The sequence below is a fragment of the Arvicola amphibius genome, chromosome 3, assembly GCF_903992535.2.
Source record: "Arvicola amphibius chromosome 3, mArvAmp1.2, whole genome shotgun sequence".
In the NCBI taxonomy this organism is placed as follows: domain Eukaryota; kingdom Metazoa; phylum Chordata; class Mammalia; order Rodentia; family Cricetidae; genus Arvicola; species Arvicola amphibius.
The window spans coordinates 22,053,152-22,197,330 of record NC_052049.1 but is presented as its reverse complement, the minus strand read 5'-3'; the positions used below and the strand labels follow the sequence as shown (position 1 = coordinate 22,197,330).

At 41.3% G+C, this 144,179-nt stretch overlaps 1 protein-coding gene and 1 non-coding gene across 4 annotated transcripts; one reads left to right on the top strand and one right to left on the bottom strand.

The window, feature by feature from the left end:
* Positions 1-73,096: 73,096 nt before the first annotated feature.
* Zfr (zinc finger RNA binding protein) lies at positions 73,097-139,601 on the top strand. 3 transcript variants are annotated; one of them, XM_038321603.2, is made up of 21 exons: positions 73,097-73,219; positions 73,509-73,608; positions 92,545-92,568; positions 93,714-93,996; positions 94,862-95,006; positions 97,074-97,292; positions 103,199-103,446; positions 106,396-106,587; positions 107,075-107,366; positions 109,714-109,910; positions 111,316-111,435; positions 112,841-112,986; positions 116,568-116,730; positions 117,777-117,982; positions 119,152-119,302; positions 122,875-123,016; positions 127,516-127,613; positions 128,463-128,558; positions 137,009-137,120; positions 137,241-137,338; positions 138,118-139,601. In XM_038321603.2, the coding sequence occupies exons 1-21, from the start codon at positions 73,183-73,185 to the stop codon at positions 138,295-138,297; spliced, it is 3,249 nt and encodes a 1,082-aa protein (XP_038177531.1). In that variant the 5' UTR covers positions 73,097-73,182; the 3' UTR covers positions 138,298-139,601. The 3 variants fall into 3 exon arrangements, 2 of the variants coding, with proteins under 2 accessions (XP_038177531.1, XP_038177532.1); XM_038321604.2 differs by lacking the exon at positions 92,545-92,568; XR_005284607.1 differs by lacking the exons at positions 127,516-127,613; positions 137,241-137,338; positions 138,118-139,601 and having other exon boundaries at positions 137,009-137,054.
* On the bottom strand, positions 115,275-115,380 carry LOC119810883. The gene has a single exon (XR_005284827.1). It is a non-coding gene; the product is annotated as a U6 spliceosomal RNA (small nuclear RNA).
* Positions 139,602-144,179: the final 4,578 nt, after the last annotated feature.

The following is a 144,179-nucleotide window of genomic DNA, read 5'->3' as shown; positions in this document are numbered from 1 at the left end:
GGGCGTGTCCTCCAACCAAAAGCCACAGCCGCACTACAGTCAGGCGTGAGCAATCTCAGTTCCCCCATTCACCTGCATCATTTGAATACACGTTAATGTGCTCTAAAGCAGCTTGAGAACAGGTCCTGTTCAGTATTGAACACAATAGGCGATTCAGCTGGAGCTGGGACTAGGGAGCTCTCGAGCGTCTAGTGTACCTAAGGATTGCCTAGAATGCTCCTGACAATTGACTTGGGCTGTGGTTTTAGGAAGGTCACAGACGGTTTATGATCCCTGAAGTTCTAACAATTAGTGCCGGACAGATGCCGTTGAAGTTCCCATGGACACGCACACAGCACCAATATCCTCGACTAATTGTTTTCATGCTTTTTGTCTTTTTCCTGTTGCTCATTTTCCAGCAGATACGCCATTCTGTGTCCACTGCCTCTTGGCGGTGGGTATGTATGAGCAGAGGGACAACTAAACAAGATTAAAGGAGCTAGAGACAGGCAGGCAGGTGACCTCTCTAACAGGCTGCCAACTCTGTGCTGGCATTGCTTTAGAGCAGACATGCTTTAGGGCTGCCGCCAGACACAGGAATAGCATCGAACCCCGAGGAAAGGCCACGCAACCCGAAGCACCAAGTTGACAGAGATGAGGGTCATCCCAGGAGCAACCTTGAAGAGCTGGTATGTGGGGGCGGTCCTGTGAGGTGCCTGCATGGACAGAAGACTCAAAGATCCAAATAGGGCCTTTCCTGCCAACACAGATATCACCATAACCATCACCATCACTAATGACCACCACTACCACAATCAGTACAACAGCACAAATCACTACAGTCACTAATGTCACCAAAATCACCACCACCACAGTCACCACCACCGTCACCACCACCACCATCACCACCACCACCACCACCACCACAACCACCACCACCTCAATCAATCACCACCACCACAATTAATCACTACCACTACCGCACTCTTTAAATATTTTAAAATTAAAAAAAAAAATAGTGTTATGGTCTGGCTCTTTGGCTGTTCCAAAATGCACTGAGAAACTTAGTCCCCAAAGTCCTGTGCTAATGGTATTTGGAACTTTTGGTTCATAATTGGATGAGGCCTTTGGAAGGTAAAGCAAGACAAGATGAGTTCCTGAGGGTGGGGCCCTAAGGGTCAGATTAGTGGCTGCTTAGGCTGAGACTCCCATCAGCAAGTTCTCTCAGTCCCACCACACGGCCACCCTGCTGAGTCCCTCCCGGCAGAAGGTGCTCACAAATGTGGCCCTGTGGACTCCTCAGCCTCCAGAACTATAAAAACTAATTTTCTAAGATGTTAAGACAGGGATCACTAGAAATACCCCAGGTTTAGATCAGGACTCATGACCTTCCCGCCTCTGTCTCCTCCGTGCTGGGACCTCAGGCACGCTTCCACCATGCCTACATCTTTCTCTTCTCCTGCTCAGTTTCGGCAGCAAGAGCCGGACGTGGACAGGGGGTGACTTCACTTCTACCTCCCTAACCTTCTCAATGATTGGGTCGTGACTTGTTTCCACCCCCAACCTTCTCAGTGGTCACGTTCAGAATTCCTAGATTCAAGATCCCTACAACGTTCAAGTTGCAGGGATTCTACTAATTTCTATTTTTTTTTTTTTTTTTTTTTTTTGCTGAATACATGTTTTCATTAAGAAAAACACCAGGAAGAAATAACCACAAATAGTTTTGCTTACAAAAATAATTGATTGCTGCTTTGGGCTATGTGTGATGGGCGTTTTACTCCGGGTTCCTTCTCTGGTGGGACAACTTCCATCAGCAACTGCAGGTGCTTGGTGACCGGCCTGGAGATTCTCTGGGTCCATCCGAACTTTTAGTGAACAAACAGGAAGTAGAATATGAGTCCACTCAGTATGAACAGTACACCATAGAGATACTCCCAGGCTGGCTTACTGATGATCGGGGCCCAACATCAAAAAAAATGGAGACAAGAATCACCAAGATGGGGATGATGATAAGTTTTAAAACTTGCCTGACTTGGTGGCATTACACCTTTAGTCCCAGAACAGGCAGAGGCTGGTGTTTGAGGCCATTGTGGTTTATAAAGCAAGTTCCAAGGCAGTTATGCAGTGCAGGCTACACAGGGAAGGAACCAAAAAAGGAGGAGGAGGAAGAGGAGGGCGGAAGAGGAGGAAGAGGAGGAGGAAGAGGAGGAGAAGGAAGTTCTAAGAACTGTCGCGTTTAAAATGGATAACTTATCCAAGTATAAGTTTCAAGGAGTAACACCTGCCTCTAAAGGCCACGCACCTCTTCCTTTCCTGAAGTGAGAGCCCACAGACCAAGATAGCAGCATGCCTGTGAGTAACGTCCCTCTCACATTTGCCCAGTCTGTTATTTCTGGGCAGGAACTCGCCTTACTAGGTCCCAAACAGCAGCAGGGTCTGTCCTGTTCCCAGGCCCGTGCTCCACCAGTGTCCTGAATCCCATGAATCCCTATGGCAGCCTGCTCCAGGGCTTCCCTGAGAAGAACAGGGGGCTCTTCGTCTCTTACAACCCAGCAAAGCGGTAGAATGAGCTACCTGAAAGTGACTACCAACAGCTAACATGAATGACTCCAATAACAACACTGCCCCGACTGCCCCCACTTCCCCTCCCTTTACGTCATTTCTGAAGAGAGTGCTGTGAGGGCCTTTTGCCTCACCAGTCCAGCTGCTCTGGCTGTGGCACATACAAGAGAGTGTGGACCCTCACCACACTGAAGAGGAGACTGCCAGCTCTAAGGGCTGTCCACACCGTCTTAGGGTGGCTGGCATCAGTTATGGGACAGAGAAGAGAGAGAAGGCAGCGTGGGAAAGAAAACTGTGAGGTGGGAAAATGAGAGCTAATCAGACAGCCATGGTTTCTGGTAGTTCATTTCCTGATTCCAACTTCCTGAAACTTGACAGCCTTTGTATCCACACAGTATCTCTGGAATTTTCCCAGGAGCTCCCATTTCCACCATAGTTACAGTATGCTGACGTCTCTCACACGATGATTCAAGGTCTCCTTGGCACTGGGCGGGTCATTCTACACACCTATTTTGTAACTCCAGCCAAAGGTGATTCACGGGGCATTTAATAATTGAAAGGACACCTTGCTTATCACACATTATCTTTTATGAGCATGTGTTTCATACAAAATTGTGGAACATTATGTTTGGTATTTCATCCACTCACAAATATACTGGCATGCAAATAATAATGTCTCTCTTCTGTCATTCTACAAGTTGATATTTGGAATTCTTTTTTTAAATCAACATGACTACTTACACAGAAGATGGCTCAGAAGAAAGAGCTCTGTGTACCTATGAATGACCTTTAAAACCACATAGCGTGGTATGGCAAGAAGTAAGAAGAGATAAAAGTCCTTTAACCTTGGGAAGCTAATATCCACATCCTAAACATGAGGCCTCCCATTCTTAACCTTATATGGCAACAGGGACCTTGCTGTCTGTGCTAGAGTTTAAAGACCTTGCAATGAGGAGATTATGCAGAGTCGTTGGTAGGGTCTAAACTGTAATCACAAGTGTCCCCTGAGAAGGAGACAGATCCGACTACAGATGCAGATCTGATGGTGGAAGGCAAGCAGGCTGGGATGATTCAAGGAAGAAGTCATAGACAAAAAAGCCAAGATGACATCTAAAAGCCAACACAGCCAAGAAAGTAGGCTCACTCCGGAGTGTCCAGGAAATGATAGCCCCTGCTGACAGGAGTTACCCCTGAGCAACTTCTGGGGCAGGGTGGGAATGGGGGTCAGAAGTTATAGACAAGCTAGTGGTACGTTATTGTGGTGGTTTGAATGGAGATGGCTCCCAACAGGCTCATGAGTTTGAATGCTTGGTCCTCAGTCGGCCTGTTTGGAAAGGATTAGGGGGGGTGTGGTCTTGTTAGAGGAAGTGTGTCACTTGGGGGGTGGGCTTTGAGGGTTTAAAAGCCTGTGTTCTCTCTCCTCTCTCTCTCTCTTCTCTCTCTCTCTCTCTTCCTCTCTCTCTCCTCTCTCTCTCCTCCTCTTCTCTCTCCTCCTCTCCTCTCTCTCTCTCTCTCTCTCTCTCTCTCTTGCAGATCAGGATGTAAACTCTCAGCTACAAACTCCAACACCATTACACCATGCCTGTCTGCTTCCCACAGTGATGACTGTGGTATAACCCTCTAAACTGTGAGCAAGACACCCAGTTGAATGCTTTCCTTTCTAAGAGTTGTTGTCTCAGTCACTGTGTCTCTGCATAGCAATAGACTAGTAACTAAGACATTTATTGTAGCTACAATAAGAAATTTATAGAACAATCTACCTTTCGATTTCATGTGGAATGACATCATTTTTAAAAATACCTATGCTTTTAAACTACTTTCAGCAAAGTTGTTACTTACAGCTTGAAACATTCTAAATAATGTTTAAGCATAATTTGTGACAGTTGAGGTGCAGATATTGATCCAGCTGTTTAACATAAAAAGATTTGTTATTCCTTGATTTTTTTGAGGGGGTGCAGTTTGTTTTTTTTTTTTTTTGTTTGAGGAAGAGTCAACAGTACATAGTTAGGTAGAACTCGGGGACTGGGAGATGGCGTCACGGTAACATGTTTGCCAGCAAACCTGAGGACTAAGTTGGATCCTCAGCAGCTGTGCAAAAAGCTGGAAGAGCAGTGTTTGTCTGTGGTTTCTGTGCTGAGGAGGCAGAGACAGGAGGAGCCCTGTTGAAACGATAATACGGGAGAACAATTAAGGAAGACAGCAATGTAAAACTAGGGCCTCCACATGTTGTGCATACCACAATGCACACCCTCAAATAAAAGTGCACATGCACATTACACACACAGGATTGGCCTGGGAACTCACTATGCACAGACACACACACACACACACAGAGGTCTGGCCCAGAACCCACTATGTACTAAAGTTGGACCCCAAATGCTGTGATCTTCCTGCCTCAACCTCTCTAGTGCTGGAATTACAGGAGTTGTACCTGGATTATAAAATTTTTATTCTCTCTGTGTAGGAGGAGGTCACTAGCTAATTCCAGGCCACTTAGACCCAAAATAATCACACAGAAACTGTATTAATTAAAACACTGCTTGGCCGTTTAGCTTAGCTAACTTCTTATTGACTACACTTACATCTTAATTTAACCCATTTCTAGTAATCTCTTATATCGCCAGTTACTGGCTAAAGTTTTGGCATCTGGTTTGGCATCTATCTCCAGCATAGGGCAACATGGGCTTCTCCCCTGTCTCTGCCTCCTTTCTTCCAGCATTCAGCTAGTTTTCCCCTACCTAAGCTCTGTTCCTCTATAGCTCTGTTATATGCCCAAAGCAGTTCCTTTATTTATCGATGGTAATCACAGCATAGAGAGGGAAATCCCACATCATCTCTGTCTCTCTGCTCTCTCTCTCTCTGTCTCTCTGTATCTCTCTGTCTCTGGTCTCTGTCTCTCTCTCTCTCTGTTTGTGGTGTGTGTGCGCGCGCGCGCGTGTGTGTATGGTGTGTGTCCAGAGAACAACTCTAGAGAGTCACTGTATGACTGTCACCTTGTGAGATCCAGGAACAGAAATTAGGTCTCGTGGGCCAACAGGGAAGCACCTTTGCCAGCCATCACTAACCCTGTTTTTGTTGTTGTTTGTTTTGTTTTGTTTTTATTTTTTGTGACTCTTTCTTGAGGAGCTTGCTCTCAGTTCCCGCCTTGACTGTTTTCTCAGTCCTCCAATTTTTACTTTTTTTTTTCCTTCAAGACAGGGTTTAGCTCTGTAACTCTGGCTGTCCTGGAACTGCTCTGGTAACCAGGCTGGCCTCATACTCACAGAAATCTGCCTGCCTCTGCCTCCCTAGTACTGGGATTAAAGGTGTGGCATCACTACCCCAGCTGTCGGCCTTTTCTAATAAACCTAACATTTTCATACTTTTCCTTAATAACTTCTTTATTGCTGGGCAATGATGGTATGCCTTTAACCCCACACCTTAGGAGGCAGAAGCAGGCAGATCTCTTTGAGTTTGAGGCCAGCGCCTCATCTACAGAGAGAGTTCTAGGACAGCTAGGACTGCACAGAGAAACCCTGTCTCAAAAAAAGTGAAATCTCCCTCTTACATAATAGCCCCAAGTTTGCTTCATTCTCATGTCTACTCCCATTCCTGCCTCTGTGCTATGGACAGCAGCCTGGGGGAGGGACGATTTATTTTAGCTCACAACTCCAGGTAATAAATAGTCCATCCTTGTGGTGAAGGCCCCTGAGTAGCTTGAGACAGCCGGCCACATCTCCTTCAGTCTAGGGCAGAGAGAAATGAATGCATGCATGCCCAGTTTGCTTGTGCTCCACTGGATTTCTCTGTTCTTACACAGTTCAGGATCGCCCATCCCCTGCCCCTCTCCTATCCTCTTCCCCTACTCCTCCATTACCACCTCTCCCACCCTTCCCCTAAGCCCTCCAGGGAAACAATGCCACTCACAGTCAGAGAGCCATCCCACATCTGTTAACTTAAAAGACAATCCCCTTGTCGGGTGGTTGGTGGACGCACGCCTTTAATCCCAGTACTTGGAGGGAGAGGCAGGTGGATCTCTGTGAGTTTGAGACCAGCCTGGTCTACAAGAGCTAGTTCCAGGACAGGCTCTAAAGCTACAGAGAAACCCTGTCTCGAAAAACCAAAAAAAAAAAAAAAAAAAAAAAAAAAAGACAATCCCCCATAGACATGGCTATAGGCCAGTTCAATGTAAGCAATTCCTCATGGATCCTAGGCTGTCTAATTGACAGTTTGATGGTAGACTCTCATTGGTTAATAAAGAAACTGCCTTGGCTTTTTGATAGGGCAGGATTTAGGTGGGTGGAGTAGACAGAACAGGAAGAAGGAAGTGAGGCAGATGCCTCCAGCAGTCGCCATGACTCTCCTTTCCGAGATGGATGCAGGCTAGAATCTTCCCAGTAAGCTACCTCTTGTGGTGCTACACAGATTACTAAAACTGGATTAATCAAGATGTGAGAATTAGACAATAAGAGGCTGGAACTAATGGGCCAGGCAGTGTTTAAATGAATACTGTTGTGTGTTGTTTGTTATTTCTGGTTTTAAAGCTAGCCATGCGGGAGCCGGCAGGACAAAAGCAGGCTAGCCCGTAGCTCTTCACTACAACAGTTAATGCTAAGGATCTCATAGCTCATTCTGGAATTCTTTTCTGAAGCACAGCCTGTGGAGTTCTGTGAACGGCCTCCTTAGGTTGTACACCTGGCAACAGTGAGCTCAATCTTCATTACCACTGAACATTTTTCTTTGAGTTCTAGTCTGGGACCCACTGAAGTGTTATTGACTGGTGTCTTGGGTTTCTATTGCTGTGGAGAGACACTATGACTATGGTAACTCTTATAAAGGAAAACATTTAATTGCTGTGGGCTTTACAGTTTTCAGAGGTTTAGTCCATTATCATCATGGCCGGGAGCATGGTGGCATGCAGGCAGCCATGATGCTGGCTACATCTTGATCAGAAGACAGCCAAAAGCGGGCTCAGACATTGGGTGGTATCTTCAGCATAAGAAACCTCAAAACCCACCCCACCATGTCACACTTCTACCCCAACAAAGCCACACCTCCTAATAGTGCCACTTCCCATGAGCTTATGGGGGCCGAGTTACATTCAAGCCACCATAACTGGTGAAACTGAGCTCTGGGTCAAAGTCAAGTAAGATGAAGGGAGTAAGAAGCTAGTTGATATTTTGAATCTTGGCCTGTAAGTCCAGCTAAAACTCAGAGGACAACCAGCCTCTCTAGAATTATGCCACGACTCTAGTCAATGACCTGATTTCTGAACCAAAGAAACTGTAGACACTCTAGAGTTTGGGCTAGAACCACTATACATTCTTAATAAGAGAAATGAATGCTTCTCGGTGCTCCAAAAGGAAGGCACTGGTCAGCAACGACCCCGAGTCATCCCAGAAGGTAGCACAACTGGATTAGAAGAAAAAGAGTAAAGGAGTCGAAAGTCTCCACGTTAAGTCCCTAAAAGTCACCCTCAAAGAACCTCAACTGACTTTAATAGCTGAAAAGCAAAGGTTCATTTTGTCCATCTCTATGGTCTTGAATGCCCAACAGGAAAGAACAACCAGCAGATGCAGAAGTCTATGATAATACAAAGAGTGAGAGTCTATGTAAAATAGACACTGAGAGTTTGTCTTATTTAGGTTTCTACCAGTGTGATAAACACCATGACCACAAGCAACCTGGGAAGAAAAGAGTTTATTCGGCACATACATGCTGGGTCCCAGCCCTTCACTGAAGAAAGTCAGGGCAGGAACTTGAGGCAAGAGCCAAAGCAGAAGCCAAGAAGGAACACTGCTTACTGGCTTGACCCACATGATTTGTTTAACTTGATTTATTTTTTGTTTTGTTGTTGTTGTTTTTCAAAACAGAGTTTCACTGTGTAGCCCTGGCTTTTCCTAGAACTTGCGTTGTAGATCAGATTGGCCCCGAATTTACAGTGATCTGCCTGCTTCTGCCTCCTGAGTGCTGGGATAAAGGCATGCCACCTGGCTAACCCAGGACCACCTGCACAGGTACAGCACCCACCACAATGGGCTTCCTTCCCTGATCCCTGCCCTACCTCCCACAGTAATCATTAATCAAGGAAATGCTCAACAGACTTGCCTACAGGCAATCTGAAGGAGGCATTTTCTCAGCTGAGGTTCCCTCTTCAGAGGTATCTTATGTCACATTGACAAACGCCTAGCCAGGACCAACACTATACCAGCAATTATAAAGTCTACACAAAATGACCACCAGCAAACAGTCTTCGTAAAAAAACAAAAATGTTAATTGATTCTAGCATCTTCCATGATTTATAATATTATTCTTAGTTTAGGACAAAAATTCTGAATTCTTTTATCTGCTCAGACCCTAACACCATTTGTGTAATAAGTTTCCTTACCAAGTCTACTTTTCTTAGACTCCTGGTAACCAATTACTCTGCTCCTTATGTTTGGTCCCTATGTATTTATTTATTTATTTATTTATATGTATACAATATTCTGTCTGTGTATATGCCTGCAGGTCAGAAGAGGGCACCAGACCCAATTACAGATGGTTGTGAGCCACCATGTGGTTGCTGGGAATTGAACTCAGGACCTTTGGAAGAGCAGGCAATGCTCTTAACCTCTGAGCCATCTCTCCAGCCCCCTGGTCCCTATGTTTTTTAACCCCTCTTATAAAAATTGTATCTTCTAGGCCTCAACAGTCCCATACTAAATGATGGTCCTACGAAGCTCCTCCCCTTCCCAGCTTCAGAGCTCTGCAGCATCTCCAACTCCCCCCAGTGGGCAGCTCATGAGACCAACATCAGCTGGGTTTATGAAAAACAGATCTTTGGACCTCTTCAGCCCTAAAGATTAAGAGACAGACCTCTCCCGAGGTTGGGGAAGGAATGAGTTTGGCTAGATATGCAGAGGAAAGAAGAACAAGCTACACGGTGGCTGGCAGCTGATGCAACACAAGACCGCATTACAGTAAGACACCATGTGACCCCTCAGACAGTGAAGAACAAGAGCACCCCAACTCAGTTTGGGAACCAATGTGGCTGTGAAACCATTAACTAACTGTCCTTTGCTTCATTATACTGGCTCCTCTCTACCATGGAATCTAGCAAATCCGTGCTCATTCAGAAAACCCTATGTAAGGAGACGCAAAGCCTAACCTGGGAAAACTCCCAGCCTATTCCTGACATTCCCCATTTTTTCCCTACCTTATCTCATGAGAGATCCTCCTCTCAATTAAAACGAGTTCACGAAGTGAGCTATCTAAGATCCCAGGTCACTTCTTGAGAGTTCATGCCCACTTCTTGCATTTAGTGTACACTACCATTATTTTCTTAGAAACTCTACGTTTTCCTTTGCTTAATAAGCTTCTTTGCTTTATAGTGTCCCTCTTTTGGCAGGGAGCTAAGACAGGATCTAACTCTATAACTCAGAGTGGTGTAAATCTCAGTGTGTGGCATAGGCTGACCTCACACTTGTAGCAATCCTCCTGCCTCAGCTTGCCACATTCTGGGACTTCAGATGTGAACTACTGTATATGACAGAACCCCATCTCGGCCACAACAACAACAACAACAACCAGCTGGTAAGCAGAAGTGCTCCAAGAATTTTGTTTAGAAGCTAGCAGTGTGGTTCAGTGGGTCTGACCCCCAGCACAGTATAATACAAAAGAAGTTTTAAGGCCAGGTGGTGGTGGGCACGCCTTTAATCCCAGCACTTGGGAGGGCAGAGGCAGGTGGATCTCTTTGAGTTCTGAGTTTGAGGCCAGCCTGGTCTACAAGAGCTAGTTCCAGGACAGGCTCCAAAGTTACAGAGAAACCCTGTCTTGGGAGGAAAAAAAAACACCAAAAAACAAACCAAAAGGGGGCTGGGAGATGGCTCAGAGGTTAAGAGCATTGCCTGTTCTTCCAGAGGGCCAGAGTTCAATTCCCAGCAACCACATGTGGCTCACAACCATCTACAATGAGATCTGGTGCCCTGTTCTGGCACGTCGGCATACATCCCAGAATACTATATACATAATAAATAAATTTTTTAAATAAAAGAGTATTTTTAAAAAGTTTTACTCAAACTAGACTTCTCTCTTTTATAAATTATTTTTAAATTTTATTATTTTCAAACTAGGTTTCTTTTAGTTGCCATATTGGAAGCCTCACATTTTTCTTGTTTGTTAAGCACTGGCAAAAAAAAAAAAAAAAAAAAAAACAACCAAATTTTTTAATTAAAAAAAAAATGTTTTACTGCTCTGCTATTTCCTGTTGACGTCATCTTCTCAGTCCAAGATGACACGTTGCCTCCACCAGCAGAGGGGAGGGTGGAGCCAAGAGCCCAGGCCTTATAGCTGCATTCTCACTCACGGTGTGGTCAGCCCCTCATAGGATCACATCTGCTTCTCAAGGAATCCAGAAGTCTTGACTGCAATACGCCCAATCAGAAATTTAAGGAAAAGCCGGTTTGATGGTGGCACACGCCTTTAATCCCAGCACTCGGGAGGCAGAGGCAGGCGGATCTCTGTGAGTTCGAGACCAGCCTGGTCTACAAAAGCTAGTTCCAGGACAGGCTCTAAAGCCACAGAGAAACCCTGTCTCGAAAACCAAAAGAAGAAAAAAAAAAGAAATTTAAAGGAAAAAAAATCAAGCAAGAGAGACTGGCTTGTGGTAACACACTTGGAAATCCAGTGCTCAAAGAAGTGGAGGATCCTGAGTTCGAGGACAGCCTGGGTTTAACAGTGAGAGCCTGACTCAAAACTAAAACTAACAGTAAGAAGCAGGGTAGGGGGGTGGCAAATATTTGGGACAGGCAAGTGGCCTGTGCTTCAGAAAAAGAGTGTGCGCTCTGATGTTACAATCAGGGCAGCGCAAGGCAGCCAAGCACAACGGCCCAATAGTGAGTCCTGCTGATGGAGCTGAACCCATGCCACACCTTTCCCTGGCTCCTGCCATGGGTGAAGACTTCTAATTGTATTATTATTAATTATTATAAGTTTACTGCTGCTGGTGATGGTAGAGCCTTCAATGTATAAAAAAGGTACAAGCTGGACATGGTGCTCACATCCACAATTTCAGCACAAAAAAGCTGAGGCTGGAGGATTCTGTGGGTTTGAGGCCAGCCTGAGCTACATAGTAGTTTCAGGCCAGCTTAGGCTACAGCGTGAGACCCTGTCTCAAATAATGAAAAGGGAAAGAGGGGAGAGGAAGAGGCAGGGAAGGAGGGAAGGAAGAGGAAGGAGTTTTCCCCTTCTGCTCACTCTGAGTCTCTTGTAGGAACATTAGTGCTCAGGGGACACCCGAAATAGGGGGACCCTCTAAGGGGAAGCAAACTTTACAATAGACAAGGTAATTCTGGGGAATTCCAGGACTGCGGGGGTTTCTTTCTTCCGTGAGTCTGCTTGTGGCTGTGCTCTCGGTTTGGTACACTTCAGAGCCTCTCCTGTGTGAGCTTCTCGGCGGATGAGAAGCCATCTTGCACGGCACCCGCAATTACCGATGCTGTCTAGGCCCAGAGCGAACGCTGGTTGCCATGGCACTGGTTTTAATTGTTCCTGTGCTGACACATCTTGTCACACTGTCACATGCTGCTCCCATGCACAGGAACACATTTATCTTCATCCTGCTATTCTGCTGACTGATGCTCAGCTCCGCACCAGAAATAGTGCTCTGTCACCCAAGGAGCAAGTGCCTGTGGGTGTCACCTGCGTGTGGGTGTCACGTCCCTGCCTCCCACATCCGTCAGGAATAAGGGCTGGAAACACCTGGAAACAAGCGGCCTGGGTTCTACTCGCCACTCCTCCGCGGCATGCCTTTGGGCAAAGGCTTTAATCCTTGCTGGGCCTGGGACTCCAGGTGGAGTGTCTCCACAGTACAGTCCTGATGTAATAGTCAGGTCCTGCTCGCCTTTTCCTAGCAGCACAGGCTCAGCTGAACGCCAACATCAAAGTGCAAGTGAAGGAATTCCGTAAGCCCTTGCAACAGCCCCTCCCAGGCTGCTGCTTTCTAAACCTCCCGTCTAGTACCTCAGGGCTGCTAGGGATTTGTTTGGAGTTAACTCCCTGGCAAGATTGCCACTTGCCGAGCCATCCCCTCTGATGTGCTAAAGGGACTGCGTTCTGCTAGGCTCCGGTCATTACTTGCTTTGAAAATGCTTTCTTCCCAAAGTCCCCGATCAGCGCTTTAGCCTCCAAGTTAGCTCTCTACCTGAAGAATGCAAGTTCTAAATTTAGAGGCCCTGGGCCTATGTGGGATGCTGGCCTGCAGACCTGATTTCCAGAGTGGTGTCTCGTGGGAGGGAGAGCTGAGAGAACACGGCTGTTACCTGTCTAGCCAGCATGCAGCTGGGCTCGCTGGCCAGCAATACAGATGAGGTCATCTTTCCTTTCCTGCTTACATTGCCCAGACCCCTAAAACTCACGTGCTAGATGCAGGAGCTGGGCCCACCTGCATTCTCTTAATTCTCCTTCCACCGTAGGGAAGTTATTTCTGGAAATCCCCAGTTGGGGTTTCATGTATAGCTACAAAAAAAAGCGCCTGGAAACTCAGTTGGCAAAGATAACAGGGTGTACAGGGTGTCTTGGTACAGATATCCTTCATCTCAGGGCGGGATGGGGGGGTTGGCTGGGTGAGGGACATTCTTGGGCCTCAGTCACAGTATCTGCATTGTTGTTTAGATTGTTTATTGGCTTCTTAGTTTCAGACAGGGCCTAACATGTTTCCAGTTGGCTTTCCATTCACTAGGTAGCCAAAGATGACCTTGAACTCCTGTTCCTCTTGCCAGAACCTCTTGAGTTTACAGACCTGTAGCACCATGTCCTGCTGAATGATGCCCTGAGAACGGAAGCCAGAGCTTTGTGCATGCTAGGCAGGTACTCTCCCAGCCAGCCACGTCCCTAGCCTGTACTGCTTGGTTTCTCTAGACAGCATCTTGTGTAGACCAGGCTAGCTTCAAACTCCTGCTCTTCCTGCCTCTGCATCCTGGGGCTAGGACTGTAGTCTTGTGGCCCCTAGGCTGCTGATCCGGATACTATGGATGCATATATCAGTTTGCCTGAGAAGGAATGAGGGAGAAACTCTGGCAAAACCTGGCTGGCTCTTGAAGACAGGATGCTGGGACAAATGTGATGGTCTGAAGGAAGAAAGGAATGAAGCAGACATCTAGCACTTTGCTCTTGGGTAACAGAGATGTGCAAACAAGCCTCCCAAGCTGAACGGACTTGCTCATGATGTTTCATGTCCAAAGCTGATTATTATGGGAAAAAGATAGTGCAGGTCCCTTTCTGTGTCATGCCTGAGCAATTGTGTGGCAAGCCACTCCAACACAGTTCTCCTGGAGAAAATACTTATTAGAGTCCACATTCTGTGAAGCTAGATGTATACTATATACACAAATGATTTCTATTCAATATATAAGGTAACTTCAAAGATTACAGCTGATTGCTCTCTAGATGGTCACCAGACTTCTAACCTGGTTTCATAATGCCTTCTCCTACTCTGAGACAGGCACACAAAAGGAATGACTTTAGGCAATGTGAGATTCCACTTGGCATGGGCTCTACACCACACCCCCTCCTTGAATAAACTGTGCAGCACAAGACCCTAACTGTTTTAATATGTCACATTATTGACTTTTTAAAAAGTTTCTTAAAGTTCACATCTTCTATACCATGGGGTATCTCTCAAGATAAAAAAACTGGGAAGAGGAGGTGAGAGAGAACGCTTAGTGCTTAAGAGTTACATTCCAGCTAGGCAGTGGTGGTACACGCCTTTAATTCTAGCACTCAGGAGCAGAGGCAGGTAGATTTCTGTGAGTTCGAGGCCGGCCTGGTCTATGGAGTGAGTTCCAGGACAGTCGGGCTACAAAGAAATCCTGTCTCAAAAAAAGCAAAACAAGGAACTGGAGAGATGGGGTCAGAGGTTAAGAGCACTGGCTGTTCTTTCAGAGGTTGTGAGTTCAATTCCTAGCAACCACGTGGTGGCTCACAACCATCTATAATGAGATCTGATGCCCTCTTCTAGGGATACAGGCAAACATGCGGGAAGAATCTCATATCCACAGTAAATAATAAGTATTTTTAAAAATTAAAAAGGAAGAAAGAAGAGGAGGGTAAAGCAGAGGAGGAGAGGAGAGAGGAAGCATTTTGTTGAATTTGAGTGGTGGGATTACTCGGAGAACAGCATAAACAGAATAGTAAGAACGGGATTACAAATGACACAGGAGTCAGAGCTTCATGTGAAACTTATGTGGACATTACAAGCTGTTGCTGGATTTAGACCTCACAAAAGATACGGAAATCAGCAGCGGACTTTATTCTGAGTCTCTGTCAAAAACCCCACGGTATCCCAGCGGCCTTGAAAGATGAAGTCACAGCTCTCACAAAACCAACCAGCCAGTGAGTACGTGGGGCACTGCACACGCTTTTCAGCACAATCAACGTCCTTATCACTTGTTCCAAAGCGGTAGCTGCCTAGAGCCTGGCAGCGGCGGCAGACCCATAATCCCGTCAGGCTGAGGTGCTCCAGGCAATACACGAGACCCTGCTTGAATAAAAAGATTTTTAGAAAATGTACAGGGAGCTTGGGGCTGTGTGGTAGGACAGCACTTGCCTTGTCAAGAGAAAGAGAAGAAAATGGACAAAGTGAGGAACTGCATCTAGTATGGACACATGTGCTGAGTAACCGCATCTGGTTGTCACTGTGTATGTTACAATGTAATACATTTCTTTGTGCTGGTGAAAGGCGAGCTGTGGGCCAGACAGCCTCTGTTCTAGCAGTGGCGTTACTGCCCTCTCTTTCTCCTTAGATAAGTGGTTCTCAATCCCTTTTGGGGGTTCAACACCTTTCCACCTTTCCATCGAAAAACACAGATATTTACATTATGATTCATAACTGTAGCAAAATTACAGATATGAAGTAACAATGAAAATGATTTTATGGTTGGAGGGTCACTACAACACGAGGAACTGTGTTAAAGGGTCACAGCATAAAGGTTGAGAACCACTGCCTTAGATTGTCTGCCTCCTCCTTTATAATTGCCTTGCTACCTCCTGCTAACTATTAACTATTGATCCTGTCTCCACCCTTTCGCCCACCTAATGCTCCATTCACTCCCAATGAGTGTGTGTGTGTGTTGTGTGTGTGTGTGTGTGGTGCAGATGTAAGCATACATGAAGAACAGACATAACTTTGAGATACCGGCCTTAATCATATCTCTACCTTATTTTGGAGGATTGTTTTTGCTTTTGTTTTTGTTTTGGGGGGAGAGGGTGGTATTGTTTGCTTGTTGATTGATTATTATAGTTATTTTAGACATTGTGTCATAATGTAGGCCTGACTGGCCTAAAACTTTCTATATAGACCAGGCTGGCCTCCAACCGACAGATATCCACCCACTGTGCCTCCCGGGTACTGGGATTAAGGACCGAGTCATTATACTGGATTTCACCCCTCTATTTGAGATGGGGCTCTGTCCTAGTTTCTTCTTCAGTTGCTCTGATAAAAGAGCATTGGGAAGGGAAGGAAATGAAGAGCTGGCTTGCCTTTCAGGTCACAATCCATCACTGAGGGATCTCAAGGCAGGAACCTGGGGCAGGAACTGAAGCAGAGACTATGGGGGGTGCTGTTTCTTACTGAACTAGCTTTCTCACACAGCACTGGACCATCTGCCCAGGGACTGAGCTACCCACCCCCTTCAATCAAAAATCAAGACAGATTTGTACCCACAGATATGGCCAAAGGCCAATGTGATAGAGGCAACCTCCCCCCTGAGACTCCCTCAGATCGCTTCTGGGGTAGGGGTGTTAAACTCAGCAGATACAAAAAGAAACTATTCCTTTCTTTTTTGAATCAGGGTCTCTGACATAGGATGTCCTCAAACTCCGTATGTAGGTTAGGATAACATTGAACTTCTGATCCTCCTGCCTCTAGAATACTGGAATTGCAGGTAGGCGCCACCATACCCAGTCTTATGCAGCACTAGAGACTGACCCCAGACCTCTGCGCATGCTAGTGCAGGCACTCTACCAACAGAGCGACATCCCTATATCCAGGAACAAAAACTATCTTCTTTCCCAACACAATCTACTCCTTCCTTTGTGCACCTCATCCCTTATCAGAAAAACCAGGCATCGCATCCCCCAAAGCAGAAAAGTTAGAGTCATGGTTAAAGAAGATCTTTTTGCTTCCCACGGCTAATCTGCTGTCGAAACGGATCCATCTTAGCACGGCTTTTCTCTCCCTCTGCCAGAAAAACTTCACATCTCCCCCGCCTTTCACCGCTGTCTTTCCATCACTCAGCAGCCATTCTCTAGAGTTATCCCGAGGTTACATAATCCTAAGGGACCATCATTGGAATATGTGACCCATGATTACCTGAATTATTAAGCATCACATGAAACATAAGGCATGCATAAAGTTCACCTTCTAAAATGTACACATTCGGGGGACTGAGGAAGGGATTAAAAGCTTCTTCCTGAAGACCAAGGTTCGATTCCCCAGCACCCACATGGCAGCTCACAGCCATCTGTACCTCCAGTCCTAGAGAATCTGACACCCTCTTCTGGCCTCTACATACATTAAGATAAATATGCATACACACAATATTAAAAATAAATAATCCCCCCAAACTGTAAAACTTACTTGTCAGTGGGCTTTAGCATGTTCATACACACTTGTACAAGCATCCCCTCGCTAAACATTTTTCTTCCTCCTCAAAAGAAACCCTGAATCCGTTAGTAAGCAACCACTCCCCGTTCACTCTCCACCTCCCCGCGGCACCCACTAATCAATCTACTTGCACTCCCGGGATGTTTTTATTCCGGAAATTTAATACAAATGGAGCCTGACAATACAACAGGCTGAGTCTTCCTCTTCCTGTCTCCCATCTCCCCTCACTGACAGGACTTCCATCCAGTACTGAGCTGATGAGGGAGTTTTGCACCTGGCCTCTTTCGTTTGTCCTAATGTTTGCCAGGTTTGCACCCATTCTAGCACGAAGTAGGACTTCAATCCCTTCCGTGGCTGTTTGGAGACACTGCATTTTGATTGCCCTTAAGCTGATGGACAGCAGTGATTGCATCCACACGTCAGGAACATTCACATGAGAGTCTTTGCTTGGACGTATGTTTTCAGTCCGACTGGATATATACCTCAAAATCATCCGGCGGTGATGCTGTGGTAAGCTTTTTGAGGAGCTGCCAATCTGTTTGCCAGTGCCTGCCTCATTTACTGTTCATTTCTTTAAGCAATGTAGGAGGATTTTATTTTTCCACATCCTGGCCACCTTTTACCATTGACAGTCATTTGTACTTCTTAAATCCTTCCAGGCATGGACTAGTACCCTATTATGGTTACTGTTTTCTGATCAGTGGTGATGTTGATTAATTGTTCAGGTACTTACTAGCTAGTCGTGTTGTTTCTCTGGGAGAAATTGTATTCAATTCTTTGCATTCCTTTGCTTTTGAGACAAGTCTTGTTGTGTACCCAGCTACTGGCTTCATCCATCCAAGTGGTAAGGATTGTAGGTATATGCCACCAAGGTCAGATAGCCAGTCTATCTGTTGAGGTTTGCCAACAGCTGAGGCTACTGATAGCAACTCTGTCTTAGGTGTTGAGCCTGTTTTATACAGAGCCAGGTTAAATTTTAGTTTTTACCTGGTGGTCATTAGACCCACGCCAGCCACTCTAGGGATCTTCTGGTAATTCAGGACTAGTCCGTTTTTATTTCCTGAAAGGTATATCCTCTCTCCCTTTGCCCACACTCCAGTACAGTTACCAGAAAAATGATCCCCATATTTCTGAAAGGCTAAAAGGGGGTCTCAGAATAGAGCAGTGACCACCATCTGGTGTCTTTCCAGTCTCAGCCCCAGAACTGAAGAAGCTGTGATTCCTATGGTGCTGCAAATGAGGGCTTCTCGTCACCAAACCTGAAGCTTGGCTGGCTTTGGTCGCCCTGCGGTGCGTTTGGTTGCTTACTTTTACTTCTATGGCCCAGATGGACATGGATTTGCTGGCCAAACTCTCATGTATAGCACCACAATTTCTCGACTTTTGACCTCAGGACCCCTTTGATGCCTTAAAGATCATTGTCAATGGGCTTCTCTCTGTGTGCAAAGTAAACTTGATGAGACCATAGTAAAAAAAAATTAACATTGAATAACTTTACAAATATTTCTTAGTTCCTCTTTAAAATAAATTGAAGATCCATGACCTTTCACATCTTAACATAAGTGACATCTCAGTGAACGTATACTTTATTCATAACAAAACATAACAAGAATAGCATTATTTCCTCTCTTAGAGAGTCTTACCATCAGTCTTTCTGTGAGAAGGAGGGATTTTCATGTGGCTCTTCACCAAATCTGCTGCATTTGTGGTTTTGTGTGAATTAGGTGAAGAAAATCCAACTTCTCGCAGATATCTAATTGAAAAGGGGGAAATATTTTTTAAAAGAGCTGGCTATTCTGTGGCACTACACTAAACTTGTGTTCTTAAAGTTCTTTTAATATGAAAACTCAAGCATTTAAAAAAAGACTTTAGTTTTAGTTTTAATTATGTGTCTTTATGTGCACTCTGTAACTATGCACGTGAGTGCAGTTCCTGCAAAGGCCAGAAGAGGGCCTAGGATCCCCCTGGAGCTGGGGTTACAGGCAGTCCGTGTCTTGCTCTACATGGGTGCTGGGAACTGAATCTGGATTCTCTGTAAGAGCACTTCATGCTCTTAATCAATGACCCAACTCTGGCCTGAAGTCAAGCATTTTAATAAAACATTTTATTACTTAAAATCCATTTCACTTTGTTCTTTATATATTTTTAAGACCTGTGTCCACTTTCTCCTTTCTTGCATCTCCTGTTCCTCATACTTATTTAAAACCCTTCTGATCCTAGTATTGCCTCTCGTTTTCATACAATATGTTGTGGATGTCTTTCTGTATGCTGAGAATATGGGTTGCTCCTCATTGGTTGATAAAGCTTTTCTGGTCTATGGCAAGGCAGGATAGAGTCAGGCAGAAAATTCAAGCAGCAATACAGGAGAAGAAGGGCAGAGTCTTGGAAATGCCAGTCAGATGCCAAGAAGCAAAATTTCCCCTACTGAACCAACTTCATATTTCTCTCTCTGAAAAAAAATCAAATAACAAAAAATCAAAAGGCAAAAGAAAATACCAAGACATAGCAATAGCAATAAAACAACTTCTAACATCATACTCATACCCATAGAACATGTTGTGCCTCACTCAGGCCCCATGAGAGAAGCTTCTTCTTGCAGTAGATGCTAATTAACACAGAGAATCCACAGCTGAGCATGTTGGAAGTGAAAGACCTTGGAGCACTCATCCCTAAATGGGATGTCAATTGTCAAAACCCTTCCCCTCAAGATTCAGAGACATATGTGGAAGAAGAGGCAGAAAGACTGTAAGAGCCAGAGGCAGTGGACCGCAAGGAAACAGTGTCTTGCAGACACAATAGGACTGATGCTCAGATGAACTCAGAGAAACTGTGACCGCGTGTACAAGACCTGTACAAGTTCAATCCAGACAGAACCCCAGCACAGAGAAAGGGAAACAGACACGGTCTCCACCCCAGGTCGAGAAGGCAGTCTTTAAGGACTGAAGTATTCAAAGTTTCTCTTCTTCTCTTTCTTTATTTGGGATAAATGATAAGATAGGATCTCCTATTGCCTATTGTAGCCTCACCCTCTATGTAATCAAGTCTGGTCTTGAACTCCCTAATCCTCCTACCTCAGCCTCCTGAGCATTGTGATCACATGTGTGTGTCACCAAGCTCAGCCTGGATATTCAAACTTTTTGGTTGATTTAACTGGCATCCTTGAATTTGCTTTCCAGTGTGACAGAATCTGATTCTGACCAATATTCTTCACGTCTTGGGTCAGTTGAACCCACACCATCACTGGGTCAGCATACCAAACTCTAACACATACCACAAGACATCAAACCACCATTGGGCTGCTGTCCATGCCACTTCCCCTAGAAGAATCATCCTCCAGGTCAGATAAGCCCCCAGAATAAATGAGGCCATGAGCACCAAGCATCCTACGCCCTCTCCTCAACCATCACCACTACTGACCTGGCCCAAACGTCACCTCCTCCAAAACCTTTTCCTTGACATCACCACAGGGAGAATGAATAGTTTTCTCCTTCTCTGTTCCAACAGTTATTTATAAACGGAGGAAGCCCTTGGTGTTCATAAGTTCAACCTTCCCCATTCAGCCAACTTGAAATGACTAACAAGTCTACAACATGTCATCATTTGTCATTTGACCCAAACAAACTTGAGAGCTGTTCTTTGAGGAGCCAGGAAGAAAAGAACGGGTCACTTCCCACTGGGAAGCTCTCATTACTCCAGCTACACAGGCTCACATCTGTCACCTTCTGCTCTAATAACAATATTTATTTCTGGGACTGGACATGTAGTTCAGTGGTAGATCTCTTGCCTAATATGTGTGAGGCCCTGGGTTGAATCCCCAGAACAAGGGGCCAGGGTTTTCATGTGACAGTATTGGTTATATATATATATATATCTTGTAGCCTGCATGAGGTCGCAATTCAGTCCCCAACAGCCAACACTGGGGGAGTAAAGTAGAAACAAAGAGTCTAAAGATGTTGGCTCTTAAAGTTTGCGTAGCTCCTCACCAATGTCAGGGAATTGAGTCAGCGCCATGAACAGACCTTGTCAGAAACAGACGCGCATATTGGTGTCTTTCCATAATGTCAGAATTTATTGAATAACAAAACGCTTACAGGCTAAATTGGCTTCTTGGCATCAATTTGCCAAGTAATCTTAACTTTCATGATAGCTGGCCAAGGCAAACACATGGTCTTTTAATCCAACTTTAACTGCTAATATTAACTTTCAGATCACTCATTACACACCATGTAATAATATATGGATATTTATCAGATATATATATATAGAGAGAGAGAGAGAGAGAAAGAGAGAGAGAGAGAGAGAGAGAGAGGGAGAGAGAAAGAGAGGTGTGTGTGTGTGTGTGTGTGTGTGTGTGTGTGTGTGTGTAGTTAAAGAACTTCCATAAGGGGTGAAAAGGGGTTCATTTAGAGTAGTGATTCTCAACCTGTGGGTCTTGACCCCTTCAAGGTTAAACCACCTCGGGTCACATATCAGATATCATGCATATCAGATATTTACAATTCACAACAGTAGCACAATCACAGTCATGAGTTAGCACCGAAAGTAATTTTACGGTTAGGGGGTCACCACAGCATAAGGAACAATATTAAAGAGTTGCGGTGTTAGTAAGGTTGAGGACCACTAGAGTAATCTGCCAGACTTTGGAAGCTACAAAAGCCAAGGGCCCGCTTGACAGATTGATAGCAGGTCCAGATGTTCAAACAGGCAGACAGACGGACAACAATGTGAGCAGGCAGGACCAACAATGGCGGCTGAGCTAAGCTAAGGCCCTGGGACAGTTGGGAATTCTCTGTGGCTTCCTTGATGTGCACACCAGGTGGTCAGATGACAGATGGGGAAGTTTGACCCTTTTCTCAGCCTGGTGTGTCCAATAAGTTAGTGGACCTGGTTTCCCAATATGATTTCAGCATATACTCTACTCCTTTTATCTCAGTTTACCTTGATAACGTATAGAGTGGGATCCTTTCTGTCTTCTCCATCATGCCAGGCAGATAGTGTTGTTTATATGCCAGCCAAGGGCAGAGTCTGACTCGGCATCTGTACCTAGAAGGAGTCAAGTGTGGTTTGTGAAATGGAGTCTCTCCTGGCAAAGCACAGCCTGAAAACCAGTTTTATACAACATGGAGTAACTTAGGGCAATGCAAATGCTTTAAGAAGCATCCTCAGGCCAGAAACATCCACACCACTCTGAAACCTACTGGAAATACAAATCCGTACCCCTTACCTAGAGTGACTGAATTAAAACCTCTGGGGACGGGGTCCAGAACTGCATGGAGTCCTCACCTCAAACCAAACTTGGATATCGCTGGCTTAAAATCATGGTTCATCCTGACCCTACCTAGGCGTCGGGCCTCCTTGAATGAGGCACATTCTAGAAGCTAAGGGAGAGGGGAATGCCGTTGGTAGAGGGCATTCTTTTGTCACTGAATTTCCACCTAGGTACACCACCTGCACTGTATACCCTTGGATTTTCTCACCCACTCCTAACCCAGCCCACTCCTAACTCAGCAACATGCTTCTTGGGGGCATGAATTTTTGCTCCTCATTCCAGTTTCCATCCCTGCCACAATAGAAGCACTCACTCACTCCTTGTTGGCCAGAGGATAAATATTAAAGCCGCCTCTCCTTTCTAATTGTCCATTCCCTGAACAGCTGCTTTCTGCTGCTTTCCATTCAAAGAACATTTTCACATGGGCTCCTGTGAGGGAGCCAAGAGCTGTCTCTTCCAGGGAGTCTGAGAACAATTATCCCTTTGCATGCGGGAACAAGAGGAGGCTCTGGCTTCTTGAATTCCGGTTTGACCTTAACGCGCATTCGTTTTTGTTCTAGGGGTGTCCTCGGAGAGCACAGCTGTACAATAGCCCAGAACTGAACATGGTGATTATTAAACTGAGTTCTTGCTGCCAGCTCCTGCCTGGGGCTCTCTCTTTCTCTCAGAGGCAGCTGTACTCTGGGAGTCAAACATGATCTGGAAATGTAAGTCCCCGGGCTGCCTGCTGGGGCACTGACCGCTAGCGGCAGCTCTCATTTGTTCTGCCCAGTCTGGGGACTCAGATAAACATCTTGGGCTTTCTCAAGCCATCTTTATTAGGTAGGGCACACTGGAAAGGAGTGATAGAAGTGTAATTGTGGGGTGATTAAAAGCAAAGGCATGGAAGCAGGCACACAGGACTAACGCGCCACGCATGGGTACTGCTGAATCCGGATGATCCGGCGTCCTCAGGGGCCTTCTCGTCCTCATTCAGTGGGGTCTCTTCTTTGGCTTCACTCTCAGGCAAGATCTCATGCAACAGCCAGGGGCGGCTCCACACTAATACTGCAGGATGTCTGGTACCCACAGCCTTTCTTTCGCCACAGGGTGAAAAGAGTCGAAGAAGTCACAGGAACCTTCCAGTGTCGACAATTGCTTCGGCTGACGGGTACACTCAACTTGGAGGAGGGGCATTAGGTCTGCCAGGGGTGGGAGCCCCTCTTACCAGAATCACATGGACGGAGAATAAACAAACTCACCCTCCCCCTCCCCCTCCAAACCATAGTGTTGCTATGGGGATAGAGGGCGGATAGCTGCCTAGGAGGCAAAATTCACAGATACTTCAGGCTGTGTGCCAGGTTTTGCACCCCTGAGTAACACTTCATTTTGGTTTTTAAAGACACCCATACTGCAGAGCTGGGTATCATGTTCCAAAACAAGGAGAAAAAATAACATCCCTCTGAAGGAAGAAAGTGGCTAGATGTAGGTCCCAGTTCTCGGGACTTGTCGGTAGGGGGCGACACAGGTTGTCTGGGGGGGTGTCTGTGTGTGTGTGTGTGCACACTCGCGTGCGTTCGTGTGTGTGTGTGTGTGTGTGTAATTTAGTCACCATCAGCAATCAGCTTGTCAGGAGGGGACGACACAGGTGGGGGGGGTCTGTGTGTGTGTGTGTGTGTGTGTGTGTGTGCGTGTGTGTGTGTGTGTGTGTGTGTGTGTGTGTGTGTGTAATTTAGTCACCATCAGCATCTGTCTCAGCAATCAGCTTGTCAGGAGGGGACAACACAGGTGGGGGGGTCTGTGTGCGCGTGAGTGTGTGTGTGTGTGTCTTTGTGTGTCTCTGTGTGTGTGTCTGTGTGTGTGTGTGTGTGTGTGTGTGTGTCTCTGTGTGTGTCTGTGTGTGTGTCTCTGTGTGTGTGTGTGTGTGTGATTTAGTTTCCATCAGCATCTGCCTCAACAATCAGCTCCACACACTACCTCTATTCTGGTCCACCACCCCCGGCCTCCGCGCCCCCCCCCACACACACACACATACTCCCACCATTTCTTGGCTCCTTTTACTGTCTTTTGTAATCTCCAGTTAATATCTGCAGTATTTTATTTGTAGGAGGAAAGATTTCTTTCTTCTTCTTTTCTTTTTTTCTCTCCTCTTTCTCTTTTACCCTTCTTCCTCCCAGGGTTGAATTCAAAATGGATCCAAATAACACAACAGAGCAGACAGGCTTCTTAGTATTTTTGTTTTTTTAAGCTGAGCTGTGTCAGTGATTTGGATCCCTCTCTGTACCACTCCCCCAGGGCCAGCCTTCTCTTGCCAGCACTTCCCTGGCTCAAGGCCCTGGGTCCATCCAGGAAAATCCTGGATGAAGCTGCAAGTACACAGTTCAGGCCAAGGGAAGGGTTGAGAGTTTGGGGAAGGGAAACCCACGAGCAGGGCTGAGGAGTAAATGCCAGGAGGGTAGACTGAGGAGGCCAGTTTTCCCTGTTGTTTTTAGGGCGCTCCCTTCCCCCATCTTCAAGGGACTAGCAAAGCATACCTTAGAAGGACATAGATTTTACATCAAAATCAAGGCTTTGGTCCCTTCCCCCACTTGGCTTTTGCTGCAAGGTTGAGAACTGACGAAATAATTAGATGGCATTTAGGAAAGGCAGAGAGGCCAGGGAGAAGGTTCAGGGGTACAGTGCTTGCCTGGCATGCAAGACCAAGAGGTTAGAACTCCTAACACCACAAATATTTGGCATGGAATGGGGGAGGAAGTTGGGAGAGCAAAGAGAAAACCAGCAAAGGAAAAAGCAATCTGTCTTAAACTAGTCAAAACTGGAGTCCTGCACACAACGTTGAGAAGCCTGGAAGGAAGACCGGAAACCAGAGAAGCTGCCCAAGTCTCTGGCTCCCTCAGAACCCTCTTAGGAAGGTCTCCAGGCTCCCCCAGGACCCTCTGAGGAAGGTCTCCAGGTTCCCCCAGGACTCTCTGAGGAAGGTCTTCCAGGCCCTACGCCTGCACTTCATCAGAAAGCCATCTGCAGGCTGGATCAGACAGCTATTTTCTTTCCAACACAGGGCTAAACCGGAGCGATTACAAAGGCATTTATTTTTAAAGGCATTAAGCTGGTAGGTTGTAAATCTGCATAGAAGAAGCTTTTGCTGATTTCCAGATCTCTATTGTGTCTATTTCTCAAGCAAATACAGTTGTCCCTCCCATCTGTTGAACTTGTAGCTCTTCGTCGTGGAACTTATAGCCATCCTTTCCAAGAGACTCTCTCTGTAAGCACGAGCTCTCTCTCTCTCTCTCTCTCTCTCTCTCTCTCTCTCTCTCTCTCTCTCGTGTGTGTGTGTGTGTGTATGTGTGTGTGTGTATGTGTGTGTGTGTGTGTGTATGTGTGTGTGTGTGTGTGTATGTGTGTGTGTATGTGTGTGTGTATGTGTGTGTATGTGTGTGTGTATGTGTGTGTGTATGTGTGTGTGTATGTGTGTGTGTGTGTATGTGTGTGTGTGTATGTGTGTGTGTGTGTCCTCCCATCCCCTTGCTTGCTCTGTGTATGTGCATGCACACGCATGTACATGTAGTTGTTTTGGGGTTTGATTTTGAGACAAGATGTCATTATGTAACCCAGGAAGACCTTCCTGCTTCAGCCTCCCAAGCACCAGGGTTGGAAGCTGACACTGCTAATACTGTTTCTTTATAGAAGTTAGCTCGATTCGGGAAATAACCAGGCTAGCTAAAATAAACAATTATATTTTTTATTATAAGGGGAAAAATTCACGAAACAGGAAGGAGAAGTCCAAGCTCAGGAGGTTAGACTTGTGCCACGACGGAACCACAGAGACATTTCCTCTGGGTCCCAGAAAGCCATACCCTAACTTGGTCCCACCTCTTGAAGATGATTGGTTAACAAAGTTTCCTTATCACCTCCCCCTTTTGTCTAAACAAGAACAATCTAAACCCAATACAAAACTATATACAATAGGAACAGATAGCAAGTATAAAATTACAAACAGCATAAACAAATAAGGAAGGAACACATGATAAATGTTTTAATAAACGTTCTATTTCTTTATTAAGATTTTACTTATTTATTTATTTATTTATGCAGTATCCTGCCTGTAGGCCAGAAGAGGGCACCAGATCTCATTATAGGTGGTTGTGAGCCACCACGTGGTTGCTGGGAATTGAACTCAAGACCTCTGGAAGAGCAGTCAGTGCTCTTAACTGCTGAGCCATCTCTCCAGCCCCCTAAACATTCTATTTCAAAGAGTTTAAGACTTGCATCAGAAATAAGCTTGGCTAAATCAGAAGAGGAAGGTAACTATGACTATCTAATCTTTAACCCCATCCAAGGCCTGAGAAGGGAGATAATATTACTTGAGTAGGCAGGAAGTGCAATCAAGCGGCTTCCAAAGGGGGAAGTATATGATGGAGACAACTGGCTACCTGAGCAATCACCCAAAGTCTCATTTGCAACACTGAAGCAACCAACTTTGGCAAAGGCCAACGTAACTGACAGACCATTTTTAGAGGCAGGGAATTTTTCAGAGCTGTCTTACTCTGTCTTGGCAAGGTTTGGCAGTCCTTTTCCTTGTGTCCTGCTTATCCAGTCTGGATACCATGTACTTTGTCAGTGGTTGAGGCATGGGCAGTTCCTTGCCCAAAGGCCAATTGTGCCAAGAAGAAAACAAACTCCAAGAGGAGTGTTTTTGGTGCTCAACATTCTCTCGGGAATAGATTGGTGCTGTCAGGAGCAATCGTGTCTCATGTCAACAGAACCCTAAGTTATTTAAATGCCATGTTCCACAGATCCTTGAAGTGGCTGAAGATTACCTATTTAGGCAGATACAATCTCTATGTATCTAAAGAACCTAATTAATCTGACTATATGTATAACAAATATGAACAACTATTGACCTATAATATTTAATACCTGTGTAACTTAAAGACTAAACCTTCATGCCAGAATATTAAATAATCTGTAAACAAATGTGCAGCAAATGAGGACAATGACCTCAAAATGTAAATAATGTATAAGTATCTTGATCAGAGGTAAGAATAATATATAATTTTTATTACATTTATTTATTTACCTCAGGGAGGGAGCCATGTGCACTTCACTGAGTACATGAGGAGGTCAGTCAATAACTTCTAAGAATTGGCTGGCTCCTTATGCCATGTGGTACCGGGGGTTCAGACTCAGGCCATCCATCAGGCTTAGTGGCAAGTACCTTCAGCTGTTGAACTATTGTCCTAGTTAGGGTTTCCACTGCTGTGATAAAACCCCATGACCCAAATCTGCTTGGAGAGGAAAGAGTACAATTCTTAAGTCACACTCCATCAATGAGGAAAGTCATGCAGGAACACAAGCAAGAACTGAAGCAGAAGCCATGGAGGAGTACTGCTTAGTAGCTATCTCCTTATGACTTGCACAGTCTGCTTTCTTATAGAACCCAGGACCACCAGCCCATGGTTGACACCATGTTTAATGAACTGGGCCTCCCCACATCAATCATTAATCAAGAAAATGTTCTACACCAACTTGCCTATAGGCCAATCTTTTTTTCTAATTTATTTAACTCTATTTTGTGTGCATTGGTGTGAAGGTATCAGATCCCCTGGAACAGAAGTTACAGACAGTTGAAAGCTGTCATGTGGGTGCTAGGACTTGAAACCCTGTCCTCTGGATGAACAGCCAGTGCTCTTAACCATGGAGCCATCTCTCCAGTACACACCTATAGGTCAATCTTATTTTCCTAATTAAGATTCACTCTTCCTGAGGGGGAGGAAACACTGTAGAAGTCAGAGGGGTGGAGGACACAAGGAGAACGTGGCCCACCAAATCCATTAAGCAGGGCTCACATGAGCTCACAGAGATTGAAGTGGCTAGCATGGGCCTTCATGGGTCTGAACAAAGTCCTCTGCGCACATATGACTGTCAGCTTGGTGTTGTGAGACTCAACAGTAGAAGCAGTGTGTCTCTGACTCTTTTGCCTGCTCTTGGGACTCTTTCCTCCTATTGGGTTGCTTTGTCCAGTCTCAAATGAGGGCTCTTGCCTTGTCTTATTGTATCTTGTTTTGTCCTGTCTGGCTGTCAACTCTTGGAGGCCTGTTCTTTTCTGAAGAGGAAATAGAGGGAGAGAGTGGCTCTGGGGGAGAGAAGAGCTGGGAGTGGGGAGCTGGAAGGAGTGGAGGAGAGGGAAACTGTGGCCAGGATGTATTGTAGGAGAAAAGAATCTATTTTCAATTAAAAAAAATCCCTCTTCCTGAGGCAGAAAGATTGTAAGAGCCAGAGAACCAGGGAGTTTGCTGTGAGATTGTGTCTCCTAGGTATGTCAGAAGGTATGCTCATAAACTCTCACCAACATGACTGTCTAGAGAGCTGAACAAGGATGGCACCAATAGATACGCTAAAGCCACAGGAAAACCCACAACCCACCCCACACAAAGAACTACAGGCAACCAAGGAATGTTGAGAGAAGGAGAAATTGACTTCCTCAGAAAAGAGTACATCAATTAGTTACCCAATTCCAAGTGGTCAGCCCTAAAAACAAGTAATATTGTACAAACTGAACAGGCTATATTTAGAAATATATGCGTACATACACATATATAATATATGTAATATATACATGAAATAATATATATATGGAAAAAAGGAAAAAGCCCCTGAATTTGAAAGAAAACAGGGAGGTACTCCTTTCAATATAGGGTTGGTTGAAGGGAAGGAAGGAGAGTAATGTAATTATGTTATAATCTCAAAAGATAAAGAAAATTTTTAAAAGAAAATATTCCCTCTACCCAAGAATCTATAGGTTTGTGTCAAGTTCACAAAAGCCAACTGGCACAGCCATCTCACCAGCCTCTCTGTGGGTGTTCTTCTGAACCATTTATTTGTTTTCTACAAACCTCAAACTGTCATTCATTTTCTTCCCCCCTCCTTCACTGCTACCACCTTCTCAGTCTTCTGTGTTGCCGTTGGTAGTGGCCGACAGGAACCCTGTGTTAAGTCAGTTTTCTATCAGTATAAGAAACGCCTGAGGAAAATCGGCTTATAGAGAGGAAAGGTTTATTCTGACTCACGATGTTGGAAACATCATATGGTGAGTTGGTCCTACTGCTTTCAGGTCTGTAGCAAAGCACTGTGTCACAGCAGGAGAACTCAGCACAGTGCTCCTCAGAGTCACCTTATAGCCTAAGAGTCATGTTAATAGAATGAGGAGGGAGAGAATGATGCAGAGACCATGGTACCAAAATCCCGAAGACCTAAACATCTGCCAACAACAGGCCCTACCTCTCAAAGTTCCTGCCACGTTCCAATGCTGGCACACTGGTGATCAATGGGGACATTCCAGATGCAGATGACAGCACTAAGTACCAGGGATTTGTTAAAACCTATTTGTGACATGAGGCACTTCTGAGGGAACCAGGAAACCAACCTTGGACTAGGAAAAAAGCGGGGCAGCATCTTCTAACGATTACCTGCCTACGGGCACTGCACACTACTGAAGCATAGCTCACAGGGTTTGCTAGTCACATTGTAGACATCTTAGATTTATTTATTACAGCTTCCAGCAGATGGTGTCTTGTTCTAATACATTAGTATGCAAATGACGCTCTTTTTAACAGATGGATTTAAAGTGCTTTGAGCAGAATTAGGTATAATTTTCTACGTTTCCTTTTCCAGTGTTGCTGATCAAATTCAGGTGCTTGTATGCCAGGCAAACATTCTAACACTGAGCTACGCTGGGGCTCAAGTACTCCTTTCTGATTAATACAATCATGTCATACAAGTTAGCAGCAGCCACGCCAACGTGTATGGAGCAACAGAGACTCTCCCACAGCTATTCCAAAAGAAAACAGAATCCTTCACCTTGGAAGATGTCCCCTCACCCAAGCAGGACCTCTCTGGGATCAACTTAAAGTTGAAACGCCCTCCTAGTCATGACATCACCAGGAAATACACCTCTGGTTGTAACGAGGGGGATGTGTCCAGAAAAGAGGTCTCTCATTTGCTTTCTGCTGCTGCGATAACTATTCTAAAAGAAGCATCTTGGGAAAGAGGGGCTTCCTTTGGCACCAAGTGCATCGTTGTGGGGAAGTCACAACACTGGGCACTCAGAACAACCGGTCACATTGCATCTACTGCCAAGAAGCAGAGAGCGATGAACGCAGATACTCAACTCTTTTTCTCCTTTTCTCTACACTGCAGATTCCAAGTCAGCGGATGGTTCCACTCACAGTGGGCAGGTCTAGCCGCCTCAGTTAACCTAATCAAGGTAGTTCCCAAAGACACGCCTAACACCGTCTCCCAGGGCATTCTAGATCTTAGCCAACTGTCAACTGAGACTAACCATCACACGGAGCAGGCAACACGCAGACGTGGGCGGCGTCATCCACACTTCCCGGAGTTAGCAGAAAGAGGTGAACCTTGGTGTTCAGCTCCCTCTGCTTCCTCACTGTGGACACAGTGTGAACCCGGACGCCTTGTACTCCTGCTGCTGTGCCTTCCTCTCAAACTGTGATCCAAAATAATAAACCCTGCTTTCTCTAACTTGATTTTGTCCAGCATTTAGTCACAGCAACAAGTAACCAATGTAAGGTCATAGCCGAACAGGATCTTAGTGAGCGGGGCCCCGTTAGAGAAACGGGGTCACTTAGGTATGCTTGCCCCATTCCACCTTCCAGACCGCCACAAGGGAACAGTTTTCCCTTCCACCACCATGTTTCTGCCTTGTCCCAAGCCTCCAAGCAATGGAACATGAGCCAGCCATTCTTTCTTAAGTTACTATCGACAGGCATTTTGTCACCATGACAGAAAGCTGATAAACACAATTGCTATGGTGATGTATTAGGAGGTGAGATTGCAGAGCTGTAATTGGCCACCAGTACTCTGTCTGCATGGATGGGTCAGCCCATTCATGTAATTGATGGTTGGCTGGATGAATGAGTTATTTCAAGTATGGCTTTGATATAAAAGGGAGTTCTCTATGGCTTGCTAGCCCTGTCTTGTTATAAGATGGGTCACCTTGGGATTCAGAAGAATAGTTCCAGCAGCCACCTCATCTTGAATTTTCCAGCCTTCAAATAGTCAGCCACACTGTTCTTTATAAGTTTGCCTGTGGTATTCAGTTATAGCAACATAAAACACAATATGACTATGATTTTATGAAGAATGCTAACCGCGGAGGAGTCTAGCCAGCTGCGGCTGCCTAACCCCTGTGTGTAGGAATTCCTGGAATGATGTTCTAAGAGCCAGTCCACAGGGGTGACCCTGGGACTGCAGTGGAACACACCACGGCTCTGCTTTCTTGTGGCCCTGAAGAAAACAGCCTTTGATCTTTAAAAGGCTCTGTAGTCCCTGAGGTGAAAATCTGGAGCAGCATGTAGGAGACATTCTGGAATCAGCAAAAGAGTGTGTGTGTGTGTGTGTGTGTGTGTGTGTGTGTGCGAGTGTGTGCATGTGCGTGAGTGTGTACATGCTGCGTTGCATGTCTATGTGTGTTGTGTTGCTGTACGACATGGCCTCATGCAGCTTCCACTGACCTAAAAGCCATAGTAGCAGCCACGGATGACTTAGAGTTCCTGATCCTCCCTCCCACATCTACCCCCCCACGTTCTGAGACCGCAGGCATGTACCACCACCAGGCCAAAGTTTCCTTCTTATGATTCATTGTGTTTTGCAATTTACTAGTCGAAAGTTGTGTTATATTTACAAGGCTGCGAACAATCTCCAAAAGGTCTTCCTGTATTACTTCAGTTCATACTGACATGCAAATGGAGCTTTGCAAGAAGTCAGAACACACACATTAATAATTAGCACCTTCAACACCTGATACTCCATCAAGATGACAGCAAAGGAAAACAAGGGAAGAAAAGTATCAACAGCTGAGAGGCTTCTGAGACTAAAGAAGCGCTACATTTAAAAACACAGAAAGCACCTGACTCAGAGGAAAAATAGACAGCCCTATAGAGTCATGTCAAGCGGTCAAGCTGTCCCCAAACACTCACCCCTCCTGCCGCTGAGAGGGCTCTTGAGCTGCAGGTTCCATGTATCTACCCATTCACAGTCTGACAGGCAGCACAACCCACGTTCTCATCAGTTCCCTTGCTTCCCAAACCTCGAGGGTGTGACCAAAGCTGGCCAGGTAGAGATCTCTTTGTAATACTGAGTGTGAGACTGGCTAATGAGGGAGCCACTAGCCAGCCTGGGTCTCCTCTGCCCCAGAGAAATTCAGTATCTACATTATAGTGATCAGACAAAGCAGCAGTCCTCTGATCTATGGGGATCAACACTTCCATCTTCTAAAGCTGTTTGCCAAATGATGCTGAGACGAGAGTCTATGGGAAAATGTACAAAACCACCAAGGAACAGGCTCTGATCAAGGCAGAAGGACAAGCAAGATGGAAGACCAAGAGGGTTTTTTTTGGGGGGGTGGTTTGTTTTTGTTATTTGGGGTAGTGGCATGCCTCAACATTGCTCTAAGCCTAGGTGTAGAAAAAAGTCACATAGAACTTTCCCATCCCCTCAACTCCCACAATCACTATAGGATGGCAGGAGAGTAGAGAAGGGGGACAGGAGTGGCAAGACCCTCTTACTCAGATTCATAAGCTAACCCTATTGACTTGATATATCTACACTCTCTTGAATTAACCAATGTGGTGATATTTTGCTTGTGCTTTAACAAATAAATCTTGCCTGAAGATCAGAGTGTGGAGCTAGCCACACTAGTTAACCTTAGAGGCCAAGCAGTGAAGGTGCATGCCTTTAATCCCAGCTCTTGGGAGACAGAGGCAGATGAGCCTCTGTGAGTTCAAGGCCACCCTGGGCTACACCAGACTGAATCAGTCTAAAAGAGAAACAGAACAAGTGGTGGTGGCTCCCACCTTTAATCCCAGCACTAGTGAAGTAGGGACCGGAAGTGATATGGCTGAGCAGAGAGAGGAATACAAGGCAGGAAGAAACAGGAGCATTCACTCCGAGGTTTCTTAGAGACAGCATTCAGTCTGAGGATTCCTGGAGATGAATCAAACATTTGGTCTGAGTGTCAGGAATCAGAGAGGAAAAATTAAGTCCATAGAGAAAGAAGCACAGGAAACTAGAGCTAAGACTGAGGGATCGTCTAAATCACCCATAAAATATTCCAGACACCCCAGAGCAGGGGCTAGCCAGCTGCAGAGAATATGATCTGTCTGTTTTGCACAGGATACATGCTTCAGAATGACCTCAAGCCTTTGTTCATGCCTTGCTGTTGATGCTTGAAATTTCTTGCTTCTGCCTAAGACCCAACCGTCTTTCGTTTTGGGCTGAGTTGTGTAAATTATGTAGCTTAGTCTGAACCTGGTCAAGACACTACTGTTATGGACTCAGAAGAAACAGAAGTTCCAAAATACTTAGTTCACATGTTTCACGTCACGAGTTAAGCTAACTTCTACTTCTTCTTACTTTCTTTTTAAAAATTGCTTGATTTTATTTTTGTGGTATGAGTATCTTGCTTGCTTGCCCTATGCACCCTGTGTGTGTCCTGTGCCCTCTGAGTTCCAAAGATCTATCAATGGTTGTGAAGCACCACGTATGCCACTCTTTTGTTTCCCGGCCACCCTGACCCATAAGAACCACACAAAACTATATTATTTTGCAATATTCTTTGACCCATAACTTAACCATTTTGCTAGCTAGCTCTTACAGGTAGAATTAACCCATTTCCACTGTTTTTAATATTTTACCACGGTTCGTAGCCTACCAGGAAGGTTCTGGCTGGTGGTTTATGTCTTTCTCCTCTGGCGGCTCCATGGCATCTCTTTGACTCCTCCAACTCTCTCTCTCTCTCTCTCTCTCGCTCTCCTCTCTCATCTCTTCTCCTCTCTCTCTCTCTCTCTCCTCTCTCTCCTCTCTCTCTCTCTCGTCTTCCTCCAGCCTCCTACACTCTGTTAAGTCACTGGCCAAAAGAAGTTTCTTTATTCATTAACCAATAAAAGCAAACACATATACAGAAGGACTTCCCACACAATTTCCCCTTTCTGTTTAAATAAAAAGGAAGGTTTTAACTTTAACATAGTAAAATTGCATATAGCAAAAAAGGGGGAGGTTATGTGGAAGGAGAAATGGTGTGGGAAGTCCTTCTTTCTATGTATTGCTTTTATTGGTTAATGAATAAAGAATCTGATTTCAGCCATCGCTTGGCAGAGTGGAGCTAGGCAGGGAAAACTAAACTGAAAGAAGGCAGAGTCAGGGAGATGCCATGTAGCCCCGCCAGAGACAGACACCAGATGGAACCTTGCCAGTAAACCATATAATGATACACAGATTAATAGAAATGGGTTTAAATTAAGATGTAAGAGTTAGCCAATAAGAAGCTAGAGCTAATAGGCCAAGCACTTATTTAAATAATATAAATAATATAGTTTCTGTGTGGTTATTTCCGGTCTACGTGGCCAGGAACAAATGAGCAGCCTCTTACAACAGAGACGAGGGGTCTCCTACAACACACGGTGGGTGCTGGGAACAGAAGCTGAGTTCTCTGCAAGAGCAACACATGCTCTTAAATGCAGAGCCATCTCCCTAGCCCCCAATTCCTTAATAGCCTTCCCCTCCCCTATCTTTTCAGATCATTCACAGTGGGAACATGATTAGAGAGAAAACAAATTGGACCTGAGTGTCGTTGTCTGTGACCTACCACGGACAGTACAGTCCCCTGAAAGTGCTTCCTTGGTCCCAGCAGACTCCTCTGTGTCCTGTAGATCGAGCAATCAGGAAGTTCCGGATAGTGAATGCCTCCAGGAGCAACGTAAGGTAAGTCAAAGCCGACAAGGTCCTCAGCTTCTTTAGCCAGAGCAGGAATGGGCTAGCTAGCTCTCGAGCATGCGCATTGTTACTCTCAGCACTCCCTCCAAAGAACGCCAGTTGCTCACAGGACGATTACTCGCCACAAGGCTTTATCGAATTCCCTTGCATCTTCCTTTCACATCTGACTCGCGAATACAACCACTTGCACCTGGGGTTGCCCCTGGGGAAATGGCAGCCACTACAGCAAGCCGTAGCATAATGTCTAGGGCCGGCTCAAGGAGCTTTTAATGTAGACATTCCTAGCTAAGTGGGCTAGGGTTGAAGAAAAATTCTCCTCCCTCCCCAGTAGCTGGTACAAATCCCAAGTTAGACTTGGTTCAGGCCTCCTTTCTCTCCACCTGTGCCAGGAAACAGAGTGAAAGGTGAGAGAGTGTCACCTGCACACCTCTGGGAGGGTCGGTCCTGGGTCAGGCAGCTGTGCAGTTGCAGGCTCTCTGTCTTCTGTGCCACTCAGACACCTGGTACTAGTGCGTAGACCATTCTGTGCTTCGTCGTGGACTATTAGTTAAAGATGTATTACATTCTTTATTTTTTTCTCGGTTTTTCGAGACAGGGTTTCTCTGTGTAACAGTCCTGGCTGTCCTGGAATTTGCTCTGTAGACCAGGCTGGCCTCAAACTCACAGAGATCCGCCTACCTCTGCCTCCCAAGTGCTGGGATTAAAGGCGTGCGCCACCACCGCCCAGTGTTTTACATTCTTTTTTGCTGTGGAATACTTGTTTAATGATGCAAAGATGTGTTGCATTTGTTTAACTCTGAAAGTTGTGCTACTTTGCCTGCTTAAAAACACCTGATTGGACTAATAAAGAGCTGAATGGCCAATAGCTAGGCAGGAGAGAGAAACAGGTGGGACTGGCAGGCAGAGAGAATAAATAAGAGAAGAGAGAGAAGAGGAAGGAGCAAGAAAACGAGAAGTGGAAGAGGATGCCAGGAGGCAGCCACCCAGTCACAGAGCCAGGAACCAAGTAAGAAGTAAAGAAAGACATACGGAATACAGAAAGGTAAAAGCCCAGAAGCAAAAGGTAGATGGAATAATTTAAGGTAAGAGAACCTGGCTAGAAACAAGCCAAACTAAGGCTGGGCATTCATAAGTAAGAATAAATCTAGCCGGGCGGTGGTGGCGCACGCCTTTAATCCCAGCACTCGGGAGGCAGAGGCAGGCGGATCTCTGTGAGTTCGAGACCAGCCTGGTCTACAAGAGCTAGTTCCAGGACAGGCTCCAAAGCCGCAGAGAAACCCTGTCTCGAAAAACCAAAAAAATAAAAAATAAAAAAAAAATAAATCTCTGTGTATTTATTTGAGAGCTGGGTGGAGAGCCTACAGTGCTTCATTAGCTTGTGTTCTGCAAGTAAGGAAGAACCAGGAACATGTCTTAAGAGATTAGGAAGTTAAGTGTCTTTCACCTAACAGATGGTAGCCAAGAGGTATAAAGAAGAAATCCCTCCTCGTTCTACACAGGAAGACAGTAGAGCTGGAGACAGTAGGTGCAGGAAAGGTCTCTATTTGCCCGAAGTAGGATAGAGTCTTCTTTTCTTTTTCTTTCTCTTTTTGAGATAGGGTCTCAATATGTAGCCTTTGCTAGCCTGGGACTTGCTATGTAGACCAGGCTGGCTTCAAACTCATAGAGATTTTCTTGCCTCTGCCTCCAGAGTGCTGAGATTAAAGGTGTGTGCCACCATGCTTAGCAAGATGGACAGTTTCAATGACCGTTGACCTCATTAGTCTGTGGGGGCAACCAAAGTCATAAGAAAACTAATCAGAACTCCATATCTTTATCCTTACAATTCTCCACCCTCACAAGTCTAGAATGGCTTTTCTTTGTCTTGTCGCTTGGCTAAAGATTTCCCTTTTATTGCTGAAGATGCGGGATGAGCCAGAGGTTGAAGCGACTGCTTTTATTCATCTTTCATTTAGCTTTCTTTGGTGTTATAGGGACCTTATACATAAACATATTTCTCTGGTTACTCTGTCCTCTATTACATAGTCCCAATAGTGAGCTTGTCAGAGCTAAGGAGAATTATATTTCCTATCAGTGAATGTGGCACTCCAACCATTGCTCTGCTAGGCATGACCTCCATTTTCAAAGTCTCCTCATCCTCCAAAATGGCTGCTTATTCTCTAGTCGTCTCATTCTGTCCCAGACAACAGAGATTTGGAGGTAAAGGAGAAGGGACTCCCCCTCTACTTGTAAGATGTCTTGATGGTTATGGTGTATGTCTAGTGAGTCTACAACAATGGCCAGACTCTACTCTTATGCTTCTACCAAAGAAGGAAGGGAAAGACGGTAGGAGGAAGGAAGGCAGGCTTCTGCAAGGAATACGGAATCATTACATTTTGCAATCAAATTACTCTGGGCATGTGTCCAGATTTTAAGTGGGAGTTCTAGCTCTATAGAAGAAGAGAACAGACCCTGAAGAGCAACTGACAGTCCTTCCCACCCTGGCCTCCAGAGTTCCGTATGCTCAGGGAAAGCAGAGTAATTCTACTTGCCCCAGGGAGGGTCCTGATGGGAAGTCCTGCAAACTGGGATCTGGGGGGCTGCATTGATGTCTCTGTGGCGGTGCCAACCTGAACAGATGGCCAATGAGATCCAGATGCCCTCCTCTGATCTTTACAAAGGGAACCCAGGAAAAGAGAACTCTGAATTTGCTTAGAACATCTTTCCCACTACTCTGGTGGAATGTGGATGTGACAGCTATTTGGAGCTATTACCGAATATTCTGGCTGTCTTCTTTATGGGAAATGGCAAGTTTTTGCATTTTGAGTCCCCTTAAAGCTCCATGTGTCCATGTGTCCATATAAGATATTATGGCCAATAAATAACCTTTAAGCAAAAGTGTGGTGTATCTTGTCTAGGGTAAACATAAGAGCCTATGATGATCGGTTTTATGTCTTATTTTGACTAGGCTATAGTATTCAGTTTCTGGTCAAACAATAATGTAGGTGCTTTGGTAAATTCACTCTAGATGTGTTTGATATTTACATCAGTAGACTTTGAATAAGACGTTCCCCTCTGAAATGTGGATAAGCCCCATCTGATTCCTTGAAGAACAGAAGGGAGAAGCACTTCGCCCCCTAAGAAAGAAATTCTGCTTTGGGACTGGCCTTCAGACTCAAGCTGTGATATCAGCTCTTCCCTGGTCTCCAGTCTCCTGCCTGCCCACGCTGTAGATTTCATATCTGTCAACCCCCACATCTGCGTGGGCCAAAGAAAATTTTGGTTATGACTTTCTCTGTATTTCTCTTTTTTTCTAAATACATGCGCATGCGAGCGCGCGCGCGCGCGCACACACACACACACACACACACACACACACCTACTGCCTATTGATTCTGTTTCTCTAGAGGACCCTAAAACAAAACCTACATGCAATTATTCATATTTTCTTTTCCCTGACACAAAAACCTTGGAAGCAAGCATGGAGAGTAATCTCTTCAAGCTGGATCCCTGAGAGACAACCGCAAGTAGAATCCAAGCTAGTGCGGCAGGAGAATAGAGAGGAAGTGAGGCACATAACTGTGCATTAACATCTGAAAGAAACCAGTGGGTAGAAAGGAGAACTGAACACCACCGCCCTGCTTAGCATCGTACCCACGGGTAACAGAGCTTGGATGGAAAATGCCTGTGCTATGCAAACATCCTAGAGCAATCTCAGTCCTTTGCACACCAGTTGCCTACGTGCTGCGAACTGTTCCTCCAAGCTCTCTTGCCTGCTTCTCTTGGAGCCCTCTTTTCCTTCCTTCCTTCCTTCCTCCCTCCCTCCCTCCCTCCCTCCCTCCCTCCCTCCCTCCCTCCTTCCTTCCCTCCCTCCTCCTCTCTCTCCTCCTCCTCCTTTTTCTTCTTCTTCTTCTTCTTCTTCTTCTTCTTCTTTCTTCTTCTTCTTCTTCTCTTCTTCTTCTTCTTCTTCTTTTTCTTTCTTCTTTCTTCTTCTCTTCTTCTTCTCCTCCTCCTCCTCCTCCTCTTCCTCCTCTCCTCCTCCTCCTGTTTCTTCCTCCTCCTCCTCCTCCTTCTTCCTCCTCCTCCTCCTCCTCCTCCTCTCCTCCTCCTCCTCCTCCTTCCTCCTCCCTCTCCTCTCTCTCTTCTCTTCTTCTTCTCTTCTTCTCTTCTTCTCTTCTTCTCTCTTCTTCTTCTTTGTTTGTTTGCTTCGTTTTTGAGACAGGATATTACTATACAGCCCCAGCTGGTCTGGAACTTACTATGTAGATCAGGCTGACCTCAAACTGACAGAGATGCACCTGCCTCTTCCTCAGGGGTCCTATACCACCATGCCTATCCAAGTACATTCTTTCTTAATAAACTCCCCTCCCATTGTTACTATTTACACATCCCTGCCTGATTTCACGGCTTAGGATGCAAGAATCTGGACATCCCTTCAATTTCCCACCAAACCCTCTATCCACCGATAGCACAGGTCCCTCTGTTGCTAAGCCACTAAACCGGAGTGGGGGGGGGGAGGTTTTCATGCCCACCAAACCTAGTCTAGATGGGAACAGAGACACAAAAGAGAAATCAGGATTCCTACAGAAACAAAGTTCCTTGTCTTCTGCTCTGAAGTTGGAAACTAAGATTCATTCCTTTCATAACACTCGCTGCTTTTTATTTCTGCAGGCCAGTATTCTACCAGGCCTTAGAGCCTTCGAGACCAGAAGCAGCGCGCCAACTCTGCCCTTCTTCAAGTATCCCTGGAATCAATGTTCCCTTCTCTCACCTGCTTCAGCTTTCCAAGCTCTAAAATTACCTCTTCCTGCCGGGTGTGCTGCTGCATACCTGGAATCCCAACACTCAGGAGTCAGAGGCAGGTGAGTTCAGGCCAGCCAAGCCTATACAGTAAGGCCCTGTTTCAAAACAAAAACTAAAACCTAAAATTATCTCTTCCTCTCAAGTTATGAAAGTATTTCTTAGAGTGAAGAATCATAGCTTTGTAATAAGAAATAATAACTAAATTCCCTCAGCTCTCAATGGGAGCTTTATTTCCCCCCAGGGGATCTGCGATTGAAAAGAAGATTAAAAAATAAGACAGAATCTGACACCAGTGAAGCTCAGGAGGGAAAATTAAGAAAGGTGCTTGCTGCAATATGAAAGACGTTCTGGAGCAAGGGAGATTCCCACAGATGTGCTGCAGCTTCAAACAACATCGTTCAATGTTACCTTGGGGTTCTGGGAGCTTTTCAATGGCACAGAGCGGGGAGCGCTCACAGTCCCTTCCAGAGGCCCTGCTTATTCTTCTGATGGCTCCTCATGGCGTTCAGACTCTAGCTTCTGTCACCTCACAAACTCTCCCACCTGGTCCCTCAGATCCGGACACTGGTCACTTTGCCTTGCACAGGACGGCTTCCCTAGGATGTGTGACCTTTTAATCAGAGCAAAGGTACTTGAAGCCTGAAACAAAAATCTCACCTCTGGGTCTCACATCTCCCCTCCCACTCACCCCAGGAGGCTTACCTCTCATTTCACAGGTAATGTTTATCTATATGAAATCATTTGGGGGACTCAGTTCAAAATACAAATGGAATGAGATTTGTGGTCCAGATGTTCACACTGGGATGCAGTCCAGAAACCTGCATTTTTACAGGCTCTTTTCCTCCAGGTGGCTCAGCGTGAGCAGCAGGGAGATTGTATTTGGAGAAATGGTGCCCCAGAGAGATGGGGGGCTGTAAGCTCAGCCTCCCCTCTTGGCTCCACAGCTCCCCAGTTCTTTTTCTACTCAGTCTGACTGCCATTTGTTCCTGATGTAGCCAGGCCCTCTGCTCACAACCTTTAAAAAAACAAACAAAAGCAACAAATACAAGATGGAAGTTGCTTCTAGGGATTTCGGTGCCATTTGTGTTTCTCTTTCTGTGTGCAAAGGGATCTGGCCTCAGTGAGGTAGTCTTTGAAGGTAAAATGGAGAATGAATCGCGACTCATTCTCCCACTCAGTTTTTGCAGGCTTCGTGCTGGACCCATAATGTGGCTTGGAAGTAAAAACAGAAGAAAGCAACAGAAACCTGCTCAAACGGTTCACAACCATAAACCACCAATAACCAAGAATAAGCACATTTGCTTAACGGCCCTCTCTTTGTAAATCCAATTTAGAACAATGGCCACGGGCAGCATCCAAAGTTCAGACAAGACACCGTTTCCACTCTACCAACTGAAGGGTTAATTCCTGTGGCCTATAGAAAGAGGGTGGCACAACCTCTTCTCCCAGCATCCCTACACACACACCTGGCAGTAATCATCTCAACCTGGCTCCTGCACAGCCCAAGTCTTTGACCAAAACCCATGCTCCCCCTGGTGGTCTGGAGGTAAACTACACATTTACAATGGAAGTATTGGAAGATTTTCCTGTTTCTATATTTCAGTTCTCTTCTATTCAACATTCACAGAGAACTTTTCTCTGGGATAGCTTTGCAGCCAGACGCCTCCTCATACTGAATCGAGACAATTTAGAAGGTAAGATGCCATACCTCTTACAGGCAACTGATGGCCATCTTCTCTGGGGACAAGCCTCCTGATGGTATCTAATCCCAAGCAGTCAGCCCTAAACACATATAAGTAACATTAAGTGGACTCCTCAGGTGGCATTTATACATGTGTGTGTGTGTGATAAGAAGAATTTGAGAGGGAGTGTGATGGGGCATAGGAAGAATTGGCAGGGATAGGAAATTATGTTCATAAAAAAATTAATGTATCTACATCCTTTAAGACAACTGACCTAATGCCCTGGTAGATAAGGAGATATAAAATTTTTAGAGGAGACATTTTTCAAATGCTGAGAAACAAAATTCCCAAGCTACTCATAACTGACTCAAAATGTTACTACTCTTTTGAGATTTTTATTTATTAATATATGTATATGTGCATGAACACACATGCTACAGCACTTGGGGAGTGGTCAGAGGAAAACCTGTTTGGTTTGGTTCTTGAATGAATAAAAATAAAAAGGAGAACATGGCTGCTCCAAGGTATGTCAAAAGAGAGGGAGGTAAACATACCTGGGAGAGTCCAGAGTGGACATGACCCTGAGCTGGGCCATTGAGGGGAGGGGGGAGGGGAGAGCCAGGAAATCAGAAGACCAAAAGACTCAGAGGGTAAAGGATAAAGGATAAAAAGGACAGGTATGGTCAAAATGGCTGGGTGATACAGGCAAGAACAGCTCGGGTTAAGGGCAGCCCAGCCCCTAGCCAAGAGAATTCAGGGTAGGGGTGGGTATGCCGGTCACAGCCTGTAACAGGCAGGGACTGAGGGATGCTAGGAGAACCTGATGGCCAGGTCCAGTGTGATATTTTAAATAGACACCTCTGTTACTATTTGTCCCGGATTTGAGACCTAACTCTCCTTTCACCAAGAGAGCTATAGGGATTGGACTCAGGTCACCAGGCTTGGTGGCAGGTGCCACTACCCACTGAGTCCTCTAGCTGCTTCCTACCTTTCTATTTATCTACTCAGAGTGTGATCTTCTGTGTGATCTCCTTCCTATAAAGCATGTCCTTGTGTTTGTATTCTGTTAGATGCTTAACTTTGCCTCTTTTCATTCACCTCCTCCCTTCAGCTTCCAAAATCTCCCATTTGTCTGACCCACTGTCTTTTCTAACTCCAATAAACTCTCCTCAAGTACCTTCTGTATCCATTATTTTGGAGGGGTTGGCTTTTGAGGCATGGTCTCTATATATAGCCCTGACTGTCTTGGAGCTTTCTATGTAGACCACGCTAGCCTCAAACTCATAGATAGCCTCTTGCCTCTGACACCTGAATGCTGGATTTAAAGGCACCATGCCTGGCTTGTATCCATTTGTAAATACTTTTTCAACAAGACCAAGAACCTTCCTATACCTATTGGGACCCTAAACTGTAGTGATGAGATGAGCAGGTCTGATTTTCATCCCGCCCGTCTCCCACACGGCTAGCTTTACACTCGAAATAACAACACACACAATTGTATTCTTTTAAACACTGCCTGGCCCATTAGTTTCAGCCTCTTATTGGCTAATTCTCACATCTTGCTTAACCCATTTCTTATAATCTGTGTAGCACCACAAGGTGGTAGCTTACCGGGAAGACTCAGCATATGTGACCTGGTGGCTGGCTTCATGGCGACTGTCTCACTGCCTTCTTCCTCCCAGCATTCTGTTCTGTTTACTCCGCCTACCTAATTTTCTGTCCTATCAAAGGGCCAAGGCAGTTGCTTTATTAACCAATGAAAGCAACAGATAGAAGATCCTCCTCTATCACTAAACCCCCAGAGACACAAGGGAAGATTAGGGGAGGAGAAAACTAAAGATAAATCACAATAAAACAAGTCTAAGATTTGTCAAGTGTTTTCTTGTTACTTTTTTGAGACAAGTTTTCACATGCTTGCAAACAGACATTATGTAGCCAAAGATAGCCTTGGACTTCTGATTCTCTTGCCCTCTGCCTCCTGAATCTAAGATTATAGGCATCAGTCCCACTCTTATTCAGTGCTTGGGAACAGACCCAAGGCTTCATGAATGTATTCTATCAATTGAACTGCATCTCCAGTTATTGATCAGTTATTGATTAGCTGAGCAGAATGGTCTCTTAACTCCCCTTCCCTCTGGTATTCTCCTCTCTCCTCTCTCTCTCATCTCTCTCTCTCCCTCCCTCCCTCCAGCTCTCTCTGTGGTTTCTTCTACATACATCTCTGCAGCTGTGATGACATCTATCCTGTGGCCAAACCAGAACCAAATCAACGCCTGCTGTATGTTCTTAAAGCCCCGGAACTATGGTAAATAAGTCCTTTTCCTTTATAAAAGTACTCAACCTCTGTTATTTTGATACATCAACAGAAAATGGACTAATACAACAGCTGTCACAAAATGCTCAATTATTGCTGATGTTGTTTATTTAAAATGCTTTCGGAAAACTTGGAACCCATTCATTTTATGTCTTGATCTCTGGAACAAAATAAATAGCAGAGGATTTTGTTACAAAAACAAATTCTAGCTGGAACATGGCTTGGTGGGAAAGCACTTGCCTAGCACGTGTAATGTCCTGGGTTTTCATCCCCAGTGTTGAAAAAACATCTGGACCTGCAGGGAAAAGGTATGCAGTGGGAAAAAGCAGGCAGTGAGCAGCTTAGATCAAAGAATGACCTGATTAAGGAGCTGGCTAAACTCAAAGCCTTCATACAGGAGTGGTGGAGTTCCAGAGGAAACCCAACTGTTCCAGGGAAAGACAGAAGAAAGTCCTTAAAGACCTGAAAATCAAATGCAGGACGCGGAAAATATGAGACAACAAAGCAGGCCCAGGACTTAAGGACGAGCAGATGGCGGAGGCGCTGTATTAGCTCAGTGTGCTGAGCCTCATTCCAGCAGGAGTAAGTGTGAGGACCGAGGGAAGCAGGCATTTTCCAGGACCCAGGAGCAATTGATTCCTAATCAGTGCTGATGGCGAACGGTCGGGACAGTTTTCCTGGGCTCCTCTGCTGCATCTCAGCCCTGCAAAGACCTCAACAGTCTTCCTCCAGCAAGAGGAGCAGAGCGCTGAAAATGTCCTCTGCTCAGGTGTGGTGTGCACACCTGTGATCCCAGAACCTTCAAGGAAGAGGCGGGAAGATCAGGAGTTCAAGGACATCTCTGCTACACAGCAAGTTTGAAGCTGGCTTAGGCTATGTGAGGCAGTATAGAGGCTCTATCAAAGGACAGAGCCCGAAGTGGCCGGGAACACACAGGGAAAGTGAGATTTAGAAGTTTGAAGGCTAGAGAGATAGCTCAGTGGTTTAATCACTGAACTTGCTGTGCAGTCTCGAGGACCAGTGATTGCAAGGAATAGGGATGAATCAAATGTTAGCCCCCAAAGGAGGAGACAGTTTTCTTCCATGTGTTTTAATGTATGAGTCTAATTCACCTCTTGATGAGGCTGTGATTTCCAGGTAATCAGCATGCAATGACAACCTTACCTGCTTCTTCTTTTTTGAAATAGGAGTTTACTATGTAAATAGGCTGGCCTGGAATTCAAATTCTAGGAATGCAAGCGTGAACCCCCACACTGGCTGAGTAAGCTGCTTCCTAACAGAACTAGAAACAAAGGCTTTCCCTGCCTATCCATCTTCTCTTGTTTTCCATAGCCTTGATCTCTGATAATCATACATTTTCTATTTTAATACACTTGTATACTTAGAAATGTTGTGTTAGCCAGACAGTGGTGGTGCATGCCTTTAATCTCAACACTTGGGATCTCTGAGTTCGAGGCCAGTCTGGTCTACAGAGTGAGTTCCAGGACATCCAGGACTACACAGAAAAACCCTGTCTCAAAAAGCCAAAAAAAAAATAAAAGAAAAGAAAAGAAAGAAAGAAGAACCGTTGTGAAGTAGGGCTGGGCAAGGCAGAAGCAGGAGTCATGAGTGACAGCAGGGGCTCATGACGGAGACACAGCTTCACGCTGCTGGTGGTAGCAGCCTGGGGAGTTCTCTGAGACTTTCATTAAAGGAAGCCAGATTGTCTACAGGAAAAAATTTAGGATAAGTCAGTAGGAAGAAAGGTGCTCAGGAAAACACTTAAACCAGTGTGGGTGTGGGCTGCTCCTGAGAGAGCAATAGCCACACATAAGGTAACCTCTGGATTCACAACTTGAAGAGTTACTAAGGGACACAAATGAGATCACAGAAGGTTCCTGAAGTGTATTAGATATTACTACAGCTGACAAGGTAAAATCATAGACCACAAGGGCTTCCCAGGGAGTCAAACATGGTTTTTCATAACACAAATTTTTAGTCTCACTGTAAAGTTCGCAGAAATTGCAGGTTTACGTCCAGGAAAAAAGCAAAATTCACACTCAAGATCATATATAGTTAGGCCCTTAAGTGTGGTCCATTGCTACATTAGTTAACCTTATTTGGAATATCTCCAAAATGGACATTGCCCCCATGAAGGCTAGCTTCACAGCAAGGTTTTGTTAATTGCGCTGGAATTTCTCTCAGCTGGAGCAACTAACCAGGACTCTGCAGTAAAGGGCTCCTTTCTCTCCATCACCCCTTAATTTTCTGCCTGACTGTCTCCTCTCAGTCACAAGATGGAGCATGAGGGACGATGATGTAAGTCTGAAGTCTGGAAGCCTGAGAAACAGTGATGATGCCCAGCATGGAAGAAATATGTTCCCCGACAGAGGAACACATCCACTGGCCTCTCTGCCTTTTCCCTTCTCTTTAGGTATCTCAGGGGTAGATGATGGGATAAACCCCCTCATTCTAATGAAGGCCATCTGCTTTCCTCAGTTTACCAATCCAATATTAAAAAAAAAAATCACAGAGACATCCAGAAAGATCCTTTGGACTAGTCAGATTCCCCGCCATCTCTAGATGTCTGTTCATCTTCCAGGATAAAGCTCCATCTGCTAAACAAAAACTCTCCTCTTCCCTCTAGCCTCTGCCAACCCCAGTCCTACTTTCCTGCAAGATGGAGTCAGCTGTTCTAGATACTTCGGATAATTAGATGCATATACCTGTCCTGTGCGTCTGGATCCTTTCACCCCAGGTTAATTTCATGCTACGCTGTCAGACTCATCTTCCTTCCTAAAATAATAAAACTCTATCGTGAGTTTCCTTTAAATCTAGCCCAGATCCAGGTCCAATGGCGCAGGCCCATAAACCTCGTCAATAGGGAGCGAGACTGGAGGATCACACATTCAAGGCCACACGTGATGTTACCAGGGAACTGGCATTCCCTCCTTGGGTTCTTAGTCTGCTAATAAAGAATTTGGAAACAGGCTTGGACTGAGGACAGTTTTGTTGGTTCGAGAGAAAACAGGAACAGGCAACATGTAAATCTCAGCAGTTCCCCAAAGGAGGGAGATGGAGAAAAGGAAAAGAGAAGACAGGCCTTTAGAAAGCAGACTGCTTCAGTATAGAGGCCAGCAAGTTGCCACTTGGCATGCGTGCAGGAGAGAGGAGTTTTCAGCCGGGGGGGTGGGGAGGGGGAAAGAGTGGCCAAGCCTGGATGTCCAGGAAAGCAAGCCCAAGGTTTTGCTTAGTATCTGGAGGGAAAAAGGAATAGAAGAAAAAAGGAAAAGCTACACTTCTCTCAGCAACTCGAAAGAGTGGGCAGGCTGAAGAGGGACATGACAGGAGCTCTACAAACCGCAATGGCACAGGAGAGAGGCTTTCTGGAAGGCTGTTTATTATCTCCTTAGAGGGATGATTACTCTTCCCATCTCCTCAACCATGGCTTTAGGTGAACCAGTTTTCTTAAAGAGTGGTCTCGAATGGATGACTGACGAGTCTAACTGGATTGACCTCTTAAGGGAGTAGAAGATACTATGTAGTATTCTAATCTTTGAAGCAGATCAGAATACCATCTCTCCACCCACATCAGAGGTTAAATTCCATTCTCATTCTCTCTGTTCTCTGTCCTCTGTCTCTCTCCTCTCTCTCTTTCTCTCTCTGTCTCTCTCTCTCTCTCTGAGCAAGGTATCCTTCCAAAGAAATGGGTTCCAAAAAAGCCAGTACAAGCATTAGGAATAAATCCTGGCCTCAATGCCAGTGATCCCACAGTCTGCCCCAGTCATACAACTGTGCCCACATTCAGACGGCCTGGTTTGGTTTATTCTGGCTCCCTCGCTGTCAGACCAGAGTTGGTGAGCTCCCATTAACTCAGGTAAGCTGTTATCAGTGGGTGTCCCCATCATAGTCCTTGACCTCTTTGCTCATATTCTCATTTCTCCCACTCTTCAACTAGACTTTGGAGCTCAGCCCAGTGAAGAAGCGCATTCTTAATATCTAAAATAATCAGTTATGTCCAAACCTCAATTTCTCCACAATATTGGGGTGAAGTGTTGAAATAATTCATTAAATATGAAAGTAAATGTCTGCAGAATCAGACTCGTAAGTGAAGAGCAAGGAAGAATGTATTCCTCAGTTTTTCTTTTACAAAAGCACCTGAAAAATGAGCAATGCAGAAAGAAGGGCTTTGGTTTTTTTTTTTAACTCACAGTCCCAGAAGGTTTTTGTAGACCTATATTTCTATATGACATGGTTGCCAGGCTCTCACACCATAGACCACACTGAAGTGGTCACATACCCTGTAACCTTCCAGACAGACTGTCTCTAACCTAACAAGAGGGTCAGGATGTTGCTTTGATCCTTCTCTGTAATTTGGAAAGATGATTGAATAGAGATGCTAGTTCAAGCCTACGTGACTGAGCTAGCATACAGAGCAAGAAGACATGACATCAAACACAGGTAAATGTGGACGTGACTAAAAGTCATTCACCTCGTTACCTAGGAAAACAGAATGCTAATGAATTTCCCCCTCAGTTTATGTTTTGGTATAGGCTGTTTGGAGGATAAAGCAGAGAGAAATTCTTCAGGATGTGAACTCAGGATTTCATGAGGGACCACTGAGAATCTTCCTCCCCGATAAAGCCGTGTGAGTTGTGTCTTTATTCCCAGATGCCTTCCACGCCGGTCAAGAGAGATAGTTTATGTTGGGGTCTGGTCCAGAGAAATATTTATGGTCTGGAACCCCGACAAAGGCTGACAGGCCATCAGCATGGTGGAGGCACCATAATCACGTGTCCGTATGAACATCATGATGAGTGACCTCATGATGAAATCAGGAGTCAGAGAGTTAGGAGAGATCCAGGCTTGCTCTTGTATAACAGTTCATTCTCACTAAAACTGGGTCCTAGGAAAATGACAACCAGTTTTGGGAGGGCAATGACTGCTTTGCATGCTCTGTTCTCCAACAGATCTCTTGACATTGCTGCAACTGAGACAACCTTCGTACACATGAACCTTGGGAGACACACTTACATTAAGCCATTACCCCAACCTGAAGCACAATTAATAAAAACTCAGAGAGAGAAATTGGGGTTCAACCTGAAGACCCAAAAGCAAAGCAGCCACCCACTGGCTCTTACCTCTACCTCAATATGAAATGATAATCCTGGCTCCAGGAATCTCAAAATGAGACTGTGACTGGGGAGCTGCCTCCTCCAGTTTTTACAATCCTCTCTAGTTCTGGGATTAAAGGCGTGCACCACTGGGATTAAAGGCATGCACTGCCCAATTTCTGTGGCAACTAGTGTGGCTACTAGGATAAGGTGTGTGGTGTTTACCCACTGCCTGGTCTGTAAGGCTGACCAGTGTGGCTGTTTTTAAGCCTCTGATCTTCAGGCAAGCTTTTATTTACTAAAACACAAATGAAATGCCACTACATCAACCAAGCAAAAAAATATATTTTTCTGTAATTGTACAAAAACCTGAAGTATGAACATGCTTTCTTTCTCGCGACAATCCTGGTTATCTAATTACACCACATTAGCCTGTGGCTCTTTGGGGTAAAGCTACAGGCTACAAGCTCCGTGTGCTCAGACTACTCTACCTTCCTTTTTTTTTTTTTTTGCCATTTCAGCTTCCTAAAACTTAAATTTAGCCCAAAAATCAAGGAGGTTAACATTTTAGCCAGGGAGGATAAAATTCAAAACATATTTTTCAAAGTGACCAGTAATAAAGGAATAGTCTTGAGCTTCCAGCCCATCGTGGTTTAGTCTCTTGTCCTCATTCAGGGTGTCTCCATGGTAACTCACTTGTGCCTCGGAACAGCCATCCTGAGGCAGATTGGATTACTGTTCTCCTTTCCTTACCCCCTCCTTGCAATCCCATTAAGTATCACAGCCTTCACCATGTGACTTTTTGAGATCTCTTGCTAGGGTAGGCCAGAGACATTCTCATGATCCATTGATACTGTGATTGATTATGTAATGTGTTTGTCAGTGGAATATTAAGAAATGCAGGGTTATTTTTTTCAACAACGTTTGCATGGTTGTGCTGACAGCGTTGACAAGAGAAATCTGTGCAGCAGCCTTGAACTGGACCCACAGCCTGAAAACAGAACCGCCACAAATGGATTTGAACATTTACAAGTAGGGGACACATATGTGATATTTACGTTGTGTACCACTGAGTTTTGGGTGTGGTTTTGCACATAGATTAATTTTGGGGGAATGTAACAGTTCCAGTGCCCTCCTCGGGACTCATCTCCATGTTATCGTGACGCTCCCATGTCCTTTCCAACAGTCCTTCCTCACCAGGCGAGCGCTGTGGCTCCTGTTGCAGAGGTATATACCTGCCTGCTCTGACTGCCTCCATCCTCCCTGCCACAGCTCCTCATCTCTGAAGTGGGAGGCAAAGTGCTCTTGCCTGCTGCTGCATCCAAACACCTTTGGCCAAGTAAACACTGTGAGACTGCAAAGTGGAACCTCTCTTCTGCCTCTAGAGCTCTCAGTTTGGTGCATGTTATAGTAAAAACTACTAGTAGTAATAAATTACAAATGATAATATAATAATATAATTGTTGTTGTTGTTGTTGTTATGATAATTTCAGTACAAGACTATTCTTCCTGAGGACCGAAACCAGACAGCTGGTTCTAAAGATCATTTGAGGCTCTCCGCAGGGCTACATTCACTAACCTCCTAACTAATTCTCCTCACTACCCTAAACCCAAGGAACTACTTACATGATAAGTATAATAACCCTTTCTGGGATGATTCCCTTCTAGAATACAGTTGGGAAGGTTAAAGCAAAGTATTGTCCTTTAGCTGAATGTAACTTATATCCTTAGGGACCAGCTGACAATTTTTGTGCACTAAGCATGAGGTTCTCTTGCCAGAAGAATCTCTGACACTTAAGTCTGTCCTTCATGGGCTCTATCCAGGTCAAGAGGCCAGGAAATAGCACTTCTGTTACAATCTTCCATGCTCTAGATGAGCTGCTCTCAATGTATGCTCGCAACCCCTGTGGGGTCACGGAGTCACCTAAAAACATCGGAAAACACAGACATTTACATTACGATTCATAACCATAGCAAAATTACAGTTATTAAATGGCATGGAAACAACCTTGTGGTTGGGGTCACCACCACATGAAGACTATGGTACAGGGTCACGGCATTTGGAAGGGTGAGAAACCACTGCTCTAGAGAATATGAGCCTGACAGTCTAGCCTTGCAGTAGTCATTTGTGCGTGCAACACACACTTATCCAACTACAGTACTGCACACTAGAGACACAAGAGGAAAGAGACAAAGCCTGAACTACCAGTGCAGCTTATGCAAGAACGAAGAGGAGAAGAAAACAGGTAATAAAGACATAACACATCATTTTAAGTAAAAATTTAAAAACAAGCTAAATGGTTAAAAGACACAGGGTTCTTTTTTAATATTTATTTATTATTGTATACAACATTCTGTCTGTGTGTATGCCTGCAGGCCAGAAGAGGGCACCAGACCCCATTATAGATGGTTGTGAGCCACCATGTGGTTGCTGGGAATTGAACTCAGGACCTTTGGAAGAGTAGGCAATGCTCTTAACCTCTGAAGCCATCTCTCCAGCCCCGACACAGGGTTCTTCTACACAGAGCAGATAAAGATACCTTTGAGAATCAAGCTTAATCCCTAAATCAGTGAAGAATATTGGGGAATATTTGATCACACTGTTCTAAAGGCGCCTTCTGATTGGTTTAATAAAGAGCTGAATGGCCAATAGCTAGACAGGAGAGAATAGGGCAGGAGTTCTAGAAGACGAGGGGCTCTGGAGAAGAATCTGAGGCACACGAGAGACACCAGAGAGACAATGAGGAAGTCAGATATACATTGTGGAGGAAGGTAAACAGCAACGTGGCGAACAGATTAATAAAATCAGGTTATTTGAGTTATAAGAACTAGTTGGGAACAAGCCTACACTAAAGGCCAAGCCCTCATAAGTAATAATAAGTCTCCTTGTCATTAATGGGGGACTGGTGGTCTAGGGAAGACCTGCTATAGAAGAGAGGAAACCAACTCCCTCAGGTTGTCCTCTGACCTCCACATTGCACTGTTGCGTGCCGCGCACACACACACACAATAAATATACTTTGAAAAAAGAATTTGCCCATGTATAGTTTCAATCTCCAGCTAGCTTGCAGTTAGTACAGCACTGACACAGAGAGTGTTATCTTTGAGAAAGCACAACAGAGGTATTACTGTGTACCTTATTCATTTTCAGTAATATAGTTGACACATAATAATTATATATACGAGGAAGTGATATATGATACATAAATATATTACACATTGCTCAATAATGGTATAAATGAATTTCCTCCTCCTTAATTTTATCATTGCTTGGGCTAGGAAACGCTGAACTCCTTTCTTCTGGTGCTGGTGCTGTTGTTGAGTTTTTTGAGACAAGGTCTCAAACTAGCCTCCAACTCACCACAATCTCCATGGCTCGGCCTCCCAAATGCATGAAACACCAGATCCAGATTCCAAATTCCTCTTCCAACTCGTTACAAAGAACATAATAAATTCCTGTGGATTATGAAACCCCTACCCATGAAAGCAGAGGCCTCAAGGGTCTTAGTGGCCCTCCCGATGTATGTGCAGTCCTGGCTTGGGGCTTGTGTTTGGAGCAGGGAGAGTCTCAGCTGAGGCTGAAGCTCTTACTCCAGAACCAGCCAAATCACGGCTGGGCTGCAGCCAGCGATCCAGAGGGAGCTGACAGTTTACTTCCTGTTGTGCCAGATTTCACACAAGTTCATGGCCATACATGCCGATTGTGCTGAGTGGGAGGAGGAAAATCAGGACGATGACTTCATAGAGTATAAATTTTTCAGCTTTCTTTCTAGTGAGGATTTAAGCTTTAAAACAAATCTTCACTGTTGCTAGGGGTAGGAGTGACCACCAGGAATCTAAATGCATTAGGTGTATCAGACTGGTTGGTTGGTTGGTTGGTTGGTTGGTTGGTTGGTTGGTTTGGTTTTCAAAACAGACCAGAACTGGTCTCTTGAACTCAGGGATCTGCCTGCTTGTGTCTCCTGAGTGCTGGGATTAAAGGCATGTGCCACCATCACCTGGTTAGACTATTTTTATTAGACAGGTCTCTCCCTATAAGCCCAGGCTGACCTACCAATTATGTGAGCCTCTTAGCTCAGCCTCCAACCTTATCACTCTAAGTACTCCAACTTTAGTAACTCTAAGTGCTAACAATACAAGAACGAGCCACTTTGCCTAGCTAAATCTCCTTTCTTCTCACTTCTTCTTTTCTCCCCTCTTTTTTTTTCTTTTCTAGGATGGAGTTTCATGTGTCCCAGGTTTGGCCTCTAACTCACTATGCAGCCAAGGATGACCTTGAACTTCAGACCCTCCCTGCCTCCACTACCCAGGTGCTGGGGTTACAACCACCACGGTGGAGCTGCACCTCAATGCCTGGCTTACATGGTGCTGGCAAACCAAACCCACGATTTATACATGCTGAGCTACCAAGTGAGCTACATCTGAGCCCCTACTTTTTAATAGCACTTGCTATTTCTCTCTTGAAAGGGGGAGTGGCTGAAGGGGTCGTGGTTAAAAACATTTGCTGCTTTTTCAGAGGACTCAGGTTTTTGTTCCCAGCACCCATATCAGGCTCCTTTAACGCCAGTTCCGGTGGACCTGACCCCCTCTTCTGGTGTCTATGGGAACCTGTGCATACATGGTACACATACAGGCCAGGCACATATCCACATTAAATAAATAAATAAAGACTATCATGTGTAGTTCGATGTTAGTAAAATCCAGCGCCTGTTTATCCATGGCCTTCATGACAAAGCAGTCCATCCAGAAGACTTCTGTGACAGGGCTTATCCTCAGCAGTGGCCAAGCGAGCAGGGAGGAGGCAGAGGGCTCCCCGCTGAGAGTCCTCTAATTGAATTCAGTTCTGACGCTACTGACCAGGAGACAGCGCCAGGTCGCACAGGATGCAGGCTCAGTCCCAAGGCTGTGCTCCATCCCGCTTTAGATGCCACCTGCACCGCTTACCAACCAACTAAAAATAGGTCCCACAGCCCAATCCCTGGGTTCAGTTATTTGCTTGGGAGGCTCATGGAACTTAAATGAAAACTTAGTTATAGGTTTGATATAAAATCAATTCCAGGCATGGAGGGGGAGCAGAGGAAAAATGCAGACCTCAATAAATATCAATAAAAAAATTAAATTCTGCAAGCCATCCACTTATCAGTCAGTCCCGTGTATCCTATGTAATCTTGAGGAATTTAAAAATCAGAAATAAATGCGTAATTTTTGTAAAATGAAAAAAAAAAATTCCAAAGGATACAGGTAAAGTGATGCAGGGCTGATGAAACAGCCTGACATACACCCATGACCCACACGGTGGAAGGAAGAAACTGACTCCTGAAAGTCCTGGCCCTACATACGTGGTATGACACACATGTGCCCATACATATACACACATTGTCTTAGTTACTTTCCTCCTCTTGTTGGTGACAAAACACCATGACCAAGATAATGTACAAACTAAAACACTTAATTGTGGGCTTGTTGACAATTTCAGAGAGTTAGTCCATGACCATCGTGTTGGGAAGCATGGTAGCAGGTAGGCAGTCAAGCAAGCATGGCGCCAGAACAGTAGCTAGAGCTTACATCCTAACTGAAAGATGGATGCAAGAAAATGAAAGAGAGGGCAAGACTGAGCCTGGCATGGGCTCAAAAGCCCACCCACAGTGACCACACCTCTTCTAGCGAGGCCACACCTCCTAATCCTTCCCAAACAGTTTCATTAACTGGGGGACCAAACATTCAAATATATGAACCTATGAGGGTCATTCACATTCACACCAGCACACATACCCCACACAAAATGCATAAAAATGTAATTTTAAAAGATTAAGTGATATGAAAGGTGGAGGTTTGGGGTAAGAGGCAGAGTTTCCACACCCTTGCTGACACAGGCAGTCTCCATTCCTGTCCCAGGGACTCTGGATACCAAAAGGAACTTAGATAAGGAAGGAATACAGTTCTCTATACTATGCATAAAACCTTTCCACATAAGAATATTCTCCTGAAATTTTTAGCTTTATGGTTTTTTTTATAGCTGCAAAACCTTTCTTGAACCACCTACCATATTAAGTTACTATAAATACATGCCTAACTTTCTGCAGATTCTCTGGTTTGAGCTGCTGTGATAGTCATTATTGCTATATCAACCTTAAGATCACATAAATATATATTAATGAATAATTAATTATCACAAAATTTAAAAAAAGAATATTTTCCTGTGCTGGAGGCAGAGTGTCAAAAGGGACAAAAGCTTCGGCTTTGGGTCCAAGGACCTGGATTCCTTGTCTAGCTCTGTATCTTATTAACAATGTGAGCCTGGGAATGTTATTTGGATTCTCTGCTTGGTTTCATCAACAAAACCAGGAGGGACAGCAGCACCTTGCATGAAGCTACGGCGCACGAAGCGCTGACATATTGACAGCAATCCCTACCTTGTGGGGTTGTGAGACCTGAACACGTCTAGAATCCCAGCAGACTTCAACGTATAACACTGAGCACTTCCGATGATTTGAACATGACCCCTAGAGACCATTATGATGAGTAGGGCAAGAGCTGGTCACACTGAGCTCTATCTGGTACTTTAACAGACCGTCTCACCATTTCAGAGAATTGCATCATCCTGGCCTAATTAGCCAGTACAGGGCCCCGTTCACTTCAGTGAGCGTTTGCAACTATTGTATCCCTGGGGATGTTTACAGAAGGCACAAACTCTGGCATGGATGGTATCTTCCAGAGAATTTGCCAGCAAAACACTAATATACGGGGAGATGTGTGCCTTTATTAGAAAGCTTCCCCCCTCGTCTTTTTTTAAAAACTGTTCAACTAAGGCAGCATATTGACCTTTAATAATAAAATTACATTCTTAATTTTATTTATTTAGAATTTTTGTGAAAGTAGGTGCACTCGTTGCTTTTCTTGTGACTATGGCTAATGTCTGACAAGATGCAACTTAAGGGGTAAGGGTTGATTTGGGCTCGTGGTGTCGGGGAGCTAGTCTATCACAGCAGGGAAGACATAGCAGCAGGTGGTTCCATGGCTGCAGGAGCCTGGGACTAGGACTCCTTGTATTAAGGTAGAACAGAAAGCAGGGAGATCTGATGGGAAACTGGTGCTGCACTATAAACCTCAAACCTCCCCCTCCCTCAGTAATCCATTTTCTTCTAGCTAGGTCCCCATTTCCCCAAACAGGCACAACCTCCCAAAAGATACCACTGGAGACCAGGTGTTCAAACACAATGCGCAGGACATATGACACTCAGATCCTAACATGGCCTAGCTGTGGAACCCAGACTGGCTTCCAACTTCTAATACTCATGCCTCTGCCTTCCAAGTATTAGCCAATTCTTTATTTTTTTTTTAAAAAAAAAAAAGGCAAATTTAAGATCCAGTGAGCTGGCTCAGTGAGTAAAAAGTGCTTGTCCAGCAAGCCTGATGACCTGAGCTCAATCCCCAGAACCCATGGTGGGAGAAGAAACCAACTCCAGAGAGTTGTCCTGACCCCTGCATGCACACCATGGCACATGTATGTCTGTACGTGCATACACACACATACACACAAAACAAATGAACAATTGAATGAATGAGTTAAGCTGGCCACGGTGAACTCATTTATAATTCCAGTTCTGGGAGGTAGGGACAGGAAGATCAGGTGGATTTGAGATTCGGATCAGCTGGGCGAATCTAAATATTGAGACTTGAAGGAAAGAGGGAAGGGAGGGAGAGGAGAAGAGAGGGAGGAAATAAAGATAAAAAGAAAAGTTTAAAATTATACTTGAGAGAAAGAGGATCAGGAAGAATGTGAGGAGGAACAGAGAGGGTAATGAAGGTGAGTATAATCAAAATGTATTATACACGTGCACGACAATTTCATCGTGAAACCGATTATTATGTATAATTAATATATCCTAATAGCTGTTACATATACACTGTGTAAAATCATCTATAACTTTAATTCAGAAGAGAATTGGATATTTTAATATATTTGTTATAAAAGAAGACATAGAGCTGGATACAGTGGGTCCACATCTATAATTCCAGGACTTGGAAATCAGAGGCAGGAGGATTGGGAATTCAAAGCCATCCTAGGCTAGAGAAAGGTCAAGGACAGCCTAAACTACATGAGAACCTGTCTCAAAAACAAAAAACAGGGCTGGCTATGTGACTCAGTTGGTAAAATGCTTGCCCAGCATGCATGAATCCCTGGGGTTGGTTCCCAGCATCATACAAAACTGGACACGTGGCAGATGCCTATAATCCCAGTTACTGGGGATACAGACCAGAGAATCAAGAGTTCAAAGTCATCCTTGGCTACATAGTCAGTTCAAAGCCAGCCTGGTTTATATGAACCTCTGTCCCACCCCCGCAAAAAAGCAAAATAACAACAACAACAAACAAAAGAAAACAAAACACGTTTGAGTTTGGTAAAGAACCACTGTTCTAGGGAGCAATTAATATTAATTATTATGTTTTTACAAAGTATTTTATGTTAAAGTAAAGATGCATTCAAGACTATACAAGTCATGAATTAATTTAATTAATTAATTTAATGACTTTTCATAGCATACATATTTAGCCCAACTTATATATTAATAAATTAAAATTTTATGTCATCTATCCTTTCATCAGACTCTAGTCAGTCCTTTCCCAATCACCTGGCACCAACTGTAAGTCAGACTTACAACAGAAACCGATATTATTTATCTTGCAAAGTCGATAGCAGCAACACTATAGAACCTGTACTTCTTTGTGTTCAGAGGCCCAGTTACATCTGCAAGAGTCAGCACGGGGCAGTAGATCCTTCCCTCTTGTCACCAATAGTCAGTTGAATGAATAGAGTTCACTTGAACATTTGACTAGTAGTGTCCTACTGGGGACTAATTTGAAAGGCTGTTTCTATGAACATTCTCGCATATATCCATTAGCAGATATAAAAACATATTTCTGTAATGTGTGAGAGCAGAAATGCTGGGCCATATGTATGCATCACTGAACTTTAGTAGATGGATTTCTTGAAATAGTTTTCCAAAAATGAAGGGAATGATTGACATCTCTACCAGATTCCTGCCCCCCCCCCCACACGCTTATTTCTTCATTTCAAGGTTTTCTTCTGGTCCCATATCACAGAGAATGTCACCTATAGGACTGAGAGATTTTGCCACACAAAACCAGCAGAATGCTAGTGTGGCCATGTAGCATTCATGTCCCTTCTGAAGACATTCGGAGTCCAGCGCTACTAAGAAGGTGGTAGGATACACAGGATAGCGCACTGCTTAGGGGCTGATGGATTGGCAAATCCTACAAGACAGACTGCAGAGGCTCTCACCCAAAAAGAGCAGACAGTTCTACGTCTCTCCACTCAATCCTGGGAAATGGATGGCTCACCCCAGACTCGGGATTGTTTAGGGCCTCTTGGCCTCCAACCCAGCTATGGCCACTGGAGTAGGAGTGGAGGAAAGAGAAATGAGAGGTCTGTTTGGCAGCTAGGAAACAGACCCGAGGTAGGTGGGAGTGAGGGGAGCCAGGGTACAAATGACTGTATCTCCAGGATATATGCAAATAAGTGTATCAGATCTAAGTTTGAAACTGAAAGATGAAGTCATTATATAGTGAAAACTTTTTATAGCCATCACAACAAGAGCAAGTAATGGAAAAAGTAGTCTCTTTTGCCTCTCAGATCCACTGTCCTCTGGTTCCTTCTGAAAGCAGCCTGTGCCTGCGGACGCACACACAGGAATCTTCAGTCGGTTGCTCCGTTTCTCTGTGTGTCATCGTCTGTTCTGTAGACTCGGTAATTCACAGTAGGTAGACATGTGACTGCAGCAAGAACAGTCGAGTGTGCTGGGAGAACACAGCTAGAAAACTGCAGACTTCAGAGAAGCCAGGAAGGAAGCCAAGAATGACCCACAGTTCCCTTTGAGGACATATGCCCAATGTCCTAAGATGGCCCACTAAGCATATCCTCTTGGGATTCCAGCACATCCAGATGGTACCAAGCAGAGCATCCATGCCTTTAATTTGTGGGCTTTAGGGGAACATTTTAAATCTGAATTATATCAGTGGCTTCAACCCATTAGCCCCGAGCATTCTCGTTAGGTGGAATTGGGTATTAAGATCCCAACATGTGAGTTTTGGAAAGAACAGAAGTCCATAAAGTAAAGCACTGAGGTTAGGTGGAAGAGTGTGGCTTCAGCGATGCATCCCAGCTTCTTTGCCAATAAGACTTCCTGGGGTGGGGGAAGACGCAACTCTTGCAATCTATTGCATAACCTATGTTTCCCGTTCCAAAGTCCCGAAAAATCTGGGTTAGTGAGACTCCACTGGGATTCAGGGACCTGCTCTGATAGAAGAATCCCTAGGTGATCCTCGTCATTAGGAAGTTTGGGAAACACTGGACTTATTCTCTCTAATACGGAAATTCTTTCAGTTGCTTTGGCGCCATATGGATATTGCTTTATAGAGATAAGAAGTTCAAGGCTGGCAAGATGGTTCGGCAGGTAAGAGCGCCTGCTGCCAAGCCTGATGACCTGAATTTGATTCCCAGGGCCCACATGGTGGAAGGAGAGAACTGACTCTCACAAGTTCTTCTTTGATCTCCATGTGTGTGGCATCCACATATATGTGAACATGCACACAGACACATGCACGCACAATAAATAAATGCAATAATTTTAAAAGGAAGTTTCTAAGCAATAAAGAAGATGATTTCATGGCAACTCATCAAAAATTATTTTTAAAAAATAAAAGAAAGAAAAAACATTATCTTGAGGCTGGTGAGCTGGCAGCTGGTAAAGGCGCTTGTTGCCACATTTGGCAACCTGAGTTCAATCCCCAGGACCTACATGTTTGGGGAAAGAACCAACTCCTACATATGTCCTTTGACCTCCATAAGTAGACTGTGGCACACGTGTGTATATGTACAGGTATACAAAAGAAATAAAGAAAATGTGAATTCAAAAAACAAGATCTACCTGTTGGGCAGTGGGGGTGCACACATTTAATTCCAGCACCCAGGAGGCAGAGGTAGGCGGATCTCGATGATTGAAGGCCAACCTGACCTACAAAGCTAGTTCTAGTTCCAGGACACTCGAGGTTATACAAAGAAACCCTTCCTCAAAAACCCATAAAACCAAAACAAAAATAAACAAACTAAACGCCATCATGTGTCCCTTGGACAGACATGCCAGTGTCTGCTGGCACTTGGTATTACTGTTTAGCAATGCCCCACGCTTGTGTTGATAATGGGCCTTCTTCGGATGGTCACAGAGAGGATGAGCTTTTCAAAGTATCTTGGTGGAAAACTTGACTCAATGGTGAGGGAATATATGGAGCTTCTCTCCACAGACACAGGACAAAGGAGGTGGCTGCGGGTGACAGACACAAAGCCGACCAAAGCCTCCATTAGCAGTACCTTCTCATTGGGACCACCAGCTCACAAATAATGATGTGGAGACTTACTATTAATTATGAAAGCTCGGCCTTAGCTTAGGCTTATTCCTAACTAGCTTTTATAACTTAAGTTAACCCATTTATACTAATCTATGTTCTCACGTGGCTTGTGGCTGTTACCTTTCCTCCTGTGCATCCTGCGAGCTCTTTGTCTCCTGGCACCGCTGCCTTTCCTTCCTGTGTGTTTTCTCTATCCAAATTACTGGCTTCTGTATGGCTATTCTGGTCAACTAGTCACTGGCTCTATCTCCTGAGTAAAGGTTTAACTTCATTGGCAAGTCTCAGGATTGTCCGAGTGGGATCAAAATATCCCACAACAGCCTTCCTTAGGTAAAGTGCATGATTAGGCGTTTTTCTACAATCATAGCTTGGATAACTAACACAAATGACGCAAGGAAAGGCCTCGAATACAAGAAGGAAAGGGGCTTCTCCATAGGGCTTCTCCCCACAGTACAAATCAGACCTATAGGTTCCACTGCCTAGCTTGGTCTTCTTCCCAGGCCAGGTTCTACTCAGGGGCCTTCACACAGCCTCCTCCACAGCTTATAGAGCCTGTTGTATTCTTTAGCACTTTGAGTCAAACTATTCTGTTCTCTCTCTCTCTCTCTCTCTCTCTCTCTCTCTCTCTCTCTCTCTCTGTGTGTGTGTGTGTGTGTGTGTGTGTGTGTGTGTGTGTGTTTCTTTTCCCCCCACCTCCTTATTCTCTTTAATTTTTTCATTTATTTTACATACTGACCACAGTTTCCTCTACCCCCTCTCCTCCCCTCCCCTTCCCCTTCCTCCCTTCTTACCCCCACCCCCACCCCTCAATCCACTCCTCTTCCAGCTCCATTCAGAAAGGGACAGTCATCCCATGGGAGGCAACAAAGCATGACACATCAAGCTGAAGCAGGACCAAGCTCCTACCCCTACATCAAGGTTAGGAGGGGCAACCCCGTTTGGGGGCTGGGTTCCCAAAAGTCAGTTCAAGCGTCAGGGACAGGTCCTGATCCCACAGCTAGGAGCCCCACAAACAGACCAAGCTACACAACTGTCACACACATGCAGAGGGCCTAGGTCGGTCCCATTGTTTTCTTCTAAAATCTTAACTAGGGCTGTATAATGTATCATGTGTTCAAGGATGCAGAAGTAGAAGAATGGAATTAGCTTGCTCACGTGTGTCCGAGGCGCATGAGCTTCATTCTGCTCTGGCATGAAGAGGACCTGGCATGGGTTGGCATCACAGATTCTCATCCTATGGCTGCTGAGAGCATGAGATGAAGTAAAGGGGCAGGATAGGGCACCAGGAAACCAAGTGACCACCTGAACAAGGAAAGAAGCAGCTGTTCAGACATCATTAGAGGCTATGTTAGCCAAACACCTCATCTATGCAGTCACAGCAATGGTGGCGGTGGAACGGGGGCATACCCAGAGCATAATGGTAAGGGCTGGGTATTTCAGCACCCACTGAAGCCAACTTTTAGTAAATTTTGAAATTAGGACACAGGTGTAAAAGGACCCACAATAGAATGGGGCCACGAGGCAGGTCAGGCAGAGCTGTCACATCTGACCCTTTCTTGGACTGCAGTGGAGGAGCCAGCTTCCCCTGAATGAAGTTTCCCAGTGCTGAGGCTGCTTCAGCAGTTAATGCCTCTTCTGGAGACGCACATCCACCTGCAGCCATTACCCACACTGCCTCAGAGCACAGTCCTCAGGACACGTTAGGGTTTTTGAGCCAACACAGGCTACACTTGGCTATGTTGTTTCATATCTATAAAGGCCGGGTTTTAGCACGAATCAGATCATGAAAAGGCAATGCAGTGGACTCAGGTTCTGGTTCCAGCTGCTGTGCTGCCAGGCATTATGAGCTGAGGGTACAGCAGTACTGGAACTTTCTACAGCAGACAAACACTCGGCCCTCTATCAAGACCAGCAGCAAAACCAAGCAGAGAACCCTTAAAGTTTTAGAACCAGACTGTGTCATCCCTATCAACAGCTAGTCATCGTAAGAAGCTTCTAGGGCCTGGAGAAAATGAGCCATTAAGTATGAAACTATTGAGCTCATTCTTCATCACTGTAACAAAAAAACCTAAGGCGGGTAGGTTTATGAATGAAAAATGTTTATGTAGTTCATGTAGCTCTCAAGATTCAAAGGTAAACATCAGCGTCACCTCGTGACCGGTGGTAGGCAGTGTCACATTGTGGGGAGTCGTGGCAAATGATGGTGGGCACTGTCACATTGTGGGGAGTACACAGTTGAAGAGGTCACAGCTCAAAGCCAAGAGCCAGAAAACGATATACCACTTGTGCTCTTGAAACCGAGAGGGCCTAAGGGAGCTACTTTCATCCCTTCCAATCCAGTGACCTAGGCATCACCACCAGGTCCTTCCTCTTGGAGTTCCTATCTCCCAACACTGCTTGGTCACTGAGGACCAAGCTTCCAACACATGAGCCACTAGGAGGCACACTTAAACCATATCGAGACCACACGGAAGCCAAGTTCTCACGATGAGGACTTCCAGCCACAAATCAAGGGTAATCTGATATTCCAAAACAGAAAATTAAACATGTGCAGCATAACAAAACAATCTCTTGCAGACACTCAAACATACATGTGTACATAGCAGGGTGGGTCAGTTCACAAGGCACTAAGGAGACTATTAAAAGCAATGACCCAGAGTCACTGAGCCTGGTGGTGTAGACCTGCAACTCCAGCTATTGAGAAGACCAGAGCAGCAGGTTTACAAATCCAAGAACTGCCTGAACTAGAGTGAAGCACGATTAATAAAAACTCAGGGAGGAAAACTGGGGTTCAACCTGAAGACCCGAAAAGCAGAACAGCCAGCCACTGGCTCTTACTTCGACCTCAGTCTGAAATGGTGACCCTGCCTCCAGGATTTTCAGAATGAGACTGTGTCTGAAAGCTGCCTCCTCCTGTTTTATAATCCTCTCTAGGGCTGGGATTAAAGGCGTGCACCACTAGGATTAAAGGCATACACTGACCGGTTTCTATGGCAACTGGTGTGGCGACTGGAATTAAAAATGTGTGTTATTTTTACGTGGTCTGTAAGGCTGACCAGTGTGGCTGTTTTACTCTCTGATCTTCAGGCAAGCTTTGCTTATTACAATACAATTGAATTGCCACGATACTAGAGTGAATCCAAGGTCAAGGTCAAGCTAAGCATTTGGGTAGACCCTGTCTCAAAGTGAAGCGGGAAAGCGAGGATGTAGCTCAGTGGCAGAAGGATATCCAAGGCCCTAGCTTCAATCCCCAGTACAGAAAGGAGAAAGAAGCAAGTTCAGAATCCCATGGTAGGCCGGGCGGTGGTGGCGCACGCCTTTAATCCCAGCACTTGGGAGGCAGAGGCAGGCGGATCTCTGTGAGTTCGAGACCAGCCTGGTCTACAAGAGCTAGTTCCAGGACAGGCTCCAAAGCCACAGAGAAACCCTGTCTCGAAAAACCAAAAAAAAAAAAAAAAAAAAAAAACAGAATCCCATGGTAACCGTTCCTGTCTCTTTGCACTTTCTTCTAGCTCTTTGTATAACCCCGAGAGTTCCCTATGACAAAAGCAAACAAGGAAGAAATCAAGATCCTGAATCAGTGGCTAATCACAACGAACGCTGGCATGAGCTGATACTGTATATTACTGCCACCCTGCTGCTCCATTCGGGGACATTCTGAGACACAGTGTTCTAATTTTAGTGCATGTGCTGCCAAAGTGAGCACCTGAAATATAGCATCAAAGGCGGGTTTACAGGAGTGAGCCTTATTGCTTATTTCCTGGGCAAGGACAGACTGCATGGTCTAGACTTAGAAATGAGCATGAACTGGTGGATTGGCCACCTGAACAAGAACTGGGAGAAAATAAGGCTAAAAGTTTTAACAATTCATATACTTGTATATAGTGTACATGTGTCTATATGCATAATCATTTTATGGATATATGGTATATGAGGTTAAGGGGGGAAGTACTCAGGGGCACAAAGCCAGGTAGCTAACATTCTTTATAAGGAGGTTGAGTTTAGGGGATGGATAGGAAGAAAAGGAAAAAGGAGACTAAACTGGGAAATATAATTTTTAAAGAATGTGTATCTCTCTCTCTCTCTCTCTCTCTCTCTCTCTCTGTGTGTATGTGTGTGTGTGTGTGTGTGTGTGTGTGTGTGTGTGTGTGTGTGTGTGTATGTCTGCCATGTATGTATAAGTGTCTGAGGAGGCCAAAAGAGGACATCAGATTCCTGAAAGTTGGAGTTACAGGCAATTGTGAGGAACCGATGTGGGGGCTGGGAATCAAACTCGGGTCCTTTGGAAGACTAGCAACTGCTCTTAACTACTGAGCCATCTCTCCAGCACCAAAAGGTATTATTCTATTTGTGTAAAAGTATACGCACGTATCAAAGAAATTAGAATAATAGAAAGTTGTGTTAATAGACTTAAATTTGGCTTTGGAATATTGAGCGGCATAGAGCCAAAAAGAAAAAGAGGGAGACATACTATGAACCATTCAGAAAGGTCACAGGAGGTAAATATACTCATAGTTCATGCATTTTAGGCCCCAGACTATTATATGCCAGTGTTGATAGTGTTGATAGTAAAGGAACTCTGAAGATATAAAGTTTACTACAGGGAATTGATCCTGAATTATCCAGGTAGATGCAAAAGATCCCAAGAGAGGAATACAGGAGCCAGAGAATGATTTAGAGACATTACGTTGCTAGCTTTGATTATATGCTTGTAGACAGTCTCTTAAATGTTTGTCACTTTCATTTGCTAGTTATTTAATATATTCATATTATATATATATACATATATATATATAAACGTGTGTGTGTGTGCACACACATGTGCATGCCACAATGCATTCCTAGAGACCAGAAGACAACCTGAGTCAGCCCTCTCTTTCCATCTTGGGGTCCTGGGAATAGAACACTGGCCTTCGCCCTTAGCAGCAATTCAACACCTGGTGAGCTAGCAAACTAACCCTCATTAGCTGGTTACAAGGAGCTCCTGGTAGGGGCATGCAGGGATGTTAAGGAATGTGGACATAGTTACCTTATCAAGGCTAAAATGAAGCTCAGTGGTAGACTACTTGCCTAGCATGCACAATGGTTCAATCCCCAGCAACGCACACACATCCCACACAAAAGGTCATTGTCAGCTACTAGCAGAGCTGGGATTTGAACTTAGATCATCAGTGTCTGACACTATATAGCCCATACAGTAGCCACCAGTCATATGTAAGTCTTTGCATTTAAATCAATATAGTTTCTGACACACTAGATGAATTTCAAGTACTCAATGATGGTTGTCATGTTGAACAGTTAGAGAATAACATCATATTGGAATAAGATTCCATTGGATACCATTGCTCTAGAGTGTGACTCTAAATCAACATGCCCTTTAGCATCTGTTATTGATGCGATTATCAATATCTTAGCAAGAGCACAATGTGGCTGAGACTCTTCTTTGGGCTTTATTTATTTTTATAATTTAATGTATTTTTAGCAGTGCTGGGATGGAAGCCATGCACATGCTAGTGCCACCATGGGAGCCCAGCCCTTCCATGCCTTTAAATAGTTATTCCTTGGGACTGTGTGGAGTTCTACAAGTTCTTCAAATTCTTAAGAATGTATTACTGACACAATGAAACCCTTTATAGCACGGGTGTTTGGTATTGAGACTTGGCAGTGAATGTCAAGGGAGATAGAAGGGCTAAAATAGGTTGGTACTTTCTTATATGTCTATTATCACAATGGGTACTCCAGGGGGGGAAGTATTAAAGATATATGTCAGAAAGCCATTGCTGTCAAGTATTTAAGTGCTTACTTATTCTAGGCATGGTTGTAGTCAGATACAGTTGCTGACTCTGTGGAGTCTATGTTCTTTCCTGAGGAAACAAAGATACCAAACTAGGAATAACAAGCTTGATGAGTGTTTTAATTAGGGTTTCTATGCTGTGAAGAGACACAGGACCACTGCAACTCTTATAAAGGAAAAACATTTAAATGGGATGGCTTTCAACTTTCAGAGGTTTAGGCCATTATCATCATGATGTCACACTGTGACAGGCAGGGAGGCAGACATGGTGCTGGGGAGTCGTACATCTTGATACGTAGGCAACAGGAAGTAGTCTGTCTCACTGGGCATGGCTTGAACATATATGAGACCTCAAAGCCCACCCCTACAGTGACGCACTTCCTTTACACCTACTCCGACAAGGCCACACCTCTTAATAGTTCTACTTTGGGAACCATTTTATTTCAAAGCACGCCAATGAATGCTCTAGAAGTTCATAAATGAGAAACAGCCACAGGCACTAAAACTGGGACCAGATGCAACTGTGGCGACCTGCAATCAAAAGCATGCCTTCTTACTCTAGACGTGTAATGAGATGTTCCTCAGATGGGTTTCTGGGACACAGTATATCATAGAGGACTGTCAAGCTGGAGTCGATATGTAAGCCTACTTTAAATTCTGTTTCTACCTATCTCATAGGTTTTTTTTTTAAATCAATGGAAACAGTGTATTATAATGTACACAACTGTTCACATACTGCTGTTCTAAAAAATCTTAGGTTCCTTTTCTCTCTATAGGGATGGGTGTAGGGGATCTGATCCTTAGGAAAGATCAGTAGACTGTTGAGATATCCTTGGACAAGAGAGGAACTAGGGAAGAAGCTGGCAGGGAGAGAAGTCAATTTTAGACACAAAAGAAAAACCCCAAGGCTGGGTGATGGTGGTGCACACCTTTAATCCCAGCACTTGGGAGGCAGAGGCAAGTGGATCTCTGTGAGTTCAAGGTCTACAGAGTGAGCTCCAGGACAGCTAGGAATGTTTCACAGAGAAACCCTGTCTTGAAAAAACAAAACAAACAAAAAACCCACCACAAACTACAACAAACAAACAATAAAAAGCAGGGCATGGTGGCTTCTAATTCTAACACTCAAGAATCTGAGATAGGAGAATTGGACATTTGAGACCATCTTAGGCTACATTGTAAAACCCTGCCCCAACAACAACAAGGTATACCAACATTCTCCTCCTAGGTATGTCTCAGCAGAATGAAAACAGAGGTTCCTCCCAAGAACTTCTGGGTCAGCCAAGTGTGGTAGCACAAATTCACAGTCCCACAACAAACATTCCTTGACAGACTAAGAAAGGAAAAAAAAATCTCCATCCTGGGCTAGAGAGCAAGACTCTCTTAAAAACCGACAATGAGACTTTAAAATATTTTGCTACGTGAAAAGAATTAGACCAAAGAGGCAGAAATCCTCAAAGTCCATTCTTAAGTCCAAAATACACAAATTCATAGATATTGAAAATATTTTTAGGGACCGACCTGGTGGTATATGCCTGCAATCCCTTAACTCAGGAGACTGAAACAGGAAGATTATTGCCATTCTTTGTTACATTGTAACTACCAGCCTAGGTAGGGCTACACAGCCAAGCAAAATGAGGGATGAGGGGCTGGAATCCAAGGTTCTGGGTTCAATTTCTAGTACTTGGAGAAAAACCAACAGCAAATAAAATATACCCAAAACAATTATTTGTGTGGTCATTAGGGGCTGGAAGAAGTTAAGACACCTGACTGTTGGTGGGTATAGAATTTATTACTACACTGACAAAACACTCTGAAAATAGATAGTAGCAGTGGTTGTAAAACTTTGGGAATAGTTTACGGTCCCCTGAACTGAACACATTAAAAGATGATTCTTACAGTATGTGAAATGCACCCTTCTTTTTGGGAGGGTGAGTTCAAACAGAGTCTCACTCTGTTGCCTAAACTGGTCTAAAACTCACTCTGGTTTAGCACAGGCTGGCCACACGCCTTGCCCTTGTTCACTATAGTTAGGGTTTTTACCGATGTGATTAAACACCATGTCCCAAAGCAGCATGGGGAGCAAAAGGGTTATTTCATCTTACGACTTTCGCTAAGGTAAATCAGGGCAAAGAACTTAAGGCAGGAACGTGGAAGCAGAAATGGAAACAGAAACCACAGGGAAAAAAAACACTGCTTACTGGCTCTGCTCCTTGTGGCTTGCTCAGCAAGCACCCAGGACCACCAGTCCAGGGATGGCACCACCCAGAAGACCTGGGACCATCCACATCAGTCATTAAGCAAGACAATAGACATACCCACACATATGCCCACAGACATGCCAATCTTATGGAGGCATTTTTTTCAACTAAGATTCTCTCTTTCCAAATATGTATAGGTTTATGGCAAACTGACAAACACCAACCAGCACACCTTTATATATCCTTGCCATGTAGCAGCTAATGTGGCCTGCTTTCTAGCTGTGGTATCTTGTATTCAACAAGGCCTTCCAGGACCCCAGGCCTTGACTCAAAGGCGCAGCTGAAGACAGGCTTTCTCAGACTAGCACCACCTTGTGGCTAACAGAACTGCCAATTAACATTTCCCAATTTGTCTTCAGATGCTAATTGAGGTTCATAATTATAACCCCGGGAAATACGGCAATCTAGAACTGCATTCTGAATCATCAAAGAATGATTAAGTCGTGCATCCTCCGCTTTGATCATTCTTCAAGTCCTTTCTGGTGACCTGTCACCAGGCACACAAGAGTAGCTCTCTCCCCCAGAAAGATCATAGTTTGATGGGGGAAGTGCGCATCCATCAAACCGTCACACAATAAGTATAAGGTTGTAGCGGTGACGAGGCAACTAAGCAGATTTCCCTTGTCTTCGGAGAGCATAAAAACCATCGGATCATTTGAAGGGGGTCACAGAAGGGACATCATGGAGGAATGCAGAGGGGCTGACTGAGTTTAGTCCTCCACACAAGAGGATTAACTAGACAAAGAGAATCAATAATTCTAGGCAAAGAGAATGTGAAATGCTCTATGGTGGGGTGCGGGGCACGAGGTCAAGGTTGTTGGGATGAAGAGGATGTGGAGTTGGGAGATGCAGAGGCAAGAATTCTGCTTTGTCCTGAGAAGGAAGAGATGCACAGACCTTGACTAGACATGCATTTTGAACCATTCCCTAATGAAGATGCTAAGTAATACGATGGCTAGCTTCCCCAAGTCAAGCATTTCTTTGTGTATTTATATATGTGTGTGCTTATGGGTGCCTGTACACATATGTGCATGTGTGTGCTGGCATGCAGAAACAAGAGGTGGACATCAGATGTCTTTCTCAGTTGCTCTCCTCCCTCATTTTTGGAGACAGGTCTTTTACTGAAGAAACTAAAGCTCCTTTTGTCTTTTTGGCTTGACTAGCTTGGCAGAGAGCCTGAGATCTTTCTTCCTTGTCTCCACTTCCACCCATCTCCCTTTTTCCAGTGCACATGGGTGCTGAGAGTCCAAACTCTGTTCTCACACTGGCATGTCATAGACTGAGCCATCTCTCCAGCGTGCTTACTTGTTTGTTTTCTGCTGATGTTGTTTTGTTTGGAAGCAGGATCTCACATACTCAGGTAAGTCTCAGACTTCCTATGTAGCCAAGGATGGCCATGAACTTCTGATCCTCTTGCTTCTATCTTCCCAGGGCTGAGATTTCAGGGGTAGTCCATTGTGCTCAGTTTATGTGATGAAGGGTTTCATGCATGCTAATTTAGGCAAGCGCTCTACCAATTCAGTTACATCCCAGTTCTACTTAAGTCTTTTTTTTTAACCTTTCTTTTTTTATTTATTTTTCCTTCAGTTAAGACTTGTTTTCTGTTATTGGCCCAGTGGGTTGTTTGCTGCCATGTTGCCTGGCTGGGCATTCTGGGACATACTCCTCTAGCTTGGAGCCATAAGCCCTTTGGTTGTAGGTGAATATTTGTCATGGAGTATTTACTTACTAGAAGGTTGATTTTAGAAAGAACATCTGGACTTATTTGGTGAGTGTGTGTGTGTGTGTGTGTGTGTTTGCAATGTGTATGTTGGTGCATGTGTCATGGACATATGTAGAGGTCAGAGGACAACCTTGTGGAGTCAGTTTTCTCCTCTTCAGCAGGTCAGATGAGCTTCCATGCTTGCATAGCAAGCACCGTAGCCCTGCTGAGCCATTTCTCAGGGGGTCCCAGTCCTTTAAGAAAAAAGGTTAGATGCTCCCATTTAGCACCCACCACAGCCCTATGAAGCTATAAAGAATATTTTGTATTATTTATTTAGTGTATGTCTGTGTACATGTGTGTGCAACTGGGTAGAGGAAAAAGGACAATTTGTGCCTGTCTGGGGTCATCAGGCAAGCACCTTTACCGGCCAAACAACATCACAGACCCATAGGAAGAGGATACTACCATTATTCCTATCTTAAGAGGTTCCAAAGTGTTAAATAACATTCCACCGCTAGCTGCTCCTCAAATAAGACCCAGGTCTTTTTTGATCCCAGTCCTTTCCAAAATATCTTTCCTAAACAAGCTCAAGGTGAGAGAAGCTAACGTACTTCCTATGGGCTATGTCTCTGTTGTGCCGGTCATCACTGCCACACCCCTAAGGACAGTCGCCAGAGAAAGTCATCTTGTACTTTCCAGTTCAGGGCTCTCTCTCCCTGAAAAGTGTCAACACACTCTATCCTCTCTCTCAAGCCCTGTCGAGCAGCAAAGCAGAAAACCAGCCTCAACAGAATCTCACCAATTATCACCTGACTTTTCTCCTCCAGTTTTATGCAAATAGCTTAAGAGTAGTGAGGTTTATGAAAGCAGCTGCAGTCTGTCTGGAGGCTTAATTGTTCTGGAAAGTTCAAGGCAAGTCACTTTTTAAAAGCAGTTCTAATACCCCTACGAGCAAGAGATATTTTTTTCCCCTAGCAACACAATTGGGAAACATCAGTGTTCTCAAAAACAAAGGCACTGATTTTTCCCAAATGTGCTACATTTTCTCTTTTGAAATGAGTGAGAGGACAAATCAGACAGGTTCTCAGAAGCTGTACTTTTGTAGGAGATGTGGGGGTTGGCACAAATAAGAATGGAGGCATTGTTTCTGCTTTTGAAAGAAAGGTAGACTGAAGCCCTGCAGTTCATGGGTGAGTTCTGATTCACTCTGAGAAGAGATAACAGCGGGGGCTGGTGGATGGGCATCGAGAAGGCAAGGAGGAGGTAAGGTGGCGCTCTTCTTATGCCTTGTGAAGACAAGGAAAAGGCAAGGCGACAGAAGACAGTTCAGGAGAGGACTGAGCACACAGTAAGATGGCACCTACTCCTAATCCCAGCACTCCAGTGACTGATGCAAAATTACTGGAAAACGGAAGCCAGCAGATACAGTACAATGAGTGCCAGGTCATTGGACCAGCCAGCAAGACCCCGCCTCAAGAATAAATAATAAATAGAACTGTAAGAAGGAAAAAAAGAGAGAGATGTAGCTCAGGTCGCAGTGCCTGCCTGTACTTTGCAGGATGCCCTGAGCTCTGTCCCCAAGAGTAGAGGAGGAAAGAGGGGAGAGGGGCGATGATAGAAAATGGTCGGCGAAAACAAATAGAAAACCGTAAAGCAGAGGCAAGAGGGCATGGCTGCATGCAGTAAAGTACTGCTTATAAAGTATTGGTCTCTCCCCAGAGGCACTCTTTTGGCACCGCGGGTAGGAGTGAGTGGGTGGATGGGTGGGTGGATGGGTGAATATTTTCTTTGGGAGACAATATCTCCCTCTGCAGTGTAGACCAGCATAGAATTCTCAGAGATTCTCCTATCTCAGCCTCCTGAATGCTGGGATTACAGGTATGTGCCACCACACCCAGCAGATCTGACACACTCGCAAAGACCTTTGAAGTGATCCTTTCCTCCCTCAGTTCTAGGCAGAATGACCTCCTTGATGCTCTTGAATTTTCCTCCACTGTCCTTCCTCCATGTATCCACCCGGGGGGTTGTCTTCATCCCAGTGGTCGTCCTAACAAGGGCTCCCCTCATCTCCATTGCCTTAGTTTCCAAAAGCTCCAATCACCACCCACGACATTTTCTATGCTTTTTTTTCATATGCTTTTTTTTTTCATAAGCCTTCCCAGAATAAAAATTTCACGTGAACGGTGATTTTGTTTTGCTTGCTAGCATCACTGCAACGCCCATCACCTGGGGGGTGGGGGTAGGGCTATAGGACCCTGAAAAACTGAAGGAGTATGTGAGGTGGGGCGGAGGTCTTGGCAAGAGGTGTGACTCCTGTGGCAGGCAGGGTTCTGGGCAGGTGCTTAGAGCAGCACTTCTCTGCTTTTTTCCTCTCCTCTTCCCCTCCCCTCCCCCTTTCTAAAGGTAGACAAGTCACGGGAATTAGCTCAGCTAAAAATCTAATGGAAATCAAATGCGAGAGGAGGGTTGAAGCATAGGGAACAAACGTAGACGCAAAACTAAAGGAAACGGGTGGAAAAGTAAGGCGGCGAAAAGGCCAACAGACGTCACTCTATCTGGTCACGCTCCTCGACTCCCCCGCGACCGGGCGAGGCTCCCCTCCTCCTCCCTGTAGCCGCCCCGCAGCGGCTGCGGGTCACCACCACTTGAGAGAAGACCGGGCCCGTGGTCCCGCGAGGGAGCCCCACACCCAACACCCCAGAAACCCGCTCCTCCGGGGCCCTGCGCCAGTTCGCTGGGGTTGGGGGTAGAGGGATGGGGGTGAGTTGGCGCGGGCCGTGAGGACTACATTTCCCAGGATGCAGCGCACTAGCGCGCTTGCGCAGTGCGGCCGGAGGCGGCGGTCTGTTCTCCGCTGAGGAGGAGTGGGGCAGAGGGAGGCAGCGGGTGAGAGTTCAGAGTTCAGCAGCAGCAGCCCGAGCCCATGATTCCCATATGCCCTGTAGTTTCTTTCACCTATGGTGAGTCTAATGTGGCCCGTGGAGGCCTCTGCCCTGCCCTTCCCCGGCCCCGGGCGGCGGGTAGACGCGGGGGTTGGGGCCAGCTCCGGGGAGGAGGCGGCGGCCGCCACCCGGGCGTGCGAGTGAGTGAGGGAGTGCGGGGAGGGAGGTGGACGGCGGTGCGGCCGCGGCCTGGCCGGCCAGGGCGGCTTCTCACGGCCCTCTCTCTCTCCCCTGCCCTCCCTCGTCATCCCGACCCCTTCACGGCTGCCCTCCCACCATGGGACCCGACTCTCCGTGCCCGCCGCAGTGCCCAGCCGGCTGGGGGAAGATGCCAAAATGGCGACCGGCAACTACTTTGGATTCACCCACAGCGGGGCGGCGGCGGCGGCGGCTGCGGCCCAGTATAGGTAACGGCTCCCCGCCCTCTCCCTCGCCTCTCCCTCCGCGCCCCGCGGTCCCTACCCCGCTGGCACTCGGGCCCCGCGGGCCGTAGCCGCCCCCGCCCCCGCCGCACCGCCCCGAGCTCCGAGCCCGCGGCAGGCCCGGCCCCGCACCCTCCCCGCCCCCGCCCACCCCCTGTCCTGTTCTCCCCACCCCCCCCTCCCGCCGGGTCCGGCCGACGTCGGGGAGCGGCCCCCAGAGGGGCGAGGGTGGGGGAGGAGTGACGACCGAGGGTTGGGGACGTGGAGGGCCGCTGGGGCCTCGGACGGCCCCGGAGGTAAAATGGCCTCCCGCGGCCTTGGAGCGGAGCCCAGCTGCCCGCCGCCGGCCCCTCGGCTTCCCCCGCCTCCGCCCTGCCAGCCCCCACCCCTTATCCTCCTCTGGCTCGGGGAACGGAGAGAGCGAGCGAAGGGGCCTCGCACGGAGTCCCGGGCGCAGCAGCCTCTGCCGCTACGCCCCCGGAACCCAGATAACGTGTCTTTGTGGGCACCTTTACTAGGTCCCGAGTCCCGACCCTCTTCCCCTGCCAGTCCCTCAGAGTGACTGCCCGTTTGCCAGCGTCACTGCATCCATCCCCGTTCCCGGTGGTTTTCTTGCTCCGTGAGGATGGTAATATTCCAACCACCTGTGAATTGTTTAGCTGCGAGACTGGGAAAGATGGGCGAAGTTTCTAGCGCATAGCCTTTTTCGCCATTGAGTACGGTGCTAGGTGGAGCAGTGAGTCTCTTTTCGGGTCCTTTTCTCCCCCATAGGGGAGAAGAAAATGCGATGACTTTGTACTGAGTCATTGTAATGCACGGAATGAAGCCTCTGCCTTCAGATAGCTGTCACTGCTAAAGTAGCTGCAATTTTTTGTACATCTTTATCGCAGAAACAAAGACAAAACGAGGCATTTATTGTACTTTGCATGGATCGAAGTAAGACAGTTTCTTGGTTCAAGCCATAAGCGCCCAGCTCTGGAGTATTGGCTTTCTGCGTGTATTACATTGCGTATCTTAGATACTAGGTTCATCCTGGTTAAACTCATCTCATATGCCTTAGGCGAATTGTGTATTTAAAAGGGGCGCATTGGAAAAAAAAAAAAGATTTGAATAACAATACCTTCTTGATTTTGGGAACACGTAATGGGGTACTGGTTTAATATTTGGAGGCTGAAAATTCTAAAGGAGAAAAAAGTTACCTGATTTTATGGAATCTTAAGATAAAATTTACTGCAAGAGGTGCTATTTTGTATATTGCCGAAAAAGAAGAGTCTGCCAATCCATAGACATAATGCCCCCGTTGAATTTTTTTTATGTGAAGAGGTGTTAAAATTTGTAAGTGTATTATATTGCTGACATTGGTATTTTTCTGATTGTTGAAAACCTTAATATTTTGTGGCATTTTACAAGTCTTTTTCTTGAGGCCTGTGTTGAGAAAAGGGACTGAAATTATATTGTCAGCAAAATCTTGGTACATTTCAGACATTAACATGTCATTTGTTTTATAAGTTCAAGCAAAGTTTCAAAAAAATCTTTTTTGGCCAGGCGGTGGTGGCGCACACCTTCAATCCTAGCACTTGGGAGGCAGAGGCAGGCGGATCATTGTGAGTTCCAGGCCAGCTTGGTCTACAAGAGCTAGTTCCAGGACAGGCTCCAAAACTAGAGAGAAACCTGTCTCGAAAAACGAAAAAAAAAAATCTTTTTTGAAGGAAGAGGACATAGTCAAAACAATTTATTTTTCTGGGAAATGAGAAAGCTAATGGCATCTGTGGCTGTAAAGCTACTACTAGCAAGCAAGTACCGTGTGTACTAGAAGATGCTGTGTTTGACCATTAAAATGTTTTGTTCATTTTGTACAGTATTTTTCTGTTTTCTTAGTATCCACTGAATGACGTATTTGCATTATTAATTGTTGACATACTGAAAATTGATGAATTGGTTTCAGTTTTTAGGTTTTTTTTTAAGTACAGTATTATAGGTGTAAAAAAAATTGAATCCAATCAATATTGTGTGAATATTGAATCCTAGCTTGAGCAAAATGATATTCCAGTTTGTTGAATTGTTTTGATAATGTATGTCTAAAGAGAAAAGACTGGTCTTGATGTTAACTATACATACATCACTAAACTAATTGTTAAGACTCATTGTCCTTTTACATAGGCAAATGTGAAAGTTATTGGTATTTTAAAAAACAAGAATTCATATTCAGTAATCTTAATGTTTTGAGGAAGATGGGTAAATACAGTTAATACCAGCTATGTTAATTCTGGCTAGTTAATTCCTAAAGTTATAATGGAACTTTAGGAAGTGAAAGAGTTTAGTTTTAGTTTGCATGTATATGTTTCTTAATTTGAAAGGTCTCAAAACTCTGGGGACTCTTTAAAGTCTTTTACATGTGAATGGACTGTCATTGAGTATAGGTAATTCAGAGTGAACTTCTGAAATTTTCTTAGTCACAGCTATATACAATAAATCTATTTATCTAAATTTACTTTAGATTTATCCTCCATGCTGGAAATGAAACCTGTGTCTTTCATGCTCCTTGGCAGTTTGCTCTACCAGGAAACTACATCCCCAGCCTTAGCTTTGATATTTGTTAATGGTATACTGAAGAGTTAGTTTGGTGTGTTGTAAAGAAATTATATGAGTTCCAAATAGCTTTTAGATTGTTTTCATTTATGATAATTCATATTAAACACTTTTTTCCCCCAAGGCAGGGTTTCTCTGTAGCTTTTGGAGCCTGTCCTGGAACTAGCTCTTGTAGACCAGGCTGGCCTGGAACTCAGAGATCCGCCTGCCTCTGCCTCACTAGTGCTGGGATTAAAGGCATGTACCCGGCTCATGTTAAACATTTCTGTGTTGAGCATTTACTCAATCTTTGTGCTGCAAAGTCTCAGTTTCTCAGTTGTGTTTATGTATTTCTGATAAGATGTTTAATTTATGGGCGGAGGAACAAGACAAGGCGGGTTTTCCCGTGGAAAATAACTGATGGCTTCGTGACAGAAAGTGAGTTTAGTTTGAGAATTCTTGTGTTGAGAAGGTACACTGTTAGACACGCTAAACTTAAAAGGGGGCTGGAGAGAAGGCTCGGTAGAAGAGCAGCGTCTGTTCTTCCAGAGGACCCAGGTTCAATTCCTAGTACCCACATGGCAGCTCAAAACTCTTAACTATAGTTCAGGGAGATCTGACATCATCACACAAGCATACATGCAGGCAAAACATCAATGCACATAAAATAAATTTAAAAACAAAAGTAAGCCGAGGTGTGGTGGAACACACCTTTAATCCCTGTACTTGGAGGGCAGAGGGAGTAGATCTCTGGGTTCGAGACCAGCTCGGTCTATATAATGAGTTCCAGAATAGCTAGGGCTACACAGAGAAAAACATGTCTTGAAAAATGAACAAGCAAACAAACAAAAACTTAAAAATTTTTGAAAAACATTAGGGAGGATTACTGTTTGAGGAAACACTCAAAACAAACAACACATTCTTAAACATATATAACATAAATCTATATATGTATACACACAGAGACACACACACACACACACACACACACACACACACACACACACACACATATATATATATATATATATATATATATATATATATACCGTGTAGTCCATGTTGGCCTCAAGCTCAACCTGGAACTCTAGGTTTTGCTTCCATTTTCCAAGTGTTGGGATTATATTGCTGCTAATGCAAGATGATTCTCCTATTTTTATTTATTTGAGGCAGGGTCTCACATATCTCAAGCTAACCTTGAGCTTAACTGTGTAGCAAAACCTTAAATTTTTGATCCTCCTGCCTTAACCTGCAGTATGCTTCTATTAGACCCATCTTACCCCACTAGCCTCTTTTTCATTTGCTTTTTATTTATTATTGAATTTTATCTGTGTGGGTGTATGTGCATGCCCAGTTAAGTGTGTGTCCAGCCCACCTGTGGAGATGAGATTTCAACTTTTAGTAGTTAATTCTCTTCCTCCATCATGCATTTTGGGCACCAGACTTGGGTTATAAGACTTGTGAATCAAGTGCTTTAACCTGCTGAACTGTCTTGCTAACTCTCAGATAAATGGGGGGAGGGTCCTAATGTTTTCATAACAGAAATCTATCTTTCACCCTCTTTTTTTTTTTTTTATTGTTGTTGTTATTGGTTTGTTTTGCTTTTTGAGACAGGGTAGCCCTGGCTGTCTTGGGACTCAACTTGTAGGCCAGGCTGGCCTCAAATTCACAGTGATCTGCCTGCCTCTGCCTCTTCTTGAGTGCTGTTATTTATTAAAGGCATGCACCACCTCTCCAGCAGTACTTGAGTTTTTAAAGGGGTTACAACATAAACAAATGTGTAATAAAATTATTATAGAGTAATTTCTGTTCTCCAGTGAACAGAAAAATAACCTTTTCTTTAATATTTTAAGCAGCCATTTTCTTGTCACTCTTGAGAAAAACCTTGAAAATTTCTTGTCATTTCATATTTAGTCTGTTCTCTGGGTAACTTCAATCTTTAGCTGGTACTCAAGATGTAGTTTTAGATATCATTGATACCTGAATGTTAACTATACCTTCAAAAAAGTTGGCTATTTAAAGTAATTGCTTGGCAACATTTTTACCATTCTTATCAGTAATAATTGACTCCAGACAATGTAAAGGGTTGTGTAACTGTGCAAAATAATCATTCCCCTTCTTAGCCTCTTACAGACCTCCTGCTTCAGTCTCCCAAGTGCTAACATTCTATGCTTGCTTGGTGAGCATTTTAAGAATCTGCTAGTCAAAAGAAAGTACCTCATAAAACGGTTTTGAGGTTTCTTTTGCATATGTGTTTCTAAATGATAAACTTCTTATTACTACAATAATTTGGGCAGGGAAAAACGATCACCTTGAATGGGTTGATTTGCCAGTGAGTTTAGGTTTTATATTTTTCTTTTATACTTTGTATTTGAATGTAGAGTTAATAATACTGTCTTAAAAGTAACACTAGTAGGGTATACAGACTAATTACTAATGTGAGAAGGGAAAGAGAGAAGACTGACCAGGTGAAAATGTTTTGAAACCACTCATAAAGATGGAAATTTACTGGTTGTTAAATTTTTTCAGCTTCCATGTATTCTCCCATTGCCGAATCAGAGACTCTAGGGTGCATATATTAAATGTATAAAATCTGAAATAATGACCCCCCTCCCCCCCCCCCAAAAAAAGATATTTGCTGTTAGACTTCTGGTATTTCCTGTATATTTTACTAATAGCCGAGGAGTAGGTTGAAAGGACTGAAGTATAGCTTGGTAAGTTTTGTTTGTTTGCTTGGTTGGTTTTTCAAGACAGGGTTTCTCTGTAGCTTTGGTGCCTGTCCTGGAACTAGCCCTTGTAGACCAGGCTGTCCTTGAACTTATAGAGATCCGCCTACCTCTGCCTCCTGAGTGCTGGGATTAAAGACGTTTGCTACCACTTCCTGGCGCTTGGTACGTTTTTTGTTTTTTGTTTTTGTATGGCATGTTCAAGGCCTAGAATTTAAATTAATCACTAGTACTACTATAAAGAGGGTTGGTGGGTTGTAGAATGAGGCAAAATAACCCTGTATAGAATGTTGAAGTGATAGGTAGATTTGCCTTTATGGTGGTACACAGTCTCAGAAAGATTTGAATTGGAAACTAGTTAGCCTTAAATTTGAACCTCAGCTCCATTTCTTTAGTCTGTTAGCCAAGTCACTAACTTCTCTGAGATTTTATTTCTTTACCCACCTTTTCTCAAGGTGAAGATTGAATACATTTCCTAGCATAGAGCATGGTTCTTAGAAAGTCTCCTACCAATGCTATAGGAGCGCATACATTTTTAAAGAACTCACAATTTATGTCTGTCATATGCTAACTATAAAATAGGTGTTGGTATCAATGGTAAGTCTCAGTTTCAGTTCAGTAGGGAAGGAAGAAAAACACACAGAGACATGAAACCCAGTAAGAGTCCATTGAATTTTCTGTAACTAAATCATACAAAAATTGACTTTAAAAAAAATTGAGTTTCATGAGTTGGATATGGTGGTGATGTATACTTGTGATCTCAGAATTTTTGCTATTCTGAGTAAATTCAAAGCAAACCTGTTCTACAAAGGGAGATTCTGTCTCAATAATCAAAAAATAAATTAGCATTCCTGTTGGAGCAGTGTTGAATTAAGTTACTAAATTTCAAATAACTCTTGTTTATTTAAGTCAGTGTTCCACAACTAAGTCCCCAGCATTGCCATGTTTATGTAGAGCCCAAAACTGATTGACTAGAAGTAAAAGCAATGAAATCTACAAGACACATTAAGGAAAAAAAGAGCAAAAGTATAGTCCTAAAAAGAGATTATATTAATGAAGTTTTAAAATATCCAAGCCATTAAATTAACTCTAATATACTTACTGTAATTCCAGATTTGAGATTTTTGAAATCTCAAGTTTTTTATGTAACTTGATAAAGGAAATCTTTTTGTGTGTTTTTTGCATTTGTTTTTCAAGACAGGATTTTTTTTTTTTTTTTTTTTTTTTTTTTTTGGTAGCGTTGGTGCCTTTCCTGGAGCTTGCTCTGTAGACCAGGCTAATTTAACAGAGATTTACCTGTCTCTGCCTCCTGAGAATGCTACCATGCGCCCGGTTGATAAAGGATCTTAATGGTTGTAGTGAAACAAGGATTATCCTTAAAGTGTTAGAACATCTTGTAAGAAATAATTAGTATTTAGAAAAATAAAAGGATGGATAGATTATTAGATTAAGACTTTATAGAGCTAGTGCTATGCTTATTGATAGTTGAGCTAGAATGTAGAGAGTATAGAATGCTTAAAGGTATGGGTTTATTTTTTCCATAGTCAGTTACATTATTACTTAGAATTGCAAAAACTGACAGTATTAGAATGACCTAGATATATTTTTAATCTACTTAGTAAAGGTTGAAGGGTCAACACAGTTCTTATCCATTGTTTGTGGCAGCACTCTGTTAGGACACAGGATTAAGGTCATTTTTCAAGGGTAGCATCATTTAATGTTTGATAAAGCCCAGTGAAGTGTAGCTCTTAATACATAAAAATCAAGGTAATAAAATAAACAATTGCTTGTTTGTTTGTTTAATATTCTGTGTGTTAGAAGAAATTTGAGGCTATAATTCACCAGAATGTGGTGGTGCATTCCTTTAATCCCAGTACTCGGGAGGCAGAGGCAGGCCTGGTCTACAAGAGCTAGTTCCAGGACAACCAGGGCTATAATTCATGTGATACTGGTACTTGATTTTTAGAGCTTGTGCTCTCAAAGAATTTATACTTGTGGGGCTCACTGTGGTAACAGTCATTGACTTTTTTTTTAGTGTGTGTGTATGTGTTCTGTCATTAATGTGTGAGTGTGTGTGTGTGTGTGTGTGTGTGTGTGTGTGTGTGTATAGCAGCACCAAATCTGGATTCTTTTGAAGAGTGAGCATCAGGTGCTCTTAATGGCTGAGCAATCTCTCCAACTCCCATTCTTGACTTTTCATGAAATACCAAAATAGGAAATTGGAGGATCTGATCAAAAGTTTTACTGTATTTGGAAACAGTTACATTCTGTGGTCCGGGGTGTCCTGGCACTCATTAAGTAGCCAGCTACCTTCCAACTTGAGATAAGCCTGCTGCCTCAACCTTCAAAATGCTTACTGGTGTGAGACAACATTCCTAGCTTTAAAAACCGTTCAGGCACCAGAGTTCAGCTCTCAGGACCCATATTAGCTGGCTCACAACTACCTGTAAGTGCAGCTCCAAGGAATCCAACACTCTATTCTGGCTTCCTAGGTACCCATACATACATAACTAGTGCGCATGCACACACATGCACAAGTAAATAAATAAAACAGGGCTGGAGAGATGGCTCAGCAGTTAAATGTACTTACAGAACACCTGAGATCAGTTCCTAGCAACCACATAGTAGTGGTTTAGAACTATCCCAAACTCCAGTTTCAGGGAGCCAACATTCTTTTCTGACCTTCTCAGGCACCAGGCATGAATGTGGTGCAAAGACATAGATGTAGACAAAAACACCCATTCTCTTAAAATCTTTAAATTTAAGTCTTAAAAATATTTTAAAATACTTTTTAGTTGAGCAGTGATGGTGCATGTCTTTAATCCTAGCATTCAGGAGGCAGAGGTAGGCATATCCCAGAGTCTGGTCTACATAGGGAGTTTTAGGGCAGTCAAAGCTACACAGAGCCTTGTCTCAAACAAACAAACCTTTTAAAAACCATTGAAACATGATATATGTAAAAGAGAAAACTTCACATATGATAGTCTGGTAACGTATAAAAATAGGCAAACTTGTGTAGCCCTCACTTAAACAGAATACTATCAGTATTCCAGGAGCAGTGTAAATCTGGTTATTATCCTCATGTTTGGTGATCCACTGCTAAAGCAGAATTTGTATAAAACCAGAGAAGAAGTGGTGCCTGGCATGTAAACATGTCTTGAATGAATAAATACCAACAACAAAAAAAGATGTTACAAACTTGAAACATTTGATAGAACCAGAGGAAGAAATAGACTGAACTCTCCTTTCACCTGTAGGACCTGGGACTTGAACTTGGGTGGTCAGACTCCAGTAGCAAGGGCCTGCATCCACTGAGCCACCTCTCTGCCTGATGGAAGCTTTTTATCATTTCTGAACGAATAGTCCTCATTCTCTGAAGAAATGTGAACGCTTGAGAAATATGAAATACTTGTTTTCTTGACATGCAATTATGAACCACTTTGTATTACCCATCAACTTTAGGTATAACTAATTCTGTTTTGAACTCAGTTATTTATTGTGGATATAAGGACTTCAAATATAGATTGGGGGGCTGTTGTATAGTCCATATAGTTATTGTTGGGCACAGTTGTCTTCTACAATCCGTTATTTAAATTGGCCTTTATTTGCCTAGCAGTTCTTCATTCTTCATAGGGTTTTCCCCATACACATGCTATCTTTCAACAGCAATGGAAGACTATCCAAGGTCCAAACATCTTTAGTATGTTACCCTTATGCTAGAATGGTTTTTATCTCTTGTTAGACAATTTTTCCTATGTGTTAGAGAGTTTCTCCTGATCTTCAATGCTTACTGTTTTTCTTTGATGTATGTTGGCATGAATTCTATTGTTTTTATTCCCTCACAATTTGGGAATTGTTATCTTTGTAAATGTGGGGATTCTCTGGCACTCTTTTTAATATTTCTTGTTTTTCTCCATTTCTAATACCAAGTGATTAAATTAACATTCTTATATTCTGTCCTCTAAGGTTTTTACCTGTTAAGTATTTTGCTGCTGCTGTCATTTTTTAAGATCATGGCCAGGCAGTGGTGGCACACGCCTTTAATCCCAGCACTCAGGAAGCAGAGGCAGGTGGATCTCTTGAGTTTGAGACCAGCCTGGTCTACAGAGACAGGATTACGTAGGGGAAAAAAAAAAAAACAAAACAAAAACTCTTTGTTTATGCAATCTGGGTAATTGTAGATATCTCCCATTTTGCTAATTTTTTAGCCAGCTGTTTCTAATCAATCATGTGAAACCTGAGTTTCTAATTGCAGCTTTTATGTACTACATTTCTGGAAAGTTCTGTTTGATTCCTTTAAAAGTTCACCAGCCTTTTTTGGTTTTGCTTTGGTGTTTTTTTTTTTTTTTTTTTTTTTTTTTGAGACGGTACCTTAATATTGGAACTCACGGTGTCCAATGCTGGCCCTGAATTTGTGGCTATCCTCCTTTAGCCACTTGAGTACTGAGGATTGCAGAGTGCAGGGCCATACCCATCTTCATCTGATTTTCTTTAATTTTTTTTTATTTTAATCTTTTAGCTTTTTGAGACAAGGTCTCTATGTAGTCCTGGCTATCCTGAAGCTCGATATGTAGACCGTGCTGGCCTCTCACGTGGATCTTCCTCTTTCTGCCTCCTTAGTACTGGGATTAAAAATATATGTCACCATGCCCAGCCATCTGATTTTTTTAAAAAATGTCTTTTTAAAAGTTACATGTAATTATTGTTTGTGCACGTGTGGATGTCGATGGTCTTAATGGGAGTCAGTTCTTCTCTTCCACTAGGGTTAGAACTCAGGCTTGCAGGCTTGGTGGAGGTACCTCTATGCACTGTGTTGTCTTGCCTGACCCTACTCAATTATTTTTGATCCATCTCTTTTTATTCTTAGATTTGATACTCCTTTATTTCTTTAAATGTAGTTATTATTCAACCAACTCCTGTTCATCATATCTTATTTCTTTATGGTAATTTTGATCTTTATAATTTGTTTTTGAGGTTTTCTGTTTGCATTTGCAGCATGTCTGCAAAGGGACATAGTTTGTAGCCTGTAAAATAAAGTCAATGCAAGATTCTGTTAAGATAGCTTACTGGTTGTTTAGATCTTGGTCATAAGTAATTTCCAAGGATTGTCTTATAAAGGTTTTTGTTTTCTTTACCCAGAGTTAGGACTAAGACAGGAAAAGTTTTTTTACAGTTCTCCCTTCAAAGAGAGTGGTGAGGCACACCAGTGCTTCGAGGAAGAGACCAGATATCTGGGAGTTCAAGGCTGTTCCAGTCTACATAGTGATCAGTTCCAGGCTGGTAATAAGACCCTGTCCAAAAAAAAAGAACTTTCTAATTACAGTACAGAAAATGTTATTTGTACAGCATTCACCACAAACACATAGACATGAACAACAACAACCCTGGAGATTTGGAGCCCTGGTGAGGCTAGACGTTAACAGTCTTTGGTTTCTAACTGTTCCTGAACTGCCATTCTCTGAGAACTAGCATGGCAGAAAGTGTGGTAGGCTTATGTGACCACTTGTTAGCAGCTGGCAGAGGGTGTTAAATGCTGCTCATTGATAGGTAGATGTTTCTGTTTAGTTTGGGGTTTTGGTTTTGGTTGTTTTTTGTTTGGTTGGGTTTTTTGCCTGTGTTAGTTGGTTGATTTTGTTTTTTGAGCAAAATTCTCTGGAAGGAAAGAATACATTGATTTGTATTTTGTATGCGGGTCTTTACCTCCTTGAAGAATGATAGTTTGAAGATCTGCCTGCTACCTTAAGTAGTATGGTTTCAGACTCCAGGAAGTACAGCAGATAGAATCAGAATAGCGTAGTATGCTTACAGCTTGTAGCACTGAAATTTCCTTCCATTTCTCTACAGCATGTTTACTTATTTGACAAAAATAACACTTTGTAAAGTATTTTGTCTCCATGTTTAGATACTTTTTTGGTTTTTTTGAGACAGGGTTTCTCTGTAGCTTTGGGGCCTATAGTGAAAGTAGCTCTGTAGACCAGGCTGTCCTTGAATTTATAGAGATCCACTTGCCTCTGCCTCCTGAGTGCTGCGATTAAAGGCGTGCACCACCTTCGCCCAGCCTAGATATCTTATGTGTTGGGACAATTTCTAGTTATTTTCCATACATTTTTATGGCTGAATACTAAACCCTCATTTGCTTTTGCTACTTTGAAAATTGTAACAAAGTGTTTTATTCCTGTGTTTTTTCTCTTTTAAAGGTTATTTGACTTTGGGGTTCCCTTAAGATTCATGTGAATTTTAAAATGGATTTCTCAATTTCTGCAAAAAGTCTTTGGAATTTTGATAAGGATCACACTGAATAATCTATAAATCCCTTTGGGTAGTACTTAGACCTTAATTTGTTCCAACTTGAATATGTGGGATTTTTTCATGCAATTTTTTTTTTACCTTCCCCAACTTGTCTCAGATCTCCCACCGACATCATCTCCCCAATTCTCTCTTCTCTTAATCAAGTAATAAAATAACAAATCGGGCAGTGATGTCACATGCCTTTAATCCCAATGACTCTCTATGAGCTCAAGGCCTACCTGGTCTACAGAGTGAGTTCCAGGACAGCCAGAGTGGTTACACAGAGAAACTCTGTCTTGAAAACAGCAACAAATAAAATAAGGGGGGGGGGGGGGGACAATAACAAAAAGCCCACAACAAAAACGCCCCCAAAAAAACATTTTGTTTTGGCTTAACTGGCCTTTTTTTTTTTTTTTTTTAACTCTGTTCTTTTGGGGGCCAGCACCCAGCTCCCGAATAAATACAGAGTCTTATTACTTATCTGGCTTTGCTTGATTTATTTCTCCCCAGTTTTCCTATAATTATCCCGTCTATCTTTTGCCTCTGGGCTTTTAGCTTTTTCTGTTTCTGCATATTTTTCTTCTTATTCTGGCTTGCTGGGTGGCTGGCCCCTGAAGTCTTCCTCCTTCCTCTCTCACTCCTTGATCTTCCTTTCCAGATTTCTCCAATTTATTGTTTCTGTCTCTCAGCCCCACCTATACTTTCTCCTTCCTTGGTATTGTAGACCAATCAGGTGTTTTAGACAAAATAACACGGCTTCACAGATTAAACAAATGCAACATAAAAGAATAATTAAACAAATATTCCACAGTATAAACAAGTATAACACATCTTAAAATAATATTGTGCAACAGCTAACCACTGGTCATTTATTTTTGTGTATATGTATATAATTTATCCTAATCAACTTTATGCAATTTTTATCTTCTGGATTCAGTAGTTTTAGATGTCATACATACTTTTCTTTTTTCCTAAATTCAATTGTAGACTGTTTATTCAGATAGTGTGCTACAGTTTTAATTCCCCAGAAGATAACAGCAACTCATTCTCTTGAAGAATCTTAAAACTGTGGCTGCTTTTTCAGAGGTCCTAAGTTCAGTTCCCAACAACCATATGGTGGCTCATAACCATCCATAGTGGGATCTTATGCTCTCTTCTGGCATAAAGACATACGTGCAGGTAGAATGCTCATATACTTAAAATAAATCTTTAAAAAAACATTTCGCCAGGCAGTGGTGGTGCATACCTTAAATCCCAGCACTCGGGAGGCAGAGACAGGCGGATCTCTGTAAGTTTGAGGCCAGCCTGGTCTACAGAGCAAGTTCCAGGACTGCACACAGAGAAGCTCTGTCTCTGAATGAATGAATAAATGAATGAATAATCTTGAAGCATTGTGCTTTTCCTCTTTCCATATATCCTCAACCCTCTTGTACTACAGTTTTTACTGGTATTGTGTTTTCTGGTTTGTCTTCCATAAGTTAGGTCGATTCTAGAACTTTTAAAACAACAAAAACTTGCCTTACTGTAACTGTAAGTAGAAGTTACTGTGGAGCCAGATACCAAGCTATGATTCTAAATCCTACTAGGAGTCATTTGCATTTACTATTTTTTTTGTAGAATTCTTTCTAGTTAGATATTGGACTTCTTTTTCTTCCATGTTTTTATTTTTATGTATATTCCTTAGGTTCATCTCCTGTACACTTAGTCCTGTACACTTAATGGAAAATCTACCTACTCTAAAGGTGAATTTTTTTTTCGATTGTGCTTTCTATCCAACTATAAGATCTTCTTATGGTTCGGGATCATACCTTTGTTGTTAATTGCCATGACTATCATTTGTTTTTTATGACAGAGTTGGTTGGCCTCAAACTTACTATGTAGTCAAGGATGACTTTGAACTACTAATGGTCTTGCCTCTACCTCTTAACTGGGATTATAGGCATGTGTCATCAGACATAGTGATTATATCTTAGTATTTCTGTTTCTTGTCTTCATCGTTCATCGTTCTGTCAGAGGTTTTGTACTTTGCTTGATATTACCCTGATTTCTGGCCTGCTGCATAGCTGTAGACCTGGGCTTTTTTTTTTTTTTTTTTTTTTTTTTTTTTATGGTTTGCAGAATTTCTTATCTTTATTTTTTGTTTTGTCTGGGTACATATATAATAGTAAAACTTGACCTCAGATGTCTTTAAAAAAAGTACTTATTTTCCATAGTTAAGCTGGGTACAGACTTCTACAGAAGTCTTTTGTTTTTTTGTTTTTTTTTTTTTGGTTTTTTCAAGACAGGGTTTCCCTGTACTTTCTAGAGCCTGTCCTGGAACTAGCTCTTGTAGACCAGGCTGGCCTCGAACTCAGAGATCCGCCTGCCTCTGCCTCCCAAGTGCTTGATTTTCTTTTCTTTTAATCTAATTTTTTTATTATAACATTCTTTTCCTCTTTGGAAAATTGAAGAACTTCTTTTGTGTTGAAAAATTGAAAAATATCTCCAAGTTGGTTCTTTGGATAGTCTGCTGATTGAATTTGAAAATGATTCCCTTTAATAGTAAAATTTCTTAATTTCATTTACTATTTTTTTTCTAGAATTCTTTCTAGTTAGATAGTGAACTTCTTTTTCTTCCATATTTTTATGTATATTCTTTAGGCTCATCTCATGACTAGTATAAAGTTCTTGCTTTATGATACAAATTAGGGGTTTTGAAAATTGTGTGACTTTGATGTATTTATTTCCTGCAGTGACAGATTTAACTTGCTTTGCATTTGAGAATATGCTTTCTTTAAATACCTGATAATTGCCTGTCAACCTTCAGTTTTTTTGTTTTTTGAAGAAAGCAGCAAGGCTGCCTGAAAAAAATCTTACTTACTTTGAGACAGGGCCTTACAATGTAGCACTGACTTGTCTGTTACTTTGTAGATGAGACTAAGAGCAAAGAGGTCCTCCTGTCTCTGCCTCACAAATACTGGGATTTAACTCAGGTGCCACCATGACCACCCCAACAAACTATTTCAAGGCTTCTAGCTAAGTTTTTGATAAGCAGGTAGAAAACTGGTCATTATCTTCGAGAGTAAATCTAAGAATGTGGAGTAATTTTACAATTTAACATTAATAATTCTCTAGATACTTTATTTTGCTTTTTTAATATTTTGAGGCAGAGTCTGATCTCGTTGAGGCTAGTCTAGAAGCGTCCACCTCCCCAGTACTAGCTTTACAGGTCTACACCACCATGCCTGGTTTCTTTCCCATGTTTGACATTGAAGGAAATAGCATTTTCAACTCTTGAAGTCTTCCTCCCTCCCTCCCTCCCTTCCCTCCCTCCCTCCCTCCCTCCCTTTCTTTTTGGTTTTTCGAGACTGGGTTTCTCTGTTTAACAGTCGTATCTGTCGTGGAACTCACTTGGTAGACCAGACTGGCCTTGAACTCACTGAGATCCACCTGCCTCTGCCTCCCAAATGTTTTGTTGTTGTTGTTCTCTTTTCCTTTAATTATTTTTTTTTTTTAATTCTATGTGTTTGGGTGTTTTGCCTGCATCTATGTATGTGTACCACTTGTGTGACTAGTGCCCTCCAAGGCCAGAAGAAGGCATAAGATCCCTTGAGTTACAGATAGTTACAATCTGCCATGTAGATGATGCTCGGAATAAAACGTACCATGTTCTCAGGAAGAGTAACAAGTGCTCTCTTAACTGCTGAGCCGTCTCTCCAGCCTCTTTTGTATTAAACTTTCTTACACATGCTGTTATTAATGCTGGGGGGATGTTGTTTGTTTTTGAAGGGGAGTGTTGAGACAAGGTTTCTGGCTGTCCTAGGGCTTGCTATGTAGACCAGGCTAGACTCAAACTTACAGAGACCTGCTCGCTACTGCCTCCTATGGGCTAATGTTAAAGGCATGACCCACTATATACAGCTTACATTTTGTGTTTTTTTTATTTAGTTTCTCTCCTTTTTTTTTTTTTTTATTTTTTTTTTTTTTTTTTTTTTTTTTTTTTTTGGTTTTTCGAGACAGGGTTTCTCTGTGGCTTTGGAGCCTGTCCTGGAACTAGCTCTTGTAGACCAGGCTGGTCTCGAACTCACAGAGATCCGCCTGCCTCTGCCTCCCGAGTGCTGGGATTAAAGGCGTGCGCCACCACTGCCCGGCTCTAGTTTCTCTCCATTTAAAACTGACTAGATTCTATTTATTATTCACAAATATTATTGCTCAAAAGCGCTTGTCTTTACAGATTGAAGTCAGTGAAATTTTACATTGTATGCAGGGAGGTGACACTTTATTTTACTATTATAAAATAGGCAAATCCCCTTGATTTTAACTTGATATTTTGCACTTGGTATTAATTTAAACCATCCTTCCTGCAATCAGATCCCCAGTGCTAGGGGTCAAATGCAGGGCCTCTCTGAATACTAGGCTTCACTGTAGAAGGATAGAAGTGGCTTTTCTTACCACCCAGCTAGCTTTACCCAAAATAATTACATGGAAATTGTATTTAAGCACTGCCTAGCCCATTAGTTTTAGCCTCTTATTGGCTAATTCTCACATCTTGCTTTAACCCATATTTAGTAATCTCTGTAGCTCCATGAGATGGTCGCTTACCAGGAGAGATCTTAATCTGCATCCATCTTGGAGAGGAGAGGCATGGCGATTGCCTGAAGCGTCTGACTGACTTTGCTTTCTTTCTCCCACAATTCTGTTCTGTCTACTCCCCCTACCTAATTTTCTGTCCTATTAAAGGACCACGGCAGTTTCTTTATTAACCAATGAAAGTAACACATAGACAGATGACCCTCCTCCATCACTTCACCCTGGCCTTTAACCTGAATTTTGAAAGTAAATTTATTCTCCCCTATGTATTTAATTGGATTAGTATAAGCTAGTTTGGTCACTGTAACATAACATCTTACAGGGGAGGGCATGTTTGAAATTGAAAGAATTATCTGGATGGCTTCTAAGTAATAGTCTTTAATTTAAATGAAAATCAGCTTGGCTACTCTAGGAATTGGGACTACCTAATGTTTTTGGTAGAAGTTATGTTTTCAGGGGCTGGTGAATATAGCTCAGTTGATGAGAGTGCTTGCCCTGTGGGTAGCACTTCAGTTGGATTTTCCATCATATATGAACTAGGGGGTGATGATGAAAACCTCTAATCCTGCACTCCAAAGACTGAAGCAGGAGAATGAGGACATCAAGGTCATTCTCAGCTGCATGGTAAATGTAAAGTCAGTCTGAGATACAGGGCCTGTTTCAAAACAGCAACAGAAAGACGTTCCAATTCAGGTGATGATAGGGACCTGGCTGTGTGAAATAGAACTGCGTTAGGAAGCCCTGGAAATGAATGTGTATATATTTGTATATACATATGCATTTGCTTACTGCCCTGGCATCATTTTTATAAGGTGCTTAAGAATGATGACTTTGAAATTTATTATTCAGACCAAAACACTTTGGAAGAGTGACAGAAATAATATGAATAATTCCACAAAGACATTGGGCATAAACCAGAGCATATGATCTTCCTCCCTTAGTTATGTATTTTTAAGGGTTAGGATCAGGCAGTTTCAGTCAAATTGTCTACCTAGTTGATTGTTTCCACTATGTCTCCACCTATTTTTTGTCCTGTAGAACATCTTTTGGGGCCAAAAAATGTGGGCATCTACTGAAAAAGGAATTAATGATGGTATTAATAGAAACAATTACAGTTGACTGTGTATGTGCAGGCTCTGCATCATGGATAAAGAATGAATAATTGTGCCTGTATTAATGAGCATTATAGGTTTTTCTCATCCATTATTTCCTAACTGTGGTTATTTACATGACATTTTCATTATACTAGTATAAATAATATGGACATGAGATTTACTACAGTTTAGGGTATGTTGTATTAAGATTATATGCAAATACTGTGCCAGTTTAGAAACATAACAAATTTTTGTTTGCGTAAGGATTCCTTTGGTGTGGGACTTTGCATGTGCCAAGCAAGAAGCTCTACCACTGAGCTACTGTGCTCTTTAAGCAAGGAATTGAGCGTCATTGGATTTTGTTACTTATTATTTATCTTATTTTAAAAATAAGTCTCCTGCAGATGTCAAAGAGTAGTTGTATAAAAATCCAAGACTATATCTGAATTTTAACATAACCAAAGTCCTTAGACAATGTGGTCTGTATATGTGAAATCAAATCTTAACTAGTTAAATGTTTAACACAATTTCATAGACCTGGTGTATTTTTATTTTAGTTTTTGGGACTATATCTCGTGTAACCAAGGATGAAAGGATGACTTTGAATATTTGATTCCTGCCTGCCAGTTCCCAAGTATTACAGTTGTGTGACTCCACACCAGTTTTATGGAATTCTGAGTCTTGAGTCCTGGATTTTCAGAACATTAGATAAATAAGCACTGTTCTAACTGAGCTACATTTCCATCACACACACACACACACACTTAAAACTTACTGTTTGTGGTTTTGGTTTTTTTTGTTTTTTTGTTTGTTTTTTCAAGACAGAGTTTCTCTGTGTAGCTATCCTGGAACTAGCTCTTGTAGACCAGGCTGACCTTGAACTCACAGACATCCATCTGCCTCTGCCTCCCAAGTGCTGGGATTAAAGGTGTGCATCACCACTGCCTGCCTACTTAAAACTTTATTTCTGTGTGTTGGGTAGGGTGTGCAGCACTAGCATATGTGAACTTCAAAGCACAGTTTATGGGAATCTGTTCTCTAAACAATGTCCAGTTGTGGGCCCTGGAGAGGATAAAAGTACAGGTGACCTGGATTATATATTACCAGAACCATAAAGGTAGAAAGAACTCCACAGAATTTCTTCTGACCTCCATACCCGCACATCTCTCTTGTTCTCCCTCCCTCCCTCCCTCCCTCCCTCCCTCCCTCCCTCCCTCCCTCCCTCCCTCCCTCTCTCCCTCTCTCCCTCTCTCTCTCTCACACACAGACACACCATTTTTATTTTTTTAGAGAATGTCAAATTGAGGCTAGGAATATAGTTTATTAGTAGAACCTTTAGTTAGCATGTGTGAAGCCCTAATTTCAATTCCCAGCACTGCAAAGTAGTAAATAATAAATGAATAAAAATTTTAAATGTTACATAATCCATAGTAAATGACATGTTATTTAGACAGATTTCCCATTATAAAAATGTGAGCTTATTTTTCTTGTTCCTTAATTGTCATTTATGCAGAAAGTGTTGGCTAGTTTTATATTAAAATATGGAAGCTTCAGCCAAGTAGAAATTAATAGTTTCTTTGGACTCTAAGTTTTTTGTTTCTGTTTTTTGTTTTTTGTTTTCTTTTTCATATTGGACTGAAATCTGGCACCCTGTAACTTCCATCTGTTGGTTCTAGTTCTGTTCTCTGGAGCAGCATGGAGTAAGTGTCTTCTTTTAGAAGACAGCTATCACCTTTCCTAGAATCTTCCATTTTTATATGAAATAAAATCCTTATCTGTAAGTTTCATTATTGATTCCCTTTGGTCAAATTTTAGTTGATCAGTATTTTATATAATGCAGGTTAAATATGGTGGCCCAAAATATTAATTCTATACAACCTTCCTATGCTACTATGCACACCAGTATAGAATACACTGTACTTTATAACCCGTAAGTCACATACTCGCAATTCATTAGTGCTATCAGCAGTTCACACACCCCCAACTATTCTTAACTGTTGGCTCTTACTAAGCCTTGTCAGCCAGACATTTGAGCTATTGGGTGTCTCTGCTTTGGAGAAGGCATGTGTTACTTTGGTAGGACAGCCTTAGCAAGTGAGCCTTTAATGAAAACTAAACTATACTGTCTTATGATCACATCTGTATGACTTGAGTTTATGTAGCACAAATTCTCATTTTAGAAGTTAAAGTAACATTTCTATAAGAATTTTTAGGTGGAATTGATTTGATTACTATTTTTGGAAAATACTTTTGCCTTTTGAGGCTTAAATGGGAATGACTGCAGAACATCTGCCTTAGGGCCTTTTACAACAACACATATTAAATTTTTAAAAGAACTTATTTAATAAAATGCTTCTTGTAAGCTGGAAATTTTATCATATATTTATCATATATCAGTTGTATAATACAAGGTATTTTCATTGAGATTTTAAATTGTGTAAAATAAACTATAAAGGGTTTTTTAAATTCCTAATTTGGTGCAAATTTTTTCCTCTGTTTTATATCTTCGTTTTCTTGCTTTGCCATGTGATTCGTGGTCTGATGCATAATATATGTAAATATATAAAGTATTTATAATTAAGTAATGGAAATTTATTTTAAAAACACTAACTAATAATAGTATTGAGTAGAACGTATTGAGTTCAAATAAATACTTGCCCTTCAGTAGTCTGTAATTCTATTACTTGAAACATGCTTTTAGTTGGTAATTTTAAGACTATTCCTTGATTTTAAAAATTAAATCATAACTTCCAATATTTTTTAAGTTGATAAGTGATTCTAAATGACTTATCTGCTTGGTTTTAAAATTAAATTATTATATTTATTCTTCTACTTCACAATATAGCCAGCAGCCAGCTTCGGGTGTAGCCTATTCTCATCCAACTACAGTTGCTAGCTACACTGTCCATCAGGCTCCAGTAGCTGCTCACACAGTTACTGCTGCTTACGCACCAGCAGCCGCCACAGTTGCAGTTGCCAGGCCTGCTCCAGTAGCTGTTGCAGCTGCTGCAACAGCTGCTGCTTATGGAGGCTACCCCACTGCACACACAGCAACAGACTATGGTTACACCCAAAGGCAACAGGAAGCACCACCACCACCACCCCCAGCTACTACACAAAACTACCAGGTAAGAAAACGACCAGCTTCAGTAGCTTTAACATATACATTTAATGGGTTCACGTATAATGGAAGGCTTAAGCCAGTGCTTGTAAATGTACTTCCAAGTGGTGGAGAGACATGAATGATTTCCTAGGGTATGATCCAAGCATTAAGTATCTTTGCAGTGGATTTTATATTCTCCTTTGCTACTTTTACCTTACTACACATATATATGTGTGTTTAATTTTTTTTTAAAGTTTACACAGATCATTGTTTAAATGCTTTCTTACCCTAAATTTATGGAGAAAAGAAATTACATACAAAAAATGCCCTTTGTTTATACAAGTGGGCATTACTTGTCCATTTGGGACAGGGAAGTTTGAAACTCATGATTGTAAGCCCCATTGAATAAATATTACATGTTTTCTTCTTGAAACTTAAAGTTGCTGTTCCTTTTGCTTACACTTTTATGCTGTATTACCTAGTCCCCTGGAAACTCTATCTAATACTATAGCATTCATCTTTAAAGGCAAAATTACAGTCATTTTTTGGGGGGGTAAAATGGGTTATTTAATTAATATTTAAATGTTTTGAAATTATTGACGTCAAACACTACTTGAAGTACTTTTGAGCTTATTTTTAAAAGTTCAAAATTAGTTATTTGTATTGAAACTTAATTGTCTTATTTTTTACTATTTATTATCTTTGTTTATTGCTAATGTTCTGTTTATTATAAACTAATCATTTATTGATTAGTTATATTGTATTGAAACATAGTCTAGGCCTATAACTAACTCTGTTTTCTTTCCCTTTGTTGTATGTTTACACAGTAAGAATTTTTTCCTGCCATCTAAATCAAGGCTTTTGTTTTTGTTTTTCATTTCTTCTTTTAGGACTCATATTCATATGTAAGATCCACAGCCCCTGCTGTAGCTTATGATAGTAAGCAGTACTACCAACAGCCAACAGCAACTGCTGCTGCTGTAGCTGCCGCTGCCCAGCCTCAGCCTTCTGTGGCTGAAACCTACTATCAGACAGGTGGGCTTTATGTAAACAGCTTTATTATAAATGATAAAAATAATAATTTGGGGTATTCTAATGAAAACAAACTGCAGAATCCATCTACAATGATTCTCTCAGTGTCCTTGTTTTCTACTACTGTAATGCCATTAAGTCACAAAGAGATATTTAGGAGAAAAGTTGGTGTCCTTTTGTTCTGGATATGTATACTGTTTGTGATTTACAGCATAGGATTCCTCTCTTGCTGAAGTCAACTGTACAAAAGAAGCTGTGACACTAACTTGTCCACATGCTATACCAGACTTGACTTATTTGATAATGCTGACTGTCTTAGTAACCATTTGGTACTTTTATGGGCCCATATTTTCATCTGTAATGACAGGTGGTTCTGTTACCAGCCACTGTTAATGGGCTTCACTTCCCCAGTTTGTAAAACTAATTGTTAAACTTCCCCCACAACCCTTTTTCAGTCTACTACTATGCCCAGAGTACAATAATTCACATGCAGAAAGTTTTTTTGTGTAGAAGCCTCCATATTTGTAGACTTTAAAGGATAGACTTATAGACTTAAACTTTACTAAAACAAAATAACAACCACAAAAGCATTTTTAAGGAGCCTTATTTTAAAGCTGAGGAGATGGGCATATAGCTCATTTGAAAGAGTGCTTGCCCTGTTATTCATGATGCCCTAGGTCCAACCCGTAACATCATATGACTCTAGACGTGGTGACACATATCTGTAATCCCAGCATTCAATAGGTTGAAGTAGGAATATCAGGAGGTGTCAAGACTTTCCTTCAGCTTCATAGCAGATTTGAGGCTAGCCTTGACTATATAGCCTTGACCCTCTTTCAAAAAGTAAATAAGGCTGAGGTCTAAAGATTGAGTAATACCTTATATTTGAAGATGGATTAGAATCCTTGGTTTAAAAAAAAAGTCAAACTGACTTTATCATGGGTAGGAAGTGCCTTCTTTTCCCACTTTTCCCTGTCCTTTAACACATCTATACATGAAATCGTTGACCACATTTCTTCAGTGTCTATGGTGTTTTGATTTTATAAATCTCTTAAAAGTTGGGAAAGTGAGTGCCCTGAAAACTATTTTGAAAGTGGATATCTACGTGTTTATAACCCTAATATATGGGGGGCACGAGTTTGAGACCAGACTGGGCTTTCTAGTAGTTTAAGGACCTGTCTCAGAATGTGTGTGTATGTTGATAAGTTGCAATGGCTGGCCTTTTTATGATCCCTTTTCTGTTTGTATATATAATAAACAAGCTTCATAGTTATTCCAAGGCTAGTCTTGTGCTTAAAAGTACTGAATTATCTAAGAGTCGGAAGATTTTTAAGTTATGACATTAACTGACTTTTTAGTTACTTAGGAGTTTGTTTTTCTGTAAAATACTGTCTTAATTTGTGTTGTTTGAATCAGGTATAGGTAAGTTTAAAATTACCTTAACTGAATATCAAGTAAGTTTTTACTCTTGTGTATTTGGGCATTTCTCAGAAATGAAATCATTGAAATCATTGAGTGACTAGTAATTAACGAGAAATATATTTGATAGGATTTTTTCATATTCGAGTGTTGAAGACAAAGTTTAGTAAAACATGAATAGTCATTTAAGGATAGCTTTTTTGAGCTATTTGAAGAATAAGTAACATTTGTGGTTTTGAGTTAAATTCACTGAGTAAATCAGTAAAATGCCATTGACGGTATACGAGTAAGTTTCAGGATTAAGCACTGAAATTTTTAATATGAATTGAAATACAAATTTAGCTTTCTTTGTTCTGTTTGTAAAATTAATCCTTTCAAGTAGACTGGTTTATATATTCACATATCCACAAGTTATATAAAAACTTCCGATCTGTCATTTGTAAATAGTACTGCTTTTCTGGTTGTAATTCTGATGAACTGTCATGCCAGAAATGAAGAAACATGTTTTATTCAAGTTAGTAGTAAGAATCATATCGTTTGCTCAGAAGAAATTACTAGGACTTTTGATAGCTATTGCTTTTAGTTTTTTAAGTATATTGTTACAATGACTTTAGTTACTCTTCTCTTTTTCTGGTGTCTTTCTTGCTTTAGCTCCTAAAGCAGGTTATAGTCAAGGTGCAACACAGTATACTCAAGCCCAGCAAGCTCGACAAGTGACAGCCATAAAACCAGCCACACCAAGTCCAGCTACCACTACTTTCTCCATTTATCCTGTGTCCTCCACCGTACAACCAGTGGCAGCTGCAGCTACTGTGGTACCGTCCTATACTCAGAGTGCTACTTACAGTACCACAGCAGTTACTTATTCTGGTAAGACTGACAAGCTGTATTTAAATGGTAAACAAATTGCAAGGCCCCGACTAGAAACTGTCCTGATTTTCTCTGGAATTATTTTATTTACAGTAGCAGGAATTGAGAAAAATTGATTCATGATTGTTAAAATAAGTATTTGTGCCTAATATGACAAAAGGTCCATATTATAAAGCAGTGTTGTTGATGATGGTGGTAGTAGAAGCTCTTAGCAGAATATACTGCCCTTTGAGGGAATTTGAAAGCTAATCTTCTGACCTAGCCTTTCAGTTGGAAGAGAGAACATACAGTCCTCTGCAGGATTGTTTCCTGATAGTGAACGTGAAAACTCGTTAACACTTGAAGACTACCATAGACAGATGATCTGTATTGTTTCTTTTGGTTCTTGGTGAACTATTTCTTCATATTTATGGTCAGAAATAAATAGTCCCTGAAAATGTTGGCAGCTTTTTTATAAACATCCATGAGGTTGTAGTTATATGACATACCTATCTTAAATAACAATGGCTTGATTTCTGACTGAGTAGTTAATTTTGCAGGGATGAAAACTGTACGTGTTATTTTTGTAGACTCGTGACTATGGACTGTTATATGTGTATTGTTTTTATTCTTTAATACCCTATCATTTTCTGTGGAGGGTTTAAGGTGGCATAGACAGTTTTCGTCCTTACGTTTTGCTGCTTTGCTATATCCTGATTATCAGAAAGAAGCCTAGATAATGAATTTTAAAAGATACCTTTGTTTTTCTCAGATTTCTTATCCTGTCTCTAGGAATACAGGAAAGCAGATAGTTTGGGAAGAGCAACCCATAATGTGAGATTATACTGTATATGTATGTGTGCAAAGCCTTTATATACTGATGTGGTTGCTGTCTTTGCTTGGCAACATGTGGAAACAGATTGGAATGAGGAAAGGGTCATGTCTGAGAAGTCTCACCAAATTGATGAATGATGGAGACTTGATTAAAAGAAGTTAGGGTAGAGAATCATTTTTGTAGAGTAAAGACATAGTCAGGATTTTCCCTATTTAGGGAATGAATCTTTTCAATTTCAAGATAACTGATATTTCTACTCAAATAGGACTTCATGATTAAGTTTCTCTGCTGCATTCATTAGTTGATAGTTAAAATTGTAGTCAGGATTATTGCAATGGAATATTATTGAACATACTTTTAAATATCTACATTATCTTTGGTCATAGTTTCCCTCTTGCATATGGTCTATAAGATGTAATTATGCAATCTGGTACTTTGCCCTAAGTTCTTCAAAAAACATTTTGTAAGCATAAAGATAATCTTTTACATAGCCACAGTGTCAGAACCTCTCAGGTTACTTGACTATACTTTATATACTTTAATGACAACTTATTTAAAAAGTTTATTAATGCTTGTGTGTAAGAGAGAGTGTATGTGTAAATCAGAAGACAACTTGTAGGAGTTGGCTCTCTCCACCATGTGAATTCCAGGAACCAAACTCAGATGATTAGATTTGGCTGTAGGACCCTCCCCCGCCCCAGCTTCCCAGTCCCAGTTGGGACTGACAGCGATCTTTGTTGTTGTTTTTCAAGACAGGCCCTGATTGTCCTGGGACTGACTCTATAGATCAGGCTGGCCTTGAACTCACAGAGTTGCTACTGCCTCTGCCTCCTGAGGGCTGGGATTAAAGGCATGCGCCACCATGGCCTGGCTGATGATAACTTTCTTATATCAACTGCTTTTTTTACGTGTACCCAATGAACCACAATTTTAATAGTAAGGAAAGCAAACATGGGTACTAACTATCAAATATAAATTTCTGGTTAACTTTGGTGGAGTCTTTTTTTTTTCCCCCAACTTTTTTATAATAAAATGTAAAATTAAATGATCGAGATTGGCAGACAAACTAACATCTTAGTGATTATACTTCTCTAGGTAAATAATGTATGTTTATTTTCTCCTAATGTGGATAGTTTAATTTTGAATTGTTATTCAACAATCTGGGTGATTTGGTTTTAAAACATGGTCTCTCTGTTCCTAAAGCTAGCATAGAATTTGGATATAGTTTCGGCAGGTTTTATATTCACTCTGATCTTCCTGCCTTGTCCATCTAAGTGCTGAGATCATAGGTATGCACCATCAAATCCAGTGTTGATTTCTATTTTCTTTCTTTTTTTTGTACATTTATTTATTTGGGGAAAATGAGTGCACTTGCCATGATGTAGCAGTATTTTTTTGTCTTTTTATGTATATTTAGGTTCAGCCAGTTTTTTAAGAAAAGAAAAACTACTTTTGAATGTTCTTTCTGTTCAATTGCTTTAGGAACATAGAATAAATAATTCCTGCTTATTTCCAATCCATGATTCCATCATTGGTTCATTGCCTATCAGGTATCTCCATTACTAAAATACCTTTTCTCCTTCTCATTAAGTAATCCATAAACCTGTTGTCCAACTACCAACTGCAGGTTGTCATGTTTTGAAAGTATAAGTAATTAAATTTATTTGGTGGTGTTGGAACTTTTGTTGTTTTTAACATGTTGATCCTTAAGGAGTTCCCTTCCATGTCAGCACTGTAGATTCCTTTTATTATATAGTATCTTGTAATCCATTGACTCTCATGTCTCTTTGAGACATTATTTTCATGAATTCGAGCAGTTGGGATCCTTTTATTCCTGAGTCTTTTGGACATTGCCAGATTAGTCATTGAGCACTTAAGATTTTCTTGCCCTAGATTCAGCAAGCAGCCATTTCAGTAAGGATCCTTAGGTTTCTTATAAGTGTGACTGTCATTTAGAAACTTGCTGTTTCATTGTATTTTATTCTTTGGATAATAGTGTATTTTGAAGTGTGTGTATACAACACTTGTAATGTTTTTATGCTGTTTTATATTTTTTATTATGTATAGTAGGAGGGGCAAACACACAGTATACCTGTGTGGATGTAAAAGGACAGCTTGTGGGAGTTGATTCTCTCCTGCCATCTGGTTCCCAGAGATCAAATTCATGTTGTCAGCTTGAGGGCTAGAGAGATGGCTCAGTGGTTTAGAGCATGTACCTCTCTTACAGAGGACCCAAATGGGGTTCCTAGCACCCATGTCAGGTAGATATCAACAGCCTGTAATCCCAGCTACAAAAGATTCAACACCTGGTTTCCTTGGCACTTGCGCTAACATGCACATAACTTGCATACATACACAGTGTGGTATTTCAACACATGTACAATGTGTAGTGATTGATCAGGATAATATGCATACCTACACCTCAAACACCATTCCTTTGTGTACAGATATTCAGATACATCTCTGCTAGCTCTCTTGAAATTATCTGCCTCTCTTGAAATAGCCAGTCATCCTGCTATGTTATATTAAACATTAGAAGATATTCCTTCTATACCTGAAATGCCACACTATATCCATAAATACACTATTTTGTATACTAGAATATTACACAGTAGCGATGTGAGTCAAAAATAAAATATATGGGCCAGCAAGATGGCTCAATGAGTAAAGATGCTTGCCACCACGCTGTAAACTTAAAAATATATATATTTTAAATTGTGTGTATGCATGTGTGTCTTCTAAAACTTCCCTGTATCTGGCACACTGCCTTCCATATAGTGCATCCCCAAATTTAAATACACATACACACCAAAGATACATATGGTCAACTAAGTTTCAATTTTGTAGATTTCGTTTAAAAGATCAGTCTACCAGATGTGAAGCCCTCTGTTCCAATATTGATTTTAAAACATAATTTTATAAGAGAATCTTGGTTTTAATTAATAATAGTAAAAGTAGCTTTGTGTGTGTGTGTGTGTGTGTGTGTGTGTATGTATTCCCTAAGTTTTCTAATTATATTGCCCAGACTGTCCGGAGCTCCAGGGCTCAAATGTTATTCCTGCCTCAGCTTCTTAAGTAGATGAGACTCCATGCATATATCACCATAATTGCCAGCTCTCTGTATTGGTTTTAGACAGGTTGCATGGGTTCCTTGTGTGTGAGGGGGTGTTTTGGGGTTTTTTTTTTTTGGTGGTGGTGGTGGTGGTGGTGGTGGTTTGGTTTGGTTTGGTTTGGTTTGGTTTGGTTTGGTTTGGTTTTTGAGAGGGGGGTGTGGGGTTGTGCACTCGCATGCGCATGGTTCCATATAGGTATTCACAGGTACACTTTTGCTACATGTGGAAGTCAGAGGAAAGCATTTAGGAGTGGTTCTCTCCTTCCCTGTCTTCCAGGAATTGAACTCAGGTTATCAGGCACGATTAGCAATCTTGCTAGCTTTATTGTGGGATTCTTTTGTTTTGTTTTGTTTTTTGTTTTTCTTTTTTTTACAGTGAAATTTAAACTGTGGTTCTGTCTAAATTTGAAAGCATTTGGCAGGTGTTCTTTGATTATATTGGTTTGAAGTTAATTTGGTGTTTTTTGTTTATTTTAGTTTGTATTTCTGTTTTGGTTTGTTAAATAGAGGCTAATATTAATAGGATGCCTAATAAAGTTCATTGAAGTATAGAATTGTTCTTAAAACCAGTCACACCAAGAGTTCTCTATCATAGTCATTACTAGTATATCTACCTTTTCCGTCTTTTGGGTGTTTTCTTCTATCACATTTTCCTATCTTGACATTTTATAAGCATCTTATAATCATAAAATTCAAAAATACTTTTCTCAAAAAGTTACTTAACTTTTTTATTGTTGTTAGCTTTGTCAGTTTTGAGATTCTTATGATTCTCATTACTCATACATCTTGGCTTCATCTTCCAACTCATCTTTTCTTCTGTGTGTGTAGATGTGTTGCAGTAAGTAGGTCAGAAGTCATTTGATTATATTAGATTAGCTTTTAAGAACAAAAAGTTAAACATTCATGCACATTCTTTTCACCTATCCTGTTCCCCATACTCTCTCTCTTTCTGTACTAAGGATTGAATCTATGTCCTTGTGTTGTCTACTGCCATGCAATAATTCCAGTCCTAGTTCTCTTCAGTTTTGTGCTGTTCTGCCATCTTGGTTTTCCTTCTCTTCTTGCCCACCTATTTATTACATTCTTTTAAGGAGCTTAAGGAGCTGACTTGGAGTATGGTGAATAGGCACTGCAGCGGAGTTCAGGAAAATAAAAAACGTCAAACTCTACAAATTTTAAAGCCAGCACGTCACTGAACATCAGTGTTTATGGGACAATCGTTAACATAAAATGTTTATTCAGTATAGATTCCCAACAGTGTAAATTGACTAACTGTGTACATTAAACCAGAAAGTACCTTGCTGCTTTCATAAAGGTTTTGGAAGAAAGAACCCTATTGGTTCTTAGTTCTGTGGTCTTGTAACTTGTTCTTTTTCTAAGCTTTATTATCTTGCATCCCAAACTAGCTTGTTTGTTTCTTGCTGTACCATTTGTACAAACCATAAGTTGATGACTGGAACTTAAAATCTTGGTGATATATATAATTTTCTTTTTACCTGTTATTCTCTTAATTTTTCATATCTTAGTTTTGGTTGTGAGCCTAACCTTTAAGGGCTGAGCCATCTCTCCATCTCTAAATCTTAACTTATGAAGTACTTTTGAATTTTTCCTACTTGTGATTCTTCAAGTCCATTGCTTTGTAAAATATGTTCAGAGGGGCAGAGGTTTCTGTACACACATTTGTCAAACACATTCCTTCCGTTGAGCATACAGTAAGCATCTTTTAAGTGAAGGACTAAATATTACACTTTTCTTACACCTTCATAACATCTGTGTCAAGTAAATATTTTAGTGATGGTGTAGAAAACTGGTAAGTTTTATGTTGGGGGAGATTTCCTGAGAATAGATATATACATATTGTAAATATGCACGTATAAGTCTACCTTTTGTCAGCGTTTATTGAATTTAAATTAATAATTGACATTTAACTTGTCCTTTTATAATCATATAACATAATCTTTGTTTCGTTTTATTTGTAAGGTACATCTTATTCAGGTTATGAAGCAGCCGTATATTCAGCTGCGTCTTCCTACTACCAACAGCAGCAACAGCAACAGAAGCAAGCAGCAGCAGCAGCTGCTGCTGCTGCAGCAACAGCTGCCTGGACAGGGACCACCTTTACTAAAAAAACACCATTCCAAAATAAACAACTGAAACCAAAACAGCCTCCCAAACCACCCCAGATTCACTATTGTGATGTTTGTAAGATCAGCTGTGCTGGACCACAGGTACTTATATTGTGTATTTACCATGAGTCTTGGTGGTTATTTTTCATAGTTAAGTAGGGTTGATGTTCTAACTCCTGTACCTACAAAGCACATTCACATAACTGTGTATTCTACATCCAACGATTCACCCATAGGTCAAAAATATGCATGTGGAAGACTGTATCAGTGTAGAATGCCTGCATTTTTCCTTTTCATTATTTCCTAAACCATGCAATCAATCTTTACTCGGGATTTACAACAGGCATTATAAATAATCTAGGGATCTTAATGTGTATACATAGTAAAATACATAGATTGTGTGCAGATAACTTTGTTGTTTTATTTAAAGAATTGAGCATGCTTTGATTTGGTAAACAGTTTCCTACAACACTGAGAGATGGCTGTATTTCACTAAACATTTCTTTAGAAATAGTATTGTAACACAAAGGTGTGATAATCAAGAAAACTGTAAAAGTGCTTGTAAATGTAAGAAAAATGAAGAAAACTAATTCCCTCACACCATCCTTTTTAGGAAGCCTCCTTTGCTTTTTATATAAAACTAAAAGTTTTTATTCAAATTAACCTATAAGTTTAAAGATTGTATTCCTTATGAGACTGTTTTATACATGCTTTATAGATTGTAACATCTGTAATTTTGTCCATGAGGGGACTGGGAACTTGGAAGTTAGAAAGGTATAAGGAAGTTGAACTATGGTGCTGGGGATGTATCTCATTTGGTAAAATACTGGCCTATGAACAGACCCATAGACTAAAATCCCCACAACTGCATAGACCAAACATGGTAGTTGCTGCACACCTGTAATCCCAGTACTGAGAGGTAGATGCAAAAGAATGGAAGTTCATTGTCATCCTTGGCTGTGTAGTCTGTATGAAGCCAGCCTGGGTTAAAGGCCCTGTCTCCCTCTAGTAGCTTAAAAAAAAATGAACCTATGAAGAATGTGAGTCCTTTATTTTCGTTTGTTTTTGTTATAATCCTGCCATCTACACCTTAAAATCTGTGATTCAAGCATGGTCTGCTAATGAGTCACCCCTTCCTAAACCTTACTTGTTTTGACTATGACAGAGTCCATTTTTTGTCAAGTATAGGGGTTACACACCTGTAATCCCAACAACAGAAGTAGGAAGATTAAAAATTCAAGGCCAGCCTGGCCTTCATTGCAAAGTTTATCTTCTTAAAAATAAAATGTTTTTATATAAAAATTTATGTAAGTGTTGGCTAGAAGGATGGCTCCATGGTTAAGAGCACTTGATCATGGGGAGGATCTGGGCTGGGTTTCCAGCTCATGTGTTCTGGCTCACATAACTACTCATCCATAATTACAGTTCCAGGGGATATGTTGCTTCTGAGGGTACCAGGCATAAATGATTTTTAGATTTTAAAAAATTTTACACCAGCAGCTTAGCATATATAGAAAGCATTTTGGGGGAGAGTAGATCAAATTAGACTCTTCATATTATTTCTCTTTTTCTAACTATATTCCACCAGTATATGCTTTGTTTAGGGGTAGTAATTTTATTTTATTTTTGAAAGACATGGTCTCTCTATGTACCACCCTCCCTGTGTAGACCATACTGTCCTGAGACTCAATGAGATCTACCTGCCTCTGCCTCCCAAGTGCTGGGATTAAAGGCGTGAGCCACTGTACTTGGCTTGTACTTTCTAATTGAGCCACTATGCTTGACTTATATATATACTTTTTATTGGATTAGTTATGTTTTTAATATATAATTCCGGAATATTTTTAATTTTTTGTGTTTTCTGAATTGCTAACCCTTAGAGTATTAAAATGTATGTACTCATAGTATATGTTTTTATGCAATATATTTACCTATAGATTCTAATGAAGGTTACATGTCAGTGCATTCAGAGTTTCAAAATTAAATTTTTAAATATGCCTTTTATAAACAATTTTTATTATATAGTTATTGGTTTCTTCCCTCCTAATAACATAAGTACAGTTTCCCCTCATTTTAGTTTTTTTGTGGAATGTTTGCTATCCTTTTTTTTCTTTTTGCCCAATGTTATACATAAGTATTAAAAGATACAAGTTCTTGAAACTACAAGCAGTTTATCTTATATTTTAACTGTACATGAAAGTGCTTTGTAATTCAACCTATTGGGTAAGGAATAAGGAAATAGTTCAGTTAGCAAAGTATTTATTGGCTTTGTAAGCCTGCAACTATAAGTTCGATCCCCAGAAGTCATGTGTAAAAGAAAAAAAATTGCCTGATGTGGCCTGAGCTTATACTATGGTTCAGAAAGCAGAAATAGACAGATTATGACACTCCGTGGGTGGTCTCAGTGGTAAGCACCTCTTGTAAAGCAGAAACCTAGATAGTGCTTGTCCTGTGTTCTCCCTGAGAATACACGTACTCACTAACATGTATGCATCCTGTTCTCAGGAGGTTGGATTTGTAGTTCAGTAGTAGAATGCATGTCTGGCTTACTTCAGTCCCTGAATTCAGTCCTTAGTACCCAAATAGCAAATTATTTTTATTAAATAAGCTTCAGAGAACCACAGATCATATGTACAGAATCTCTTTTTTTTGGGGGGGGGGGGGGGGACAGTGTATTGTTACATAGCTCAGGACAGCCTTAAACTCAATGATCCTCTTCTTCAGCCTGCTTAGTACTTAGATTACAGGTCTGCACCACCACACCTTTACCACAGTCTCTTTTTGTTGTTGCTTTGGGGATCTGTTTGGCTTTTTGTTTGTTTATTTGGTTTTTGTTTGGTTTTGTTTGAGACAGGGTCTCACCATGTAACTGTGCTGGCCTGGAACTCACCATGTAGACCAAGCTGGCCTCAAACTCAATGCAGTTCTGTTCTGCCTCCTGAGTACTAAGATTAAAGGCAGTTTATAATCCCATTTTTAAATGAGTGTTAGAGATCTGAAAGTTGAATAGAATGTTATAGAAAGAAAATTTGTACTTTTTGTTCAAAACAGACTTATAAAGAGCACTTAGAAGGACAGAAACATAAAAAAAAAGAAGCCGCATTGAAAGCCTCTCAAAATACCAGCAGCAGCAACAACTCAACTCGTGGGACACAAAATCAGCTACGTTGCGAGCTCTGTGATGTGTCTTGTACAGGAGCAGATGCATATGCTGCCCACATTCGTGGTGCTAAGCATCAGAAAGTAGGTGTTTTGGTCCCCCTCCCACTCACACACACAGCCTTATGTCTTACTCTACTTATTTCACTTTTTCAACAGGGATTTGAAAAAAGATGACTTAAATTTTTGAAACCTTTGAGTATATCATAAACCTTGCTTATATGTTAATATACATCAAGGTAACATCAAACAGTCGTTGCTTAAAAGAAACACTAGAGACCTTTAAATTGAATTAAACCACTTCACGATTTGAGACTAAAGCATTTGTCTTTCTTAACTACAGACTGATTTACTTATAGACAAATCCTTTCATCAGTAAACTACGGACCCTTATCTGTTTCACAGAGATTTTGTTTAAAAAAAAAAAAAAAAAACACGAGGTTTTGTCTGTAAAACCATAATTGAAAGAAAATTGCAGTTTTGATTTTTATATTATAGTCTCACTCAGACAAATTTTTTTAAAAATGAACACATTTGAGTTTCCTGACAGGTGTGCTTTTTTGTTTTGTAGGTGGTTAAATTACACACAAAACTTGGTAAACCTATTCCTTCAACGGAACCAAATGTTGTTAGCCAAGCTACTTCTTCAACAGCTGTATCTGCTTCAAAACCAACTGCCTCTCCTTCAAGTATTGGCGCAAGCAATTGTACTCTGAATACGTCATCAATTGCAACTTCTTCAGTGAAAGGTCTTTCAGCTCCAGGAAACTCGTCTCTTAATAGCACATCCAACACTAAAGTGTCAGCGGTATCTACCAATATGGCTGCCAAGAAAACATCTACACCCAAAATAAACTTTGTTGGCAAGTACTAAAGATTGATTCTTTGTGTCCCTTCTAACTCTGTCAGAGTGGTTTTTCTTTTCCATTGTGTTGCTGGGTATTGAACCCAGAGCCAGGCAAACACTGTACTACTACGTAGCCTCTGTTCTCTCTGCTTCTGTACTTCCTAAAAGTCCACAGTCCGCTATCCTTTTCTGAAAGCTATTGAAGGACTCACCAGGTACCTAACTACTTAAAGTCACACAGGAGGCTGAGTAACTTGCTGCTAGCCTAAGTTTGGTTCTAGGAGGCCAACTGTTAATAAGAGAAACAGTGTTTCAAAAACAGTTTAAAAAAAAAAACAAAGAATAGAAAAACAGCCCCTACCAATTTCTGTGGTGTTTTTAATTTCATTGAAATTGACTACCTTAACTTAGACTTGACACAATCAACTGCTATACTGTAAAACATAAGATGCATCTTAGTTTCTAGCATGTATGTCCACCCATCGTTTTTTTTGATTTTTTTTATTCTGTACCTATATGTATGTTAAATGAGATTATTCCTAAGATTATGGATCTGTGTCTCATTTCTATGTAGCATATTCCTAGATGATTTTATGCATTCTAGTGTATGCAACTATAAAATCTGGGAAATTTAAAATCCCACCTGTGTTTGAGAATCATTTTGGTTGCTTGCTTGGTTATCCAATAGAAATTCCCTTCCCATTGTGTCCCATCACACAAATACTAAAAAATAGTCATAAAGTTGACTTACCTTTTTTTTTTTAAAGGAAAAGCTTCACTAATATTTCTTACTAATTGCCGGCTGTTTCTTCCCTATCATCTATGCAATGTTTCTATGGTAGAAAGGCTTTTCATTGTTAGGACTTGTTTTTTAGACATTTAATTTCATCTTTAGAGCTCAATTTCTTTCATCTAATCTCTTCGTCATAATCTCTATGTTCTTGTTACTTTTTGAAAACATATCAAACTCTGTCATCTCTTAAAATCTTCATTGGCCTTTATAAATGTCACCTACCACATAAAAGCTTTCATAATTGACTTCTACCTTCTTACCTTCATGTTGCCTTTACCTGGGGGAGTAGTTGATTACTAAATTACTTTCTTCAGTTTACTGCAGTCTTTAGGTCCATGTTTCTATACTTTAATACATGCTGTGCTTCCTGGTTAGACAATATTCTCTGCTGTCTTCTTGGCTGTTTTATTCTTTTTAATCTTCTCTCAAAGCCCAGTTCACATGGTATATCCTTGGGGAAGTCATTTCTTACTGGAAGAACTAAAGACTTGTGACTCTGTTCTGCTTCATTCCTACGATACTTAATGCCTACTAGCACAGGATATTATCTCTTCCTTTAAATTGTGAACAGCTTAGTCACAATTACCTTATCCTATACTTTTTAATAAAATTTTACTGAAGTTCTTTGACAGTTTCCAATATTTGTATAATTGTCTTATTTCTGTGGCTAGTTCTTAAAATACATTTGAAGGCAGTTTAAGAGTAGATCATTGACAGTATGCTTTTCTCTTGAGTAAAATGTTAAATTTAATTGATTAAAATAAAAGCAGTGATTTGTAGTTTTCCTTTTTGAGATTATTCACACTTACAATTTAGAATAAAAACAAATCTTGGCGGGAAAGATCGTGGTGGGTACAAGGTACTTGTCAAACCTGATGATGACTCCAGTTCAATCCCTGGTTTCGATGTGGTAGGAGAAAATTGACTCCTTCAGGTTTTTCCTCTGATCTTTACATGTGGTTATGACCCACATGGGCTGAACCTAGCATGCACAAAGCCCTGGGTTCAATCCCTGTCCCCACATAAAATCCACTATGGTGACGCATGCCTAAAATTCCAGCATTTGGAAGGTAGAGAGAGAGAACTGCCAGAATGTTGAGGCCAACCTCGCCTACATAGTTGATTGCAGATCTGGCTTGTCTACAGCTTGAGAACCCCCTTCTCAGAGATATGCAAAGAAAAGAGCAAATAAGAAGAAAAACCGCCAAGGGGGGTAGGTAAATATTTCTTATTTGCAGCTTAGGCAACTCAACACAGGCATGTATTATATTTAAACCCTTTGTTTTCAGGTTCCTTTTGTTCAGTTTGGATGCTAAATGTTAGGAAAACCAAGATAGGGTTTGTGGTACGGGTGTATGTTGTGAGATGGAGAAGGGAAAAATTTGAAAATGTGGCTCATTAATGAGATTTTTTTTAAAAAAGTGATGTAATGTATAGGTTTTTTTTAAAAAAATTCTAATCTATTCTGCATAAAGTTCAGCCAGCAGTAGTAAAGATAAATTTGTTTTCATCTTAACAGGTTTACACATTTATACAAAAATAAAATTACTGTAATATTTTGCTTTTCTAGGTGGTAATAAGTTGCAGTCAACAGGAAATAAAACTGAAGACTTAAAAGGAACTGAAGGTGTTAAAAGTACTCCTGCTGCCTCTGCTGTGCAGATTCCAGAAGTAAAGCAAGATGCAGTATCAGAACCAGTCACACCTGCATCCCTTGCTGCTTTGCAGAGTGATGTGCAACCCGTGGGACATGATTATGTAGAAGAGGTATTGATTTGAGAAAACCATTGCTCTGAAATTGGGCAAAAGGAAAAAAAAGTGTCACTCTGTTATAATCACACTTTATGTGTACAATCAAGCTGTAGCCAGTTGTAGTTTAGATTTCAGTTACTTACAAAATTAAGGTTGCTGATTTAATGGGTATTATTCATTTGGACATTAGAACAATTCCTGTTTTACAGGTAAGGTGAGTACAGTAATTAGAGGAACAAAGGAAACTCACAGAGGCTTGAATAAATAGTTGCCGTTAACAGATCGTGCAGTGGTGTAGTGTAACACTACAGTTTGCTTTCACTCCTTTGGAAAGTGTGGATAAGTTTCCAAGCTCTGGTGTATGTTTATAACAGGATGTTTACCCAATAAAGTTGTGACAATTAGGTAAACTGAGTGAGTGATATGTAGTAATGTTTGGGTAACTTTATCCTTATTCTGTTTCTTTTTCAAGAGATTACATAATATGTTGACTGTTAATAAGGTATACAGCTAGGATATTTAACTTAAGTAATTATAAATGACTAATATATCTTATAAAGGCAAGATTTGATTACCTTTTAAATTGTGTTCAGTCACTTTTATTTTTAATGTTTTAGGTTAATTAAGTCTAATCTTTAGACAGTTTAATTCAAATCCAGCCTTAATAGCACAATTTCTACTTAATAGTATTATCTCAGTCTGTTTTTCTCACTGTGCAGTTATAAAAAATTGCATCTTGACTTTTGTATGCATCATCAAAGTCTTGAGCTTTGAGAAGATTGTATAGCAAAATTGGTTTTTTTTTTTTTAATCATCCTCATTTTGAAGAAGCAGGTAGTCAGTAACTGGTAAATTTAAGACATCTAGCTAAATTTGGAAAGCATGGTTGACCCATACAGGATCACCTTAATACGGAGCCTTTAAACATTCAGTCATGGATGGTGCAGGGCCTCGTGGAGGCGTGCCACTCCTTGTAGATTTGTTGGCATTTGCTGAGTGATTGATGGGAGGAAGTGAATGGTCATTATCTTCAGTAATGTTAAAGCTGGCACATTGCCCACATGTGCCTGCGAGGGGAGGCAGAGACTGGTGGATCTCTATGAGTTCAAGGTCAGGCTAGTTCATATAGAAGAATTCCAAGTTAACCAAGGCTACAATAGTGAAACTCTGTATTGAATAGGGGATGGAGGTTGGGATTAAAAATAAATTTCAACATTAGATCAGCATGTTGGTGCACACCAGTATTGGGAAGGCAGGGGAATCAGCAGTTAAAGGCTATTCTTAGCTTCTTGAGACTCCGTCTTGTAAAACAGTATAAATAAATTGAAAATACAGAAATGAAAAATTATAGATTTTTTTACCCCACTTCAAATTCTGCTTGCTCCCAACATGATCAGAGATTCTATTTTTTCACACCAAGGTACGAAACGATGAGGGAAAAGTCATTCGCTTCCATTGTAAGTTATGTGAATGCAGCTTTAATGACCCCAATGCTAAAGAGATGCACTTAAAAGGGCGGAGACATCGACTTCAGTATAAAGTAAGGAAATATTACTGCGCTGTTGTCCTTTCAAGATTTTTGTTAACATATTTTTATTGCACGTGGGTATTTTACTTGCATGTATGTCATTGAGTCGTGTTTGACTGTTGGCCCAGAGAGGTCAGAAGAAAAGGCATTCGTTCTCCTGGATTTGGAGTTGTAGATGGGAATATTTTGTGCTGGGAATCAAACCAAGATCTTCTGGAAGAGCAGCCAGTGCTCTTAGCCTCTGAGCCAGTTGTCTCTCCAGCCCTTACTTGTCCTTTTGTAAAACAACTAGACCTTCCCTTCTGAAATTAGCATATCCTAATGATACATTCAATTTGAGAGAATCAGATATTTATTTTATTAGTTATACTTAAGTAATAATAGTAGCCCTGTTCTTCATATTTGTAGTAACTAGCTAAAGAAGAATCCAGCAAAATTAAAATATTGCTTGGGTCAAGAAGTTGTATAATAATAGTTTCACATTGAGTCTACAGAGTATAACTTCACCTACCTTCTTTATGTTGATAAAATTAATTTGTAGATAGTGCTGGAAAATCTCTTCATTTATTTTATACTAGAAATTCATCATAACCTACCTTCACATCTGAAAAGTTGCTAAAAAAAAAAAAAAAAAAGAAAAAAGAAAAGAATCCTGGACTGGTCGAGTAGATGTGTGGTTTTGTTTTACAGCTGGGATGGGAATATGCCATTCATGGTAACGTGAGTCCATATACCCAGGCCGTGTTCACTCATGTTTGGCTTCAGCTAAATTAAGTAAGAAATGAACATGCTAGCAGAGGGATTTTTATGGAGCATTAGTTTTGTGTGAAAAGATTTTTCTGATTCAACCTAATTGTACACTTCAGTAGGAAATTGTAACAGTATTCTGGCACCAAGGACTGGGAATAGCTCAGTTGGTAGAGTGTTAAGTTGACACAGTCCAAAGTTGGATACCCAGCACTAGATAAACTGGGTGTAGTAGCACATGGCTGTAATCTCAACATTTCACTTGGATAGAGGCAGATGAAAGAGTTCATCAGTTCAAGGACAATACCATTACAAATTTAGTTTGAAGGCAACCCTTTTTCACAAATGAGAACAAGAAACCAATATATACCTTTGCTACATGAAATTTATAAATAAACCTCTGATGAAAGACTGTGAAATTGTGTACTTTAAAATGGTTTTAAGCAGGTAAGGCACTTGGCACCTGTATAACCTGAATTTGATTCCTGGAATCAACATGGTAGGAGGAGAGAACTCATACAATATCCTCTGATCTCCACACATGCATTGTTACACATATGGATGCATATGTGCACACAGACAATAAATACGAAAATAAATTGCATTTAGTAAATTTAGTTTGTTGAAGGGGTCCGCTCCTTTTTTAAAAATGTTTCCTTGGAATTAATAGAAAAAAGTAAATCCAGATTTGCAAGTAGAAGTGAAGCCCAGTATTCGAGCAAGAAAGATTCAAGAAGAGAAAATGAGAAAGCAAATGCAGAAGGAGGAATATTGGCGGAGACGAGAAGAGGAGGAACGCTGGAGGATGGAAATGAGGTAGTGTTTTTAACTTTAAATTTTATGGCATTAAGTGGTTCTTCTGCCTTAAAGACAAAAAAAAAACCTATTCTGTGTATAATTTCCATATTCAGATTTATTTGATGTACTTCCAGTGTTCACTAAGATCCAAATCAAAAAAGATAAACATTAGAATGTTTAGCATACTGTACTTAGTTTGATTGTTACCTTGGTATGAAGGATTTTGTGGTGGCTCACATTTTCAATCCCAGCAAAGGCATGCGATTTCAAGGCCAGTCAAAGTTCAAGCCCAGGGTCGGGGTCTGGTGCCAGCCCAGACCATAAATTTGGGGAGGGGGGCAGAGGAGAGGCGTGGGAATAAAGACACATCTCACATGGCTTTATCGGGAGGGAGATTCTCAGGGATCCCTCATGAAATCCTGAGTTCACATCCTGAAAATTCCCCCACGTTTATTCTCCAAACAGCTTTTATACAAAAACAAACTGAGGGGGAAATTTATTAGCATTCTGTTTCCTAGGTAATCAGCACTAAAGTCATGTTTGCAACTATGGCTGCTCTGTCATGTAGCCTGGAATAACACCTCTTCCCAGGCGATCTCCATAATTACAAAGAAAGGAGCAAAACGATATTAGCATATCCTGATCTTTCGTTTATGATGGCACCATCTTGTCTAAAAGGCTAGGTGACCACCTCCTGTGTGGTCAGGTACTAGCTGGCCTAAAAGTCTGGCAACCATACAATGTAGGGCCTATATAATATTGCCTCACAGCCCAGTCAAGGATCCATGAGAAAAGTGGTAAATGGTATTATATATATTAAATATATTAATAAATTGGGGGTTGTAGAGGTGGCTCAGGGGTCAAGAACACATGCCCCTCTTGCAGATGACACTAAGTTCAGTTTCCAGCACTTCAGGTACCTGTCTCTAACGTTGGCTCTAGGGTATCCTGAACTCACATGTGCACATTTTCTTAACACAGACAAACATGTATAATTTAAAATAAAGTTTTAAAAAAAAATGTAGCTCCTGAAGAAATGTGATACTTTTTGATAGATGCTTCTGTTTAGAACCAATAAAAACCTTATATTTAAATATTTAAACTGTATAATTTAATTGTAAGATTTTTGTTGTAACAAAGAATTGTAAAACAAGCACCATCAGTTTTGGGATATTTTACTACTCCTAAAAAAATAATTTTTTTTTTCACAGCCACATTAACAATCACTCCCAGTTTGTCTTGCATGTTTACTGTCCCATCTCAGTACCATGGAGTCACTAATCTCCTTTCCATCTTTATAAATTCTATAGATTTCATAAGGAAAATCAGTTTTATATGATTGGCTTATACAGTGATCTTTTGTGTCTTTTTTTGTTGTTGTTGTTGTTATTATGCATGTTTACAAAGATGTTTGGGTATGAGTGTGTGTTATAGGAAGATATGTGTGTGCAGTATGTGTGTTGATGCACATGCATGCAGAGGCCCAGAGTAGGACATTAAGTGCCCTGCCCTTTTACTCCCTGACTTACTTCTTCAAGGCAAAACTGATGGAACCAAAGACTACACTTGGTGGGCAGCAAATCCCAGTAATCTCCTCCCAATACTGATATTACAGGTGTACACACCCAAGCTAAACTTTTCTTAAAGATTTATTATCTTTGTATTATGTATGAGTATTTGTTTACATAGCCTATATGTTTTTTGTAAAGTTACTTACTCATACTTTATTATGTGCTCCCTTTAGGTTTCAGTGATAGCTAATACATCAATTTATGTATATGGTAAAAATAACTTGCTTTAAATTTATGTCGTTATGTGTTGGGAATTCTATGACTAGATTATATAGTTAAGCCTCATATATCAAATATGATTATCTTAAGTATCTACTCGGTGTTTGGAAATATGTTCATATACTGAGCATGAGTTTATAAACAATAATTAAAATTCCTGCCCTTATATTATGTAAACATTTTTAGCAGTAACAAACAACAGGACTAACATGATTTTCTTGAACTTTAAGCTAGTTTTTTGTTTGTTTGTTTCTTATTCTTTTTTTTTTTCCTCAAGTCTTAAGTAACAGAGGAGTATTCTACCCAGTCCTCAGGTGACTTTAAAACACACTACCTGGAAATATTGGTAGTTTTTATAATTGCAATCAGTATGCACACACTTTTCTTTTTGCTTTAGACAAATTTATTATACTAGCCTAGACCAAGACAAAACAGAAATAGATTCTGAAAATGTTAACAGTAAAGAGGCTGTATACCAGATAACCATCTTTTAAATTCATTAAAGTTTTTTTTTTTTTTAATAGGGAATGTTTTGTGAATTTGTGTGTCATACTTGTACAGGTGCCATGTTATCTTCTCTGTATTGTCCCAGTTTTAGTATATATGCTGCTAAAGCGAGCACACTTAAGTGTTTTCTTGGGTATATGGTAATTTCTACTGAATTGACAGTTAGAAGATTTCACAGTTATTCTGGTGACATTGGCAATATAGCCTGTATTTCTTTTGGCAATACTTACTAGGAACCACAGGTATCTCTAGCCAAGGATTTGTCTTCTACTTGTTATAATCTGCCATGTACTACCTGTGTATTTATCCAGTGATGAAAGTGTGGGTTGCTACCATTGTTCCTTTTTTATAGCTAAAAAATACTTTATTTTGTACTGCTTTATCATGAATGGAGAACTTCGCTGTTTAAAAAAAAAAACTCAGGTGAGAAGATGGAGCTTTGCATAAAGTGGTTATTTTACAAATGGTGAGGGCTTGAGTTTGAATCCCCAAAACCCATATAAAGCTGGACCTGGTGATTCATATCTGTAATCCTATCCTATGTCTATAATGGGAGACATACCTGGAGAATTCCCAGAAGTTGTGGTCAAGCTAGTCTGGCATGTTAAGTAGACTTTGTCTCAAACAAGATGGAAGGAGGGAACCCAATATTAAAGGTTGTCCTTTGGCCCGGGCAGTGGTGGTGCACGCCTTTAATCCTTCATGTGGGAGGCAGAGGCAGGCGGATCTCTGTGAGTTCGAGGCCAGCATGGTCTACAAGAGCTAGTTTTAGGATAGGCTCCAAAGCTACAGAGAAGCCCTGTCTTGGCACATGGACACCATGGCACATGCACACACATGTACATACACACACAGTTTATTATCAGGTAGGTTCCTTTGGTTATAGGCATTTGGATTTAGCAATCATTACTTTAAATGATTAGAGTAAGCTGAGGTACTGTTTTCTGTTATACTTTTGTTCTGAGGTATGAAGTCTTGTTCTTACCTTATTGCTGTCTCTTTCACTCCATTTACTTCTCAAAAAATACAGTGAAAATTGGAGAAAGGGGGGAAGGATAGTACTGAGTTATTTTGAGTATTGTTTTGTTTGTTTATCATTTTGTGTTTGTCTGATTACAAGCATGTGTGCCACTATGTGAGCAGAGGTCAAAGGGCATCTGTTCTCTCCTTTCATTTGGGTCCCAGGGATGGAACTCCCTGAGTCTTGCTGGCTTGATTACTTTTTTAAAATAGGTTTTTATGTTAATTGATGGAAGTTCTTAAGCTGATTATTTTGTTTTTAATGTATCATTTGTGCACCAGACGTTATGAAGAGGACATGTACTGGAGAAGAATGGAGGAAGAGCAGCATCATTGGGATGATCGCCGCCGAATGCCTGATGGAGGCTATCCTCATGGCCCTCCAGGCCCATTAGGTCTTTTGGGAGTCCGACCAGGCATGCCTCCCCAGCCACAGGGTCCCGCAGTAAGTATCTGCTTTCCTTACATGGACATGAGAATTTAATCCTCCTTCAATATTAGAAGATGTTTTGTGAGCTGATTTTGAGTAATAATGTCATCAGTTCTTAATTGATTAATTCTTAATGCTAATGTCTTTATGCATAAGAACTTAGTCAAATTTCCTTTGTACTCTTTATTTTCAATACTTTCTAAATTCTAGATGCAGAGCTGCCTTTTTGGGGGGGTTTTCTGGGAGCGGGGAGGTTCAAGACAGACTGTCCTGGAACTTACTCTGTAGATCAGGCTAGTCTCGAACTCACAGAGATCAGCATGTCTCTGCCGCCCAGATGATAGCGTTAAAGGCAGATGCCACCACCACCCAACTCAAAATTTTTGTTAAATATTTTGTATTTAAGAGACTTTCCTGTCTTTATTTTTCCTTAGATTGGAAAAAAATTCTTATGTCAGAGGTAACTCATTTGCCATTACAGTATTTGAGCAAACTTATTACTATTACCGAAAACAAAGTGAGTTTCAGATCACTGAAAAACATTTACAAGGAGATTGGGTCAGTAGTAGAGAACTTCGTATTCTATTTCTCAAGTTTGAGTGTAGCACTACAAAATTTAAGAAGCAATTTCATACCCTTGGGGGGTGTGTATGTGTACATACATACATATATACAAATAAATATACACACATCTGTATCTATATATAACAGTTTTGTTTGTTTGGGACAGAGATGCTTACATTTTCATTTTATTGCAAAGGAAAATAGGAGTCTGGAGAGATAGCTCAGTTTTAGCACACTGGCTGCTTTTCCAGAGGTCCTGAGTGCAAATCCCAGCAACCACATGGTGACTCACAACCATCTATAATGTCAGATGGTGTCCTCCTCTGGCTTGTAGACAGAACATTGTATACATAATAAATCTTCTTTAAAAAAAGAAGGAAAGTAGATTTTAAGTGGAATTTTGTTTAAATGACTTTCTTATTGTAAAGCTTAGTAACTATCTGAATTGAAAAATTAGAATTTCTTTTATTCTGAAAAGTAACCTTTTCTCTCTGTAGCCCTTACGCCGCCCTGACTCATCTGATGATCGCTATGTAATGACAAAGCATGCGACCATTTATCCAACTGAAGAAGAGTTACAGGCAGTTCAGAAAATTGTTTCTATCACTGAACGTGCTTTAAAACTCGTGTCAGACAGTTTGTCTGAACATGAGAAGAACAAGAACAAAGAGGGAGATGATAAAAAAGAGGGAGGTAAAGACAGGTGAGTTTACAAATTACTTATTTCCTTTACATGAGCATTTTATATTTATAAAGATAAATAAGATTGATAAGGGGCTGTCAAGATGGCTTAGTATGAGTATGTTTGCTGCTCTAGTTCTAGAGTGCCTGTGTTCTGTTACTGGTACTCACATCAGGCAGCTCACAACCAGTAGTAACTTCAGCTCCAGAACTGATTGCAGACATTTACATATGTATATGCATATACATAAAAATTGGAGACGTTAGTCCACACATAATTAACTATATTTGTATTTTAGCTACAAGGCTTAATATATATTTCTACCACCACCAGGCTTTTTGTTGATTTTTAAAATTTATTATATGTTTATTACAAAAACATTGAATCTGTTTCAAAGTAGCCCTTATAACTTTTCAGTTATATTAAGCTTCTCTTTTCTTTTTATTTATGTGTTGCATCTTGTCTCCACTTTGTCTATATTTTAGTACCTTTTAAAAACATTGATCAAAAGCATTAAGTTAGCAAAGCTTTAACATCTTTTTATTATTATTTATTTATTTATTATTATTTTTATTATTTTTCTAATTTTTCTTTTTCCCATTTGGGAATTTTTTTGTATTAATGTTTCTCTTACAGTTCTAACTTGAGAAGTAAACTGTGGGTTGGGCCCCCAGCTAAAACCTAGAACACAGCAAGTAGAAGCAAGAGGATTATAAGTTTGAAACCAGCCTGTGCTATTCTTTTAAGATTCTGTAAGATAGACAGTTTGTTTTAGTTGTCGCTTTGCCAACTTAGACCTTGATACAGTTTGTGATTTTTAAGAATATTTTTATTTGTATCTGTGTGAGTATATGCATATATGTGCATTGGAAACCAGGAGGAGAAGGTGTCTAGCCCATGGAGCTAAAGATTTAGGTTTTGCCAAATACAGCTTGCTATGTGGGTATCAAGATTTGCACTCTGTTCCTCACGAACAATCACTCTTAATCACTAAGCCATCTATTAATGTTTTATTTTTAGTGTATATTGTTTATCTAAATGATATATAGTTTAAAATAGTTTATATTTTCCTGTATGTTTGAAGAAAATTTCACTAGTGCAAAAATCATCTAGTTTAATATTATACTTGAAGGAAATTGTAGTTCTTGTTGAGAAATACCATATCTTAATATAAGTTGATTTTGCTGCAGAGCTCTGAAAGGGGTGTTGCGAGTGGGAGTATTGGCAAAAGGATTACTCCTCCGAGGAGATAGAAATGTCAACCTTGTTTTGCTGTGCTCAGAAAAACCTTCAAAGACATTATTAAGTCGTATTGCAGAAAACCTACCCAAGCAGCTTGCTGTAAGTATCATGGAAATGTTAAATTTATCCTTTGTCCAGATCAGAAGATTTTGGCAGGGCTACCTGTGCATCAATTTAAACCTCAGCCAGCCTTTTAATTTTTGGTTTGGCTTTCATAATGAAGAGATCGGCTACTCTTTTTTCCCCTTTCCCTTATTTGTGCAAACTGATGAAATAGTTTTCTTCTTCATCTTTTAGGGGTTTTACACTGCTTGTAATTTGGCAGGATGCCGTCTTACTAATTTATTTTAAATGGAAAAATTCAGCATATGCCCAGTTTTTCCAAAATTGGACTGCTGAGAAGACATAGCAAGGAATATATTTTCTCCATTTTATTGAGTGTGTGTGTACACATCATGGTGTGTATGTATAGTGGTCAGAGGACACAATATATACTTCAGTTCTCTCCTCCGACTGTGGATTCCAGGAATCCAAGTCAGATCATCAGCCTTGGCAGCAAGTGCCTTTTAAAACCCATTTTCTTGACTGACATGATTTTTAAAACAAAATTAAAATTAAAAAAATAAATAGTAAAGAAATTAAAAGCTTATATATAGCAAGTTTGACTTATTTACTTATTAGTTTATGAATCTCTTAGTTGAATGCATGCTTTTGATATAATAAGAATGTATCTTACTTGAATTTGTCTGGCTTTATTATTAATACAGTAGTTGCTGTGTATTTTGAAAAGATGTCTGAAACCTCAGACAGTATATATGTCATGTTTTTCTCTACTCTTTCCTGGGATAAAGTACAAATAAATGACGCAAATATTTATAATTAAACATAGTAGATTAATGAAAAATTCTCTACCATATGTCTTAGTAGCAACAACCTCAGCATGTCCCCATCCCTGCCACTAGGGGAGTATTGGCTATAAACCCAAGACCTTATGCATGCTAAACATGTGCTATACCACCAAGCAGCATTCCCCAGCTCATCATTCCTCAACACGAGAACTTTGACATTTTTACTAAAGTTCTCTGTGTTGTAGTTGAGTGCCAGCATCACTCACATGCTGCATCATAACATAACAGCATAACAGTGGAGGAGAGGACTGCACAGAGTTGTCATCAGACATCTGTGCACAAGCGTACAAGTGATAGAGCATCCTCTTTTTGGTTCTCTAAAAACATAACTTTTTCTAAAGATGAGATTTCAGAAGTTGAATATGCTGTAATCCAACACATGGGGAGTGGGAGGCAGGAAGATCATCAGGTCAGGGTTGTAGTTTACTACCTGTAGAGTTTGAGCCCAACCTGGGCTGCATGAGGTCATTTGCAATCAGTCTTCTAAAACATTACAATCAATTAGACATTTAAAATTTAGGGATTGAGATTTTCCTGGATTTTACATTACTAATACAGAATTGTACTTGACCAGAGTAGAGCAATAGAAAACAAAAGAACAATGAGATGTCCTGTTGAATTTAAGCCATATTGAACGTAGCATTGGCACCTAGTGTTTTGGTTTGGTTTGGTTTCTTTCATATTAGCATTGTTTCCAGAATTAAAATCAATCTTTCCAAATATTAGGAGCCAGTAGAATTAGCATTGAATTTCTTCTTAGTTCTGTTTTCGTATGAGTGGGACAGTGATGTAGGGCATGACAGTGGCCAGTAAGCTTTAGGGAGGGAAAAAACAAAATGTAAAAATTTTAAGTAATAGCTTGATATGCTAATAGGCACTTATACTTAAAGAAACTTTTGGGTTTTTTTGTTTTGTTTTATTTTGTTTTGTTTTAAGTAGCTATCCATATAGCTCAGTGGGTAAAATGTTTGCCTCCAGAGTCTGATGTCTGGAGTCTGAGTCACAGAAGCTGTGGAAAGAAAAGAGACAATTTCCTAACATTGTCTTCTGACTCATTCATGTCGTGGTATGTGTATGCCATATGCACTCACATCACACACATGCAAACACAGTATAGAACAAAGTGGTTTTTTAGGGAGGGGCTGTTGGAGATGTCAGTAGTTAAGAGTATTATTCTTGCAGAGGGCCTCAGTTTGAGTCCCAACATCCTTTGTCTGCTCACAACCAGCCAGAACTCCAGTTCCAGGGAATCCAACACTTTCTCTAACCTCACAAGCACCAGGCATGCATGTGGTGCAGATAATATTGCAAATGAAACACTCATGCACATAAAATCTTTTTTTAAAAAAGGAAGTGCTGGGTGGTGGCGGCACATGCCTTTAATCCTAGCACTTGGAAGGCAGAGGCAGGTGGATCTCTGAGTTCAAGGCAAGCCTAACCTGTGAAGCGAGTTTCAAGACAACCAGAGCTGTTACACAGAGAAACCCTGTCTTGAATAAACAAAAATTAAAAAGAAAGAAATTAAAAAGTGCTAAATAATTAACAGTTAATGAAAAACAAACTACTTTGCAGATCACTTGCTCTTAACTGTGTGTACATAAACAAGTAAAATAAAGCAAATTAATCATTGTCATTAACATTTATATAGTATTGTTAAGTACTTAAAAAGTTAATCTAGGGGGCTGGTGAGGTTGCTCAGAGTTGCTGCCAAGTCTGATGGCTGAGTTCACACTCCCCAGGACCCAATTGGTGGAAAGAACTGCTGCAAGTCGTCCTCTGGCTCTACTCATGCACAGTGGTATGTGTAAGCATGCGCGTGCACACATAATAAATTGAGGTGTCTTTTTTTGGTTGGTGGTGGTTTTTTGGTTTTGGTTTTTAAGTTAACTCTCCAGCAACTTTGTGTTGAGTATGATATCACAAGTAAAAAGTAATGTACAATTTGAGCCTAAATAGTAATATATAAAATTTCATGTTTCTGTCTTGTTCTCAGTGGTGTGGGTGGGCGGGTACTGGGGTTCGAATCCAGAGCCTTTCACACACCAAGTGATTTATCAACTGAAATATATTTGCTCCACCTGTGATGTCTATATAGAGACTTAATTTGTTCATATTAACTGGAAGTAAATTCATGCCTACCAAATTACAATAGATCTGTTACTGACTGCTTCTGGGTAAGCAATAAATTAACAAGTTGCAGAGAATGAACTATGGGAATGGTTGTTGAATCAGGCTCCTTGAGGTGTCATACATATTTTACTTCCCTTGAAAGTCTGTAAATATATGAGATAATATATGAGCAGCTTTTTCTTTTAATTTATGGGTTAAAGAAGACATGCATACACATGTGCAAATAACTCCTATTAAAGTAATGGGATGACTGATTAAGAACACCCATATGGTGAGTCACAGCCATCTGTGATAACAGGTCCAAAAGGATCCAAGCCTCTTCCTTACTCTATGGGCACCAGACATGCACATGGTACACAGACATACATGCAGGCAGGCAAAATGCCAAACACATAAATATTAATCAATAGAAAAGTTTGAAAATAGTGGAAAATATTAGTTCCACAAAGAATTCTGAAAATAAGGAAAGTCAAGAGATTAATAATGGTATGGGTAGTTAGTCTGTTGTGTTTCTTTAGAGGGAATAGAATCCAATATTTGTAGAAAGGTAAATGTAACAAAAGCCACAATAAAGCTGTATTCGTCTTTTAATGCAAAAGATTCAACTAATTTCTTATAATCTTTATTACATAGGTTATAAGTCCTGAGAAGTATGACATAAAATGTGCTGTACCTGAAGCAGCAATAATTTTGAACTCGTGTGTGGAGCCCAAAATGCAAGTTACTATCACCTTGACATCTCCAATTATCCGAGAAGAGAACATGAGGGAAGGAGGTTGGAAAGCCAATTAAACGTTCTACTTTTGTATTAACTTTTTGTTTCCCATTTACCTATCCTTTGATGGCATTAAGCCCTAGAAGGCAACATGCTGGCATTACATATGAATTTGGTAGATTTAACTTACTCAGCAATTAGTTTTGCTTTAGATCATTTCTAACAAAGTGAGTGCTCTTCTTAGTGATGTGCTGTTATAGAAAACATCCTGTGATTGGTTTTCTTGATAGATTTTTTTTCCTTTCTTTTCTTGCAAACCTCAGATTTCTGGAAAAAAAAACTTCAAAAAATTGTTTTTTGCATAGTCAATACATAGAAAAAAAATTTAAATGCTTGTTAATAACTTTGGGCCACAATTTAACTTTTGCTAAGACAGTCTTGGTCTTGCCTGGTCATGATTAATAAAGTTCACAAATTGGCAAACTATCTACAACACTTACTTACAATTGTTATATATATCGTCATGGATCTGGCTGTCCTGAAGTAAATATTTCTAGTTCTCTGAGGTTGCTCAATTTTGCGTACTTTATCAATGCAGAACATGCGAATGCACACAGATTTGGGCACTTGACCTACGTATCATCCTAGAGCTCCTAACAAATGAAGTGGATAAGTGAGTTACAGTACAGTTCAGGGTATTGTTTTGTTTTTGTTTTTGTTTTTTAACTGAATTTGCATTTGTAGAACATGAAACTCAATAGTGCCAGCAATGTTGCTTTAGGGACTATTCTGTAACATTTTCAAAGCTTCCAAAGCGTTTAAGCCAAAAGCATGATCAGTGTCTGCAGTAATGTTGGTTCTCTTGTTTTATGGGTCAGATAAAATTTACTTTGTTTCCTTTCATGTTGTTTTTATCCATCTTAAGTTGTTGGAAATGGAATTAAATTTTACAGTGTCTGTTTTTACTACAGGTAGAGGAGAAAAAGTATTAATAAGGCAAAATGATTATTTTTAAGAAATTGGGCTTTTTCATAGCCCAAGAAAAGAATATTTTAGTCAAATTTTTATTTGGAGGAATGTCTGATTTTATATATTTCATATCTATACCATATTAGGATTTTTAAATATTGTACCTTAAGCTTTGCATCCTAAAAAAATATGTGAATTTTATGTAAAGGATCATTGCTGTGAGCATGAATTCCCCTTGAAGATCTAGCTCTCTGTGTTGTTGAAGAAAATAGTTCTTGAGACAATTTGGCCAAGTTGTATGTGGCATATGATCCTTTACTTAGCTTTTTAAAAATCTTATATGTTGTTTTATAAAATAATGTTCCTATATTTGATGTAAAATTATGCTTATATAACCATTTAACTTTATTTCAGAATGTTTCTGTGTATTTAGCCTCGGTTCATTATCAAGCCATTTTATAAGTTATAGAGTCCTGTTGTAGTAAATCTTTTAACATGCCTTTAAAGGAAACAAAATTATTTTTTTGTCTGACCCAGACTGAGATAAAATTACTGTTCTGAATTTTACAAATATGATCATGAGGAAAATGGTCAGCCTGAAATTGAAAGATTTTGCTTCAAGGCACTGAGCTGGAAAGTTGGATATACAAAAGTGTAGAAACATTGTTAAGAGTGTTTTTTGCTGCAGATGACTGCAGTAAACCCATGTTTTTAGCTTTGTCATGAAGATTGCTTCTTTCTAGCTGCAGAATATCGGTATGTATTCTCTCTCACTGCAGCTCCCGGTGCTCTGTGTCTTCAAATCATTTAAAGCCTTTAGCTTGCTTTGGGGAGTTAGTACAGGGTGTAAGGAAGGCTTTGCCGGAAGAACATTGTAAATCATGAGATTCAACTATTATATTTCCACATAGTGTGATAACTTCTTTAATATGTAGTGGTCTGTTTGATATGAAATAATAAAAGAAATAACTAAATTGTCAAAATAACTGTTAAACACACGACAGATGTCTTTTCTGGTATTGTGTTTGACAGTTAACATACAGTAAACATTTAATTGACTTTAAGCTTGAAATGTTCAGAATGCTCTAACCATTGCTACAGAATTTTTTTCTGCAGCAAATCAAGTATTGTGTGTGTTTTTTTTCTACCTGTAGCTTATCAGGCCCGGTCCAAAGCCTTCTAGCAGAAGGGATTGATTCCTGTCAGGGGTTGCTGCCAAGACATCGGAAGGATTTTTGACCAAGGTTTTCAAAAGCTCAGTGTCACATCTGCCATTTGATGAAGGGAGGATTTTGGATGCAGAGTCTGGCATTTTTTTTTGTCCTTTGTGTGGCTATTTTGTTTGTCTTTTGTCTTTTCTAGATTTGAGCAGTGTTCACACTAGTTTTTAAATAGTTGGGTGAATTATATTTTACATAACAAATGTTAATTGAAATTAATATATCCCCATTAACTTTTAATCATAAAATAGTGTGGACACAGCATGTCTTCTAATTGGTGATTAACCCCTTAAAATTTGTGAAATACATTCATATAGGAAAAGAATTTGTATTTTTTTTTAATAAATTAACAGGTTTTTGTTTTCTTTCATTGACTGTTAGGGAACAAATATGATTTTAGCACAATATATCTAAGGGGTTAATCTACTTAAAATATAAAAATGGGTACAAAAATCCACACTCCAAATTTAACAAAAATTTCCTACTCAATGCCTCTTATTTGTCTTTAACTTGTAATAAGTGTTCTGGCATCACTGAATTTCTATTGTAGGTTACAGTTTCATACAAAAAGTTATTGGAAGAATTATGTAAGGTTCTGAAATACATTAGATTTAGAAACTTTACATTGACCATAGTCGTCTGTTTACATTCTGGCTTTAACATCCTGTAAATAGAGCAGTAGACAGAGGTCTTTCTGCCTAGTCTTCATGTTGTGGAAAGTGGAAGTGGTTGAGGTGGATTTTTTTCTTTTTCAGGGTAGTTATCTATCCTTTCTTTGTCCTTTTTCCTTCTCATTTTTTAGATAACTTTCATGTTTCATCTATGCATAAGAATGACAACTTACCTCCTAAGACTTCTAAATTACTGGGCCAGAGAGATGACTCATTGAGTAAGAGCATTTGTTGTTCTTGTAGAAGACCCCAGTTCAATTCCTAGCACTCAGGGTTTGGCAACCCACAATCAACTAGACTCCTGGCCCTGGCCCAGGGCATCTGATGCCCTCTGGACTCTCTGGGCACCCACAAAAATACATAAATAAAAAAATAAATTTTAATAAAATTGATTTCTAAATTCTAATAAGACCAAAAAAAAAAAAAAATCAAGCACTTAACCCAGACTTACAGACTTATTAGTTTATATTTCTTCTTCTCTCACTCATAGTCATGTGAAATACTCAGTAAATTATTGTTTCCTAAATGTGTCATGGTTGCTCTCTAGTTACTGCTTATATTCAACAGATTAATTTTCCTGTATTTAAAAAAAAATCACATTATAAACTAGGCACAATGGATCATACTCTTAATCCCGGCTCTCAGAGACTGAGGGAAGAGGATAAACCATGGTTTCAAGACCAGCCTGAGCTAAAGACAAACCAGAAAAGCAAAATATACTATAAAGTTGATAACAACTATGAATTAGATTGAAGTAGTTAGTTACTATTTGGTTATATGTTTGACCAGCAAATTTATTATCTTCTTCACATTTTATAGATATTTCAGAGAAACATGTAGCTGGCCTTTAGATCTTCACCTTTGTGAATGATTTATTAATGTAAACTGGTCTTTGTTAATGTAAAGTTAATTTCTTGTCCTAATGTAGTTTCCCATTTTCTCAAGCTTTATTAACGTAACTCATTTTAACCAATTTAAAAAGACCATACGTATTTACCATCAAAGTATTCTGCTCATGGCTTCTTTTCTGTACTTTAATTGTATTTTACTGTGCTAGTTCCTGTAGCCTTTCTCTGCTTTACTCATTGTTTCTCTCTGATTACTGTTTGGAATACTTTTAATGAAAACTTTTCATTTTAGAAAGCATTTCATACTTCCTTACAACATACCAAAATTCTCCTGTTGAACATAAAGAATTAAATTCTCATGGAACTAAACCTCATTTTGGTCCTTTGGTTTTTTTTAGGGGTTTTTTGTTTTGTTTTGTTTTTGTAATTGTTATATTGATATTCATATTTATTTTAAGTTCTTTTTTAAATTAGCCCAAGAATAACCTAGAATACTTGACCAACATGGTAGTTTATTGTACATTCCCATTTAAGGTGGATTTTTGTGTTCCCTTTTGTCTTTGTCTTCTTTGTGCTGGTGCGCTGTGTCCAATAATCTTTCCTTTAAATTTCATTTTGGTGAGTAAGGTTTCTATTTCCAGAAAATTGTATCACTGAAGAGTTTATCTTAATTCTCCTTTTGTTCTTCATATTGTATCATATAAATTTGTTGAAAGTTACTCCCTGGATGAATTAAACTGGAAAAACTCTCAAATGGCTCACGTGACACTGATGCTACTTTAAGAAAGTGTCTTGCTCACCTGGTCAAACACCCATTCCTCACTGCATTTTGCCAATTCAATCCATTTTAGATGTAACCTCGGGTATGGTGAAAGACCCACCGGACGTCTTGGACAGGCAAAAATGCCTTGACGCTCTGGCTGCTCTACGCCACGCTAAGTGGTTCCAGGTTCGGAACATCATTTTACTTTTTTCTTGTAGCCTTATGAGAGAGTAGTGCAGTACATGTTTAACTATGCTTAAACATTTCAAAAGATTGCCTAAGCAACACTGTTTTAAATTAAATCTCAGAAAATAAGGTATAGAAAGCTGAGTATAAAGATCTGCATTTTGCAGTTACTATTAATTTGACAATAAGCAGGCTTGGGGGATGTTTGTACTCCGGGTTTTTTATTTTTAGTGGCTATATTTGAAGTTGACTTCTTCAGGAAGATCACGTATTTTTGTATATATATTATATTCCATAAGGCTGCAGATTAACTTTGCTTTAAATAATGGAATATGTGTTTAAAGCTTTGTGTATAGTTTTAAGATTTTCCCCTCTTTCTCTAAGTTAATGAGTGTAGGGAATGAAAGGTGAGGAAGCAACTGCTTGGTTTAGTGACTTTGCAGACATGCAAAGGCACAGACAGGAAACCAAACAGATCTCCTTAACCTTCCAGTCCCTAGACAAACTTTTTAGCTCTTTACTTTTCCTTTTTATTTCTAATTTAGGCAGAATTTTTTTTTCAGTTTACTGTTTTGTATGAACATAGGTCAAGGTTCACAGGGGATCAAGAAATATTATTCTTGTATAATCTGTTTACTTTGACCTAAATACTAGCTTTTAAATACTAACTCTGGCATAAAATACTGCTGTAAATGGCAGCTCATTGACCCCAACTTAAATGTAATTATTTTTATTTTTATTTTTAATCTGAGCTTCCATTGAACAGTGGTATTTTAACTTTTTTTTTCATCAAGGGATGTTTCTGGTATTTCTAAGATTAATTCAGTTGGTTTTTGTGTTGCCCTCAAGGCTAGAGCTAATGGCCTACAGTCCTGTGTGATTATCATACGTATTCTCCGAGACCTTTGTCAGCGAGTTCCAACTTGGTCTGACTTTCCCAGCTGGGTAAGTAGCTTATGACAGCACCATATGAAAGATGAGAAAGGTCTTCTTTATTTACTCTTTGTCCTCTGACCCTACATTTTCATTTACATATCATATTTTTCTGTTCTGATGACAATTCCTGGGGATTTGAGAATATTTATTGTTTTAGGATTAATAATTAAGAAATTATGCTTGGGCTGGTAAGATAACTTAATGAGTAAGGAGGGCCTTTGCCACCAAGCCTGAAAACTTGAGTTCCATCCCTATAACCCATATGGTACAAGAAGAGAACTGACTCCTAAAGATTGTCCTTTGGTCTTACTATGTGCACCATGGCATAGAGAAGTAGGGAGACACACAGTGAATCAGTGAGTGAGTGAATGGTTTGGTTTTTTTTTAAAAAAAGATGGTTTGCAAAATTATAAAGAAAATAGAATTTAATGGACTGAGTGACAGCTCAGCTGTGCAAGCTTGAGGGCCTAATATCAAGTCCCCAGAACTCACACAAAATATTGGGTGTGGTATACACACACTTTAACCTTTGTATTGTGCTGGCCAAGACAGTAACATTGCTATCTACTAGCTTAGCTCCAGGTTCAGAGAGACCCTTTCTCAAGGAAATGGGGCAATGAGCTATAAGAATGAGAGCTCGTCTTAAACAAACATAAGAAGACCCAATTCCTTTGTTTAAGACTAGCTGTTCTTGAATAGTAAAAATTCAGATAGAAATTTGTTCAGAAATAAAATTTAACCTGAATTTGAATTTGATTTCAAAGTTAGGTTATTAAAAGTTAATAGCCAAGGTTACCAGGGGTGGTAGCTTATGCCTTTAATCTCAGCACTCAGGAAGCAGAGGCAGCTGGATCTCTGTGAGTTTGAGGACAGTCTGGTCTACAAAGTGAGGTCAAGGACAGCTAGGGCAGTTACAGAGAAACCCTGTCTTGAAATTAAAGGGAAGTATATGCCAAGGTTATCTTTTATTTATTTCTAATTGTTTTATTCTTGTTTCTCTCTGTTTAAGAATTCGATGCTTTAGATTAGGCATTCCTTGTGGCCCGTTCCTTTACTCCCCACACTCGGGAAGCAGAGGCGGGTTGATGTCTGTTGAGTTTGAGGCCCCCCCTGGTCTTCGGAGCTAATTCCAGGACAGCCAAGGCTACACAGAGAAACCCTATCTGGAAAAACCAAACAAAAGCCTGAACTTTGGACTTAAGAATTGTAGGGGACCCTGTCTCGAAAAACCAAAAAAAAAAAAAAAAAAAAAAAGACTTGTAGGGGTCAAATTTTTCCCTTATAAATTATATATATATATAAATATATATATATATATATATATATATATATAAGAGCTACAAATTACATACTTACTATACTGCAAAAATTCCTAGAAGGGTGTGTCCCAAGTTTTAGTGATAATTTTTAAGGTAAGTGAGAGAAATAATTAGGATAAAGAGCTATAATGTTTCATTATTTTTATTGGGAAAGGAAGGAGGGATACATGTGTTTGTTACTCATGTGGTTAAATCTTTAAATTATGAGTAGAATCCAGGTAGTAGTCACAGCCCTAGAGGAGCTTGAAGCAGGGAATTGTGAGTTACATTTTAAGACCCTATGTCAAAAAAGCCCAATGAAACAAAAATACATAAATGAATCAAAGATAAATGCAGCTCTGTATTTTCTGAGACACTTTTTGTCTCAATGAATTTTTTTTAACCCAAGGGAGGAAAACGGCTGTCTGTTACGTCTGATTAATATCATCTCTAGAAGCAGTTATCCTATTGTTGTGTCAATTTTGTCTGACATAGCTATTATCTTTTCTGTTTTCATCTTTTGCCACTTTCCTATGTGATAGACAGGGTTTGAAGTTATTTGGTTTTTACTTTTGTTGTTGTTGTTGTTGTTTGTTTTGTTTTGTTTTTTTGCTATTTATTAGTTCTTGTCTTAGTTACTTTTCTATTGCTATGAAAGAGATACCATGACCAGGCAATTTATCGAAGAAAGAATTTATTGAAGTAGAGACTCAACTTCACTTTCAGAGGGTTAGTAATTAGCAGGCAGGCAGACATGATGCTAGAACAGTAGCCTCTGTGCTGAGACAACAACCAACAAGTGGTTGGTTGGTAGGTAGGTAGATGGAGAGAGAGAGACAGAGACATAGCATGAGCTTTTGAAAACTCAAAGCCCACCCCCAATGACACACCTTCGTCAAAATCATACTTCCTGGCCCTTCACAAAAGAGTTCTACCAAATGGGAACCAGCATTCAAATATAGGAACATGTGTAGACCATTCTCACTCAACTACCACGTTCCACTCCCTGCCAACATGGACTTGTGGCCATACTACAGTACAAAATTAATTTAGTCCAACTTCAAAACTCCCAAGATTCTTTCACGGGTCTCAACAGTTTTAGAAATTTAAAGTCTCTTCTGAAGACTCTAGGCAGTCTCTTAGTTATAACTCCCTGTAAAAGCAAAAGCAAAATGCAAGTTGAAATGAGATGAAATTTATGCCTTTGGCAATGCTGAAGCATGCTTGAAGCATGTTGGTTCTGTTGAACTTTCCATATATTGGGTTTCATGGTTTAAGTTGATGAGGACCAGGTCTCTTCCTCAAAAGGGCTCCAGATCTCATTACAGATGGTTGTGAGCCAACATATGGTTGCTGGGAATTGAACTCAGAACCTTGGAAGAACAAGCAGTGCTCTTAACCACTGAGCCAAAAGCAAGTTACATACTTCCAATATAAGTGGCACAGAATATCAGAACCTTTCCAAAGGGGAGGAAGGAGGCATAAAGAAGAAATCTGGACCAACACAAGACTCAGTGATGCAAATTCCAAATCCTATATCTCTGACTGATGCTAAAGGGCATAGGTTGCTTCTCTCTTCCAGCTTCGCTGACTGCAACAGACTTCACTCTCTTGGCATGGTTTCACTCCCTGTCTGTAGATGTCCTTGGTAGAAACCCCACATCTTTATGCCGTGTCATCTCTGAGAATTCATGCAGGGATCCCTCTGCCATATACCTGGCCTCAGTGACTTTCATTAGCTGTGAAGGAAGAAGATTCCTGCTTTCTTGTACTGCCAGCTCCCAAATCATGTCACAGAGACTTACTATTTAGAGTACTTGGCCTTAGCTTAGATTTGTTTCTAGCTAGCTTTTTTAAACTTAAATTAATTCGTTTTTATTCATCTATGTGCTGCTCTGAGGCTCATTTACCACATCTATGTACTGTCAGTCCTGCTTTCCTTATTACTTCTAGCTGACCGACTGACCCCCATCTGGCTGCCCTTTTCTCTCTGCTAGCTCTTCTCCTCTCCCCCCACTCCCAGGTCTATCCCTTTTCTGCCTAGCCATTGGCTGTTTGATTTATAAGACCAATCAAGTGCCTTAGGCAGGCGAGGTTAAACAGCAACACATGTTTACATAGTTAAATTCTATTCCACAACACATAATCCTGTACCATTGTATCCTTTATGATTCTGAAGCTAGAACCATGTGGCGATGCTGCCAAGTTCTTCTGCCTGCTTGGGCTGGAACCTGGTCCTCTCCTTAAATTACATTTGCATAAGCTTTCCTTTGTTATTTGGAACAGGTAATTCCTTAAGCCAGTGGTTCTCAGCCTATAGGTTGCCACTCCTTTTGGGGTCACATCAGATGTCCTGCCTATCAAATATTTATATTATGATTCATAACAGTAGCAAAATTACAGTTATGAAGTATCAAAAATAAATTTGTGGGTTCGAAGCATTAGGAAGGTTGGGAACCACTGCCTTGAGCCATTTCTTTTTACAAATTGCAGGATTAGCTGAGTGGGGTCTGGCTCTGAGAGCCTCACTCACTTAATTCCATTTCTCCTTGTCTCTTTCAGCACATACCAAGGCTCCAACATCACATTTCCTGGTACTCTTTAAATTGTAGACCTACATTAGAGTGGTAACTAATAACTACATGATAGAGTCGGCATTAGCCTGTCTTGAAATTTTCTCTGCCATTGAAATTAGTCCTAAACTCTTCAGTTTAGTCTTAGGCTGATTCTTACGGAAAGGGCAAACACAGCCGTGTTCTTTGCCAAACCATCACATGAATATGAATGGTCTCTAAGCCGGTGCTATTATTGCCCACCTCAAAGACCTCATGAACTGGGCCTCCATATTTCTATCCATTGACTCTCAGCACTATTGTCTTCCAGGCTTCTCCATTAAGTTCTTCTTAGAGCATTCAACTACTTTCCTAGTCTAAAGTCTTCCATATTACTCCAGAAACCGATAATTGGGCTTTTACAGAACAATAATAGCCCACTCTGTACCAACTCTGGTTACTTTTCTGTTGCCTTGAAGAGACACCATGACCAAGACAACTGATCCAAGAGTTTATTGGGAACACAGTCCATACTTTATGATTGGGAGCATGGTGGCAGATAGGCATGGTACTAGAACAGTACTAAGGAATTCTTTACATGAGTATAAGATGTCTTGCAAATTTGTTCCCATCTATTTTTGATATATGTAGTTGACATAATTGCATTATTTATTTATTATGTATACAATATTCTGTCTGTGTGTATGCCTGCATGCCAGAAGAGAGCACCAGACCCCATTACAGATGATTGTGAGCCACCATGTGGTTGCTGGGAATTGAACTCAGGACCTATGGAAGAGCAGGCAATGCTCTTAACCTCTGAGCTATCTCTCCAGCCCCACATAATTGCGTTTTTATTAGGTACAGTGGTACATTTCAATACAATTATTGTGTAATGGTTTTTTCGTATCATTGACATGTTTATCACTTCAAACGTATCAGTTTTTTTAATGCTGGAAACATCCAAAGTTTTCTAGCAGCTACTTTGAAATAAAAGAGTTACAACTTAGAGATGTAGTTCATGTTAGAGCACTTGTCAAGAATGCAAGTTTCTGGGTTTGAACCTCAGTACCTAACATAACCCCCCAAAAGGAGTTTATGACTAATTTTTGTTAAGCATTGTCACCCCGTTGTGCCACAGAGCATAGATTATGGCCATTAGCTGTCTTACCACCTCCACCTCCACATATTTCCTGTAGCAAGATTAATAAAACCTAGAGACTGATACTGGGGTTCAACCTGAAGGTCTGAAAAGCAAAACATCCAGCCACTGTCTCTTACCTCTACCTCAGTCCAAAATGGTGATTCTGCCTCTAAAAATCTCAGAATGAGACTGTGTGTGAGAGCTGTCTCCTCCTGTCTTGTGTTCCTCTCTAGTGCTGGGACTAACGGCGTACATCACTACCACCCAATTTCTATGACAAACTGTGTGGCTTTTGGGATTAAAGGTGTGTGTCACCACTGCCTGGTCTGTAAGGCTGACCAAGTGCAGCTGTTTTACTCTCTGGTCTTCAGGGAAGCTTCATTTATTAAAATACAAATGAAATATTACTACACTTGCCAGGCTTTGCCACTCTTCTGTTGTGGGATCATAGAGTATTTGTGAACGGCTTGTTTTCACATGATGTGATGGCTGTTGGTTCTGTCCATGCTGTTGGGAATGAAGACTGGCATTCTTGGCCTGGAGGGATGGCTCAGCCGTTAAAGGCTAGGCTCACAACCAAAAATATAAGAGTTCGGTTTCCAGCACCCACGGCTGTCCCTCCAGGTACAAAAAAAAAGACTGGCATTCTTAATTGGGGCTTCATTCCACAGTTCATACCTCCTACAGCTTATTTAGTCAGATGTTGAGCCTTTTTAAAATATCTCTCCGTATTCTTCCCCTGTGAGTTATTCTTTAAGGACTTCTTGTAGAAAGAAGTACAATTTGAAAGACTGTTTTAGTCTACCGTTTAGAATGTGTTTATTGTTAGTCATTAGATGTTGGTAAAGTAAAGTGTACATACTCTGTGCTCTAAAGGCTGGTTTCCACCAGGACTCCAGGATTACAAATTCTCTGCTTCTATCACCAGAAAGGTCAGAAGAGATCTTTTACTTTTAGGAAAATGTCTTGTGGCACAATCCATTCTTCCCTCAATTTAGAGGTTATTAGTGAGGTGTTCACTCACTTGCTATTCTCATCTCCAAGTTCCACATGGAGAGTGCAGGAAGACCTGCTTGAGCATAGTCACTGTTTCTTGGGAGTCATCTCCTGCTATCCTTTCCTGTTTGGTGCAAGCTATTACATTTTTACTTGGAGGCAGTAACGTGCATTGTAACTTTATTTTATTATTTGTTTGTTTAGTTTTGGGAGAGCAAAAGATCTTGAGATTTGGCTTTATGCCCTCACCTTTAGGTTGGTCTGACATTGTTTTACCTCTGGCTTTTATCTTTAATTTTTAAGATTTATCATTATGTGTGTATGTATCATAATGTGTGCCCTGGTGTCTGAGAAGGTCAAAATAGGGTTTCAGAGCCCCTGGACTGGAGTTAGACAGTTGTGAGCCACCATGTGCATACTGGGAATCAAACCTGGGTCTTTTGCAAAAGCAACAAGTACTCTTAACCACCGAGGCATTTCTCAGCCCTTATCTTTGGGACGTCTTATTATATATCTGAGCATAAGTTTTTCAGCTTCTGAACCATTTTAGGGTTTTGTTGTAGTTTCAAGCTGATTTGGTTTCTTTGAATTGTTTTTGGACCTCCTATTTATTGCATTCGTGTATTTTGTTTGTATCTTTTGAGCAATGTGTGTGCGTGCCTCTGTGGGTCAGAGAACAGTTTGCAGTAGTCTGTTCTCTCCTTGGGCCCTGACTTTGGGGGTCAAACTCAGATCATCAGGTTTGACAGTAATGCCATAGCATGCTCAGTCATTTGATAGGCCCTGGAATTTCTACTTACAATTTAAATAAAAGAACGGGCACTGGAGAGATGACTCAAGAGTTAGAAGCACTGACTGACTGTCTTTCTAGAGGACCTTAATTCCGTTTCTAACACTCACTCTAGCGATTCACAAATGTCTCTTAACTTCAGCTCCTTGGAGATCTGACGCCCTCTCTTGGCTTTGGTGGATACCCCATACATGTGGCAGACAACCAACATACACGAGTAAAAATAAATAAAAAGTAAATTTGTTTTCAAAAGCTACACTGGTTGAACCAAATGCTTTGTACTAGAAAAGAAAAGATGGCCTTCATATGGTTCACTTTGTATGAAGTGTCAGGAGTAGGCAAATCTGTAGAATGTGAACTGTAAGTTTGGAAGAATGAATCAAATAAATTAAACTGCTTGGGGCGGGGCAGTCAAGACAGGGTTTCTCTGTGTAGCTTTGGAGCCTGTCCTGGAACTCAACTGTGTAGACCACTAGCCTCACAGAGATCCACTTGACTCTGCCTCCCAAGTGCTGTGATTAAAAGTATGTGCCACCACTGCCCAACTAACACTGCTAAATTTTTATGTACACGTCTCTAAATAACCTGTCTTCTCCCCCGCCCTATTCCAGATTGGCTACTTTTAATGCCTATTCCTTTACCTTTGTCTTTCATTCATTGGTTTAGGATTTTTGAGTTTATTCAATGTAAAATACAGTGAAAGTATTTTTTTAATTCCCTTATGGGTAATAAAATTCCAGTGATGCATTAAATGAAAGTTGAGATAATACCCATTGTTTATAAAGAAAAAACAAGACCAGATGGAGCAAGCTCAGGCCTATGTAATCTCAGCATTCAAATAAGCTAAGTAGGAAGATGGATCTCAGGACTGCTAAGTGAGACCTTGTTTCAGAGTTAGAAATAGGCCAGAAGTGAAGGTTCAGACCTGTAGTCCAGTACACAGGAGACTGAGACAAAGGACTGCTGAGATCAAAGCTTGTGTGGGCTATATGGCGACTTCTAGGTTAGCCTTGGGGTGCAAAGTAAGATTGAACTTACAGAGATCCTCCTGACTCTGCCCCTAGGGCCCAGCCAGTTCTTTTTTTTTTTTTAATTGAGGTTGCACTCTGTTGCCCAAATAATGCCACTTCAGCCTTTGAACAGATGGTGTGAGAGGCTTTTGTTTATTTTGAATATTTTTTAAAATACTTATTTATTATGTATACAATATTCTGTGTGTGTCTGCAGGCCAGAAGAGGGCACCAGACCTCATTATAGGTGGTTGTGAGTCAACCATGTGGTGGCTGGGAATTGAACTCAGGACCTTTGGAAGAGCAGGCAACGCTCTTAACTGCTGAGCCTTCTCTCCAGCCCCTATTTTGAATATTTTTATATTATTATTTTACATTTATGTATGTGTTGGAACAACTTGGAGACGTTAGTTCTTTATACCTTTAAGGTTCCATCAGGGGTGTGTCTGTCTGTCTCAGGGTCACTTGAAAAGTTCTCTACCATGAAGGTTGTATCAGGCTCATCACAAGTGCCTTTACGAATTGAGCGATCTCTTGCTCATTACCTTATCATAACTTCCCTAATCTTCAAAATCTTTAATGACCCTTGAATGTCAAGTGTCTATAATTCTGATGGTGTTTGAAAATGGTCTTTACACTGTTGAATGTCTTTTATGTTTTTAATCTTAGGCTATGGAGTTGCTGGTAGAGAAAGCAATTAGTAGTGCTTCCAGTCCTCAAAGCCCTGGAGATGCCCTGAGACGAGTATTTGAGTGCATTTCTTCAGGGATTATTCTCAAAGGTAAGATTAGTGTTCTTATTAAATAAAATTAAGTTTATTTCTTTATTGAATAAGAAGCCCACTTTCTCAAGTAGATAATGCTAATAATGCTTTTATTTCTTTACAAAATGATGGTTATAGGCAGCCCTGGACTTCTGGATCCTTGTGAAAAGGATCCCTTTGATACTTTGGCAACAATGACTGACCAACAACGTGAAGACATTACATCCAGTGCACAGGTAATTGAATTCTTGTTGGATTACATGAAATAATTACATAATAGTTATTGTAATATGTAATTGGGAAGTGAGTCTTAAAAAGAATATTAAAGGATGTACCTTACCTAAGGTGATAGGGCACACTCATTTAATCCCAGCTCCCAGTAGACCAAGGCATACCAGGGCTATACAGTGAAACCTTGTCTCTTAAAAAATAAAAAAGGATTTACCTTAAATTAGATTTCACTGATAAGATTTCTAATATTATATGGATGAATCTCATTATTGTATAATTTTGTCTGTGTATCTTATATATACCAGGAAAATAATTCAACATCAAACACTTCGTTTAATGTGGCTATTAGGTTATGTATCAGTTTTATCAAGAAGTTTCTGGTTATGCAGGAGTGAACTATGCTTTTAGATATTATCAAAGTTTTGTCTTTCCTGGCTCTGTTCTATATTGAGGATTACTATGGACTGTAGAGTCAGACTTCCCTGTATTTTATGCCAACTTTGTCATCATAATGGATTCCAGATGATTGTGAACCACCATGTGGTATTGAATTGAGCCTGGGTCCCCTGCAAGAGCAAAAGTGCTTTAATCACTGACCCATCTCCACTACCACCCCTTTATGAATAGACTAAATTTATTTAAGGATTGGTATTTTTAGCTTAATTATTTAGAAAGCAAATAGGTATACACACAGAAAAGCACACAGAAAAGCTCCCCCTTCCCAAGAGTATCAATATTTGAGTTTTAAAATTAATTCTATATTCTAACTCTATTCTATTTGCAGTTTGCATTGAGACTCCTTGCATTCCGTCAGATACACAAAGTTCTAGGAATGGATCCATTACCACAAATGAATCAACGTTTTAACATCCACAACAACAGGAAACGAAGAAGAGATAGTGATGGAGTAGACGGATTTGAAGCTGAAGGGAAAAAAGACAAAAAGGATTATGATAACTTTTAAAAAGTTTCTGTAAATCTTCAGTGTTAAAATAGGTGCCGGTTTATTGGCTGTTTTCCATTCATAATAATGTCTACTTTAAAAGTTTATCAAGAATATAAAGTTCCATGGAAGAACCATGTTTTTCTATGGCATTAAAAACAATGTACAGTGTTAGGTATTATATGGATGGAAAGACACCAAAAAAAAAAATCAACTAGGGCAAAAATAGTGGTTCCATTTCCCCCTGCCCCCATATTTTGATTTTACTTACTGGTTGCCCTTGTTCCCTGTATTTTTGTGTCTTTTATTAACTAGTGCATTGTGTTATTAAATCTTTACTGTATTTAATACAGGATTTGTGCTTCAGTTGCTCCATGTATTTTGATATTTTTACTTAGTTTGCTTTGACACTAGTTGTAAGTTACTTTGTGTTAGAGATATCCTTTACCTCTTAATATTTTACAGCAGTACGTTTTTTTGTAACGTGAAGCTGCAAGATTCTTTTTCCTTTTGTTATTCTATATGTGAAGGATTACAATATAAGAACCTATCCTGCCATTTGAGTGCTCAGAACTGGGTGTTTCTGCAGATCTTGTGGCATTTGTCTAACTAGTGTGATATATAAAGGTGTAATTAAGACAGATTTGTTAATCTAATCAAGTTTGCTGTTAGTTGTGCATTAGCAGTATAAAAGCTAATATATACTATATGGTCTTGCAACAGATTTAAAGCCTCTGCATAATTGATAATAAAATGCATGACATTTTTGTTTTTGATAGACTTTTAAAATTATAATTTTAGGTTTAACACGTAGGTCTTTGTACAGTTGACTTTTTGACATAGCAAGGCCAAAAATAACTTTCTGAGTACTTTTTCTTCTGTACAAGTGGAAAGGGCATTTTTCACATATAAGTGGGTTATTGTTTCCAAAAGAACTTTATCATTGTGCAACTAACAATAACTTGCCCTTAATTATGGTGACAGTTCCTTATTAATGTGTGTGCAATTACTCTTAACAGCTCTTACAGTGTAACACAGTTGAATGATCCCACACATCCTATCATCCTGATCATTTATAGGTCTATTAACAGTGAGATTGATAAAGTATTACTGATTTAAAAAATAAGATTATCTAATGAAAAAAACAGAAAATTATTTGGTGTGGCCATCTAACATGCTTATGTCTCATATAAAATGCTAATCCTCCAGCAGTGGTGTAATGCGAAGTTACATCTTACTGTTGATGTGCGTGTGCTCTGGTACACAGGTGTTGTTTTCTTGTCACAGCACTACAGTGAGATACAGAAATAAAAGTTTAAATCATATAATGACTTCATCGTATTATGTTGTGGGCTTGATGAAGATGACTTTTGCTGATACTATGCTTCAGTAAAACCATATTCTTGGCCGGGCAGAGGTGGCGTACGCCTTTAATCCCAGCACTCGGGAGGCAGATGCAGGCGGATCTCTGTGAGTTCGAGGACTGCCTGGTCTACAAGAGCTAGTTCCAAGACAGGCTCGAAAGCTACAAGAGAAACCCTGTCTCGAAAAACAAAAAACAAAAAAAAAATTCATATATACTATGTACATGTGTGTGTTACTCCTGCCAGGTGTATCTTGGCTAGTCATGTAAGTTTGAAAGTTTTTATGTTTCACCAACATATTGGTTCATTTTTCTAAGGTTTGAACCTTCCCCCAGACTATAGAAGATTCTGGGTGTTCTTGCAGAGCTGTCTAATATTATCTGTATGACTTCAGCATGTGTTTATGTTTATATTTTTGCTATGGGCTTTTGAGTATTCAGACAATATTTAATTTTTTTAAAGAAGTGTTTTAACCCAAAGTTTGAGAGAGTAACAAATTTGGTTGGGAAGGTGTGGCGACAGGTGGGTTTATTGTAGGAGGGAGGTGAAGCTGTGACTCCACATACTGGTCAGACAAGCACAGACAGGACCAGACTGCTCACCCTAGACCCTAGCCTCTTAAGAGTCTCATCACCTCCACAACAGTGCCACTAGTTAGGAACCAAATGTTCAAACACACATCTGGTTTGGGGGAGGGGGGCAGGCTCCTTCATATCTAAAATACAGCGTTCTGTTCCTGACTCTGTCCAAGTCATATATGTCGTGAAGTGAGCTCCAGCAGGCTGGGCAGTCCTGTCCCAGCACCTTGTCATTCATAGTCCACATGGCTTCTCTTGTCCATCACCCTTTAGTGCTGACAGCTTTTTTCAGTGAGCTTCCCACATTTTGGCATCATGAACTGCAACTTGGTTTTTACCTTCACTGCTTCAGACACAGCCCAGCCTGCTCAGGAGATTCCATGTAGGGAATCTGACTTAGCTAAATATTGCCTAGTATCAGTGACTCTAGAACCTTATTTCAGCTGAATTTGTGTAGACACTTAGGCAACTCTTTTTCTACCAGGTCACCTCAGATAAACTCTGAGCTCTTTTCCATGAATATTTTTTTAAAAATTAATTTTTATATTAATGCCGGGCGGTGGTGGCGCACGCCTTTAATCCCAGCACTCGGGAGGCAGAGGCAGGCGGATCTCTGTGAGTTCGAGACCAGCCTGGTCTACAAGAGCTAGTTCCAGGACAGGCTCCAAAGCCACAGAGAAACCCTGTCTCGAAAAACCAAAAAAAAAAAATTAATTTTTAGCGATTCTTTGGGAATTTCACATTGTACACCCAAACCACTCATTTCCCAGCCCTTCTACATCTGCTCTCCACCCTTGTAAACTCCCCTGCCCCAAAAAATTAAAATTAAAAAAATAATCTCTCCAACCAGGTGGTGGTGGCGGCTCATGCCTTAAATCCCAGCAATGAGGCAGAGGCAGGCAGGTGGATCTCTGAGTTTGAGGCCATCCTGATCTGCAAAGCAGGTTGCAGGACAACCAGAGCTGTCTGTCAAGACAGAGAAACCCTGTCTCAAAAAACTAAACAAAAATCTCTGGGGGCCGGGCGGTAGTGGCGCACGCCTTTAATCCCAGCACTCGGGAGGCAGAGGCAGGCGGATCTCTGAGTTCGAGGCCAGCCTGGTCTACAAGAGCTAGTTCCAGGACAGGCTCTAGAAACTACAGGGAAACCCTGTCTTGAAAAACAAAACAAAACAAAACAAAATCTCTGGGGCTGGAGAGATGGCTCAGAGTTTAAGAGCACTGACTGCTCTTCCAGAGGTCCTGAGTTCAATTCCCAGCAACCACATGCTGGATCTCAACCTTCTAGTCTTCAGACATACATGCAGGCAGAACGCTGTATACATAATAAATCTTTAAAGAGTTTTATTATGTATACAGCGTTCTAAATGCACACCAGAAGAGGGCACCAGATCTCACTATGGGCAGTTGTGATCCAGCTTGTGGTTGCCAGGAATTGAACTCAGGACTCTTAACTGCTGAGCCATCTCTCCAGCCCAATAAATCTCCAACGCCTCTAGTCAATGGCCTACTCCTCTATCGATTGCCACCTTCTCATACCAGACACAGCTGTTGCACCTCCAGTTCCCTGCTACAGGTACCACTCTGCTCCCCTCCTCTACAGAGTCACTTGTTCATTGTGGCATCCAAAGCTGGGTGTGTCTTACAGTATTACCTTTTGCCCAAACAACTTCACTTGCAATTGTTGGTTGCAGTAGTCGTTGGTCTGGTTCAAGGCCTCTGGCCCCTGGCACACCATCAGTACTGGGCCCTCTCAGACCTCTCTGAATATCCATCCTGCTGTTGCCCCGAGTCATTGAGATCCTATGGCTGTGGTTTCACAGGATTAGTCAGTCCCTTCACCCTCCAGCAGTTCATAGATGGGGTAGATGTTGGGGTGGGCCATCTCAAAGCCCTGGATCTGGGCCTGGATGGTAGCTGAGTTGTTCAGTCCTGGTTTCCCATGTGTGGTCACTGGCAAGGAGTGGGACCAGCTTCAAATGAATATTTTCAGCTGGGAATTTCAGTTTAAAACCCTGGGACCCTTCGTCTCAGTGCTAAGAGAACACACAAAGTGGACTCAGCTCTGTGATTACCCAACCTTATAACTGTCAGAAGCAGCTTATCTCAGTGTTAGGTAGGGGGTCAGCACGGTAGCTGAGGAAGCACATCCTGTTAGAGGAAATGTGGAAGGGAGGTGGTTTATTGTGTATGTATGTGCACTTGCACTAAAGGACACCTTGACGGAGTTCTCTACTTCCAAGTAGATTTCAGAGATCTATTGCTAATCATGTTTGGCAGCAAGCATCTTTACCCTCTAGGCCATTGTACAAGCCCCCAGAGGAATTTTTAGCTTTATTTTTCTTGTTTTGTTTTGTATTTTTTTAAACAAGGCCTCATGCAGTCCAGACTGACCTCTTATTATTGAGCCTCTGAGCTCCTAAGCCACACTACTTTGACCTCCCAAATGCTGAGAGGCATATGCCACCACATCCACAAGAATTCTTAGCATTTTTTAGAAGTGTATAAACTTGTGTTTTATCCTTGAATCCCCAATCCAGTGGATTTGTTTTGAAACTATATAATGTAGTTGGAGCCATAGAACAAATGGAAACAATAATTTTGGAGAGAGAAAAGATGAAGGGATGTTAGAGTGGGGGCGAGTATCGTAGAATACATGTAGAGATCACAGAACCACCTAAGAGACACCTACCGTGTGGGTACTAGGAATCAAACTCAGGTTGTCAGACGTGACAGAAAATATCTGCCCACAGCCATCTTGCCCTAGAATTTGTTTTTGTTTTGTTTTCAAAACAGTTTTTGTGTAACAGCCATGGCTGTCCTGGAAAACCAGGCTAGCCTTGAATTTACAGAGATCTACCTGCCTCTGCCTCCAGAATGCTGGCATTAAAGGAGTAGGCTACCATGCCCAACTACAATGTTTCATGAAATCTCAAAGAGCTTAGTATTAGATATGATAAAGAGGGAAGAGTTGAAACATCTTGGAGTTCTCTTCCTATGAGATGAAGTGAACACCTCCCTCGCTCATCATCACCATTGAATGCAGCCATAAACCCCCGTGAAACGCACCGGTGATGACACATGCCTTTAACCCCAGCACTAGGGAGGCTGGTGATCCCTGCGTTCAGCTTGCCCTACAGAGTGAGTTTTAGGACAGCCAGGGCTACACAGAGAAACCCTGTCTGAAAAAAAAAAATAAATGAATCAAAAATTCTGGGTGAAATGCATAGGAGCAAAACAAGAACTCCAAAATTCCAAAATGTAATGAGTAGCCAGTTAATTAGAGAACCATAATTAAAGTTTATTCACCTTCAGTCTTCCACTGCCTTAGCCTTAGACACAGCCGTGGGTGTAGAGGTGTATGGCAACTAAAACAGGTTTCTAGGCAGAGAACTGGAAAAGAAGAGGGTAAGGTGGGGTGGAGAGGATTGGAACAGACTGGAGAGGGGGAAAATTAGTCTAAATGAAGGCCAGCATTACCCTGATACCAAAAACATTAAAAAAAAATTTCAGGCCAAACCTGGTAGATTAGCCAATAAGAGGCTGAAACTATGGGCCAGGCAGTGTTTTAAAAGAATACAGTTTCCGTGTAATTATTTCGGGTGTAAAGTTAGCCGGCAGCCGGGTGGCAGGACGCAGCCCCGCCGCTTCACACTACAGATTGGCGCTCCAACGTGGTGACTAAATCCACGTAAAAACCTGAAAAAGCTTTAAATAAAGGAGAGAGAGAGTTTAACACAGCTTTTTGCTGTTTGCCTGGACGTGCCGTAGAGAGATTTCCTGTTTTGGCAATGGCGGCAGAGAAAAAGCTGAGTCATTTTAAAACGCAGCTTCCTGCGCTGTGCCGCCAGTGCAAACTCTGGCTATAAAGCATTTCAGTGGCTTTTATGGACTGGATGTTTGTGTGCCCGCTGGGGATCGGGAAAAAAAGTACTCTGAGACCATGCCAATGGCTCACTGCT

Coding starts and splice junctions, on each gene's coding strand:
- Zfr (XM_038321603.2), top strand. CDS start 73,183: ATGATTCCCATATGCCCTGTAGTTTCTTTCACCTATG. Junction 112,987..116,567: donor CGCTGGAGGATGGAAATGAG/GTAGTGTTTTTA, acceptor TTTGTGCACCAG/ACGTTATGAAGAGGACATGT. Junction 128,559..137,008: donor GGTCTGACTTTCCCAGCTGG/GTAAGTAGCTTA, acceptor TTTTAATCTTAG/GCTATGGAGTTGCTGGTAGA.